The sequence below is a fragment of the Zalophus californianus genome, chromosome 4 (assembly GCF_009762305.2).
Source record: "Zalophus californianus isolate mZalCal1 chromosome 4, mZalCal1.pri.v2, whole genome shotgun sequence".
NCBI lineage: Eukaryota > Metazoa > Chordata > Mammalia > Carnivora > Otariidae > Zalophus > Zalophus californianus.
This window is the reverse complement of record NC_045598.1, coordinates 154,799,296-154,943,474: the sequence shown is the minus strand read 5'-3', so window position 1 is coordinate 154,943,474 and position 144,179 is coordinate 154,799,296. Positions and strand designations below refer to the sequence as shown.

The following is a 144,179-nucleotide window of genomic DNA, read 5'->3' as shown; positions in this document are numbered from 1 at the left end:
CTTGCCCCATTTGTCACATTTGCAAGGTAACGTGTTGAGAATTTATAACTCAGGAACTAATACAATCAAGAGGCAGCCACCTACTGCTTCTAAGGACAAGATAATAGAATCTGCTCACTAAAGTCTAATCATCACGGTCTTAGTAACACGCGCCATATTCCAGCACTGGTCTGCATTAGCATTCTCTGAGTTTTTATTTTGTTTGTTTTAAAATTTATGGTCCATGCTGTTATTCATTATCCCCAGGCCTCGCTGATGTATACCAGCTCCAAGGGAAATAAAAGCCAAACATTAGCAAACATCTTCCCTGAGCACAAATACATTGCAAGCTTTGCGCTCAATATCAGGTTTGTGATATTAATCTTCAGATAAGTTCTTAGGATCCCATTCAGATGCATTGGCCTTAATGATATTATTAATGGAAAACAGGACCAGGCTTGGGGTTACAGACCTTGACACAAGGGTTCTGTAGCCTCCACCCCTACCCCAGCGGAGGCTGGCTCCTCCCATCTATCAAGGAACAAAAGAAGTCAAATTGATTTAGAGGAGCATTGGACATTTATTGGGTGCCCTATGGAATAATGTGAACTTTTGGCTTCGAGATGGAGGAGGGGCCCAGGGGGAAGGGAAGTTGAAATGTGCCATCTCTAGAAACTGTGTAGTGATACGTGGGTATTTGTCCAACTTATGGTTAGACTCCCCAATTTTTTATTGCCTCAGTTTCACTTTTCTCTTCCTAATTGTTCTGTGAGTGCATCCCAGCCAGGGCCTGCCTTCCACTATTAATCCACTGACTGACCTCAGCTTGTCCTGACACCCTCCCTCACTGTCTTAGGGCTTACTATCTGGCTAGTACTCTTTGATGGTGACTTTAGTAAGCCCCCCTTTTCCAGGGTCAGCCCTTTCCTCCCCTGCTTGAATCTCTGCCCTCAATTCTAGCCGCTGCCCCTTCCGCAGGCTGGGCCTCAGAGGAGCCTCTGCCTGACTGCTTCCTGCGGCTGAGACCTGAGGGTTTGGACACTTCTAGGGGCCACCCGCCTCCTCCTTGGCCCCTACATCCATCCACAGTCTGCAGTGGGGTTAGTTCTTCTCGCTCAGGAACCCCATTACTGTCCTCCTCCGCTGCCCACAGCCGAGGGCTCCCATGTGCTGAGGCTGGAGCCCTCACAGGTAGGGAGGGTCATTCCCACCTCAAAACCTTCTTTCCTGCTACTTTCCCAGCCCAGATTTCCCAATATGTCCCTTTCCATCTGGGCTCATCTTGTCCCCATGGATGGCCCAGCTCCCTTCTGGAGCCTCCTCTGATGAGCCAGCAGTGGATTTCTTGAGCTCTATGTCCTTCAGGACTCTTGGGTCGGGGTAGCTATCATCAGGCCCAGAGGAGTGGGCCTTAAGCAGAGTCTTCTATTGGGGCAAAAACTGCAGATTTTCTGTAGGATGAAACTATGGGAATTGTGCCAGAAGTAATAAACTGCTCTCCCCTGTTAGTTCATAGAAGCTGTTAGCCACAGAGGAGTGGGAGGCACACTTTGTTTTTGCAGTTGGGGAGAATGTCGAAATACCAGGTGTATCCACTCTCTAGTGGCTGTGGTTAAAAACGAGTGATCACTTCCTTTGTTTGGTGGATATGGTGTGGCCTTAGGAGGTTTGGGTGACATTTTTATCCCAGATGCCTCTGAAGGTGAAATTGTCTCCAGGTTTGGTCATTGGAACACCTGCATCAGAACCACCAGCGGCATTAATTAAAATGCAGATTCCTGGTCTCCCCCCCCAAGACCTAGTGAACCAGAGCCTCTGAAGGTAGGGCCCAGGAATCGGCCTCTTTATCAAGGACTCTCAGCCGCTTGACCATGGCCAGCTGTTTGGCACAGGACACTGTCACCTTGGCCCTTCCACCCTGAGAGCCTTGTGGCATACCCTGAGGAACCTGGGACCTCCTGCCTCAGTAGCAAAGACTTGGCAGACCCACCTCATAGCGCTAAGCCAAGATGAACCCCTGATTTTGGCACACTGTCCTAATACCATTTTGCTCAAGTGGGCAGTCTATAAATATTTCTTGAACTGAACTAGTACCCTTATGGGCAGGGCTCTGTCTTCTTTATTTCAGGCACATTTATACAGGCACATAGTTAGTGCTCACTCTATCTCTGACAGTAGGTTGATCGATGAGGTCACAGATCCAGGCCATATCTGTAAAAAGACTGGAAAGAAGACAGCAGCTTTAGTTAAGACCAATCTACCTGCTCCTCAGGATGTTTCTACAGGGAGAAGATGTTTTGTTCATGTTCAAAATCCACAGATTCTCAGATTCTTAGCTGGCTGGAGACCCCTGACATGACTCGGGAAAGGAGGTGTTAATGCAGGTGACTTTTCTAAGAAAGAGCCACTACTGATAAGTGAATGAAGTTGACCTTGAGTGTCTTGACAATGGCTTGGTCAGACAGAACTTCTGTGTACAGGTTTGGTTTTTGTTCTCTGGGATAAAAGCCATGTTGACAATATTTGGTGTGCTTCCTGGGTCTCTCAGCCTAAAGGTCATAGAGCCCTTGAGATATGCAGGATGGGAGCCCACCAGCCATTGTGGGAGAGATTTGAATGTGGTCGAGAGAATACTTAAACCTTTTATGAGTAAACAATTTTAAACCAAAGACCAAAGGGAAATTGGAGAAGCTTACACGAGCCCTTAGACAGTGAGCTAAGAGATAACCCAAAATGAATGGACTCTTGCAGCCAGAGGATGCACATACATACACATGGGACTGAGTGGGAATTACCACCTCATAAGGAATGTTCATACTTGAGGAAAGCAAATTACCTTTATTAGTGTCTCAATCAATCAGTAAGTATTTACAGAGCAATACTACAGGCTAGCCTCTCAGCTGGACTATAAGAGGATTCAGAAGAAGTCCTACCTCAAGGGTTTACAATCTGGATGGAGAGCTAAGACAAGCTCTCTGGAAAGACAGAACCATACAGGAGATCTCAAAAGTAAGGACGCTTGCCTAAATGGCTAGGAAAATTCTTGAAGGGATGAATAAGTTCTGAGTCTTACCTGGAATCCTAAATTCTTAATTGTTCAGTATCTTAAATGCTTATATAGATCAAATCTATTTGCCTAATTGCAAGGAACAGAAGCAAACTCTGGCCTGGTTCAAGAAGAAAAGAAACTCAGAAAAGTATCACTGGGAAGCTGAGCTGGGACCCGGACTCAGAAAATGGGCAGAAACCATGAGAGGCTGGAGAACAGGAAGAACCACTGGGCAACTTCATAGGAACGAGCTGGTGAGGACACCACTGTCACCGTGGCAAGGCCTAGGGTTCTAAGGCTTTCAGTTCTAAGTTGGAGGCAGGAGTCTAGAGCCACATGCCCACATCCTAACTGCAAGGGAGGCTGAAAAACAGAGTGTCTGGAAGGTTCTGATTTTTAGCAGGAGGTGAACATTCATTCATGAAGTGGGGAATTCCAGGGCAGCCAAAACAAATAGCAAATGTTTGCCACACCTTCTCTATCTAGTATGGAAACAGAAAGTTGGGATGTAAAAGAATAATCACTCTGATTTTTTTTTTTTTTTTTTTTAAAGGAACACTGCAGGATAGGAATTTTGCAGGTTATCAATACAATAAGACTCTGCCCCGTGGGAGTTGGAGAAGTCTTAGTAGAAAGGGGCACCTGATGACTTTGAAGGATTGGGATAAATGGAGAGGAGGTGGGAAGGATTCCCAGGCTGGGAAACTACCTAGAAGTCAAAGTGAACTTGCCGTGGGGATGGGTGCAGGAAGGAGATAATCTGACCTTACCAAGCCAGTCCTCTCCAGGCTCAAGATCCCACATGAGGACACCCCCGTCATCCACATCTGTTGCAGTGTCTTCAGCATCACCCAGACGTCCAGTTTATCATCAACTGAGAGTGGCATCACTACTCCTTTGAGTAGGGAAATGAGAAGCGCCCACACCTGACATCTGACTACATTATACTGGAATAACAATGAGCTGAAATCAGTCGCTACTAATCTCTCCGTGTAAAACTGTTTTCAAAGTGCAAGCTTAACAGGTGAACAGAGATTACCAAAAATGAAAATATTACTTGATTTTGCTTCTACACAGTATCTTTCCCAGTACTTCTTGCAGATAAAAGTAACTATGGCCCTCTTAGACCAATGGTTCCTAAGATGGATGGTTATCAGGGATCACCCGGTGAGCTTTTAAAAGGTATTTCCAGGGGCGCCTGGGTGGCTCAGTCGTTAAGCGTCTGCCTTCGGCTCAGGTCATGGTCCCAGGGTCCTGGGATCGACCCCTGCATCGGGCTTCCTGCTCAGTGGGAAGCCTGCTTCTCCCTCTCCCGCTCCCCCTGCTTGTGTTCCCTCTCTCACTGTCTCTCTCTCTCTGTCAAATAAATATATAAAATCTTAAAAAAAAATAAAAATAAATAAAAAGTATTTCCAGGTCTATCCCAGATCAGTCCAAAATTAGGACTTCTAAGAGGGGAGCTAAGAAATCCATATTTTTTAAGGCTCTCCACGATATTTCCAGGATTATCCAATTTGGAAATAGTGCCCCAGACATTTCAATACACCTCAACTGTTCCCTCATACATTCCTTTGATTGTCTATGAACCCAAGACCCCCTCTTCACTTTTTTCCCCCCACTTAACTCTATTCTCTACTCTTTTTTTCTCAACCTATAAAAAATTTCAAAATCCAGAAAAATTGAAAGAACTATACAGCGATCAGTTGTATACCCTCTATCTAAATACGGTATTTGTTAACATTTTGCAATATTTGCTTTATCATGTATCTATCCATCTATCCACCCAGAGATCCCTTCATCTTATTTTTGATACATTTCTGAGTTGTAGACCTCAGCATTCCTCACCTGCAAATATTTTAGATTGCATATCATCAACTAAAGTTCACTATTTGTAGATAGTTCTTTTTTTCAGGTAGAATTTACAAAAACTAAAATGCACAAATCATAAGTGTGCCAATCAGTGTGTTTTGACAAATCATATCCCTGTGTAACCCAAACCCTTATCAAGATATACAATATTTCTGTTACCTTAAAGAGTTCCAAATACCTCTTCCCACTCAGTCTCCATCTCCACTCCCAGAACAAGTGTTATTCTGATTTTTTTAAACCTTAGATTAGTTTTGCCTATTCTAGAACTTCATATAAATGAAATTGAACAGCACATACTCTTTCCATGTAAGGCTTTTGTCACTCAGCTAAGGATTCAGCCTTTTTTGCATTTATTAGTAGTTAATTCCTTTTTCTTATTGATTTTATTCCATTTGTATGAATATATCCCAGTTTGTTTACCCATTCTCTCGATGATGGACATTTTGGTCCATCATAAATAAAGCTGCTATGAATACTCTTGTATAAGGCTTTTGTGGATATATGTTTTCATTTCCTTTAGGCAAATACTTGGGAGTAGAATTGCTGAGATGTAGGGGAGGCATATGTTTAATTTTACAAGAACCTGGGCAGACCTTTTTTCTAAAGTGTTTGAACTATTTTACATCTGCTAATAATGTATGAGAGTTCTGGTTGCTTCCTGACATCCTTACAACATTTCGTGTTTTCCATCATCTTACTTTAAGCCATTTTGGTGGGTATGTAGTGGTATTTCATTGTGGTGTTAATTTACATTTTCTTGGTGATTAATGATGTTGAGCACTTTTTCACAAGCTTATTTGTTGGTGATGTATCCTTTTTTGTGAAATATCTGTTCACATCTTTTGCCTGTGTTTAATGGAGACGTTTCTTTTATTTTTGAGATTCAACTTGCTAATATTTAGTTAAGAATTTTTGCACCCATGTTCATGAAGAATATTGGTGTGTGTTACTTTTATTGTAATAGCTTTCCTTGGTTTTGGTATCAGGGTTATGATGATCTCATGGAATGTGTTCATTTTATAAATAATTAGTGTTAATATATCTTTTTCCACCTTTCTTACAAACTGCCTCTGAATTTACACTTATGTTGTACTTTAGGTAGCATAAAATTGGGTTCCTCCTTTTTCTTTCCAGTCTGATAATTTTTAAATTGTAAGTGGAGCATTTTGGTCAATTCATATTTAATGTAATTAATGTACTGATATGGGTATTCATTGTTGTTAGGTTGTCCAGTCTATTTTTAATCCTGTTTCTCTTTCCTGCTCTCTTTGGAGGTGTTGTGATTGGGGGTGGAGATTTGTTTTGTTTTCCGTTTTGTTTTTCTTAGAATTACATTTTAATTTATCTTCTGGGTTTTTAGTGATCCCTATTTGCATTAGCTTTTTTTTTTTTTTTTAAGCAAGTGCTCTACGGATTATATAAATAACCTTAACTTACTACAATTTACTTAGAGCCAATATTGTACCACTTCACAAAAATGTAAAAATTTTGCAACCATATAGTTTTATTCACTGCCTTCATCTGTATGCTCCAGTTGTCTTATGTATTACATCTACATATGTTATACACTTTACAATACACTGTTATACATTTTGCTCTAAGTACTCCTATGTATTTTAAAGCTATTAAGAGAAAAGTAGACTCTTATCTGTATCCACATACTTAGCATTTATAGCATCCTTCATTCCTTGCTGATGAGTTGAGTTTCTGTCTGATATCATTTCCCTTCAGCATGAAAGAACTTTCTTTATCATCTCTTGTAGTTTAGGTCTGCCAATGACTAATTCTCTTAGTTCTTATTTATATGACATTGTCTTTATTTCACCTTCATTTCTTGTAGTGTACTTTTCTGAATACAGAATTCTGGGTTGACAGGGGTTTTTTGGGGTTTTTTTTTTGTTTTTTGTTTTTTTTTCATTCCAGCCCTTTAGAGAGGATCAACTGATTTCTGATCTCCACTGTTCTGTCCTTCATGAATGAATCAGCTGTCATTTATATTGTTAGCCCCCCTGTATGTAATGTGCCATTTTTCTCTAGCTGATTTTCTCTTTATGTTCAGTTTTCAGCTAAGATGGAGTACATTCCTGCATTTGGTTTTCCTTGTATTTATCCTGCTTGGGGTTTGCTTATATTTTTGCATCTATTATATTGGTCTTTCATCAAATTTGAATTAGTTTTGTCAATTATTTCTTCAAACATTTTTTCCATGCCTCATTTTCTCCTCCTAGAACTCCAGTAACATATGATAGACCTCTTAATTCTGTCCCACAGGTCTCTGATCACCTGCTCATTTTTTTAACTTCATTTCTCTCTGTTCTTCAGATTGTTTAATTCCTATTGATGTATCATTGAGTTCACTGACACTTTCTTCTGTCATCTCCAATCTTCTCTTGAGCCTAGTCAATGAATTTTTATGTAATACTGTATTTTTAAGTCCCAGAATTTCAAGTTGTTTATTTTTTTAATCGTTTCTATGTTTCTGCTAGGATTTCATATCTTTCCATTGATTGTGAACTTACTTTTCTTTACATTCTTGAGCATAATTATAATAGCTGCTTTAAAGACCTTGTCTGCCAATTCCAATATCTGGATCATCTCAGTGTGTCTCCATTGATTGCCTTTTCTCTTGAGTGATGGGTTACATTCGCTCTCTTCTAGAAACAGCTCATGATTTTGAATTTGGTCACTGTGAATGATACATTGTACAGACTCTAGTTTCTGGTATGTTCTTCAGTAAGGTGTTGATTTTTATTTTTGTTGTTGTTTTAATAGGCAACTAACTTGGTTGAATTCAAACTTCAAACTCTATCTCCCCTCCGTTGAGCAGAAGCTGCATTTTTTGTTGAGTCCTTTTAGCTTTGCTTAACTGCTTGGAGTTTGCTCTATACGTGTAGCTCAGAAGTTAGCCGGAGATTTGAGCAGAGTTTATATACAGAATTTGGGGTTCCATCTCTTTGGCTCTATCCTTTCCAGGGTTCCCCCCTCACTTTATAGCTGCGTTGGCAGCCCCATATTCAGTTATCTGATTCCTCAAGCCGGTAAGATTTCCAGTTTGTTTCCAAATTATAGTTAACTTGCACAGCTGACTGAGGTCTACCGCTAGGTAAAAACCCATAAAAATAAAAATAAAAATTTAAAAGGGAAGCTCACCCATAGTCATGTTCTTCTTCCATGTGTCAACTCCCTTCCAGTTTCTGCTTAATTATGGTCATGCTCTTCACACAGTTGTTTTGTATGCTTTGTCTAGGGTTTATCACTGTCATCTGAGTGACATCTGTGTAGGCTTGGTCTAATACAGACTATTACACCTTTTTTTGGAACACAGAACTCTATCTCTACTACTTTGACTACTTTTTAGTGACAGTTGCTGGGCAGTCATTTGGATTTTCTTTTTCTATCTAAGGCTGTAAAATACAGGAGTAGTTAACATCTTGGACTCTGCTTCTTGGGTTCAAATTCCTGCTCTGTCTACTGTGACTTTGTGCAAAATACTTGTCTTCACAATGCCTCAGCTTACTCACCTTTACAAATGGGGATAATCCCAAAGTCTCTCCCAGGTTTGCTGTGAAGTTTAATAAAGTTTAAATAAATTCATACATAAAGATCCTGGAGGAATGCCTCTTTCATGGCCAATAATAAATAAGCCAGCTTTGCTGGGTTTTAGTGATATTATTTCACTTCTCATTTCAGTTAAACTTTTTGGTGCACAGAGTTGGGGACAAAGTTAAGTAGCACCATTTTACAGATATGCAGACTGAAGATCTCAAAACTGTAAACAGAAATCAGAAATTACAGCTCCAGGCCTCTTGTTCTTTGCTAATTTACTCAGTTGTCATCTTCCCTCACCACTCACTCCCTTGATTCCTTCAATGAAATGAGCCTGCCTACAAATGTTTATCCCAGGTTTTATTCATTAGGCTGAGAGAATTCCCAGACCTCTTCTTAAACAAGGACATTGTGTTAGGAAGCCTTTTTGGCTTTTATTTACATTTGAAGGGCTACAACATTCCCACTGCCTAAGAGGAAAAACCTATCCTCTCAAATGCTTTTCTCCTTGGCCACATACCCCAGCCTTGAGTTCATATTCTGAGCCAGTGACTTCTCCTAAGTGGTTGAGTTTATTATTAACAATGTCCTTTAAAGTTTAGCTAACCCTTGGCTGCTGCAGCTGGGATGGCGAGAGTGGGAGAGCTGCTGTTCTCAAGTGCTCAAGCCCGTACATCGGGAAGATTCCGGCACCCGCTCTGCTTAGACAGTCCCTCTCTAGCTCTCCCCACACTAAAAATCAAATTTTTTAAAATGATTTTATCTATTTATTTGACAGAGAGAGACACAGCGAGAGAGGAAACACGAGCAGCGGGAGTGGCAGAGGGAGAAGCAGGCTTCCCGCGGAGCAGGGAGCCCAATGCGGGGCTCGATCCCAGGACCCCGGGATCATGGCCTGAGCCGAAGGCAGCCGCTTAACGACTGAGCCACCCAGGTGCCCCTAAAAATCAAATTTTTATAAAAAGCCACAGGAGTGGGGAGACAGCAAGTGGCCCAAGCAGAGGACACGGCCTGGCAAAGGCTGGGTACAACACATCTTATGACTGTAGCTGTGGGACCGGGTTGATATCAGGGCATGGAGGGAAGGGGGCAGAGAGAGTTCAGACTGCAGACGTGCTTCAGGTTAAGACTTTGAGGTCAAGACGTCACGTCATTGAACCAGAAGTCTGAAGTCTGTTTCACTGGGCTAAAGTCAAAGTATTGGTTGGCCTGGTTCCTTCTGGAAGCTTGGAGGAGAGAATCCATTTCCTTGCTCTTTTCAGCACCAAGGGGTTGCCTGTATCCCAGGCCGGCAACCCCCAGCTCATCTTCAAAGCATATCACTCGAGGCTCCATTTTGTGGTCAGCTTGCTTTCTCCTTGGCCAAAGTCAGATCTCCCTTTGTCACCCTCCTATACAAAGACACTTGCCATTACATTTGCGGCCACCCAGATAATCCAGGATAACCTCTCATCTCAAGATACTTAACTTAATCACACCTGCAAAGTATCCTTGGCCATATGAGGTAATATTCACAGATTTTGGTGATTAGGATGTGGACATCTTTGAGGACCCATCTGCCTTCCAGGTTCTGCTCAAATTTTGTTTTTCTCCTCTAAGAGGCATCCCCGATCTCTGTGTTCAGGGGGCAGACTCCCTCATGAAGCGTGTCACACTCCAGATTATAATTGCCTTTTTTGTCTCCCTTCTCTCAACTGTCAGCTGCTTTAGGGCTGGGATCTCAGTCACCTTTTTCGCTTCGGTGTCCTCAAAGTGTGGCACCTGATGTAAGCTCAGTATATGTTTGCAGGGATAAAAGTGCCCCTCTGGCTGACAACTCTAGGATGAACGGGACTGATGAAGTGGGCACAAAGGTCCCCTGGTCAGGATAATGAAGGGACCTGAAGAAAGCAGGGCTGTAGCTAGGCCTGTTGGTTGGACAGGTCACATATAATGCCCAGGAGGTGCATCCCTTGTGTTCGGATTCTAGAGTTTTGCATAGAGTGTACAACAGCCCAGCAGCAACAGAGACCTGGGCTCTTCAGGTCACATGCAGTGCTCACTGCAGCTTTCTTGTAGCTCTGACCCCAGGGACATGGCCCTTGGGAACAGGTACTCAAGAGTCCAACTTCACTACACCTCTGTGGTGGTCTGTGACTGGTTCATTTAGACATTGATTAACTTTTCAGGGAACCACAATCATTTGGCAAATTCCATCCACCTATCAGGCAAGATATAAACATGAGCAAATATTAACCTAGACACCCAGTTTCCAGGCACGGCTGCGTATTGGTGGTGCCGGCTTGCCCCTGCGTCCAGGGAGCTGCTTGGTTGAAGGGAGTGAAGCTGACAGTTCCGTGCTTTCAGTTTACGCCAACAGATACGGGAACATGACCCCTGGAATGTGGACTTATACATGGGGCAAGGTTTACGTATCAGCAAGAAACACAAACACACACACACACACACACACACACCCAGGGCTATATTATATTGCAGCTGCAAGTGTTTATTTCTGACAAGGCTAACCTAGTTTTAATTATTTATGCCAAAACTTAAAAGCCACTTAAAATGTCCTGCAGAATGGTGGTGGGGGAGGTGGTGCAAAGGGAAAGAAGTCTTGGTAACCTGAGACCTTGCTGGGGCAGGCACCCTGCCCTTAGCTCCTACGGGCAGCAAGCTGAGGCTGTCTACTGGTGCACTCTTTCAATGTGTGGTTGAGGTAGTGTGGGTGGGAGAGGCGTCTGTGAGTTTCTTTTGGATGGTTAAGGGTGGAGACAGGGCTGGGGAGTCTGGTCAACTCTCAAAAAGCATACACTTCTTTGAGACTGCAAAGGCTGGGCTAGTGTAGGACCGACCACCCCCTCCGTGGAGGCCACCAGGCCACTTCGGCTGTCCCTACCCCCTGAGGTATCTGGGGCTGGTGGCTGGACACTCTGGAACTCATGGTCAAAACACCGGTCCGATTGGAAACACTAAAATCTTCATTCCCCCAGCTGACGGGCCCTATCTGACCCTTTCTAGAGAGTTCAGAGGACATTCTCTTTATGTCCATAAGAGGATCCTTTCTACCCTTGCCTGTCCTCTCTCCCTTCCCCCTGCTCTGCATCTTCCAACTACTCCTTTACTCTTTTACCTTGTCCATCTGGAGACGTGTGCTTATCAGCATCCTGGGCATGGGAGAAGATGAGCACAAGAGAGGAACCTTAAAATGAACAAGAACTTGCATTTGATTCTGACATGTCACATACCTAGTGCCAATTATAAAACCAAGATTCCTTTTCCTTATCATCGACTCTGACTTGACAGTTTAGGGTCATGACTAAAAGTCATGACTACTCCCTAAAAGCGTGGATTTTGGAGCCAGACAGAGGAGGGTTAGTGGTGGTCCTGCCATTTATAAGCTGAATGACCTTGAGCAAGTTGTCTGTCCAACTGCTCCTTTGTTTCCCTGTCTGCAAAATGAAATAACAGGGATACCACCTCGCAGGGTTATTATGGGAACGAAATGAGACTAGGCATGTAAAAGGCTTAACAATTCCTTGCATATATAGTGAGTGATTGATAAACATTAGCTATTGCTACTATTGGCCATGATAGGATTGTGGGTAATATAAGAGCAACATGTAGAACCTTTGGTTAGAGAATGCTGGAGAATCAACCACTGTGTCATCTCTGTCTTATATTCGGGGTAGTTGGAAGTTTTATGGAGGGTGGGAAACTTTTCCAAGAGGTCATGGGAGGTAAGGCCTTGTAGGATGGAATTCGAAAAGCCCACTCCCAAATACCTCCAGGATCTCTAAGTGAATGAGGAGAATCACATCTTGATCGTGCATTGTTTTGTTGAGAAACTACTCTCCCCCATCCGCCCCCCCCCCCCCGACCCGGGCCAACCCAAAGAATTTCAACCGAAACTGTCATAAGTAAGTTTAGTGCCAGAGGAAGAATGTTGAGCCACCCACTAGGGAAGGGCTGGGGCTTCATATTACAGGTCTGAGAAAAACAGAAAACGATTCAGGGACTACTTTAACTTACTGAGCCAGCAGCCTGCCAGGGTCAAAAGCTACTTCCCACAGGTATCAGGCCAGAACCTTGCAAGAAGGAACTACCCAGGGCTGAAGTAACCACAAATGGATCCAACTGGTTTTTGTGGTGGGTAATGTTTGTTTAACATTATGTCGAGATGTCTAGATTGCAAGACACGTATGTTGGCATCAGAAAGTGTTTATAAAATTCTTATTTGAACTCCATACTGGGTTAGGTAGTCGGATAAATCAAACTGAAACCAAATTGTTGGCCCCACCCTTATAAAGAAGGGCTGGAATTGGTCCTGGGTTTCAAAAAAGTGGACAAGAAACCAAAAGAAAGGAATCACATGAGCAAGGAGGACTTGCCTGACATTCTCAGCTGTCTTCCCGTTCCAGGAAAAAGGCTAAGTTGTGGACATGGCAAAGTAATCGGGGACTTTATTAAGATCTGGTTTCCTAGGTGAGCCCAAAGTAGTTAGAAAGCCCCCTCCCTGGGAACATTTGGCTATTTTCCATTTCTGGGCATTTACTGATATGCTTGGCTCAACAACCTCCCTGTGAGGATGGGAGGTGAATGCCCCCCCTTCCCCAAAATGGGCTTAGCTGTGCTGGGTTACTTTTTCTTCACTTGTCTACTAAACTTAAGCATTAATATCCTCTATTCAGCAATAACTTCCTGTTCTGGCAAAGAGGTGGAAATTGTTGTGGGGGGTTTTTGTTTATATTTTTAAAGATTTATTTATTTTAGAGGGGGGAGAGGGAGAGAGCACGCGCACGCAGGGGAGAAGGACAGAAGGAGAGGGAGAGAGAGTCCCAAGCAGACTCGAGCTAAGCACTGAACCTGATGCGGGGCTTGATCTCATGATCCTGAGATCACGGCCTGAGCTGAAACCAAAGAGAAGGTCGCTTAACTGACTGAGCCACCCAAGCACCCCAGAAATGGAAATCGTTTTCATGGGGTTTTTGTTTGTTTTCTGGGTTGTATTTTATTTATTTGTTTGTTTGTTTGTTTATTTATTTATTTACCCCAGTGTTGGCTATAAATTCAGGTTTGTATTTTCAGGTTTGACTTTAGGTAGCAGGACAGAACACAATTAGACCTGGCCAAGAGCTCTAGTACAGAAACAGCTTAGGCCAACATCCACTTCATTTCTGGGGTCTCAGTGCTCTGCCCAAAGTAGGGAAATGTCCATAAATGTCATACTTGTGAAAAAAGGAGGTATAGATAAGAGACTTTCAAATAGGGGCCTCTATTAGCTAACTTAACCTCAACAAAGCCTAGCTTACATTTAGGCCTTAGAACAACGACAAAAAGCTTCTCCACATATATACAAATACTATAAAATATATACATCTGTGCTTACATATTAATGGAAAATCAAATAATTAGAGCATTCTCAGTATTGATTATTTCTAGAGAATGGATTCATGAAATGGAGAAGGTAGTTCAGATTTTACTTGATATTTTTTTTACTTTTTCTTTTTCCTGATGACTTTAACTGCCATTTCCCACAGCATTACTATCATAATAAAAAAAAAAAATTTGAGGAAGAAAAAAAGTTTTTCCACACACAGTATTTTTGAAGCATCTGAAAAATCATTTATTCACAGCTTACTGTAACAGAGCTCTGTGACTGAGAGTCTGTTATCTTTAAAATAGTCTCTAAATTGCTTTCTTCCTTTGATGGATAAGAGGTGAAGGATTGGAAATTAGGCGAGATTCCATCTCACTGCCCACCCCTCTCCACTTCTCACCAGTGTTTAAACTATTCAGGCAAACTTGCTTCAGCAAACAGAAGATAAGTCTGAAATAGCTGATGTAATGGTGACCAAGTTTTTCCTTCTGGCAAATTAAAACAAATGATTTTGCTGTCAAACCTTTACCACTTGGCAATCCAGAACTTTTCCATCAAAGAAACTGCAAAATTGTATCCACTTGGAGTGACACGAGAGAACAGAATATTTTACCAGAAAATAAGATAGAAGAGTGAGTCTTTGCATTCTGTTGAATGAGTGCACAGAATATTTTCTAGAGATACTAGGTTTTAAAAGGTTGCATTTGTATGGATGCGGTGTGTCAGGGTATAAGACTAGAGAATAATATTCTAGAAACAGTGACTCTCACTGGGTTGTGTAAGTTCTCATAGTGCCTCCCACTGAGCCTTGAGTAGATGCTGTAAGACTCAAAGGGGGAACTAGATATTTGGGGATGACAGTCATCTTTGACTATTTGCTTCCATATACAGACATTGGAGGAGCCCCAGAAACCTGCTGGTGGATCAGATACAGACTCAGTGGTTAGCGCTGTAGGCTTTGGTGTCAGCTGGACTGGGTTGGAATCTTGGTGCCACCATCCACTAGCAAATAATTTAATGTTTCACTTTCTTCATTAATCAAGTGGAGAATATTATATGGCTTACATCCTTCAAAGGCCTTGAAAGATAAATGTGGTGATGCATGCAAACATTTTAGCATGGTATCAGCCACAGACTAAAAATTCTCTGACCTGTGACTCTATACAATCCCTTGAAAACCATGTACAGGAGGGTGGCATCCTTGGGAGGCTTATGTTTAGTTCATATAGGTGTTAAAGACCAGGCCGACCAAAGGCCAGGCTGACTGTTAAACACCAGGCTGACTAAAGTTGTCAATATGCACGTTGCCCCTTCATTGTCTTTAAAGATGAGGTGCTTTTCAGATAGTAGAGATTTGGGTGTTTGGCAGGCTGCCTCAAAAAAATATTTCAAGTGTGGTGCCAATAAATTTTAATTAGTGTATGGTACCAAAAATATCACAGAGGTAAATCAGTCTTCTCCACTATGGTTTCACACTGGGTAGCCTACCATAACTATAGGCTTCTAGAGTAGGCAGATAGAAATATTTTGTGTGTGTGAAACTCTCAAGACATACCAAATTTCCAAAGTTGTATTGTTTATTCCTACCAGAGTATGTTTTAGGCCCATTATCTGGTAGAAAATTTGCAGTGTAAATAAATTCAATCACTTATTAACAATTTGTTCAACAGTGATTTATGGAGAACCCCACTATGTGCCAAGAATGGTTCTAGGTGCTAGGATTATTCTGTGAGTGAACATAGCCCTGTCCTTGTGGAGTTTACATTCTGTAAATACTTCTGGTTGGAGACAAGCAGAAATTAGCTAACTGGGCATTTCTTTGGATTCTATCATGGACTACTGGTGAATTATCTAAGCAAGAAGGCCTCAAAGGCTCTGTGAACAGAATGATGGCCAGGCATTTGGAACCTGAATGGAAACCCCCAAAGTGGCTTCCTTGTGGGCAGCCATCCTAGAGGAGCACTTGGCCCCTCTCTCCAGGAACAAGGAACTTGTGCCTCTCTTGTGATGCGCTGCTGCTTTGAAACCAGGCCAAGTGGTCACATGGGGTTTACACACCACCTCTTCACCTATCCATTTCCTGCAAAGTGGCTGTTAGCTTGGCAATGTAAGAGAAGAGGTCCAAGAGGAACGTAGGGGAGGCCTGGATCTTATAGGCAGGCAGACATTTGGGGAGGACCGAGGTTTGAGACGAGGGTCTCCTGCTGCTGCTGTGGCTAGCCTGTCGGGGCTCAGAGTGTCTCTAGGAAGGGGTGATGGAGTTAGCGGTCGGTTGCTGGGTCCTTGAGGACCCTCCACTGCCAACCACAGATGCTGATTCTGATAATCAAGCAGAAAGGAGTTTATGGAAAGGAAATTGGCTAGCTCACAGAATTAGCCTGGAGAACCAACCTCATAGACCAGCATTTGAATCCACGCTACGGACCCCCTGGGGGGAGGGGGGAGGAGCTGCTGCTTGGTAGCTGCGCCACCGAGGAAAAAGGCCACCAGCACTGCCACTCCACTGATAGTATTTCTGTCCCATTTCTTCTAAAAGAAACCTCTGCCGCCCCCCTCGACAGCAAAATGGGTTTCACCCAAGAGCCTTTTTCTTTAAAGTTCTCACTTCTCAGTCAAATGTAACTGTGATTCAGATGCCTGCGCTCTAATTGCACAGGAGTTTGGGAACTGATTTTCTGGATTCTTCCTGATAAAAGCAGGACTCATAAAGCTGGAATTGCCCAAATAGAGCAAAGACGGGTTAAAAAGTTGCCAGGCGGCTAGGAAACATTGCAGTTATCTATTTCACTCAACCCCTGAGCTAAGCCAAGGCCAACCAACACCATAATGTGAAGCACAGTGTCAACTACAACAAAATTCTCTGCCCAACATAATTCAGCTCCCTCTCAAGCAAGCCAAAACGACTCCTCTGCCTGAAATGGGTAAAACTCAAACTCAAACAGGAGTGGGTCCTCAGAAGTAAAACAACAAAACAAAAAAACCCCACAAAAATAATTGTAGCCATCTTATCTTTTACTGGAGAAAACTGGCAAGCAGTGTTTATGGTGTAAAATCTTCAGGGGGCATTAGTTCGGTAATCAAGGGATTATCAAAGATGGGATGGGTACCTCTACCTTCTGGCTAGCTCATCCCTTAGTCTCATGCAGGAGAGAGGAGCTATCCCAGAATCTTCTCTCCAGCCTCCTCTCAAGATAAGAGACTTTGGATTCAGGGTATCACATCTCTGGGAACAGGGCTGCCTCCTCATAAGGCCTCAGGACACGGTTGTCCAGAGCATCACGTTGTGGGCCCTAAGCTGTGAGCACTGACTTTGCTGTGTTGGGCAGCCCCTACCTAGCCAGAGAGTAGAGCTCCCTGTCAGAGCTCACAGCCTCCCAGTTTCTCTCCGCTTCCATTTCCCCCCTAAGCTACCCTCTGGAAAAGAGCACAGTCAAGTGTGAGGGTCATTCATTCTTATCTGTTCCCCTTGGACTCCTGGCAGCCCTTAAAGGTCCCTCAGAGAGGGTGTCCTGTGACCAGGTGTGAGGATGCTGCCCGTAGTCTCTCAGGTACTGGCAGGGGATCTGGTACTAGAACTCCGTTCTCTACTCTTCCATGATGGCACCTCTTGTTCAAGGATATTTGCATTTAATAGGGGACAGAGACTTGAGCCAAGGGGTTGAGTCACCTCTTGTGCAATGTCGCCCACCTTTGAGTCCTCGTGCTAGGGAATGCTGAGTAACACAGTGTTCCCCCTGGAAGCCACAAGGAGGTAATGTGGCAGTGAGCAGAGCGGGCAGCCCCGGGGCATCTCCATCTGCCTGAATGCCTGTCGCCCTCCACTCCCAGGGCTGGGGGAGGAAGGGAGCCCAGTGGAGGTTCTTCAGAAACCTCACTTTCCAGGTCTTCCCATCATGGGAAGCATGCAAAAGATGCTTATCTTTCACTCCACACCTCCAGGGAAATGCCAGCCCTCTGTCCCACTGGCCAAGTTCAGTTTCTGTGACCATCTGAGCTTAGCAAAGCATGTGCTAGAGGAGGGGAAATCTATGGGATTTCAAGTTTCCTCCTGTCTAAAATGAGGGACTGGTACTACATGATCTTTAAAGCTCTCCTGGGCCAGGCTCTGCGACCTGGGAGAAGGCTGGCAGAGGCAGGATGACCGTGGAGGAGACACGAACGGGCTGTGAGGAAAGGAGATGTCTGGGCCACACTGCTCACAGTCCTTCTCTTCCATCTGTTTCCTTCTTACCCCAAACATGCTCTAGCTTCTCCTTCCGCTGAAATGTTGGAGGAAACCGTCTCTAGTACCAGTCGGAGTACTTCCTATCCTTTTCCCCTTTGTGCTTTCTGCACTACAGCAGCTCCTGAGAGCTTCTGGCAACACAAAACCCTGGGGAGAGGCCACGGAGGGTGGTGCTTACACACGAGGACAGTAGCTCGTGAACAGGATCCACTGTCTACTGAAGCAGATAAACGTGCATTCAACACGCATTCAGGCCCACTTCTTTGGATCCACCTACTTCTCATTTTGCAAAATGCATCTAAGTCCCTAAATTTGTTGTAACACCTCAGGTAAAGACTAGAAGGAGGGGTGACATCTGGGGGACAGAGGTAGAAGAAATACAAATACCCATGAAAGTGTGAATTCTTGGTGGGAATTATCGGTGCAAAGAGGAAACAGGAGGAGAGACCAGAGTAGTGATGGTATCGATTGGTGCGTCGGTCTGCACGTCTGTGATGCTAAAGCAGGCTCAGTGAAAAGTAATGGTAGTGCTAATATTTGCTGTGTTGGTTGTGTGCCAGGTACTTTACACAGAATGTTCCGTTTGTTCCCCATGACAACTCTGCAAAGTAATATTCCCTTGTTGAAGAGAGAGGATTTGAAGTCAGAGAGGTTAAGCTACTTGCTGAAGGCCTCGCCTGTTAGTAAGTGGTGGTGTTTGGAATTGAACCTGAGCAGTCTGATTCAGAGACCATGCTTTTCACTTCTACTATGTGTGCTTTACTGTTTCCTCACAGAGAGGCTCCATTTGGGAGCGTGGAGAGAGAGAGAGACTCACAGGGACTCCAACGAGGCCACAGGCATGTGGACAGGACTGGTGTTTTCTGCACAGAGAAAGTTAGGAGCTGGGGAAATCCCCCTTACCCTAAGGCCCATTGCTATTTAGGAAGTGCTGCACAGGCATGATCTTAGTCAGTGTAGGCTAATGGGGCAATAACCAACTCTGTATCCTAACAGCTGAACACAAAAGTTTATTTCCTCCTCTCATAAACTCTAAGCAGACAGTCTCCTGCTCATGCAGCTCTGGGCTTCTCCTCCACACAGTGACTCTGGGCGCCAGGCTCCTGCCCCTTAGAGCTTCTAGGTGGGAAGAAAGTGAGGGAATACATGCTGGCTACTTAACCACCTCAGCGAGAAAATGTCCCATCACTCTGTCTCATATTTCACTGGTCAGAATGAATCACCTGGGGAGGGTTGGGGGTCTCAGAAATGTAGACCCTGGATGGTTAGCTGCTTTTCAACAGCCACTATTCACTCTGGAAGGAGACCATGACTCTTCAGAGGTCACTAGCCATTTCTGTCCCAAACACACTCGAGAGAAAGCATGGAGAGTGATATGATCACCTGAAACATGCTTGTGAATGGCTCCTGAATGTTGGCATTGTATGGGCTGCACTGGAACTGGAATGCTCTAGAGCCTTAGATGGGGTGCTTCTCCTAAGGAGCAGGTCCAGGAAGTCAAGCCCATTCCCTAGGCACCTGTAGCCTGCTGAATCTTGGCCTAGGGGCTTAGACCAGAGTCTACCCTCACATGTGGTTCAGTGTCACTGAACCTGACCCCAAAGGCAGCCTTGCCAGGGAACTGGTTTCTGAAAGCAAGACCAACCTTCCTGTGAGTTTAGCTAGAATCAGTCACATCGGGTCACATGACATAGTGAGGTTTTTAATAAGCTCCTACTGACAGGCTGCTCTGGGAGTCTGGGCAAGAAAGACTGAATCCCAAGATCTAAATCCTCAGACTAAAGACATTTACAGAAAGCATTTGAATAAATGTGGCTGTCAGAAGGAAAAGGGGCCAGAAAAAAGGGTGGACAGATTCTGAGGAAAAAAAAAAAACCTCACCAGCCTGTTCTCAAACTCATATTTCAAATTCCAAGTTTTTATGTCTTTTTTTTCCCCCCAAATTGTCACTAATTATGGATTGTGTGTCCCGTGGAAGTTTGTTAGTATTATTAGCTTTGGGGAGGGGTTTCCTGCTTCTTTGCCATATGCAACTGTTTATTTAGTCAGCTGGTTCTCATTTCCAAGTGCAGGTTCAATGGCCCAGCTAGAGGATAATGGGTCGAAATGCCTCCAACGAAACTTGAATAAATAAATAACTCTGATATTTGTTCTTCAGGAGTAGACGAATACAGTATTGAATCCACAGGGACTAACCTGGCCCCTCTTTAGGAAAATGCCCCTGGATGGAAAGAACAGTGGATTTGAAAACTTGAGTTGTAGATTTGTTGAAACGCCAGCATTCTTTCTGTACATCTGACACTTGGTACTTGGAAAATGGTCTATGACTACTCTTCAAAATACCCCTCAGAGGAAAACTGCAAAATTTCCCTTAGTTTCCAGATGAGGAAACAGGCTCTGGAAAGACAGTCATCTCTCCCAAGGTCACAGAAAGGGCATGAACTTGGAGATCACAGGCCCCAATTTCTCACCCAATTTCCCACTCTGGTCAATCTCACCTTCATGAGGCCATTTTTCCTACCAAACGGCCAAAAGGACTGAAGGGTGGGCTCACAGAGACCTAGTGAGTTGCTCTGAGACCTTTTAGAACAATTGTAGGATTTTCCACTTGAAATTGGTGCTCAGTGCCTTAGTGTTGAGCCTGTAAGCTGTCACATTCAAAAGCCTCCACAAAGCAACATTTTTCCTTTACTTGCAACCCTTCTTTCCCCACCAGCCTTGCTACGCCCGCTTTATGCTTCTCTGGCCCCATTGTCCCTCCGCTGTGACCCTCTCCATCTCCCCCTGTTCCAGCACTCCAGCATCCTCGGCTGTCCTCCTGCTGCCTCCTCCCCTCCACACTGCCTTTTCCGGGAGGCCCATTGCCCCCTCTGCACAAGCACAGCCAGGCTGAGCAGATGGGCTCGGGCAGGCAGGGGCCTTGGAGCCCGGACTCTTGTGCGTGCCAGTGTGCAGGTGTGGGCCGGGCCGGAAGAGGCTCGGCTGCTCCAGCAGGTCAGGGGGCAGGCAGTCTAGCAGGGCGGAGGTCACGGCCGTGGACTCGGGAACAGATAGATGGGACTCGGAACCAGAGGTGGTGTCAGAGGCAGCCGGAGAGCAGACGTAGCTGTGTGTCGTGGAGAAGGGCACTCCGGACATGCAGTCAGAAAGCCTGCCTCCAGATCCTGCCCCTGACAATTTCCATCTGTGTGACTTTGGGACAAACTTCTCTGAACCTTGACTTCCTCATCTCTAAAATGGAGGCTATACCCCAACATTAGCAAGTACTTACGCAGCTCTTCAGATATCCCCGATGTCACTCTGAGCACTTTACATACGTGAATATACTTAGTCCTGACACTGGCACTCTGGACTGTGTACTTTCATGAGGCTTACTGTATAGTTACGGAAACAGAGGCACAGAGAGGTGGACCATCTTCCCCAGGGTCTCATGGCTTGCGGAAGCTGAACTGGGATTTGAACCCAGCAGACTGACTCCATTCTCTCACCGAGTGACTGTGAGATAATCTTCATCAAGTTGCTAGCTCAGTGCCTGGCATAGATTAAACACCCAATAAAGATTTAGAGATAAAGGAGGCTTGATGCGGGGGACAGGTATGGATGGGGTCAGGACAAGACCAGCAAAGGGAAGAGGCTGAGTAGCACATGTGGAGAGACAAGCCAGACTGGAGGATGGGAGGTAAGCGTCACAGACAGACCAAAGTGGGGGTTTGGGTTTGAACTAGGCCCAAGGTCTCAGTGTAGCTGTCACTTCTTCCAAGAAGCCTTCCTGATCTTGCATGACTGAATTAGGAGCGCTTCCTCTCTAGTGGATCCTTCGGCATGGGGAGCAGGCTCCTGTGGAAATGCATGTACTGCCCTGTAATCACTCAGACTTGCTTATTCTCCCTACTGTGGGCTCAGCAGTGACTTTGGCCTGCTCACCTGTGCACCCCAAGGGCCTGGCGTCTAACCTGACATATATCCGGTCTCGAGAGCTCTACTTAGAAAAATGAAGGAATGAACAAACAGGCACAAACGGTGTCTGAGCAAGCAGACTGACAATATTGTCTCTTGTCCAAGCATTTCGATTCGCACGGCAGTGAGGCCCACTGAGAAGCCCACTCAGCCTTCATTCCCACTCCAGGCCTGGGTAGGTCAGGGTGACATGACTGTGGGATCTGTGGGGTATGTGGCTGGGCCTTGCAGCGAGGCAGCAAATAGCTACTAACAGCTAGGCTACCTCAGGGCCTGAGGGAGGACCCGCGAGCAGTGTATCTTTGGACTTCTATCTTCAGACTTCTCTGCCACCCCTGGCCCAGACAATCGTGACCCAGGAGAGTGACCAGAGCAGCTGGGAATGGTCCTGGGGAGTCACCCTTCTAAGTCCTTTCCCCTCTTAGGATCCCCAAGGCTTTCCAAGAGGGTTTACCTCATGTCTGGAGAGAGAGTACCTGAAATGCTCCTCTCAGCAGACTTTTTAAGTAGTTGCTTTTCTTACCAAGGCCCATCCCCCAAAAGGCAGCCACTGGGGCCACCCACCCCAGTCCCAACCCGGACATTCTGGGACCTCCTTCCTCATTAACACAAGCCCCTCCTGCTCCGTCCAAGCCTGGGGCTTGTGGAAGCAGCCCTCTCAGGGGAATCTCCATGGGAACCTCAGGGGGAATTCCAAGCGCCACAGATTGCCTGCCATCTGAACTTGGCCTCTCACAGTTGCTCAAGACTGCGGGCACACTGATTGGGAGGCAGCACAAAACACTTTGTTTGCTTTCCCCAGCACTGTTGCCTGGGCCAACCCCCTGTGCTCAGAAATGCCTTATTGTATAAGCTGCAGGCCGGCAGGCCAAGATGGAATAGGTTTGGGCACAGAGTGTAAACTCAATGTGTAATCACCTCCCGGGCCTGAGGTCAATTGTTATGGTTTGACTTTGCAGCTTCCATCAGGCCGTGCTCTTTTTACAAAGCAAGGCAGGCAAAACCGTAGCTGCTAGAGCACTGTGCACAATTTCCAGACTTGGCCCTTCCCAGCTGGGAAAAATCTGGACTAGGGGCTTGTACCTCCAACCTGTACTCTTTGCGCCTCCTTTTCTCGATGCACGATATAGCAGGAAACACAGGTCAAAACAGTCATTGTGCCGGAGAGATTCAGAGATCTCTCTTGTTGGCAGAGATCAAGGGCTTCCTGATAATCTGTTCTCTGGAAAACACAGGGCAGGGAACGTTCCAGGCAGCCCGCCGATATCCCACAATCATGAACCTTCTCAGTAAAAGAAACAATGTGGCCAGGGGCTGACTGAGGCTGGCGGGGCAGGCATGGGGTGGGGGGTGGGGGTGAGAGTGTGACACATCTCCACAGTGCTCTTGACCAGGTGGGGGTCAGGCCAGGCTTGGATCAAGTGAGGATCCAGCCTCGATCCAGCCAGGCAGGGCTGCTGGCCTCCCAGGCATGACCTGAGGGCAGATGGGGCTTCACGACACTACTAAGCCTTAGAGCCCAGTCCCAGGTCTACTCCCAAGACCTCAACGGGTCACTGACCTAAGGAATTGGAGGGGACAGTATCTGCTCTGCCTTCAGGGCGGTCACGAGGTTTCAGCTTAACGACCGTCACAGCTCCTAAGCTCCTGTTTCTTCACTCTAAATGCCCTTCTGCCTCTGTGACGCTGGGGACTCTGTAAACCATGATTGTCCTTTGCCCGCTGCTGCTGACCAGATGTTGCCAGTGGTGAGTAGTAGCGGCAAGATGAGGGTGCGATAAGCAAGGCCCCTTCAGTGCGAACTTGAAGGGGCCACTCACTCTACCAAGCACCGTGCACCTGCACGACCCTCCGGAAAGGCCTGCAGAGAGCCGGACTCCGTGCTGTTCCCTACCGCCTGTGATTTACTAGCACATACCTCCAGCTCGCTTATGGAGAGCCAACCTCCTGTACGTTCCCTGGTATTCGTTTTAATGACTTAGTTGTTGGCTTTTTTTTTTTTCTTCTTTGCCTTCCAATGACAAAAGACAAGCTGCTTTTCATCTGTGAGGGAGCATTCAGGGCTTCAGTGTGGCTGTGGACATTCCCGAGGGTCGTGGGGCTGGGGAAGTCCTCGCTTCCTGTCTCTGGAGGAGTTGAGCCTTGGTTTGAAAGGAGGGCAAGAGGCTTCTCTTGTTGTCAGTGGCGCCCACGTGCCCACATCTGGCCTACGTTGGTCTGCCAGAGGAAAACAAGCAGAGTGAAGGACAGATGAGCTGTCAGCAAGGATGGCTTGGAAGAAGGAAGGAAAGGAAGTCCAACTTGCTATGAACAACAACAAAAAAAGAGTCACCTGGAGTTCAGAGGAGTTGTCTTGCCAAGAGCAATCAGCCGTCCCTGTGGGCATTATTATCCCCAGTTTCCATGAAACCATGATTCCATCTGGTTTAAGGAAAACAAAATCTATAGTGTTTAATGACTTTGTTCCCATAATAACACTAAATGACCAAACAACATCTTTCTCGCTCTGTTTGGAGAAAAATACAAACCATTCTCAATGGAGTGATGTTTAAATATGAAACTCACTCTGATTCACCTCTGCCTCCCTCACCCCCAGACCTATTGCTCTAACCAGTATTGACATAACAGATGCCAAATCATTAAGCTGTTGATATTATGTTCTGGGGCATCTTGGTTACAACAGTGCCATGATCTTTGTGTCTGTATTCCATCTGAGGCCTAACTCCGGCTAGCCAAATCCCACAGACAGCAACACAGGGCCAGAGACTAGAGCACGCAGTGGATGTTTTTCCATGCAAGAAAATGATAGTAACAGACCAAACCTAATAGCTTTCAGAAAGGTTCCTTATCTACACTTGTAATTTAGGAATATATTCTTTTTGTCAATAGTACTGTATTAGTTTGCTGTGGCCGCTGTAGCAAGTACCACAGATTAGGTGGTTTAAACAACAGAAATTAAATTTTCATGGGGCGCCTGGGTGGCTCAGTTAGTAAAGTGTCTGCCTTTGGCTCAGGTCATGATCCCAGGGTTCTGGGATCGAGCCCCGCCTCAGGCTCCCTGCTCAGTGGGGAATCTGCTTCTCCCTCTCCCTCTGTGTTCTCTCTCACTCTCTCTCAAATAAATAAACAAAATCTTAAAAAAAAAAAAAAAGAAATTAAATTTTCACAATTCTTAAGGCTAAAAGTCCAAGATCAAGGTGTCAGCAGGGTTGGTTTCTACTGAAAGTTTCTTTTCTTGTCTTGCAAATGGCCACATCCTCCCTACATCTTCATGTGGCCTTTCCTCTGTGTTTATAACCTAATCTGCTCTTCTTGTAAGGATTCCAGTCATACTGGACTAGGGCCCACCCATGTGGCCTCCTTATGCCTTCCTTACCTCTTGGAAGACCCTATCTAGAAATACACTAACACTCTCAGGTACTGGGGGCTAAGACTTCAATATATGAATCTGGGGGTGGGCGGACACAATTCAGCCCATGACAAATACTTGGGATGATAACTGCAGTTATAGCCAATGTTTCCTGTAGTGTTTGGAACTGTAATAAACACTCAACTTGAATCTAATCCTTAAAAACAGTTTTATATGGTAGATGTCATCACTGTTCTCATTTTACAAATTAGTGACAAAGGCTTTAAGAGGTTGAGTGACTTGCCCAGTGTTACATTACTAGGAAGTATGGAATCAGAAGTATGAAGTAAGACATAATGTGAACTCAGGTCTGCCAACTCCAAAGAAATCCAACTTTCAGAGGATCCTGCAACTATTTCCCTTTCCAGAATATTAATGAAAACAATTTACTAACCCTTAGCACATATATACATTGAAGAGAATAAGGTGAAATATCTTTGGAAGAAAAATAATGTCTTGGATATGTCAAATTGTGAAGGAAGAATATGATATATGCCATTTCTGGATGATAACTGTTTTCACAATTGAGAAGTATTTTAAAGACTAAGCTAAAGGGGAAAAAAAAGAGCAATGAATAATTAAACTTTATTTGTTGACTTTCTTGGCATTGCATTCAAAAACAAATCCATTTTGGAGAAAACCCCAAATCTCAAGAACACATTTTGTACTATGAAATTTGAACCTTATACAAAGACAAGAACAAGAGCTAAATCAAATAGGTAAGAAACATCTATGTTTATTTTTCTCTACTTGAAATATTAAATCACATCTATCTCTACACCTATCTCAATATTATCTGGTCTAACTCCTTCATTATCCTTGCCAATCTCAAGATTCCTGTTTACCGTAATTTACTTTAAAAAGTTTATCAATGTAAGGAGGACATGTGATGTAATGAGCACTGGGTATTATATAAGACTGATGAATCACTGACCTCTACCTCTGAAACCAATAATACATTATATGTTAACTAATTGAATTTAAATTTAAAAAAGTTTATCAATGATCCAACTGTGTCATTTTTAACATTAATATCTATTTTACCTATTTTTTCTTCTGTCCTGCTACCTGACCCATCCTAGCTGGATATTAGTTAGCCAACTTTTTTTTTTTTAAGATTTATTTATTTATTTATTTATTTGAGAGAGAGAGAGAGAGAGAGAGTATGAGTGGGGTGAGGGGCAGAGGGAGAAGCAGACTCCCTGCTGAACAAGGAGCCCGATGCAGGGCTCAATCCTGGAACTCCGGGATCATGACCTGAGCAGAAGGCAGAGGCTTAACCGACTGAGCCACCTAGGCGCCCCTTAGCTGGCTAATCTTAACAGGAAATGAGTACCTATGATCTGAAATGATTCTTGAACTAAATATTTCGAACATTCCAGATAAACCCAAATTGAGTTTCATCCAAAATGTTAGCATCACTCAGCAAATGTGGCTGGTATTTGACTTAACTAGTTAATGTTAGCCATAGTTCTGTAATTAGCAGCAATGAATATGCCATTATCTTTGCCAAAAAAAAGTATACATCCAACATCTCTTGTACATTGTTTTATCAAAGTTACTATAAAAAGATGGAGAGATTTAGTGTTATGCCCCTAAGAGACAATAGAGGCAATAGCTTAAGATCAATAGTCTACCTTGTATATATTCTGGTTAAAGATTGGAACTGGCATAAATTGATATTAACCTGCTACGCTTGAATTTATCCACAAAAAGTGTCTAAAGAGTGAAATAGAGAAAAAACACTAATTCCAAAACCCAAGCCTTCAACCTGATTTGAACATAAATCCACTTAATGTTGAGTTCCTGCCTACATAAGGCACAGTAGCTACTAAAAATATCTGATAGAAGAATTAAGTGACCCAAGTCCATAGCGGCTACATCGAGACTTTAACTGCAACAGACATTAATCAAAAAACCCCATGAGGAAAAACAGTCCCTTTCTAATAAAATCAATATTGCTTTTTAAAATCATAAATAATGCAAAGCAGGGCCAATGTCAACAGTCGTTTACCACAAAGATACACAGGTTCACAATTTTACACAACAAAAATACCATCCTATGCCCAGTTTCTATCAGTAGGGGAAAGGGGTATGTTGCTGTTGGCTCTATTTTCGGGACAACCTGGGAGGTGAGCTGCATATATCCCATTTACTGTCCAGCATGGAGAACCAACCCCCTGCCTCCTCAAGCACATTCTAATCTCCAAACCTTCTCCCTCTACACATTGTAATTCTCAAACCCTCATTATACTCCCCTCAACACTTGAGGTTACCTTATTATCCCCCTCTTGCCATACTGTGAGCTCTAGGAAGGCAGGTGGCAAGTGTTTTAACTTTCCTAGCTATTTAGTCTAGTGTAGCAGTCATTCCAGAAATGCGTGTTCAATAAATGAATGAATTATAAATTAGTCTCTTTTTAAACCATGTGCAATCCCTGCAATCTGCTATAGGATAAACCTTTATTCCCACATAGGATTTCTTTCCCTGGTAATAACATTTCTAATGACAGACTATGTCTTTAAAATGCATTGTTTTTGTTGCTAGTATGATCACAGTACACATTCAGCTACTTTGCTAAATATTAAACTGACTTGTTTATTAACTAAAGTTAAATATTTTCAGTAATCCAAAGTGACCAAATCTCTGGAGTATATAAAGAAATGTACTCAAAGAACAAATATTCTTTTTAACTCTTCCAAGAAGAGAATGTGGGGGGACACTGAATAATTACTCTTGGATCTTGCAATGTGACTCAGATTTTAGGAGCAATATGACACAGTGAGGGCAGGACTGTCATGTGGAAATCCCCCCAAATGGGTACTTGTGGCCCAGCCCAATGTGAAATTTCGTGGCATGGCATGGACCTGTTGCTAGGCAGCCCTGATGATGGGACCATGACTCTCTGCCTCAACAAAGCTGTGCTCCAGCCCAAATAAACAACCCCACTGCCTTAAGCAGGCAAACGGCTGTCAACACAATATTTTCACTCTGCTCCAAAAACCTACCATTTCCAACCTTGGAAAGTACACAGTGCTCTCTTGCTGAGAGGAATCTGCTGCTTAAAGTCAGAGGAAACATACTTAAAAGCTAAGAGGTCATGGACCATCTAACACTCAGGACCCAACATCCAGAAAACAAGACCACCATTTTGTGGAGCGCCCGGGTGGCTCAGTCATTAAGTGTCTGCCTTCAGCTCAGGTCATGATCCCAGGGTCCTGGGATTGAGCACCACATCGGGCTCCCTGCCCAGCGGGAAGCCTGCTTCTCCCTCTCCCACTGTCTCTCTCTCTGTCAAATAAATAAATAAAATCTTAAAAAAAAAAACAAAACAAGACCACCATTTTGTGCTTGAGTGTTAGTTTTTCTGTTGCACCCAAGTGAGAAGTACTGAATGCGGGTGTTTGTATATGTTCCTCTCACATTGTAATTCTGTTTGCCAGTGGCCTTGACCAGTTGGGCAGTTTCTGTGAAGCAACCAACTGTGTGCACTGACTGAACCTAACTGGGATGCTCTGCTCAATTGGCCTGCTTTTAACTTAGAGTCTGCTCTAGGGTTTGAAATCCTGATCTTGTGGCAGAAACTTCTGAGGAAAAGACAGTAAGGGGGGCAAAATCAGGCCCCTTTCATGTCCCCCCTGTCTCTGCCAAGATCCTAAGAGATAGATTCTAGATGTAGCACTCCTTGAGATGTGAGCTGTTATATTGTTGGTGTTCCCTTAAGCTGTTTTTGAGTAATTCCCCAAAAAAACCAGGAAGCTCTCATTTTTTTCCTCTTCTATCACACATACATACATGCATACACACACACTCACACATTCTCTACCTTTGATTCTGCATTTTTTTAATTAATATTTTTCATAAAATAAGTCAGTATTTTATGTTGCTCAGATTGTGTGATGGTTCAGTGGGTATTCAGGTAGGTCAGTGAAACCTGGCATAGTGCTGTGTGGTGGTTTTAAAATATGTCCATGAATTCTTTGACATGCCTTGCTTCAAAAGATAAAACCTAATTCCTCTCCTCTTGAGTATGGGCCAGATTTAGTAACTTGCTTCGAAGGAATACAACGTGGCAGAAATGATGCTATGTGACTCTGACTTTAGGTCATATAAACAATAGCTTCTGCCCGGTTCTCTCTTGGCTTGCTTTCTTTGGTGAACATCAACCACCATGTTTTCAGGACACTTAAGTGGCCCTTTAGAGAGGCCCAGGAAGAGAGGAGCTGAACCTGGTGCCAATAGCTGGTATCAACTTGCCAGCTATATGAGTGAGCTTTCTTGGAAGTGGATCCTTCAGCCTGGAAGCCTTCAAATGATTTCCATCCCCTGACATCTGGACTGCAACCTCATAAGACATCTTGAACCAAAACCACCCAAGCAAACTACTCCCAAATTTCCGATCCATAGAAATGATGAGAAATAGTAAATGTTCGTTGTTGTTTGTTTTTTAAAATTTTAATTCCAGTATAGTTAACATACAGTGTTATATCAGTTTCAGGTGTACAATGTAGTGATTCAACAATTCTCTGCATGACTCAGTGCTCATCAAAAGTGTACTTTTTAATCCCCATCACTTATTTCACCCATCTCCCCACCCACCTATCCTCTGGTAACCATCAGTTTGTTCTCTAAGTTAAGAGTATGGTTTTTTTTATTTGTCTCTATTTTTTCTTTGTCCATTTGTTTTGTTATTCGGATTCCTTTCTCTTTATTTTTTGCATATCTACCACTGGTTTTTGATTTGTGGTTACCATTAGATTTGTATATAACATTTTATGCATATAGCAATCTATATTAAGTTGATGGTCACTTAAGTTTGAACCCATTCTTTACTCTTCTCCCCCTCATGTTTTAGGTAAGTGGTGTCATACTTTACATCCTTTTATTTTGTGAATCCCTTGACTGATTGTTATAGACATACTTTTACTGCTATATACTATAGACATATTTTTTACTGCTTTTGTGTTTTCTGTTTTTCTTACTCCTACTTGTGTACTTTCCTTTCTGCTCAGAGTCCCCTTTCATGTTTCTTGTAGTCCTGGTTTAGTGGTCATGAATTCCTTTAACTTTTGTTTGTCTGGGAAACTCTTTATCTCTCCTTCTATTCCGAATGATAGCCTTGCTGGATAGAGTATTCTTGGGTACAGATTTTTCCCATTCAGCCACTCCCTTCTGGTCAGAAAAATTTATGCTGAAAAATCAGCTGATAGCTCCCTGGGGGGTTCTCTTGTATGTAACTGTTTTCTTTTCTCTTGTTGCTTTTAAAATTCTCTCTTTATCACTAGTTTTTGCCATTTTAATTACTCTGTGTCTTGGTGTGGACCTACTTGGGTTGATTTTGTTAGGGGCTCTCTGTGCCTCCTGGATCTAGATTTCTGATTTCCTTCCTCAGATTCAGAAATTTTTCAGCTATTATTTCTTCAAATACATTTTCTGCTCCCCTTTCTCTCCTCCTTCTGGGATCCCTGTAATGTGAATGTTACTACACGTGATGGTGTCACTTAATCTATCTTTATTTATTATTATTTTTTTCTCTCTCTTGTTCAGCTTGATTGCTTTCTTTTACTCTGTCCTCCGGGTCACTGATCCACTCTTCTGATTCCGCTAGTCTACTATTTATTCCTTCTACTGTATTTTTAATTTCAGTTACTGAATTATTCATCTCTGTTTGGTCCTTTTTTGTTTTCTATCTCTCTGTTAAGGGTCCCACTGATGTCCTCCACTCTTTTCTTAAGTCCGTTGAGTATCTTTATGATCATTATTTTAAATTCTCTATCAGGCATATTATTTATCTCTGTTTCATTTGGGTCTCTCGCTGTGATTTTGTCCTGGTCTTTCATTTGGGACATATTCCTCTGTCTCCTCATTTTGTCTAACTCTCTGTTTCTGTGTTAGGAAAGTCAGCTATCTCTCCTCTCTTGGAAAGTAGTGGTTTTAGGAAGAAGAGGTTCCTACAGTGCCCTGCAGTATAATGTCCCCTGTTCACCAGAACTTGGCACTTCAGGGTTTCTCCTATGCATGTTGTGTGAGCCCTGCTGTTGTGGTTGTGCTGCTTTTATCTTCAGTCTAGTCATCAGCAATAGCTGTCTTTGCCTTTTGTGGGCAGGGTTTTGTCCCTGTGTTGTTAGGGTCAGTCTGGGGCTACCTTGGACTTAATATATGTGCTGCCGAAGCGAGCACGGGGCTACCTTGGACTTAAGCTGAGACAGAACAGATCTTTGTTAGAGATGCAGTAGTACTGAACTACAGGAGAACATAGGAGCAGGGCACACAGTGCCAGCAAGGTCCTTGCTGGTGGGAGGGACCTGCAGGTATTGGGGATTGAGCCATATCAGGTTGGAGGGGATGGATTTGCAGAAGAGCATGGGAGCAGGTCCCACAGTGTTAGCAAGATTTGCATGGGTCTGCTGTGAGAGGGGACCTGGAGCTGGAGGAGGCATGTCTGCAGGAGCATGTGGGGGTGGGCACACAGTAGTCACAGTGCTGGTTCCCACAGGTGTCTGTGTGTTTATGCTGGAGGGCAGGGGAGGAAAATGGCACCCAACAGCTCCCTTTTCCCTGGGGAAGTCTCCCAATGACCCCCTGCCCTTCCAGCACATGCTATTAGATGAGTAAACAACTCTCCCTCCTGTATACTCCGAGCAGTTTTCAAACTGCTGCTTCTATGCTGTATCTCCATGGGGCTATTCGTTATGCTGTCTCTTTAAAGCAAGGACTCAGGTTCCTCTTACCCTCCTAGCTCTCCCACGAGACTGCTGATTTTTAAAGTTCCAGGTTGTAAGCCCCACTGCTTGTAAGAACTCATGAAATTTAGCCCCTCTGGTTTCAAAGCCAAATGCTATGGGGATTTGTCTTCCCTTTGCAGGTTCCCTGGTGTTAGAGTCTGTTTCTCTCCCCTCACTTTGCTCATGGTGTCCCTCCCTTCTGTATAGTCTCGCAGTTCTGTTTAGTTCCCAACCCATCTCTGCCCTTCCTACCTTCTTCCATATGGCCTTTTCTCTACATTTAGCTCTGGAGAGTTTGTTCTACCAGTCTTTTGGTTGTTTTTTGGGTTATTTACACTGATGTGGGTGTCTTCTAGTTGTATCTGCAGGATTAGGTGAGCTTAGGATCCTCCTACTCTGCCATCTTCCCTGGAAGTCCAATGTTTGTTGTTGTTTTAAGCCACTAAGTTTTGAGTTAGTTACACAGAAATATATACTCGTTGACACTCCTTCCTCCTGTGCCCCTTACAAACAACACCGATTGATTATGGAACTCTTATCCCCTGAGCCAGGACATGGCTTTGTAACCCTTCACACATTGCATTAGGCTGCCAGCACTATAAAAGATGAAACCCATTTGCCAGCACTTGTCATGGGGACAAACTAGAACTGTTGAACATTCAATCCAACATTTTAGAAAATTCCCTTTTACTATTAATTATAAATGAAGACTAACTTTAGCAACCCTTTTATTACAATGTAGATGCTATTTACACAGTATCTACAATAGTGCACGGATAAAAATTATGGCCTATGGAGAATGATGTTTGTGTGTGTGATCCTGGTCAGTTTCCAATGGTCTTTTCAACTTACTCTACAAAAAGCAGGAGTCATACAGTAGCTCAAGAATTTGGTCAAAGTGGATTTTGTGTGTGTAACCCAGTTGCCCAGGCCACAGTAATATAGAGGTAAAAATAATGTCACTATCAGAGTATAGCTTGGGAGTGACACCAGCAAAATGGTGGACTAGGTAGCTGTAAGCTCTTATTCCCCCAAAGAAACACATCACACCACACACACACACACACACACACACACACACACACACACACACAAGCTGAAATTTTCAGAACCAAGTTGTCAGAACTCTAGAAAACATCCAAAGGTTTACAGCAATTAACTAAATGCAAAATCAAAAAAAGGCAACTTGACAATGATAGGAAAATTGTGTGGCATTTTTGCTTGCTCTGGCCCCACTCCCTCCCCAGTGTGAAGGTGGTCTTGAAGAGATGGCAGCCTGTGTTCCCTTTGTTCACACACTATTGTGTATGTCCATTCTATCCTGTCTGGAGGTTACCAAAAGATGCTTGTCTTAGTTTTGCCTAACTCAGACCTCAGGCCAGAAAAGCAGTGGACATTGTTTCAGAATGTTGCTGGGTGAACTAACAACCTAACTTGAAGATAGAACAGTTGAAAGTATCCAGTCTGAGAAGCAGAAAGAAAAAAAAAAAAAGAAAAGTGAATAGAACCTAAGAGACCTGTGGGACACCATTAAATGGACCAACATATGCTTTATGGCAGTCCCAAAAGGAGAAGAGAGAGAGAGAGAGGAGTAGAAAGAATATTTGTAGATGCCCAAATTTGATTAAAGACATGAATCTACATACCTAAGAGAAAAAGAGAATCCCAAAAGCAACAGAAGTGACTTGTCATACACAAGGGACCCTCAATAAGATAAATAGTTTCTCTTCAGAAATCATGGAGAACAGAAGGCAGTGGAGTGATGTATATTTAAAGTGCTGAAAGAAAAAAAGCCTGTCAACTGAGAATTCTATATCCAGCAAAATTCTTTCAAAAAATGAAGTAGAAATTAAGACACTCTCAGATAAAAAGTAGAGTTATCAACATAATAAAGGGCATTTGTGAAGAGCCCATAGCTAATAACATAGTCAATAATGAGAACTGAAAGCTTTTTCCCTAAGATCAGGAACAAGACAAGGAGGCCTGTTTTCACTGCTGTTATTCAACATTGTACTGGAAGTTCTAGCCAGAGATACTACGCAGAAAAAGAAATGAAAGGCATCCAAATTGGAAAGGAAGAGGTACAAACTATCTCTGTTTTCAGATGACATGATGCTATATATAGAAAATTCCAAGGGATCCACAAGAAAGAAAGCTACTAGAGCTAATAGACAAATTTGGCAAAGTTTCAGGGTACAAAATCAACACATAAAAAAGTTGGGCCCTTGCCTTACACCATATGCAAAATTAACTAAAAATGGATTGGAGACCTACACTCCTAAGATAACACTCTTGGAAGGAAACAGGGAAAATCATTATGATTTAATGTCACTGAACTGGACACTAAAAAGTGGTTGAAATAGCAAATTTTATATATATATTATAGATATAAATATCTATAATATATACAGATATATATCTATAATATATATAGATCTCTCTATATATATAACCAAGATTTTTAAAAAATAAATTTTAAAAAGTATAGCTGAGCTAGAGGAAGTGGATCTTTTCCTCTCTCTGAGCATATTCTCCTAAAGCATTGCCTCGTCAGCATTTTATAAAAGGTAATGTTGATATAACAATTACTAGGTCAGAAGGAAAACCCAATAGAGGAAACAAAACAAGTCCACTTGCTTACCCACCAACCAATAGGACAGGTCTCACCCCCTCAGGAGACCCAACCCTTACATGGCCTAGCCCCCCAAGGCTATGGCTCAGGTGACACTCTGAGGTCCTCAGATTTTTCCCTAAATAGATCTGACATCTCTAGAAAAAATGTCTCAGGTGTGCCTAGGTCATCCCCTCAGGAACCAATGGCTGCTGTTTTCCTCTTCTTGTCTCCCTACAGTCAAGTTGGCCTTGGAGGCTACTGCACCAAGACGTTGGCTCAGTTCCTAGTGCCCAGTTCTGGACTCCAGCAGACACCCAGGGGTGGGCAGGGCCTGGGGGGAGAAGTGCCTTTTGTTTCCCTATGCGTGGTAGGTTACAAGGTGACAAATCTGACTGCCTGATATGCTCTCAAAGACCAGCAGAGATTTTTAGGAAGTTTTTTTTTTTTAGTTTAGTCACTCCCTCCCCTGGAGCTCAGGCAGGAGGCCATGGGGACTAGGGTAGAGGGCCCTGGTGCAAGGGAGAGAGTCAGGCTATGTGAGAGACCCAGAGCTGTGCTTGAAAATACCTGTCTCCTCCAGCTTTGACCTACTGCCCTTTATCTAACTTGGGAACTTCAATTCCCTAACTTTCGCACAAATTCTCTCCCAGGAGTAGCCTCAGATGGTTGCGCGTATGTAGCTATAGTGGACTGCCCTGCTAGTCCCCCAGACTTGCTTGGACAGACCTACATCCTGGGGGGCATCTTGTGTATAATCAATTGTTAAGGTTCAGTTGGCTTCCTGTGTGCCAGGCATAGGAGTAAAAGCTGTAGACATGCTAGTCTCCTTACTTTTTTTTTTTTAAGATTTTATTTATTTATTTGAGAGAGAGTAAAAGAGGGAGAGAAAGCACAAGCTGGGGGAGAGGGAGAGAGGGAGAGGGAGAAGCAGACTCCCTGCTGAGCATGGAGGCTGATGCGGGGCTCGATCCCAGGACGCCAAGATCATGACCTGACCTGAAGCAGGCACTTAATGGACTGAGCCACCCAGGTGCCCCTCCTTACTTTTTCTTTAATTAAAAAAAAAAAAAATCTGATGATGTTTATGATACCTGCATGTCTTGGAAAATGTGCAATGTACATTCAATGTACATACATACAAAAATTATGTGTAAGATAAAAAACATTACCTCTATCTTACTGCTTTTTATTTCATTTAATCCTCACAACAGTGCAGGGGGAAGATCTCATTGTTTCTGTTGTCAAGGCAAGGAAACCGAGGCTCAAAGAGAGGTTATGGAGCCTGCCCAAGGTCATGCCTAGGAAATGGATTTGCACTAGGAGAGCCAGAACTCCTTCTCATAAACCATGAATCTCCTGAAGCTGAGATTCCAGCTGTATAAGTTACTGCAGAGCTCAGAGGTTTCTTTTATAATATTCTATACTCAGATCTTGTGGAATTGATGATCCTGAAAAGAAGGAAGGGACCCCAACTGTTACTAGCCACAGAAACGGCTGTTAACAACTGTGGACCTTGGGCAAGATGACTTCCTATTTTTTTTTATATTGCAAAATGATTACCGCCATAGTATTAGCTAACACCTCCATAATTTCATGTAACTACCATTTCTTTTTTGTGGTAAGAACATTTAAGATCTACTCTCTTAGCAACTTTCAAGTATATAATACAGTGTTATTAATGAGGACTTCCTGATCTTAACTATAAGGATTGGACTAGTCTAAGGACCATTAGAGATAACATGTAATATGCTTAAAGAAATGCCAGATACTAATACATTCTTGGAAATATCGGTTGCAGGACTAAATGGATGCTCCTCACAGGTCAAACATTCCCGGATTGCTACCTTTTGGTGTCTGAACGGTGATTATAGCTGGATCACTAATATGAGGGTCAAAGTGGGAAGCATCCCATCCACATAGTCAGGCACCTGGAAATTAGAGGGGAACACACCACCAGGGCCATAGTTAGGGTAGGAGTGTTAGCCCCAACAGGAGGAGTCATTTTGCTCTTCCTAAATTCTGCAATGGTTCTTGGTTTTGCCGTTTTGATGTCTGTCGCTCCAAAGCCACTTTTAAGTTTTTTCCAACTCTCCCGCACTCAAGGGGCTTGGGAGTTCTCTCTGAATCACAGGCATAAAGACCTGCCAGGAAGTCCCTGAGTTGTCTTTGTCATCAATTCCTTTCCCAACCAATTTTAAATCTTCCCGGGGGCCGCTTAGTGACTGCATGAGCAGCCGGCAGAACGGGGTGCCTGGCTTTGGGTGTATCTGTTCAAGGATGCCATAAACTCTCTACAGCATACCTTTCTTCCAACAATCCTCAAAGTTCACCAGCAAGCATTAGAGAACATGCCTTCCGCTTAAAAGTCACCCCCAAAAGTTGACTTGCCTTCCCAGGTTCACAGTGTCACCACGAGAACAACTCCAGCCCTCACAGCCCCGTGTTGAGTAGATACCCTGCCCACCACTTCCACAACAACGTGGCCAGTCTCTGACTAATCCCCACCTTACGAGTGATTCATAGATAAGAACGAGCTCATTTCGTCCCGCCACCTCCGCCACTGGAGTTCTCCCCAGCATTTCTCTGCTGCAGCCAGAGCCACCAGCAGCACCCTGTCCCCTTCTCAGGGCTCAGGGACTGCACACCGGTGCCTCCCTGGCCCCTCTTGGCAAGCGTCACTGATACCAAAAGGCAGTTGGGACAAGTTTTCAGAGCAAGGGTTTGGGACTCAGGCAGGCCGCTGATCAAGTTTGAGTTCCTTCACTTGTTGGCTGCATGGCCTTAGGTACCTTTATTTATTTCTCTAGTCCTTGTTTTCCTCATCTGTAAAACGGAAAGATAACTGTACACATCCCTTAGGGAGATTTTGAGTGTCGAATAACATGAGGCATAGAAAGCAGGTAGCGCACAGAAAGTGCTTTCTAAGAGCTAGCTATTAGTATCACTGTTAACACCATTAAAAATGCCCGAAGACTGAGCTCCACTCAGAGGCCTTAGTAACCCAGCCCACTGTGAACGCCCCAGACTTGTGCCCAATGATCTGCTCCCGCTGTCTCACACCGCACCCCGCTTGCTCACTCCCTCCAGCGAGGTCCCAGAACATGCCATCCTTCTTCCTGACATGGCACTGGTGCTTCTCTCTGTCTAGAATACTCTTCCTATTCTTACTCTTGTCTTCTCTTTTGCCTGGCTGACTCCCCCTCTGTTAGGTCTCAGCTTAGATGCCACTTCCCAGGGAAGCCTTGCTAAGCACTCCCAGTCTCCCCCACCAGACCTGGTTAGGTCCCTCCTTAACGCTGTTAAATGCTGTATCTCTTTGGAACACTATCCATAATTATAATCATGTCATTATGAATTTAGCCATTATTATGTGTCTATCCCCCCTCCACCATAAACTATAGTTTCCATAGGGTAGGGATTGTGTCCATCATGGAGTCCTATCACCTAGGAAATGGCTTGGCAGGTAGTGTGAATGAATGAGAGTAAGAAAAAAAGCAAGGTGGAGGGGGCCTGGGGGGAGGGATTGGGGAGGAAAGGAAGATTCTTGGCTACAATATGAACCATTCAAATTATACCATTCTAGATCCTGGCCACACTGACTCAGCTCACAAAACTAGGCTTCTTCTGGATCTCAGCCATCCTTGTGGAGCCTAACACCAAACCAAGTTTTTCTAGACCTTTCCTTAGAGGATTAGATGCTGCTTCTAAACTCAGCAGGCAGTGCCTGAGGTCCTGCAGGGAATAAGCTAAACTCCTTGAAACATATCCAAGCCACCTGCCTGCCTTTGCATATTCCCTTCCACCTGGGTCCTCACCATGGTGCCACATCCCCTGATTAGCCACCACCCCATGAAGGCTGCCTGGACCTCAGCTAAATTCCTATGCCCTAAAGACATAAGATGCACCTCCAGACCCCACCCAGTGAAGCCCCAGGTGTGGCTGAAGCCCCAGTAGGCCTCATGCTTCTGGTTCTAGACTCTGGGGGAGACAGGGCTCAGGGTCACCATTAGAACTTCTAGGGTAGTCGAGCAGCCAAATGAACTCTCAGTGTGACATCCTGGGGTCATTTCTCACCAACTTTCCATGGAATATCACAGAAATGTGACATTTCTATAAATTTAAAAAAATCATTTGAAAAATACCAATTTTTCATAAAATGTCTTACTTGCTTAGGGGTTATCTATCATAATGATGTTAAAGCAATCCATGTGCCAACCCTACCCCTGCTCAACACACACATATTTTAGTCTTACTACACCTATGCTAATTCCCAGGTACACCTTGGTTTCTGTGGAAAAATGCATGCGCAGATTCAATCAACCAACCTAAATAACAATCCTTGCAAACTCAGTCCTTGGTGAGTAGAGGATTCCCTGCCTATGCACCAGACTGGAGGCCTCCTTACAATTAAGAATGGGAGAAATTCCAGGAAGGATGTAGTTCAGGTTCAATTTTAAAGTAGTAAGACCAGTTTAGGGATGTGCTTGGGGAAATGGATCACTCGCTAGGTGGAGCTCCTTTTGTCTTCCACAATACCGCACATCCACTCCCAAATTTTTGTTCACGCTAATTCTCCTGAATGGGTTACCCGCTCGCTTCCCCTCCCCCTGGTTAGACTCAACCCATCTTCTAGGTCCGTCCTTGAAGCTGCCTGAAAACTTCTCCAGGTTGTACCTACCTGCCCTTCTGAACTCTTGGGGGCACTTAGCCCATGTCGCTGTCTCCACATGCTCTATAATAGTCTCATATACATTTCTCCAAATCACATTATACACTCCTCAAGGGCAGTGGCCATGCCTGGTGCCTCCCCGGGGGCGGGGGGGAGTTCATATTGATACTCACAAATCCTTGATCCTTTTATGGAACTGACGCTGAAATCCTGGCCATTTCCGACCCCTCTCTATCATATATGCTCTAGCCCTCTACCTCACAGAAAATGGGGAGAATGTGATGGGACTAGCCCAGAACAGCCTGGGATTATGGACGTCAACAGGAGGTATGGTTGTTTATATCCACCAAGGTTTCTGCTCGTGTGGGGAAACCACGTGCTTTTTAGGAAGGAGGATATCCTATTAGAGCAGCAAGCTCGGCCAGGGGCTGTGTGGGGAGACAGGTTGAGAGGACAGTCAGAGAGGCTAAGAGAAGGCCAAGGTACTCTGCGTAAGAGAAGCTGAGGGAGATACCCTCCGGAAGGAATCTGACATATCAGAAGAGGCCGGAAAGAGGAGGTCGTTGGAAGGACAACCTGTGTGGCTACAGGTACAAAAACAGGGAGAGGACCAGGAAGAAGAAGACAAAGAAGGAGACATAGAACAGCCATCGTGAGGAGTGAAACTTTGGGGTAAAGAAGGGCATGTTTAAAAACAATTTTGAAGAGTTGTGCCATGTGACATAAAGCCTCCTCCATCCCTCCCTCAGAAACCTGCCGTCATAGCAACACTGCTCCCTGATGTTTTCAGAATCAGGTGATTTTCAAAATCATTTTTTCAGTAGGGCAACGGGTACGGCAGTTCTCACAGTGGATGCGGGGTGAATGCACAGAAGTCCAAGGAAACCCAGCTTGGGGACAAATGGGTAATGTTCTCGTCCTCCCTCCCTCCCTCCCTCCCTCCCTCCCTCCCTCTTCTTTCTTTCTTCTCTCTTTCTTTCTTTCTTTCTCTCTTTCTTTCTTTCTTTCCCTCTTCTGTGTCAGAGTCATTCTTTATGGGTACAAAGACCAAATAAGAAAAATACAATTTGAGAAAATGAAAAACAAAAAAGGCAACCTGAGTCTCACTAGATTAATACTGTTTTTCCTTATTTTTTTCAAACCCTGGTTGAACTTTTGAGAAATGTGTTCTCAACCTAAACCCCAAATAGACCTCTGAGACAAAGGAGAATCCCCATCTTTGGCAACTTATGTTGTACCCACGGACAGCTGATTGCTGCTTACTTGTGGCTCAATTAACAGAAAAAAAAAAAAAATCCAGCAGTTCTGAAGTGTTTTCCTGTCTCTTCTCGGGAAGACCAAATGTTGAGAAGGAGCTTCCCACCTCTGTGGGACAGCATTTGGCCCCAGCAGCCGCACCCCGTGGGCTACACAGCATGCTCACACTTACCATCTAATTTGAGAAACTGGAGCAAGCCAAGAGCAACAGATTGTGATTTGTGGGTGTCAAACACGCCAGAAAGTGGTCAGCGTGTAGGCGACAGATGGGAGAGGGTGGTATTCCTTTGCCGGTAGAGGGGAGGGCTGAGGGCCTCCTCCATTTAGAAACCTGTGGATTTTCCCTGCGAAGGAGACCTGGCCACGCTGGGGTGGCCCACAGGACAGTCTGAGTGTACAGGCCTCGGAGCCGGAAGGTCAGGCGTGGTTACAATAAAAATAAACTGTTGTGATGAGAACCCTGGCTCAGTGCACACTTTTGTGGCCTTGGACTGAAGACACCGGCCACAGTATGATTTGCATTCACCAAAAATAGTCATTTCAGCATCTGAGAGTGAGATTGTGAAGGAAGAGCCAAGCTCCATTTCTCACTCTCTAGCTGCTATTTTTCTCCATGGGACCAAACACATCACCACAGTCCTTGTTCTTGCTTCAATCACACCTGCTCAGGCTTGGGTACCTTCACTCAACAAAAGTTTATTTAGGACCATTTATGCACCAGACATTGTGCTAGACACTGGGGATTCCACAGTGAACAAATTACATGTGGCCCCTGCCCTCAAGGGCCTGAGAGTCTTGTTGGGCATGTATGAGTTTCCCGGGGCTGTCCTAACAAAACACCACAAACGAGGGGGCTTAAAACAACCGAACTTTATTGTCTTACAGTTCGGGAGGCCAGAAGTCCAAAATCAAGGCTTTAATGGGGCCGTGCTCCTTCCAAAGGTTCTAGTGAAGAATCCTTCCTTGTCTCTTTCAGCTTCTGGTGGCTGTGGGCAATCCCTGGCAATCGCCGGTGTTCCTTGGTGTGTAGATGCTTCACTTCAGTCTCTGCCTCTGTCTTCATGAGGTCTTCTCCCTGTGTGTCTGTGTGTCTGTGTCCAAATTCCTTCTTCCCTTAAAGACAACAGTCATATTGGATTTAGAGCCCACCCTAAACCAGTATGATTTCATCTTAACTAATTACTTCTTTAAAGACACTACTTCCCAAAGAAGGTTACCGTTCCAGGTGGACGTGAATTTGTGGGGGGAGGGCACCTGGTGAACCGGGTGTCAAATGACAAACCAGTGAACACAAATAAAAAGATATGGGGCAGGATTATATGGCAGGTGCTAACCTGCTTGTTTTCTGTATATTTCCATTCCACCTCCTTCTCCCAGGCACGCCCAGTCAGCCTACACCATAGCGGAAACAAGAGCAAAAGGAGAAAGCACATGGGGTGCCCCAGGAAGATTCTTGGATGCATGCAACTTACAGAGTCTGCTTTTCCTCTCCCAGCGAGGAGCCCAGATATGGCAGGGCCTGGAGAAAGGAGAATAAGAAGATAGGCTGGTAACAAGAACAAGAAGGGGGGGTGGGCAGGACTTCAGACTGGGAGAGGAAGGGGCACCTTCTTTGGGGAGGCCAGGGAAGTGAGAGGCTGAGCCCTTCTTGAGTGTGACCCCCCACACACACGTGTGCACATGCGCGCACGCGCGCGCACACACACACACACACACACACACACACACACACATACAATTCTCCACCTCATCAAGAGTCCGAGGCACTTGTAAGTGCCTCTAAACCAAAGGGAGGAGACTTGGACACCTCTGTGGGGTGGGGCAGTAGGAGGAATGGAATAGAACCAACTGGAATTTCTGTCTTAGCTGAGGCAGTAGACACACCACCACTCACTGTCTCTGTAATTGCAGATGGTGATAGGAAGGGCATGGGGGCCCTGGCACAGAATAACAAAGGGGGCTGCTTTCAACTGGGGCCTGAAGAAGTCACTGCTAGGATGGGACATGAGGATGGGAAGAAGCTCACAGGCAGGGGGCAGGGCTGGGGACTTTTCTGGCAGAGGGCCCAGCTGGTGCGCAGGCCCCCAGGGGGAAAAGAGCTAGGTACTCTCGGTCTTCTGGATGGAGCCCCTGCGCATCAGGGAAGCAAGCAAGAGAGAGAGAGAGAGACACTAAATGGGGTGAAGAGGGAGGCAGGGGCTGGAGCCGCAGGCCTGGCAAGTCCCAGTAAGGAATTTGGAGGTCAAATCAGCAGGACTGGGTGATGGAATGATGGCAGGTCGGGGAGAGGGTGTCAGGAGTCTGGATAAGAAAAAGAAGCTTCACGAATGACTCAGAGGTGGAAGTAGGAGGAGCAAGTTTGGGCAGGAGGGGTTGGAGCATTAACTTGGGGGCATGTGGAGTTTGAGAACGCTTCTAGGTGGTCATGTGGAAATCCCAAGAAGGCAGATGAATGGCTGGGTCTGAGCTCAGAGAGAAATCAGGCTGAAGACATAAAACATAAACGTGGAAGTTACCGCAGGGGTGTCAATGAGGGTAAACCCATCCAGGTCAGCCGTGTGGCAGAGAGGAGAGAATCGGAGGCTTTATTTTGAATAAAATGTAAACATTTTTCCCAAATTACAAAAGCAGAACATATTCATTATAAAATGCTGGAAATTCAGACCAGCAGTAAGAGGGTAAAAAGAGGAACGTTTGCCCCAAACAGTGTACTGTAAACATGTATATATGTCAATATATATCCTACAACAGGGTGGTGTGCAGCTGGGGGGGTTGCATTGCAAGAACATGGAAGTCGTTCCTGATGGTCTCCCATTATAAGCAACACTGCCATGAACAAGCTTGTAATCTTTGTATATATCCTTTCATTACTTCTATAGGATAAATGACCTTGAAAATCATAAGAGGTTTATGTTTTCTGTGGGTTTTGATCATTGTCACCACATTGCCCTCCAAAAGAGCTGGGTCTATTTATGAAGTTATAGGTGTGGTTGGATCACGAGGAACACAGACGGGCCAGTTTCCCTCCCGTCTCCCACCACTACCCACAGGGATGAGCAAGTCCAAGGGGTGGAGGTTGTAGTCCCAGGGAAACGCTCCAGAGCACATGTCTGCATGAGCTTTCAGGCACTGAATGTTCCCGAAAGGAGTGATTCTCCTGTGTGCCAAGAGTGACGTCAGGAAGCTCAGGGCTACCAGATGGACGGAACTTACATGACTGCAGGTGGGCCAGTGTTGCTTGTGCTGATGGGTGACGTCAGAGAGAGCTCTGGGTTTAATAGGCAGCCCTTACACCTTCCTTCAGGCTCGCAGCCCCACACAGGTGCAGCCTGACAGCGCCCAATGGGGCTGCTGAGACCATGACCAGAGAGCACAGGCACCTGCTTTGGTGCTCAGCACATGCACCCTGGCACGTTTCCTTTTCTCGCCCCGTGGTCTGTCTTCAGGCGATGGCCACCTGGAGAACACATCTCTGAGGCTCTCCCTCCCTCCCTGCTTGGCTCGGTGTGTCTCTCACCCGCTGGGGATCTCACTCCCCAGTAAAGGACTTGCCTTTGAGTCTGTTTGTTAGGCTCTGCGTTGGGGGCAAACTCAGGCTAAGACAGCGGCTTCCAGTTGTACGACCTTTGAGAGAGTGCCTTAATCTCACTAATCGAAACGTTCTCATCTTCGAAACGGGAGTGCTTCCTGGGGTAGGCAGATTAATACCCCTGCCCCCCAAAGATGCTTGCATCCTGGTCCCCGGAGCCTGGAAATATGTTAGATTATGGCGAGGGGAAGTTAAATTTGTAGTTGGAATTAAGGTTGTTAATCAGCAGACCTGAAAATAGGAAGATGATCCTGGGTAATCCAGGTGGACCCAGTGTAATCAAAGCGTCCTCCTTAAAAGTGGGAGAGGGAGGCAGGAGAGGTAGCCACCGAGGAGAGCCACACAGAGGTGCTGCATGGAAGGCTTTGAGGCTAGAGGAAGGGGCCCTGAGCCAAGGAATGCAGGCAACCTCTGGAAGCTGGGCAAGGCCCAAAAACGGATTCTCCCCTAGAGCCTCTGGAAAGAATGCAGTCCTGCTGCCACTTTGATTCCAGCCCCAGGAGACATGTGTGAGCCTTCTAACCTTCAAAACTGTAAGGTAATACATTTCCCTTAGTTAAGGCACTAAGTTTGCAATGATTTGTTATAGCAGCAAATAGAAAACGAAGACACTCAACTGCATGTGACAATTTTAGGAGCTGATGTGTGTAAAGTACTCAGCTCAAGGCCTGGCGTGGAGGAAATATGTTACTGCTGTTATTGTTTGGTAGCAACTAACCCTCTTCTACATTGAGGTGACACCTGAGTGCCAGCCCTCGTGATTTGGGATGAAAACCTAGTCCTTTAAAGGGCACACAAGTGATACTGATGTACATCCAGGACCTGGGACCATGCCTTTGAGCCCCAAACGATTGCCTTGTGGCCACCAGCACCACTCAGCCCCTGACCATTGGCACCCTGGTCCTTGCCCCATCCCAGGCTGCAACCCAGCCAACCCCCCACCCCATGAAAAAGAGCCAGAGCCAGAAATAGCAGCCCCATCCCTCAGTCTGAAAATGCACTCCTGCCAATTTGGTATTTTTGTCACTGTGCATGCCTCCTATTCTGCATTTAAAATATGAAGACACTTTTTCAGGCCACATCAATATACTAGGCCATCTTCTACTAAGATGGGGTCCTGGACCAGCAGCATCAGCATCACCTGGAACTTGTTAGAAATGCAGTCTCCATCCCATCCCAGACCTATTGAATTAGAAACTCTGGGGTGGGGCTCAGCAATCTGTTTTAACAAGGCCTCCAGGTGATCCTGATGCATGGAAGATTTGAGAACGGTGGCGCTGCGCTGGGCATTGTACCAGATGCCAAATGCAGGCTACCACCTGCCAGGTGGACTGTGTGTCTACCACCTGGACTGCCAGGTGGATTGGGCCGTACCTTTCACATCCTGTCTATTCCTACCACCCCCCACCCCCACAGGTCTGTCACACAGGATATAAACCTTATTGGTTAAATCAATAAATATTGGGTACCTACAGTATGCGAGGCACTGAGCTAAAAAGTGGGGTGCAGGGGGGGAACAAGCCAGCTTGGGACCTTTCATGGAGCTAAAAGAGAAGACATTTAACAAATCATTCCCCAGTCATACCTCACAAGGTACAGTTTGCAGAGTTTTGTTTTTTTAAATCCAGGCTTCTCAAGCTTTAATGTGCAAACTAGTCACCTGGGGTCTTGCTGCAATGCAGATGCTGCTTTGGTAGGTCTGGGGCCGGGCCTGAGAGCCTGCATTTCTAAAAGGCTCTCGGGTGGTTCTGAGATGGCTGGCCTGGCAGCCACCAACGCCTTAAACCTCTTAGGGCGAGTTCCTATCCCTTATCCCGTTTAAGTCCCCGGTTTTGCTGACAAGCAAAGGTGGCAGGAATTAGAGCCTTATTTGCCCGTCAGGAGAGCCAGGTCCTGAGCCTTCGCCATGTCGAGGGCTGGCACCCTAGAACCCAGGAGCTTCTCGGGCCGGTTATCGGGAAGGCCTGGCAGTGGGGACAAAGGACAAAGGACAAAGGCAGCTCCCTGATTAACTGCAGGCACTCGGGGTTTATCACAGGACCGCAGAGCTCTCCCCGCCCCGGGCCTGACAGCTGCAACTAGAAAACAGATGTGAATTTGCAATGGTGTCCGAGGGAAAATGCGCTCTTGGGCCAGCACTGAATGATAAGGAAGCCGCACTCCCCAGTCGCCGAGGGGAAAGAACACCAGAGCTTCGCAGCGCCCCTCACTCCCCCACTTTTTTAAAAAACAAAAGCCTCCCAATCTCCTTCCTATAGCAAAGGGAAAAGGGGGCGCAGGCTTTTCTTGGCCTGTTTCCAGCCAGGGCAGCTGGAGTCTATTGGACACATTCAGTCACTCTTTCCTGAGACAGGCTGGCTGGCTAAAGGCTGCCTTGCATTCGAGACCGCTCTTTCCCCTGGGGGGCCTCTCCCTTTGAGGCTGAGGAATGCCCCCACCACGGACCACTGCTTTCTGTCTTGTCCCCTGTTTCTTGCCTACAGTGAGCGTTCTCCAGGTTTGGGAAGGTGGTAGGATTCCAAGGGATTTAAGGGATTCTTTCTTTTGGAGGTTCGACCCCGCATCCTATCAAGCCTAATTAGCATCCATATCTCATGTATTCAACATTTGGCCAATTTGAACAAGTGACTATTTTGGCTGTCAAAAGTACGATCTGAGTCTTATTAGTCTGCTTTTGAAATGAGTCGCCTACAAGGAATACATCTAATTCACAACTGGTCGTGATTTCTCAACAATTGTTATTGCAAACTAGAAAATTTTTTGCAAAGTAAGGAAAGCAAGCCTTAATTGTTTTTGAACACCATGAATTTTTTATGAATCCCAAATTTAACTATTTATGAAGTTTAGCATGATATTTTTGTGGGCATTTAATCAAACTTTCATTAATTTCAATTTTGCCCCTTTTCCTACTTTGGAGTTCCCTACTTTTTTTTTTTTTTTTTGAGTCTTAAGCATTTCTGTAGGCTCTTGAAGGTACTTAGCAGTTGAAACAGCCCTGGATGAGGAAGGGGGGCTGCTGGTGGGAATTTGGGCAAAGGGTGGATGCCACCTGAGGGAACCACTTACCAGCGCTATGAGTCTTCACATTTTGCTTGCTTCTGCATTTCCCTACCTCCAAGGATCCGGCTTCATCCAAGAATCTCATTGCCATGGTGCTGGGGAAATCTCAAACGGTGGAGAAGACTAGAGAGAATCATCAGGTTCAGGGGCTTTGTTCAAATTGACTAAATTTTAATTATAGAAAGTGTGGAGAGTAGTGGGCAAGGGGAGTGCCATCCAGTTTGGAATGAAAAGGGCCACCAAGAGTGAGGAGATGGGACAGGGTGGTAGTAGGATGGGGGCATGGGAGCCGGGGCAGCTCTGTGAAGGCCCTGTATGTGGGGTTAGTCCCTGTACACTTAGGCACTGGATGGTCTTTCAGTCCTGGCTTATCTTCCCTTTGTCATGTGACCCTGGGCAAATCACTTCATTTCTCTGTGCCTTCGATTCATCTGTATAATAAGATCATTCTAATGTCTGTCCCCTAGAGCTGTTGCTGGAACTGAATGAGCTACTGTCCGTAGAGTGCTTAGCATAGTGCTCGGTATACACTAGATGCTCGAGTGTTGTATGCATGTATGTATGTATGTTGAATTCTATCAAAATAATAGCTATTTTATATTCTTTTGGGTGGGGGTCACTCTCCGTGTCTCTGCCCCCTTATGGTACAGGACTCCGGTCCTAAAGGAGGAGAAAAGGCTTTTTTTTTTTTTTTTTTCCCCTCCTGATTGCTCCAGTGCAGGTTAGGTCCCTCAGGCACCCACAGTTCTTACCTGCTTAGGGGTAGATTCAGCAGCAAACGCGGGCTGAGGGAAGATTTTCGGAGAGAAAAGTTAAAAGAAGAAAATGACAATCTGCATTTGTAAGCTTCCCCCCCTCCCCCCCAACCCCAAGAAACATTAAGGGTAACGAGGTGGCAATTACAACAAATGTATTGGGCTAGTGATTCTTAAGCCCTCAAACCCACATGTACGTTGGAATAGCCCCAGAGTCTGCCACGAGATTCTGGGAGAGGAGGGAGGAGGGTTTCGAGGGCGGTTTTAGGAGGCAGGCTAGGAGGTGACTGGCATGGCCCTCACCCACCATTTCATCGGCCAGACTCCGGCACACACCATCTCTGAGTGGGGGGGGGGGGGCGCTGAAAATTGGCTCAACCACGTTGCCATGAGGGCATCAGCCAGCTGCTGTGACTTTAATGCCCATCGAAGTTCAAGAACTGCTCTCCTGGGGCAGAAGGCAACACTGAAGTCTCAAAGACTGAAGAGACAGAAGGGAACAGAGCCTATCTGACGGTGGAAGAGAGGCTTACGGTTTGCCGCATTATCCCCTACCACCACTTCAGTGTTCCCGATAAGGTATCACAGGCTCCCACTTGCCCTTCAAAGTCCTCCGGCCCCTGTGCGGCCTCCCCTTCCCCACTCGGCAGCCTGGTTTCTAGTGTGCCTACGTGTCTCTCTTCTGCTGTAGGCCAGGCTTTCCACGTAGTCAGCCCCAAATCCCAAGTGTCTGACAGGGTGCTTGGCACAGGGTAATAGGTGTTGGTTGAACGTAGTTGCACAGGACCTAGATGCGGCGTTAAGAGCACAGGTTCTGCCTCACAGTGGGTGATCTTGGACCGGTTCCTTGACCTCTCAGTGCCTCAGTTTCCTTGTTTATAAAAGAGGGTTCATGAGCGCAAACACTTCACATGCTTGTCGCAAGGCTTAGAAGAGCACCTGACTCAGTGAGTCCGGGGTAAATAGTGTCGCTATTTTTGTTAGTAAGACAATAAGAAACCCCACACTTGGAAGGATGTGAGGGCAGAAATGTGCAATCACAAGCAGGGACTGTTTGCACACAGCACAGGGGGTAAAGGAGGAGTCGGATGGAGAAAAGTTTCCCCACATACCCTGGCTAGGAAAGTTCAAAGCAAGTAAACATCAGAGGGTGACATTTAACTTCTCACAGAGCAAATGGAACATCACATTCTCGCCCTGTGCAGGCTGGGGCAGGAAATGGGTCAGTCATTGCTGAGCACAGGGGACTTAAGAGTCCCACGGTGCCAAGGCGAGGCTGGTGTTTTGAAGAGGGAATGAGGGGGTGTGTGAGAGACAGAGACACACGTGGGGTATCTGAGATCCACCAGATAATACTTGACATGGTCCTCGGACCACAGGTAGCTGCTTTATTGCATTAACATTTCCATAATTCAGACGATCTCTTGCAGCAGCTGCATGATTAGATGTCAAAGATTTGGAGGGACTTGAAGATCTATTTGGAAAAACCCTGCATGAGAAGACTAAGAGGGAGGTAATGCCACAAAATTCAGTTCGGTCGCTCAAGGCTTAGGCGTAGCTGTCCTGAGAATGGAACGCAGACCACTTCTGAGGACACCAAGACTAGATGTTTAATCTGCGCATTACCTGGGCCTGGCTGGCTCTTTCTCCATTCGTTAGCCCCTCTCAGAGGGTGATCAAGAGATGGAAAACATGAGATACCTGTTACTCAGATCTGATTAAAAGGAAGGAAATCGTTTGAGCCTGCGCTCCAGAAGAGCCCAGGTGAAATGGGCTAAGGCTCAGAAGAACTCCAGGACCCCATCCATTGTTAAGACCCTAGGATTTGAATCCTGCCCTCCACATGCTGTGGTCCCTCCCTCAGGAAAGGGAGTACCATGTGCTTGCTTGGCTTTCTTTGAGACCAGTCTGACCTTTTGTGAGATATGTGATCCCAGTTAGAAGAACAGTCCATGGCTAAAGATCTTTTCGCATGTTCGCCACCTCCTGGCAATGCATCTCTATCATTTTGCGGTCAGAGAATCCATCCTTGATGAAGGCTTTACCATTACAGTGCGGACTCCTGGCATGTCTTCTGGCATTTACCTGTTATGATTGAGGGTTACCTTAGGAATGGAGGGATCTGGGAAATGGGATGGAGACTATGGGGGGTGGTGAGGTGGGTACAGGGAAGTGAACACTGTAGAGAGGAGTGGGGGGAAGCCAGAGTGGCCAAAGCCCAGGCTTCTGTCTCTGGTTAAACTCCTCGTACAGCATTCTACTGCCCAGAACATGACCCCCACACTGTGCACCAGGCCTCGATCCCCTGTGAAGTCCACCCTCATTCCTTGCCACTTCCTATTCACTGCTCTGAACCCGCACTGGTCTTCCGTTTCTTGAATGTACCAAGCCCTTTGCCGCCTTTCCACATGTCCTAGCCTCTGCCTGGGAAGCCCTTCCTGCTGCCCATCAGAGAACAGACTCCTCTGAGGTTTGCTCTCTTCTTGAGAAGAGGGGGCATTTCTGCCACCAGAAGGGATCTTACTATGTTGATTACTATTGTCCCCTTGGCACCTGGCTCATCTATATAGTTCCCATTCAAGTAGTTGTTGAATGAATACATTTGTTTCATGGTTCGGTTGGGCAAGCCCCACGGCTCAGTTCCCGGTAGGATCAGGCTTGGTGAGTGGGCTGAGTTTCTATAACAGGCTCCCTACCAGGTTCCAATTTTGGTGAAACTATCTTTGTGGGCACAAATGAGTGTGCTTGCCACTCCCGATTCATGTCTCCAGTTACCCAGCTGTGGATCATGGTGCTGGGCCCACGGAAGACTGCCTCATCCCCCATTCACTTTCCATCGCCTGCAGCCAACATCGGAAAGGACAAGTGTTCAGTGGGAACAACCGAGTGCTACCGAGTTAGGAACCTTCGGGAAGGGAACTCATGAAGATAGGACCTCAGGGTTACAGATGATTCAATATTCTGGCTGATGTCTCTGTTACACTGAGGTTCCAAATAAATTCTGAGCATCAGGAGTGAAGTGAGAGTAAGACGGCAACTAAAGTTCTCACATAGAAAGCAATTTTCCTCTTCTGGGATCCAGAAACACTTTCCACCCTGTGTATCCTGAAGGTAGAAAGCAGGGCTGCCATCCCATGGTAAAAAATGTGAGTAACCTTCACACAAGATGTGTTAGACCCAGAGGAGTCAGCCTCATTAAAAGAATCTATAAAGAGTATACTTCTCACCTATTTTTGCCCACTCTGGGTACCAGAAAATTTATAATTTAAAAAAATTTTTTATAAACTTATAATTAAAATTTATAATCACTGTTAAATCGTCTTGCATATTCTTATTTTTGTATACATGAATGTATATATATCAGAATACATATATGTATATATACAATAAATACACCTACACTATATGTAAGAATAAGAATATACAAGAGGATTTAACAGTGGTTATTTCTGAGAGGTCAGGAGTATAGGTAGTTTTGGGTTTTTTCTTAGATTTTTTTTTTTGAAGTTTCTAAAATGAACATGCTTGGGGCACCTGGGTGGCTCAGTTGGTTAAGCGACTGCCTTCAGCTCAGGTCATGATCTCGGGGTCCCAGGATCAAGTCCCACATTGGGCTCCCGGCTCAGCAGGGAGTCTGCTTCTCCTTCTGACCCTCCCCCCTCTCGTGCTCGCTCGCGCTCGCTCGCGCTCTCTCTCTCTCTCTCTCTCTCTCAAATATTTAAAAAAAAAAAGTGAACATGTTTTACTGCTAGAATAAGAAAACAATGAAAACAATTTTTGATAAAACAGTATGTTCTCATTAAAGAAAAAATGGCAAAATATAGAATTACAAAGGAAAAATAAATCAATTATATTCACATTTGGGGTTTTTAAAATTTGGTCTTTTGAAAAGTAAAATATTTTCTATAATTTAGCATAGTTATAATTCTATATATAAAATATTTTTGCCTCCATTTTTAAAGTCCTTTCATTGGAAACACCTTCCAAGCTGTTACTAATCATGGCAACATTATTTTAACTTATGAATGATATTCTAAATACTGAGTTATTATAGTTTGACTTGTTTCTCATTATGGAACATGTATGTTTCCAGTGTTTCACAGTTACAAGCTGCCCCTAGCATGCCATGCCATAGAATTTCGATTTCATTCTGAAGGCAATGGCAAGTCGCTGACAGATATTAAGCAGCCAAGTGTCATAATCAAGTTTTCATTTTAGAAAGATCTGGCCAAAAAAAAAAAAAAAAATCTGGCTGGCTCACCTTCGGGGTGAGGCTGAAGGTAAACAGAACTGGGCTGAAGTGGAAACCTCCCTAGTCTCTCACTTCACAGAAATCTATACCTACTGTTCCAGATCTTGCCTTCACTTTACATGGGGTTATAAAATTGTCGAGCATTGTGGAGATCTAGGAGTCCAACTTCCCTATTTTACAGATGGCTTCTTGAAGGTTGCACGAAGATGCAATGAGGCACTGCCACTGGAACACAAGGCATTTGATTGTAGTCTCCTGCCCTTCACTAGAGTCAACCATAGCAAATGAGATGACCAAAATGTCCTTTGGATACTCCGAACTGTGGTAAGTCAAAGAGGAGTTTATAACTAAGTAGCAAAGGCAAGGATCTATGATGGTGGCGGTGATTCTTCACAAAGGCCAAATACTCCCACCACTGTGATCTCCTCTGATCTTTGAAATTAATAATGCCCCTGATCTACTTCCTAGCTGGGCATCATGTGAGATATTTTATATACATTATTTCATTTAATTGACCTACAGCCCTATGAGATTGGTATTCTTCCCATTGTACAGATGGGAAAACTGTGGCTCAGAGAAATAAAAGGACTTGCCTAAGCAAATGAGGAAGTTGGAATTAGAAATCTGTTCTTTTGTGTGTGTTTTACCAGGATTTCTTCCAGGACTAACCAGCCATTCAGACAATACTTTCCTCTGGCAGGTAGTTTAAACAATTGAAGGGCAGGGCTGAAAAGAAGGGAGGCAGACTGGCTGGCCAGGCTGGGCACATGGCTATTGAGAAGGGGGTGGCCACTCCTTCCAAAGATGACCCCCGTGAAGGACATACAGGGTAGAGGTAGAGCTCCACACAGCAACATTCTCCACAGATAACTGTGGTCATAGCCAAAGATCACCAAACAGGTACAGGACTGTTTAGTCAGAGCCACACTTGTGGACCTAATCGTTAAGAATGCCGTCTCCAAGGGGCGCCTTTGTGGTTCAGGTGATGAAGCATCTGCCTTCGGGTCAGGTCATGATCCCAGGGTCCTGGGAGGGAGCCCCACATCAGGTTCCCTGCTCAGTGGGGAGTCTTCTTCTCCCTCTCCCTCTGCCCCTTCCCCTCCCCTTGCTCATGCATGCACCCTCACTCTTTCTCTCTCATAAAATCTTAAAAAAAAAAAAAATGCCATCTCCAAACTCAAAGGGTTACAAGATATGACAGGAACATGAGCCATTAAAAGAGAGAAAACTTTTTAAACCTTGAAATCCTCTAAAAATCGATCACTTCTTACAGGCTCCTATCAACCTAAATCTAAACACTTGTTGCCATAGGCAACAGAGTCTGTGGATGATCAAAACTGCCCAACGCCGATGCGCTCTGGAAATGTGACAACAAGCATTTGTTACTGGGTTATTCTGATGCGAGCTTATTTGGAACAGCTGTACCTATTCTAAAGCATAACAGCAGCCCATAATTTACCAGCCATGATTGGTTTACTGGGAAAAATGCAGGGCACCAAGAGAATAAATGTCATTCATTTTTATTTCCTGCCATAAGCAAACCATAAGTATAACAGTTTGACACAACCGTGCTGGAGATCTCCTCCTCTAGCTTAGTGAGATGGAAGGAAAGTGTGGTGGGTTACCCAAAGCACTGAAAGTGAGGAAACGTAGCTCCTTCTTGAAACAAAAAAAAACCTCACCCTTATTCAGTGAAGGAGAAAACCAAGGACCACCTAGAGTGCTGGTCTGTATTTCGATTCAATCACTATTACGAACTGAGGTTTCTCAGTGTCATTGGTTTTGCTCACGATGTGACAATGGGTTTTCTCTTCCCCATCCCACTCCCAGATGTCAGCTCACCCTTCTACTTCAGGTGATTCAAAAATCACCTCCTCCCAGAGGTCCTCACTCGTTGTCTAAAATCCCCTTAACACTACTGGTCCTTCCTGCTTTTTAGCTGCTTAGCATTTATTACTATTTCATATCCTCTAGGTTTTACTTATTTTGGTTATGTTGATGGTTTTGTTGATATTTAGATGATTATGGTTTTCTCCCTCACTAAAATATAAGCTCCATGAGAGCAGCGATCCTCATCTTTTTTTGTTTTCTTCTGTTTCCCTGAATTTTGAGCACAGTGCCTAGCACATAGTTGGTTCTCAATACATTTGTTGAACAGATGAGTGAAGGCATAAATCAATTTCTTCAAGAAGGTCACTGAGAAACTCCAAAGATGTGTGACTAGGTGGTGATGGACAAAAATATCACTTATTTTGTTACTAAAAGATCAGTCATTAGCCTTTATTATCGACCAGACACTGGCCACGAGCTGTCCATGTCTATGGTAGAAGACCCAAAATGTTATTTTTTTTTCCAAAGATTCCATTCAATTTTTGATAGAGACACAGCGAGAGAGGGAACACAAGCAGGGGGAGTGGGAGAGGGAGAAGCAGGCTTCCCGCGGAGCAGGGAGCCCGATGCGGGGCTCGATCCCAGGACCCTGGGACCATGACCCGAGCCGAAGGCAGACGCTTAATGACTGAGCCACCCAGGCGCCCCCAAAATGTTATTTTAAAAGATGGCTGCAAGTTGTACCCCTTGCTCTAGGGGAGTGAGGACAGAGTTCGTCCTCAGGATGAAACCGCCCTGCTGTTGAGAAAATAATCAGGGGCATGCTGGATGTGCAAAAATGAGGGGATCTTCGTAGATGAAGTTAAATCATGACTATGACTTCCTTGGAGAGTGTTTTTGGTCATTTCTGTGAAGGAATTCTCAGTCTCCTCTCACAGATGTTTGAGCTAGGTGAGGGAGGAATTCTGGACTTGAGAGTTAATGGAGATTGGAGAAGGAACTTGGTTGAGGGAAGAGAGACCCCAGAATCATGACGGCCAGCTGGTGTCCAAGAAGGGAGACCCCTGACGCGGGGCTCCTTTTAATGGGGCTTGACTCAGGCTTGCAGTGATGTCTGAGACCTAATTTTAAGTTGCCCAGCAACAAGCCCATCCTTCTGCAAATCTTGCACAAGACTAGTGTACATACTGGTAAATAGCCCCTTGTCCTGTACCTTCTCTCCCAGTTCCCACCACCATTGCCTTAAATCCCCTGGCCCCAAACCCATGACCCCTTGACCTCCCCCAATCGTCCAGACACAGCAGGGACCCATTAGGGCTGATTGGCCATTCCATGGGCCACAGCAGTTGTTAATATTTTGACTCTCACCCCTGCCTCCACACATACCAGCTGGGCTCTGGGTGTGAGTGAGGAATAAAGGAGGGGGCTGTGTCCACAGCTGGGTTGAAGCCGAGCAGAGAGAGCAGTAGTGTGAGAAGTGAGGAGACACCTGAAGCCAGAAAACCGGACGGTGCCGTGAGGTGGGAGGTGGGGGCGAGGGACAGGCAACATCCAGGGCACACAAGCACTTGCCAGATCCCTTCAGAAATATCCAGAGGGATCCGGTTTCCTGCAGTCAGAGCAAGAGTTCAACCTATAAAATTTGAGTATTACAAAAATGAGCTTATAGAAGTCTGGGAAACTTGGGGATACTGAGATCACATAACAGACTGAAAGAATGGCCCTTCCCATGCTAATTCTGATAGTTTCAATTTTATAACAAAGAATAGTTTGTGTCAGCAAAGAACAGGCTGAACGAAAACAGCATAATTCCCCCCCGTATTTAATCAGATGTTTAACCGTGCAGGGGGCATGAGTGGCAACGGCTGACTCCAGGGCGCCGGCTTCAAATGTGAGCCAGTCCACAGGCGTGAGCATCCCAGGGAGGAGCATGGGTACCCGCTCTGTGACTCTGCTCGGCTCCAGCAGTCTCGTCTTCTCTTAATATCAAGAAAATTAATGGGAACCTATGAGGCAGAAATACAAGCAATCACTTTCCCGGAGGCCCAAGCAAGCACTGTTGGGAGAGAGAGGGCATTGTCCTACCACCCTCGTCGTCCCACACTTTGATCGGCTTTTGTCCTGAAGTTCTCTCTCCTCCCTTTGTCCTTCCTTGCTGGATCTTTCCTCGTCTTCTCTCACCTGCATCTTTACCTTATTGATAACACTCGTATCACACTCGCTGACAACATGGTTGGCCCAAGACAGACACTGCCCAGGGCTTGCAGAAGGCAAACAGATAGCTCCCATCTCGCTGCCGAAAAGCCAGCTAAGGCCCAGGAAGCCAAAGAATAAAAAATGGTGATTCACCCTGATAGCTAGGACTCAGGAGGGGAGCTATCAAAGAGCCTGTGAGGAAAGAGCAGGGGGCCCCTTCGTCCCCCCTGCCCTACAGAAGAGTAAACTCTTTCAAGAAAACCTCTCATTTGAGACCCAGGTGGTACGTGTGCCACGTCCTGCAATACTCTTTCAGGATATTCAGAGCAAAATCTTTTCTCTGCTGCCTCTTAAACCCTCTTGCCAGCAACTCTCCTCTGGCTTCACTCTGGACACACTGACCACCTTGTGGATCCCAGGATCTGCCAAACCCATTCCTGCCTCCGAGCTCTGCACCTCCTGCTCTCTTTTTCTGGAACACTCTTATATGACACCTTCCTTCTCTTTCCTCAGGCCCCTGCTGAAATGTCACCACCTCAGAGACCCTCCACGATGACTGTATCAAAAATAACATACACCTCTAGTCACTGTCTCCAACTTTATCCCGCCTCATTTTTCTTTCTAGCGCTTGCCCCACTAGACATAGCTAACAGTTGTTTGATTTCTGCCTCTCTTCATTAGTTTAGAAGCTCTAGATAGGAGCCACATGTCTGTTTTGTTGGTGGCCGAGATCTCCGTGCCCAGAAAAGAACCTGGCCCAAAGCAGGTTCTCAATAAATACTGTTGAATGAATGATTCCCCCAACTTTTCCACCACCAACTTTTTTTCTTTTACTAATTTTACTCCCAGAAGTCTTAGAAATTCTTACCCTATCACCGAAAGCCTGTCTGAGCTTCTAGGAAGCAGAAACTGACATATCCTCACTAACTTGTTTTAATACTAGCCACGTGGGTCCTCAGTAGACTTTGTTAGCTTCGTCCCAGGTTAAAAGTAAAATTTTAAATTAGCTTTTCCAGCTCCCCACACCCAGGGGCTGGGAGTGCTCTGGCTGGGAATGGCAGCCTCACAACTTCAGTAATAACTGCTTCTTCCCCCTAAAGGAACACCTGTCCACGCACAGTGTGTGGACACACCTGTCAACGTATCGTTCAGCCTGCGCAGGACTGGATGAAAAAATATCCTCTCTGACCGTTTTTTCAGGCTCCTCCTTGGTCCTGGCAGCACAGCATAAAGAGCAGAGCTGTGGAGCCCACGTTGTGGAAATTAGTGAATGCTGATTAACTTGAATTAAAAGTGACCTAGAAACCTGGGATCTTCAAAGACAGGAATCCGTGTTAAAATGTTTCATTCTCAAAGTTCTGGAAGTGGATAGTGGTGGTGGTTACACAACATGGTGAATGTGCTTAGTGCTAGTACTTGGACACTTACAAATGGTTAAAGTGGTAACTTTTAGGTTATCTATATATTTTACCACACAAAATTTTTTTTCATTCTCTCCTTCCAGGGTATATTCTTTAAACATGATTTGTGGTTCACAAGCCTGCACTCCTTTCACTGAAATTTCTTCGATCAGGTAGAAAAGGAATTTACCAGAAGAGTATTGGGTAGCTGACAGAATTATCAGGAGGACTGGAGAAAAACGCTTGGGGCTGTGTTTTGAGGGGAAGCGGTCATGTGGCCACCAGGCGCTGGTGCTGCAATTTACAACATTGCAACTTAGACCAGGGACTTCCTTTCCTACAACTTCCACTGCCTTTGGATGCACCAGTAGCACTTCTGCACCAAAAACAACCTTTCGGTTACTGCCACCGCCACAAAAATCCCCTCTACCAACTTCACCAGAAAATAGATTATAAATGGTGCCGGCATCCTTACGTTACCCACTTTCCAAGAGAAGTTTCATGCGGGCATGGTGTCTGATTGGTGGAGCCCAGGCCACATGTCAATTGTTTGCTCAAATCAGAATCCAGACAGTCCATTCAGTTTATTTGCTGGTTATGTCTCAAGTGTTCTTTAAGTCACTTTTAATCTAGAAGAGTCCTCCCTGCATTTTTCTTTACAAGTAACTGACTTGGGAAAGAAACCAAATCAGATTCTCTAGTGTCTTACATCCTAGCTTTCATTGATTCCTTTTTCATGCCATTTAACATGGCCTTCTCCCCACTATATTTTCTATAGAAGAGGAATTAGAATTAATGGCTGGATTTGACTCAAGTTCAACTTTTTTCAAGTACACTTCAAGTGTACTTTTTCAAGTACTTTCAAGTACACTGGTGATACTGTTTGTATGCCATATTTGGAGGTTCATAACGTCTGATTGCATTTAAAGCGTTGCCAAGATGGATCAGTGATCTAGGCTGGAAACGGCCTGAGCTCTCTGTTATAAAGTTCCTCGTTAGCCTCTATCCTCTCCTCCTGATGACCACCACAGAATGGTAATTTTTTTAACTGTGCCATTTCTTCCATAATTCAATTCCTCTATGACTCTGATATAGAAGAACTTTCCTTCATCCGTGAGGGCTGTTTGGTTACTCTGAAGTTTGGATTGTACTGAAATAGCGGGACAAGTTCTGGGGGGTATTCTGGAACATTCCATTAAATCAGTGTTTTAATTGAGTTACATTTAGAATGCACTAAAGAAACTGAATTTTGAAAGGACATCTGTATTGAATCTTTGTAAAATAAATAGATAATGCTTTGGTATTCACTTAATCCCTAAAGTATCAGCTTTTTCAACCTAGATACACGAATTGGTTTTCCATAAATGAAGCATAGAGTTTTCAACCAGGAAAGCCCTGGATAAACACTGACCAATTTACTGATGGAATAACCAATAGAAAATCCAGTGTAGTGGTTCCCCATCTTCTTTCTCCTGGAAGACACATGGCCAATGACTCCCAATACCTCCAAAGATGTGACAATACGGTAGCATTAATTATGTGCCAGGCACTGTGCTGAGTGCTCTACACCCACAAACGCATTTAATCCTCACCATAACCCACTAAGACTGATACTCTTATTACTCCCCCCATTCCACAGATGAGAAAACTGAGGTAAAGAATCAATGATCAATGAAGAACTCACATGACATAGATTACACTGATCATGACAGGCTGGTGGAGGCTCTGATTTACGGTTCAGGGAAGGCGGTTACTTCTGACAGGCTGATGCCATTCAGTTCTAGATGGGTTTAGGGGTACCTCCCGAGTGAATCGGGTTGCCTAATAATAATAGCTAGTATTTATGTAAGGCTGGATGCTGATATACGCTCTTTAAACATATTAACTCCCTCATCTACTTAAAGGGCTTTTTTCCCCAGCATGGGTCTCAGGCCAAACCTTTACCCTTGAGAATACCCCCAGAAAGTCCTATGGGGTCCAGGCAGGGAAGCTATTTTGATCCAGCTTCTTGAAGGACCTGGCGGCCCAGCCTCTGCCTCACAGAAGTCAATCAATCCCAGAGCAAATGGTCTCAAGGACCGCTTGGTGAGCTGAGGTGACCTCCGAGAATTGTCATTACCCTCCCTGAGGCCATTTCCCACTCCCCTCCCCACCCAGGAGGGCGCTCTCTGATTAATGCTATGATGCTTCGGAGCAGCCGTCTGCATATACTGCTTCATCCTGTGTGACATGAACCAAAGAACACAAAATCTGGAGACAACACTGAACGACGTGCCTCGTTCTGACTTGACAGCTTTCACATCTGTGTCAACCTGTCTTTCCCCACTGAGGAATCATCATAGCTTCAGCCTCCTTTCTAGTATAGTAAACATCCATCAGTGACTCAAGCCAGATAGTGGTTGCTACCCAAACTGCGCCTTATTCGGGCTCTCTTGTGACCCCTGAGTCATCATTCACACCAAGCGTGGGCTCCGCTCCACCTGACAAAGCCTCCCATCCCGTGGCTTCTCGCCAGGGCTGCTCTCAGCCGGGGCCAATTAGCACCCTCTACCCCCGCCCCGGCCTCTGCCATCTCGCCCACTCAGGCAGGCGGAATTGAGAGGGAGAGTTCAAGACCCGGGAAAAATGAGCAAGCTTTGGGAAACAAGAGAGCCTGCAGACTGGGAGCCCTTCACGCCATTTTAAGGCCACTCCTGCAACGAGAGCAATAAAAGAAAGCAATTTATGCAATTTAGAAGCAAATGGCCCTTTCATCTGTTGAATGCAAAGCGCACTCCACTGGAGAGGAGAAGCCAAGCCGGCTCGCCGCAGAGAAAAGGCCTGCCTTGCTGAGCCGCGGCTCCTGAATCAGCACGAGCTGGAGCTGGAGCAGAAAATCGCCTGGTGAATGGAAGATTTCCCTTTACGCTTTGTGTCTCGTGAATGTTCTCTTCCAGGGGGCCGGCTCTGGGCGCAGTCAGGAGGCAGGAAGGACTTAGTTACTGCCTGCTGGTGTGATGGATAAAGTTAGGGACAAGAAGAGACGCTGATAGCAGCATTCAATCCCTGGGATCATTGTTGGGGATAAGAGCGAAGATCTGCTGTCACCAAAAAAACAAAAAAACAAAAAAAAACAAAAAAAACAAAAAACCTCTATCAATGTAATGGCCACATGAGGCCACTTTCCTCCCCTTCATGTCCCTAAGTTTTGAACCCGCTGGGTCCCTGCTGCCCCAGGGTGGTTCAGAGACCACTCGGCATTAGAACCACTTGCCAGCTTGTTAGAAACGTGGATGGTTGGGTCCCACCCAGAACTACTGAATCAAAACCTGTGTTTTAACAAGCTCCCCTGTGCTAGCTGAGCAATACCCTTGAGGCCCCCCTGTCGTGGGGAGACAGCTGGGGGCGGAGGGGAAGAGACGAGCCAGGAAGGCACTTTCCTTTGCAGGAGAGAGGGGCCTGTGAGTAACACAACAGCTCTTCCTACCTGCGGGGACCCTGCTGAAATCATGACACCTCAGCAGTGAGTCAGCGGTGGGCTCTTCCTTCTCGCTACTAGCAGGTGCCTCCTCCCTCCGCATCCTATCGGAGTGCGATGACCTGAGCCCCGCAGGTACGCAAAACTGTGTGTTCTCTTTCATCTGTTGGAAACCATATTCCTAAGGTCTTCACGGAGCCTCTGACTGTACCAGAGTGGGGCGGGGGGGCCCTCAGCCCGCACTCACTACCACCCACTTTCTGGGCGCAGGCCTCATAGCCTCAGTCGTGTGAGACCCGCAGGGTGAGCCACCTTCACCACCGAGGCCCCTGGCACACTTCCATGGATCGGCCCCCTTTAAGTTTTTCCACATTGCTCCCCTCCGCCCCGAGTGCCAGGAGCGAAGAAAAGTTATATTACCAAATGTTATTTTAGAGGAAAACCTCCCAAGATTTTTTTTTTCATCTTGCAAATATTTGGGGAATGTCTGTGCTGTCAAGACTGTGAAGAATGTCTGCTTCAGGATCCATCAACGGCATTTAAGAAAATCAATCTCTGATGTGGTGAATGTGCAAAGTGGAATCTCTGAAGAAGTAGGGCTTTTGTTTTTGTGCTGAAAACCACAGGCGTGCACGTGTTCCTAGCCTCTCAGAGCATGCTGCTGGCGGACCGCCCCCCCCCCCGCCCCTTTCTGTGCTTCGAAGGGGCGCTCAACGTGGGAAGGCTTATTGGTTTGAGCAGAGATGTGTCAAAGTTGGATTTTTTTTTTAAAAGCACGGCTGGTGAGAAAGTTATATGAATGTCATCTTTAAGGCATCTTTAAGCCATAGTACAGAATGTGTGGTCATTTTCAAGTACTGGGGATTTGACAGTAAAGGGACACTAGGGTCCTAGCATATGAGGTTGGCCGAGGCCCTCATGCTCTATCCCCGAGGCCAGCACGGTCCTGCCACACTGTAGGCCCTCCGGACATGTCTGTGGCTGAAGGATTAAAGAAATGAGAGAGCTGGAGGGCAGCCACCAGGCAGCGAGTACTTCTCAGAGCGCCTCACCTGCTTTTCTCTGCAGGGTGATATCAGGCACCCCAAAAGACTCTGAACGCTACCTATCAATTGAGAATGAAAATGGAACAATGAAGATTTGGGGGAGAGTGAGCCATAACAACCTGCAGTCCTCCTGGTCCACTCAAGTGGCTATCTTATCCTATTGACTGGGGCCTGCCATAGGCCGTCTTCCCTAGAGTAACAGAACTTGAGACAGGGATTCTTGAGCAAGCGATTTACAGAGAGTGCTCCCAGGAAAAGCAGAGTGAGGGAAGCAGGATGGGGCAAGGGGATGACTAGAAGGGTGTGGCCTCCCTGAGAAGCTTGGGGAGCACAGATGACACCCTAAGTTGACCGCACGTTGAGGCAAGGCAGCATCAATAGTCAGTGAGTAATGGACAGGGTAGTAGAAGGGGGTGGGTAAGAAGGAGGGGAGTTGGTGGGTGGGCAGATGAGGCATATTGGCCCTAAAGGGGGTCTGGATGGGGCACCAACATCTACATTCCTCAAGTCCAAGGTGCAGTGGGCCTACCTGTCAGAACTTTGTAATATACAAGTTGATTTTTGCAGATTTTAGAAGAAATTGTAATATCCCTTCATCTGAAAAACCGCCCCCTTCTTGCTCTGTTTTTTTTCTCCACCGCATTTATGACCATCTCACATGCTATAAAATTCACCTATCTTTAGATTTACTAGTAGCTTATTACCTCTGCTCTCACACACTAGAATGTAGACTCCATGAGGAAAGGCATTTATATCTCTTTTGATGGATATATCCCAAAAATAGTGCCTGACACTTCAGAAGTGCTGGGTAAGTGTGTGTCAATGAAAGAGTATTCTGAAGAACATATTCTGCCTGGTGTTGCTCATTTTGCGATGATTCTTTGGGTCCAAAGCAATCAAATTCCAACCTGTGTGAATAAGCAGGGAAGTCTAACATTCTGGAGGGATCAATCATAGAGCCCCATGAGTCTCAGATTTCAGGGTGTTTAAAAACCATGTGAGGATCTTGTTGACAGTGGGATTCTTGGTCCCCTTACCCAAAGATTCTGATTCAGTAGTTCTCAGAGGGACCTAAGAATATGCACTTTAAAAAAGCATGACCATTGATTTTGACGTAGGTGACCTGAGGCACGTACTTTGAGAAACACTGATGCGGTCTGAAACACTCGTTCAGACAGCTATTAATAGCTTCCCCAGAGTTGCTCAGCCACAGGGTTAGGCTCTCCTCACTCTCCGTGCAGCATGTTTTCCACTCAGTCTCTCTTAGTATATGTTTATAAGCTTTGCACGTACAGTGATTACCATGGGGACATACAAAGCTTGATGAAATCCTATCACTCTAGCCGGGCTTTGAGGCATCGGTGGAGAGCTGTCTTCAGAAACATTTGGTTTCAGAATGTATTGTGGCTTGTATTGCCCCTATGCTCCTCCAGATTCTTTTAAAATTGTAAAGGTGCTTTTGTGATGTCCTGATGCCATCTCATTTGACAGGGGGTAACACAATGAGAGCCAGGAGCCAGGGCTCTTGCTTGGCCTGATTTGGTGCATGTACTAAAGAGACACAGAGAGGTTGTAGGAAAAATCTGGAATGAGGTCATGTGATTTAATGCATGGGGAAGAGTTTCAGGGTGGCTCCAATGGAGGACATTAACTGATTAGAAGTCAGTGAACTAAAAACCGAGCTGTCTTGAGGAGAAATTTCACTGAGACTGAATGAATGAATGAATATTCTTTAAAGACATTTCAATTAAAATTTTTTTATTTACCACAAATCCTCTGGTTGTGAGCATGGACCATCCTCAGAAGGAATGTACTTGGGATGGGGGTTAGATTCCAGAGGGACGATGGTGGTCAATACCTTATTGCTCAAGGATAAATTCTTAAAAGAATTACATTACCATGTATGGCACATATAGGGGGCCAGGTTCTGTTTTAAGATTTATGTATTATCGCATTTGATCTTCATGCCAATGGTCCGTGGTAGATACTATTATGTCCATTTGACAGATGAGGACACAGAAAAGCAAGTTGCCTAAATTCACACCCTTCTAAAGTCTCTGAGCTAGGACTTGATCCAGACAGTCTGTGTCCAGACCTATGCCTTGAAACAACCACTCCTTCCCCATGTATCTGAAATCTAACAGGGAGACTTCTGTCTTCCAGAGCATGGCCCTGAGGGTGGATGAACCATTTAAAAATGGAAACTGGAACACAATCGAACTGCTCATGTGTGTGTATGTGCGTGTGCGTGCGTGCGCGCGCGTGTGTGTGCGTGTGTGCGTGTTTGTTGCAGGGGGAGGGGGAGAAGGAGGAGGGAAGCACCGAAAAAGGACTCGGGAGCACAGAAATATCCAGGGTGGATTTCAAGCCTTTCACTCTGGGGTTGTAGGACCTAAATTCTCTCCTCCTCTCCTCTTTGACATAAACAGAAAACTTACAGTGCTCATTACTGCCTTCGTCAGACGGATTCTTTTCTGGGAGAGGAGCTGGAAGAAGAAAGAGGAGTGAGTTGCCGTCTGGCTTCGCCAAGGAAGGAAGGCACTGGGTTGAAGAGTGCAGTTTCCCTTGATGGTCATCGTGCACTATGCGCCCTGCACGGCGCAGGAGTATCAGGCTTGGGGAGGGGCTCCGTCCCGATCCCAAACCTCTGTGGGTTGTGGCTGGAAGCTTCGGGAGGAGTCATGTGGCCTTGGCAATAAAGACTGCACCGAGGAGGAGAGTGTGAGAGGTTGGCTTGGGGGAGGAGACAGCTGTAGGCCAGAAACTAAAACCGGAGCTGGTGACAACAGCTTGGACCAAACCTCAAACCAGAGAGTGAAGAACATTATTTTCATATATTTGCCACAAGCTAGAGGCTGTGTGAGCAGGGATTTTTCCAGAATTCATCCTAAGTGGAGAGAGGCTAGAGGTGGAAGAGGAAAGAGAAGTGAGTCTAACTCCTGTTGGTGCAGAGTTCCTCCATGGCCCTTGTGTTTAGTGATATGACCCTCTGCTCTGTGCGCCCCCATGCCCACCAGGCCACATTCAATGTTGTCATTGTAGCTCAGTGCTTTCCTCCCTTTGCCGTTTAAAGGTGAGCAAGCAACTACAGATGTACACAACTGGTGTACTTCAGGCATAAATAACATGGCTTCTGGTTTGTTTGTTTGTTTTTAAGATTTTCTTTTTAAATAATTTCTACACCCAACATGGGGCTGGAACTCATAACCCCAAGGTCAAGAGTCTCAGGCTCCACTGACTGAGCCAGCCAGTGCCCCTTGTTTGTTTTTTATTTTCCAGTTCTCTGTTTATTTTTGAAGAGTGAAATTAATTTTTTTTTTCAGGCAGCACGACATTGAGGGTTTAGAAAGGATTTTGGTCTGGGAAATGTACAACTGACATGAAAGAGTTTATCAAACCTGATAGTACGTTTTGGCCATTATGGGCTAGACTCCAGAGAGCAAAGGAGAGGGGTTACCACCTGATGCCAGGTGACAGCCAAGGGGAGTCAGGAATCAGGGTTGAGGTGGGGGCCACTCTGGAGGGCCAGAGCAGTCAGGCCAAGGGGAGGGTTCCTGGACTCCCAGTAACTCCCCTAGAGGGGGACACAGGGTGTGATGCAGAAGGCTCTGTGGGGCTGACGCAGCACTGCAAACAGGGTCTGCTGGCGCAGCTCCTTGAATATGCTTTACCTTGTATTTTGATAACTGACCTTCCCATGCCTCTCATGCCTCTTGTTCTTTGACCTCCTGCCTCTGGAGGTGCCTGCTTTCTGCTTGCTTGCCTCCTTTACCACTTTCTAAATGGGCGAGACCTCTTACGTAATAGTTAAGGGCTCAGGTCAATGGTTCAGGGGAAAATGGCTCAAATTGAGCCTGGGCTGACACTCAGCAGGTGCACACAGGTCTGGAGTACCGGTTGTTAAACACTTTGACCATGATCCCTGTGAGACCCATGACCCTGGAATTACACTCAGCCCGAGAAATGCTGGCCCTGCGGAAGGCCAGCCAGGAGAGGGGTCACTCTTGCCCCACCCCCACTCGTCTTCAGGATGGCGCTCGTCATCCACATCATTTCAACTGCTGTTTTCTTTCTCCTGTTGTCCCTCTCTTTCCCTTTCTTGCCTATATTGTTGGATACAAAGTGAATGAAATGTGGTTTTGATGTGCCTCGACTTTATTTCACCTTGATCTTTATTCCTGTGTATGTCTAGGTCTGGGCTTTCCCTCTGGCTGCTAATCCATGGCTCACGTCATACCCTGTCAACTTGCCACTAACACACCCATGTCAGCTCTGTTAACACCAACGCAGGATACTCTGTTTTGAAAACAATGCTGGTAGCAACATCCTCCGGCTTTGTCATTCTGTAACATCTGGACCCAGGAAGGGACGCCTATCTCCCATTCACCAAAACAGGTTTCAGATCCCCTCATGAACACTGAGTGTGACCATTCATCACTAATAGATTTTAGTTATAAATAAGGTTGCCAGATTTAGCAAACAAAAACCAGAGCATCTAGTTAAATGTCCGTTTTAGATAAGCAACAAATAATTTTTTAGTATAACTTTGTCCTATGCAATATTCAGAACCTGTTTATAATAAAAAATTGTCTTGTTTATTTAACCTCCGAGGTTAAGTATTGTATCTGGCAACCCTCACCACAAGCAAACCCGAGTACCGGCTTAGCTAGCTGAGAAGTCTAGAGGCTGGCCTGCCTTCGGCACAAGCTGGTGCCGGGGCCTACCGGAAGTCACCAAGAAAGTGCCTCTTTCCTCAGGTAAGGGTCTCTCCCTGTGCTGACAAGATAGCGGCTGTCTTCCAGCCTCATATTCTTATTCTGAGTTGACCAAAAGAGAAACGTTGTTTTTCCGAAGGCTGCCCCCAGACGACTGAGATCCATTCCAGGGAGGTCGGGTTAGGTCACGTGTCCGCTACTAAGCCCATCCGTGTGGTCAAGGAAACGAGATACACTGATTAGCCGCTTCGGCTGGTGAGGGGGAAAAGGACTCTGGGAAGGCGGACGATACGCATCCTCGCCGCTCGCCAAATGGGAGCCTGCGCTGGGCAGGGTTGTCTTGCGAAGGCCTGGAGGGAAGGAATGTGGGGAAGCCCAGGGCAGTGCCCGCAAAGCTGCTGTGACCAGCCACCTCCTGGAGCTGTGCAGCTGCCCTCTCTCGCCCCTCTTCCCGGCCTCTGCTGTTCCCCGGTTTGCCTTGATCGAGGCAACCCTTGAGACAGTTTAAGAATGTTCTGGACAGGGGCGCCTGAACGGCGCAGTCGGTTAAGCTCAGGTCCTGATCTCAGGGTCATGGGATGGAGCCCGGCGTCGGGCTCTGTTCTGGGTACGAGGTCGGCTTGAGATTCTGTCTCTCCCTCTGCCCCTCTCCCCACTCTTGCGCCTGTGCTCTCTCATGCTCAATCTCTCTCTCTCCCTCTCTCTCAAATAAATCTCAAAGAAAAAAAAAAGTATCTGGACTGAATGTTTGTGTCCTCCTCCGCCCCACCCCAAATTCATATGTTAAAATCCTGACCCCCATGTGGCTGTATTTGGAGATGGGCCTCTAAGGAAGTAATGAATGTTAAATGAGATCATAGGATGGGGCTCTAATCTGATAGGATTAATGTTCTTTTAAGAAGAGACACCAGAGAGCTTCCTCCCACCCACACTCACCCCTGCCCCCAGCACAGGGCAAGAAGGCAACTGTCTATAAAGTTAGGAAGGGAGCTCTCACCAGAAACTAAATTTTCTGACACCTTGATCTTGGGCTTCTAGACTTTACAACTGTGGGGCGGGGGGGGGGGGGGGGGGGGGGGGGGGGGGGGGGGGGGGGGGGGGGGAGCGGGGGGCGGAATGTCTGCTGTTTAAGCCACCCTGACTGTGGTATTTTGTTTATGGCAGCCCAAGCAGACTAACACAAGGACTCTGGCTGAATCTTGGAAGGGCAACTATATTTTCACATAACGCTACTAACAGAAAAGGTTTTTCAGGACATCAAATGACCCAGAAAGACATGATCTACCAGATGGCCTTTCTGTGTATCTGTTTGCAAGGACAAATGGTTTAGGATGCTGTTAATCCTTAACCTGAGTTTACATTTTAAGAGACTGCTTCAGATTTGTTAAGTAATTTTTAAAGATACAGTTTAAAGGATTGTTTCTTTTGAAAATCAAAAATAGGAGACTAGGAATTACTACAATAAAGGTTCTGTGTGCAGAACTAAATGAGGAAATTAACCACCAATAAGTGTATTAACCAGTATTTTTCTTTAAATAAAAAAAGTTTAAAGACTAAAAGCCTAAGAAATAAAATAGAAGTTTATTTCTCTTTCATATGAAAGAAGTCTGGAGGAGGTAGTCCCAGAACTGATATCTTCATAAAGGCATCAGGGATCTAGCCCTCTCACTGCCCTTCTATTCTTGGCGTAGTGTACCTCATGATCCAAGAGGGCTGCTTAAGTGCCAGCCATCATATCTGCATTACAGCCAACAGGTAGGAGGAAGGGACAAAGAGCATTTAAGGACATCTTAAATTTATATATGACACCTTCACTTACATCCCGTTAGCCAGAACTTAATTACATGTCCACATCTTTCAGTAAAGGAGCAAGGAAATGCAGTCTTTATTCCAGGTGGCCTTTTCCCCAGGTGAAAATTGGCAGTTCTATTAGTGAGAAAGAGAGAATGGCCATTAGGGCCAAATAGAAATCTTTGAGCCACAGACAACCGGAAAATTTTTCTTATTATAATGATCATGAAACATTAGAATGCTCTTATAAGAGATATTTTAAAATAAGACTTTCAACAAAGATACCAAACATGAACAATTTATAATATTCCAGGTTTTCTTCCTATCTTTGTTAATTTTATCATTTTATATAGTTATGGTCAATATCTACTTGTTACTTGAGTGGTTGTAATTAAATGTTATTTCATATAAACATTGCCAATATGGTCGTAATTCACAGTTGTAGTTTTAATATCCTATCATGTTAATTTAACATAGTTTTAAATAGTGGATGTGGGATAGATGAAATGAGAGTGGTAAAATGTTGATAATTATTGAATTTGCTTGATGGTAAAGGACGTCCATTATTCTGTTATCTCAACTTCTATGCATGCTTGAAAATGTCCATCATAAAAGAGTTTCCATATGTATCATAGTTTCCCTACAGCAGACAAGTGTTGAAAGAAGAGAATAGACCTCTAGGCTTTCTTTTTGCAGTTAAAATACTTAGAGGAAAGAGGAAAGATAGTGGAGAACCCTCTTGCACTTTCTTCCATCTTCCCTCAGAGCTTAAACAAATTTCATTCAGAAGGTTGGTCTCAATCTATTTTTATTTTTATTTTTTAAGATTTATTTATTTATTTATTTGAGAGAGAGAGAGAGAGAGAGAGAGAGAGAGAGAGTAGGGGGAGGAGCAGAGGGAGAGGGGCAAGCAGACTCTACGCTGAGCATCCAATGAGGGGCTCGATCCCACGACTCTGAGATCATGACCTGAGCTGAAAGAGTTAAATGCTTAACCGACTGAGCTACCCAGGCACCCCAGGTTGGTCTCGATCTAAAAAAGCTAATCATAAAACTCTTTTGTTCAAGGCCAGTGGTACTGTATTATACTTTAGGAGGATTCATTTCAACAGGGGATACGATCTTTCATAAAGTTTTCCTTGTCAGAAAAAAAATGTGTAGAGAGGTGTTGTGTATGATTCAAGCCCCACCCCCAACATTTATCAAGAACCCGTTCTGAGTTCTTCTGGGGATACAGAGATAAGTGAGACCATCATGGCCCTCAAGCAGCTCATAGTCTGTTGGGAGAAGCAGACACATGAATAGATGGTTATAAGATAATGTGGTTAGTGTACTGACAGAGCTATACACAGCATATCATGACTATACAAAGCATATTCATAAAAAATAGTTCATTTTGAAAATGTTGCCTTCATTGAAAGAAACTCAATACAGAGTGGTATTATACAGTCGAATATGTGCCCACTATGACCCCACTAACCCAAAGTACAAAGATGCTTTTAAAACAAATGGAATTTGCAAATGTTAATATATTCCACATACTTTAAATGGTAGTACGACTTTACCACAAATTCCTCAGTGCAATCAAAAGAAATGTGATATTTAATGAGGAAAGGCCTTTAATGAAGCCACTGCAAGATAAGTTATTATGTAACCTGATGCTCAAATTCACAGAAAATTTTTTCAAATAAATATGATAGATTGAAATTGTTAAATAAGTCTTTTTGGATAAAGCAATTAGTGCAATGACTGGGACAGGAAACATTTGTGAATGAATGAATGGATGGATGAATGAATGAAAGCTTGTAAGAACGCTTGGGTTCTAATCTTGGCTTTGTCACAAAGTAACCAAGTGTTCTGGATAGTCAACTAACCTCTCTGGGAATTTATTAGGGGGTAAAATGTACTGAGGGTTTCAAACTTTATTTAGCCACATCAGCCTTTGTTCCAGTGAAGTGTTGAGGGGTGGCTTTAGGTGGAGGTTCATGCGCATGTGCGCGTGCAGGCATCTCTGTGTGTGTGTGTGTGTGTGTGTGTGTGCGCGTGCGCGTGCGCACGCGCACGTTGTATGTCAGAGGTATATTCTTGGTTTCTTCTCATGTTCCCCTCCCCTGGTGATCTCAGAGTCACCTCCTGCCACGAGCAGAGTTTCTGAGAGCCTCTAGTCGGGGGAATCCCTGAAGTCAGGTCCCACTCTAACACTGGATGATCCTATTACTGTAAACCATTTAGCCATAGACTACTAGTTGAGGGAATGTCAAAGGAAAGACCATCTGTGGAGAAAGAAGGTGGAAAAGTGGGACATTTTGAACTGATCAAACCTGGTAGCATGTCTGAGAAGCCAGGAACAAAAGACCAGACAGCTTTTTATCCTGATTCGCTTTTAGATTAGGTTCTTCAACGACGAGAATATAAATCAGGCTAGGCCCAGAATTAAGGCCTTCCAGAAAGATCCAGGGGGCAATATCACCAGCATAGCTGGGTTTTCTCAGCCCTCTCTGTTTAATTCTTTCAGCCAACACATCACAGAGAACTGTGGGCTTCAGAAAGTGGTGCCTATTAATACAAACACAGCCTGCCCTACTGATAACAGATGTGGTTATAATGGGAGCTGAGTGAACAGAAACACATTTCCCCAACTCCAAACCTCAAATACATTTTCATCATCTGTAACAGCCTGAAATGCTGGCTCAGAGCAGATGCTTTTCTTTGCTCATTTGTAGACATTGCTTCAAGCCCTACTCAGGAAAGGAGAATCTGTGGTCTCTGCGGGCCAGTATCCAGGAGATGGCCGGACTGCAGAGCCTGCCTCTCCCTTACTTATAGGAACTGCTTTGGGGCTGGTGCTACAAAGGCTTTTTTGTTTATACAAAGCTACCCTGAGATAACACTAAGTACACATTTCTCAAAGAAAGGTTCCAGAAAGCTGAGCATTGCTGAGCTGAGCCTTAACAGTCTTATGACTGATGCCTTGGCCAAAACCACCTCCATAGTGCTCAGCCACGAACTTCATCCTGTGTTAGTGCAAAACCACATTCTATCTGGAAATAGCCTTGAGGAACTCACACAATAAGAGACTGAACCCCAAAACTATACTCTCCCAGAGACAAGCCACCCACAAGTGATCACTTTGTCAGCGCTGACAGCTTTTCTGGAAAAGAGTTTGAGAAATGACCACATGAGGATGCATACTAAGTCAGCAGCAGAGGCCTGATCTGAGCTTCTGGCTCTCAATCTTGCACTTAATAAACTAGTCCAGCCCTTTCTTTGTACAAAGTTACTTCTTTAGAATGTGGGGAGAAACCAGTTGTCAACAGTGTGCATTTTATAGCTAAGTTCCAAACCCCAAGACATTTCATTTTTCTCAATACAGCCTCTGTGCTGAAAGACCATGTCTCTCTGAAGAGCTCTGTAGGCTTCATTTGAGCATTTGTTGAGAAGGAATCTGATTTTCCAGTGGATCAGTATTAGATAAAACATTTGCCATTATATATTCCCTGGAGTCCTCTATACTTGGTTGGGTCAGCTCTTGTCCTTTCTGGCAGTAGCCAGAAATCATTGTCAGGGAGCTGGTGTTACACCATTGCCATGAAGTCACCCAGGAAATTTCTTGTTCAGGCTGGAATTAAGGTCCTTGACTGGCTCACTTGAGCTTTCCCTTCCCTTTGTCCAAACTCCCAAAGTTGGAGCTTGCCAGATAGTACTGTACCACATCTGTATCATGTCAATAAAGAGCTCTGGACACCCAGAGCGGCATCCTTTAAATATTGTGTGGTCTTGGGACACCTGGGTGGCTCAGTCGGTTAAGCGTCTGCCTTTGGCTCAGGTCATGATCTCAGTCCCACATCGGGCTCCCTGCTCAGTGGGGAGCCTCCTTCCTCCTCTGCCTGCAGCTCCCCCTGCTTGTGCTCACTTGCTCTCTCTCTCTCTCTCTCTCTGACAAATGAATAAATAAAATCTTTAAATATTGTGTAGTTTGTCTAAAGGCAAGGTCTACAGTACGATCCATGTTTGGTTCTAATATATATGCTAAAACTGGAAGGAAATTGCCCAATTGATAACAGTGTCTTTCTCAGGCAGGTGAAAATCTAGATGATTGTTTTTCTTCCTTTCTCTTCTGTATTTTTCAAAATTTCTACAATGAACGGTATTACTCTATAGCACTATTTCTATATTACCATATATTACTGTATTACTCTTACAGTGATATTGGTAATTAATATATATACATAGTACTATGTTATACAGTATTGCTCATAGAAAAAAGGGTGTGTGTGTGTGTGTGTGTGTGTGTGTGTGTGTGTGTGTGTGTGTGTTGAGTGTGATGTGGTTATGCCATAACTGACATAGACTTTGCTCTCTAGAGAGCTCAGCCTCCCAAACCTAGACTGTTTATTTCCTAGAAGACATTCTTTGTCTGTATCTACCAGTTCCTCAGAAAACTTTATCAAATTCCCACTTCATATCAATTGTGGAGACAACTTAGGAAACGTTGGCAGAATTTTCAAGCCCTCCCACTAACTAGGATAGAATGAGCAGAAAATGATGGGAGCCCTAATCAATAACTTAATTTTTAAAATTTTACTTTTATACATGCTTATCTTCATTGGTTATAAAACACTCTTATTATCAAAGAGACGACCATGGCTGGCGCTTTGGTATATTTCTTTTTTTTTATTTTTTTAAAAGATGTATTTATTTCTTTATTTGACAAAGACAGAGAGAGCAGGAACACAAGCAGGGGAATGGGAGAAGGAGAAGCAGGCCTCCTGCCAAGCAGAGAGCCTGATGTGGCACTTGATCCCAGGACCCTGGGATCATGACCTGAGCTGAAGGCAGAGGCTTAACAACTGAGCCACCCAGGCACCCCACTTTAGTATATTTCTTTTCTTCCACTGAGCTGATGCTAAAAGTTGCCCAGGATATAACTCAGGAATTCAGGCCCCAGGAGATTTCTTTTCCAGTTGTCTTTTCTAGATAGAACCTTGAATGTCACTCTTTCTCAGAACGTCAGGGGACAGCAATGGGGCTGCATGATTTTGTCTTCCAATCTGCTTCTCTTTAACCCAAAAGAAAAGACATTATTTGTATAAATCTGTCCAAAGAACTCTGGTATTGTGCCTAGATTCTGGCTGTACAAAGATCAATAAGATGGTTTTGAGACAAACTATGAACAAATAATAAAAATACAACATGCAGTGTACTTTGATAGATATACACTGAGACTGCAGCACAAGAGCATAGTGGGGGGGAAAACCTAGGAAAATCTTTCACATAATCCTTCTGGATTTCTCCAGTTGTTGAGTTCTTAAGAGTGCTGACTCCTAGAATCAGCCAATGTAGATTTAAGCCCACTTCTGCCATTTACTTGCTATATGACAGGGAAAAAATAATTGCTATAGCTTTCTGAGCCAGGAAGGACTGATCCTACCTTCCTCATAGGGTTTGTAGGAGAGTGACTTGAGATTGTCAGTAAAGCTTTGGGCCCAGTGTGTGGCTCACAATGAGCATGCTAGCGGTTCTGTGGCAGGACCACCAGACTCCCCTTCCTGCAGCTCTGTCCCACCAGCTTCCTCCTCATGGATCCCAAACTGACACCACCTGGGAGAACTTGGAAGTGAAGAGGAATGCTCTGGTGACTCAGCATGGCCACCCCAAGCAGGTTAGCTGAAAGATGAAGTAGGCAGATCATAGAACTCTAACCTGTTTCCCCAACTGTGCTCAGCCAGGGTGGGAGACAGAGGCGGAGGCAGATGAGAATATGGTTTTGAACATGTCTAGGCTATTGTGGGTTCAGGAATAGACACTCAGCCTGGGCCTGGCGTTTGCCTCTGTTGTAAATTTGGCAAGAGGAGGTAATACTGTGGTTGAGTGGCACAGCAAATATTGGCATGGGCATTAGTAATGTCAATTTAACCCTTTTGTTAACCGACATCATTGCACCAGGACGCCAAACCCACTATCACCTCACTTGTTCAGATGGAAGAATATCGGGAGGAGAATGGATATTTTTTTGTGCTTCCTCTGGACACTGTATGAGACACCTTCACACAGTTTTCTTGTGGAACTGACACAGCCACCCTGTGAGGTTTGTAGGTATAATACTATCACCCCGACCATACAGAAGAGGACACTGAGCTTGCTGATACGAAGAGACTTGCCCAACACACACAGTTAGCAATGTCTGAAATGGGGCTGAACACTTACCTAACTAACACCAAAGACTATTTTTCCTAACACTCACACCATAGTTTGAATGATCTAGAGCAGTGCCAAGAACCAGGGAGTCCTTTAAAAAGCAGCTAAAGTACATGGCATTGACTTTATGTACTAAAGAGAGTATATTTTATTCATAGGCAATCTCCCAGGGACTTGCTCAGAGAATTTTTTTTTCCTGCATAGAGCAGGAGAAATTTCTTCCAAGATGTAAGTTTCTTCCAAGATGTAAGTAAATCTTATTGACTCCCAACGATGCTCCCTGATAAGAAGGGTTCAGTTCAGACAGCCTATAGGACCACTCAGATCCTGTTTTGTCATGGTCTTCCGCATGCCCCACCCCACCATATCATTGAGAGCTAGGATCTTATACAGAGAGAGGATAGTTTTTGAGCTCTAAGGATACAGGAGAAAAGGTTCTTCTTGATTCCCAACTGGGAAGAAGTTCTTTGAAACATCTGTGAACATGATTTAAAAGTAAAAATATATTCTTTTCCAGTCCTAAAAGAATTTATGGCAATTCATTTTGGTATGAGATCAACGACACATAACGGATTTTAAAATTTAAATCTGTGCTTACTTTAACTTCTTTCTTTACTTTCGCAGAGCTTTGTGTTGCTCTTGTTTACTTCTTACTTATTGACTAACAGTAAGACATGATCATTAAGAGTCATGATCCCAGGGTCCTAGGATCGAGTCCCACGTTGGGCTCCCTGCTTGGGAGCCCGCTTCTCCCTCTGCCTCTGCCTCTTTCTCTCTGTCTTTCATGAATAAATAAATAAAATCTTAAAAAAAGATTAAGAGTTCTGCTAGATCCTACAAGGGAAATACTTTTTAAAGCATTTTGAAACAATGGAGTCATTCCCCATAACATCCATTAGTCCATTTCAGAGCAGATGGGTTTGAGCACTTAGAAAATTCAGTCTCAAAAAAAAAAGAAGAAAGAAAAAAGAAAATCCAGTCTCATGATAATGGTAAAGAGAAAGCATACCACAATACAGCTTCAAGAGCCAACAGGGAGTTAGGACAAATGGTCACCACAGCACAGGCTAGAAAACCAAGACTTTGGGGGAGGTAAAAGACTTCAAAAAGCAGCAATTGAGAGTCAATATTTTTAAAATGTCCCCATAGGAGTGTGTTTTCCAAAGCCAAAGGCTCATAGGTTAAGTATAAGTTTTAATAACTTAGGCAGCTAGCAAAGGAACTTTATTAGACTCAAAATTGGCATTAATCAGAATTTTCCATTAAATCCACTTTCTTTTCTATGCAACACTCAACATGCTTAGACATTAACTAGTTGTTAGGAGGCCTGTGTGTTTGTTATTATTTTATACCATTAAATTTGGGGCTGTGGGATTATTTTCACAATAAAATTTTAGAAGTGTATAGCTGCCTGATAAAGATCCAGCCTTGCCAAAATTTGGCCTGCCGTGTTCCAGCTCCCTCCCCAGGGTGGATCTTTATTGGGCTAATTTGCTATAATGACATTTTATGAGAGAGCAAGTTTTCATGAGACATAATTTTGGAAATAGGCAGGGATAGCCAGATGTTGTGCTTTATCTTTTGAGTTCCTAAATCATGTTTTAATTCTACTTGATTCTCATAGTTATTAAGTAACCCTGAAAAAAGTGCCAGAGTTTTCTTCCGTGTTTCATAAATCGTAGACAAATGCCAAATACCCTAAACAAAAGTTAGATAGACGGGCAGGCACAGGAAAAACAAAACAAAACAAAACAAAACAAAAAACCCCAAGGGAACCAAAAGACGATGTGAGCAGAGCAGATTTTTCTAAAACCCTTTTTTATAAGCAGGTGTGGGGGCCAGGAAGGGCTCCCATTTTTTACTATAATGTATTCTTTGTCTATAAAGCTGTCTCTAGCCGTGATGAGTCTGAATGGATCCATCCACACATCCCAATCCTATATTTTTTGTGACAAAGGGATATGTTTTGCAAGGTGGCTGCCTGAAACCAAGATGGAGGAGGGGAAGGGGAAGGGAAAGGTGCAGAATTTGAAGTCCCAGGACAGGAAAACAAGAGCCACACATCTTCTTGACCTTGACCATTTGACTTAACAAGATGCACAGTGGCCAGAATAACTCTAGTCCTTGATGCCCCTGTGACATATTATTCAGTTTATAGATAATGTGAGAGAAAGGCCATGAGGTCTGAACAAGCATCCGCTTTTCTGTGTCCTGAAAAGGCCTGACAATTTGCATTTTGTAGTCATGGGCAGGGTGGTTAGAAAGAAAACATGCATTAAAAGTGCAAAGGGGGGGCACCTGGGGGACTCAGTTGGTTAAGCGTCCAACTCTTGATTTCGGCTCTGGTCATGATCTCGGGGTCCTGAGATTGAGCTCCACATCAGGCTCCATGCTTAAGCCTGCTTAAGATTCTCTCTCTCTCTCTCTCTCCCTCTCTCCCTGCCCCTCCCCTTACCCCCCCCACACACACACCTTGGACAAGCTTCTTTAATCTTTGTGCCTTAGTTTCTGCATCTGTAAAATGGGGATCTTAACACTGCCTGCCTCACAGAGTTCTTTAAAGATTAAATTAAGTGAGATATGTAAAGCGCTGTCTATAGGTGGCATTATGCATGAGTTATTATTTACTGAATACCTAATAGGTGCCAGACACTGTGTTAGATGCTTTTGTATAAAGTTTTATTTAATCTTTATAACAAACTTAGAAAGCAAGTCATATCATTTCCATTTTGCAGATGCAGACATCAAGGCTCAGAGAAGTCAAGGACATCATTCAAATGTGCACAGGTAAGTGGCCCAAATAAAAGGCATCAAATCCAGGTATTTCTGCTCCAGCATTATATCAAACACCATTGGTGCCCCCAGCTCACTTTAGCTGCTATTTGATAAACACCTACTTAATAGTCTGGACTATTACATTTTTAATCAATTTTATTGATTAGAGAATTATTCAAAATCTATCTATTGATAGAGAATTATTCAAAATCGTTTGCCTAACTCATTAAAATTAATAGACAGCATTAGATAAATGTGTTTGACACCTGAAATTGAGTCACTCTGGGAGAAAGCCCCATGTATTACAGATTTGGGTGCAACTGGAGGGAAAAAGAACAGTTGCTCCTTCCTTCCTTCCCTCCCTCACCAGACAGGAAGGGCCAGCAAACATACAGCTGCCTCTCAACAAAGTGACAAAGCCCAGGGCAGCCTTTTTTCCTGAGCTGGGGAGCATCTGCTAGCTCAATTACCAGGCAGTCACTCTCACATGGGGCTATGCTTTGGGGGCCCAAAAGCACTCAGAAATTTGGGAACAGGGCTTTCCGCACCAAGAGCACTCAAGCAGGAAGCAGCCCTTCCTGACAGGCTGCCCTGCTCAGCTTCCTGGTATAGAAGAAGGAGAAGGAAGAAAAGGCAACAGAAAAACACCGATTAGAAACAAAACAAAACAAAACAACAAGTGACAGTGTTAAAATAGCACAATCATTTAAAATTTGAGTTTATAAGGACTGTTGTAGTCCTCGTTGACATTTACCCTTTTGATTTGCCAAATATTAGCAAAGTCCTTTGGAAGCTTCTCTAGGTTCCTTCTGGTTGTCAAGGCGTGGGGGTGTGGGGCAAGAGATTTGGAGGTGTGGGGGAAAAGAGCATGGGTACTGCTGGAGCCCAGAAAGGTAATATCTAGAAAACCCAACAGACAGGACACCAAGGTCTTGGTGTCTGTGGGGCTTGGACTGGGCATGGCCAGAGAAACAACATAGTTCATTGGTGCATCCAGAGATGAGCTTGTGACCTTACTACATAGGCCTCTGTGACCTAACCAAAGATACTAATTAAAGCATTACTTTAACACATCCAAACTGGTTTTAAGATGAAATTAATGGATAGGCTATCCATTACAGGGACTAACTTACACTGTTGGAGAATGCTCCTAGAAAATTTCTTTTTACATGTGCCCTCTTTGAAGCAAATACAGTGTATACACATTTGGATGCATAGAATTGATTAGCTAATTTTTCATGTTACAAAGATTTCTCCTTTTCACTAAAATTATCTTCTTGTCTTCTCTTAAATGGCAAGCTCTTTAAAAAATATGTGCATCTTTCTAGGTATACAACTACCAATGCTCCTTGCTTTGCCCCAGTGATTCCCAAATGAGAATTCTACATGGCTACATGAGAATCAACTGGGTGTTAATAAAAAAACAGATTCCTGAGTCCTTTCCCTAACCTATCTCTGGACATGGGGCTGGGGAATCTGTATTTTTAACAAGTGCTCCAGGTGATTCAGATGTGCAGGTAGAGTTGGAAACCACCTCTCACATAATAAATTTCTAAAATGTTGCACAATCTGAGTTTGGGGCTAAAAAGAAAAAGGCAAACAAATAAGCTGTAGAATCCCTCTTCATTTTACTTTAATTTAAAAAAATTTTACCAAATCATGAAATATTTGAAACATATGGAAGAGTATAAAACATAATAAGAGACATTTATCTATCCACCAACTCCATTTTTCATTCATTTCATTGACTTGCTTCCCTAACAATGGTGTATTGGTAAGTCAACTAACTCTCTGTTCTTGGTTTATTTCCATCATAGCACTTAAGTGGCTTGATATTATTTTATAAATTTGTTTGCTCAATGTGATTATTTTTAGACATCAGATTCATTTCCCATCAGATTAATGATCCAAGAGAGCAGGAAACATATCCATCTTATTCATTCACCATTGTATTCTCAGCATCTAGCACAGTTCCTGGCACACAGTAGGTGCTATCTATTGATTAACTATCTGTTGAATGAATGAATAAGAATTTGTCCTTCCCAAATGACTCTTATGCTAAAATGCCCATTTATAAAACAACGATAATAATATACAGTAGAGTTTGTTTTAATGTTCTTACTTGGGAAAATTCAAGAGACCCCAAAGTTACAAACTATTTCTAGTTTGTTGAGTGCTTTCATCATAAAGGGTGTTGAATTTTGCCAAATGCCTTTTCTGCATTAACTGAGATGATCATATGGGGTTTTTTCTTCATTCTGTTGATGGAGCATATTACATTGATTGATTTCCATATGTTGAACTATCCTTGCGTTCCAACAAACTAGGGATCAAGGAAAATATCTCAACATAATAAAAGTCAAATATGAAAACCCACAATGAACATCATACTTATTGGTGAAAGACTAAAAGCTTTTCCTGTAAAATCAGGAACAAAGCAAGCATGTCTCCCTTCACCACTTCTATTCAACACGGTGCCGAAAATTCTAGCCAGAGCAATTAGGCAAGAAAATATCATAAAAGGCATCCAAACTGAAAAAGAAGTAAAAGTATCTCTATTCACAGTTGATATCTTATGTAAAACACTAAATATGCCACAAAAAAACTGTTAGAAATAATGAATTTAATTAAAATGAATTTAACAAAGTAGCAGGATACAAAGTCAACAAACAAAAATCAGTTGCATTTCTATATATGAACAATGAGTAATCTGAAAAGGATTATAAAAATCGTTTCATTTACAATAGCATCAAAAAGAATAAAATCTTAGGAATGAATTTAACCAAGAAGGTGAAAGACTTGAACAGTGAAAACTACAAAGCAATGCTAAAAGAAATGTAAAAAGACATAAATAAATATTTGGAGACACATCCATGATCATGGATTGGAAGACTTAATATTGTTAAAATGTCAATATGACCCAAAGTAATCTATAGATTCAATATAATTTCTATCAAAATACCAATCATGTTTCTGCAGAAATAGAAAAACACATCCTAAAGTTCATATAGACTCTCAAAAGACCCTGAGTGGGGCACTTGGGTGGCTAACTTAAAAATATATTTTTTGGGACTGAGCTTAGTGGCTCAGTCAGTTAAGCACCCAACTCTTGATTTCAGCTCAGGTCATGATCTCAGGGTCATGAGATGGAGCACAGCATCAGCCTCTGCACTGGGCGTGGAGTCTCCTTAAAATTCTCTCTCCCCAATGGGTGATGGACATTAAGAAGGGCATGTGATGTAATGAGCACTGGGAATTTTATAAGACTGTTGAATCACAGGCCTGTACCTCTGAAACCAGTAATACATTATATGTTAATTAATTGAATTTAAATTCTAAAATGTTTTTAAAAAATTCTCTCTCCCTCTCCCCCTCCCCCACTCTCTCTCTCTAAAAAAAAAGAAAAGAAAAGAAAAGAAAAAAGGCCCTGAATAGCCAAAACTGTCTTGAAAAAGGACAAAACTGAAGGACACACTTCCTGATTTCAAAACTTACTACAAAGCTACAGTAATCAAAACACTGATATTGGCAGAAAGACAGATATATAGACCAATGAAATAAAATAGAGAACCAGAACAAATCTCAGATAGATGGTCAAATGATTTTTGACAAGGGTGCCAAGACCATTCAATGGGGAAAAGATGGTCTTTTCAATAAATAGTTCTGGGAAAACTGTATATCCACAAGCAAAAGAATGAGGTTGAACCTTTACCTTATATCACATGCAAAAATTAACTCAAAATGGATCAAGGACCTAAATGTAAGATCTAAAACAATAAAACTCTTAGAATAAAGCATAGGAAAAAACTTCACCACATTGGATTTAGTTTATTGGATATTACACTAAGAGCATAGGTAACAAAAGAAAAAATAGACAAATTGGGCTTCATGAAAATTAAAATTTTTGTGCATCAAAAGACACTGTCAACAGAGTAAATAAAAAGGCAATCCACCGCGGGGGGAGGGGGGAAAGGCAATCCACTAAATGGGAGAAAATCTTTGTAAATTACACCCCTGATATGAAAAATATCTAAAGAACTAAAACTCAACAACAAACAACCCAATTCAGAAATGGGCAAAGGGCTTGAATAAACATTTCTCCAAAGAAAATGTATGAATGGCCAGTAAGCACATGAAGAGATGCTCAATATCACTAATAATTAGGCTCCTGATGCAGGGCTCAAACTCAAGACCCTGAGATCATGACCTGAGCTGAAATCAAGAGTCAGTAGCTCAACTGACTGAGCCACTAACCTCAGTCCCCAAAAATATATTTTTAAGTTAGCACACTAAAAAGGTTAACAATTCTCCCAACCCCCACCTCCAGGCTCTACTACTTGAAGTCAGCATGGCTTTGGGCCTCTTTGAGCTGACTCTTACTTATATCTACTGACAGAAAAATAGTGCCTACCTGAGATTGCCAAATAATTAAGTGAAGCAATCTACATGAAAGCACTGTGAGAGCTGTAAAGTATTATGAAAAGCAGAGGTGTCATTAAATCTATTTCTGTAGGATGTAATGAGTTCATTCTTTCAATTGAAATTTTTATGGAATTTGGAAGCTGTTCTTATAAACAGACAAGGGATTCAAAATTTACACATTAAAACAAATATTTATTATCCCTTTCAAACTGGTAATCTTGAGAAACTATACATTTATTCTGACATTGCTATGTTTGCTTGAAATATCTTTCAGTTATTGTTCACATTTCTCCTTTTTAAATTTATTAATATTTTACTTAAATGAACACACTTATTTAAATTTGATATATAAACTTACGCTTATAAGGCCCAAATTTATATATCAAAATACATGTTTTTACATACTTGCTTAGAAAACAAGAAACTCTAATAAATAAGAGCTAGAAATAACTATATAATTCCTATAATAATACAAATGCTTTCCTGATCTAACCAATCTCAGTGAATTAAAGTTACTGTAATTTTATATTAGCCACTCATACCTAAAATCCCATTAAAGTTGAATATTTCATTACAATATATATCCCATTACTTTGCTTATCCTCAGTGGTAGCAAATCATTACAAATCACCATTTTTGAATGCGAATTTGATTTCTTAATGATCAGAGGTCATTGGGAGCCAAGTCTGATGGCTCAGTGAAGGCAGTGATCAGTCTGGATAATGCTTTTCTTTTTTTCAAGACTGAAGTGTTACTACTAAGTAATAATTAATTTTTTCTTTAATATGTCAAAATTTGTGTGTTTAAATGAGAGTTGCCCTACAAAGAAGTCCCTGGCCTGAGCAGCTTATCAACTTGTGATATGAAAACTGATTGAGAAAATAATAAGGTATTATTTCCCAGCCATGACTGAGAAGCATGTTTTGCTCCCCCTTTCTTAACCCAACCCATTCCCTAGAACATGGTTTTTTGGTCACTATTGGCATTTGGAACCAGGTAATGCTTTGTTGTTAGGACTATTTGTGTGCACTGTGGGATGTGTAGCAGCATCCTTGACCACTACCCACTAGATGTCAGTGCCAAATGTACTCTGGAGGGCAAAATCGCCCCTGGTTTAGAACCACTGCTCAAGATGGTAGCCAGAGCTTTGTGTCCTATAGGTTTGGGCTTCTCTTGCTTCAAGGGATAGGTTTTTTACTATCAAAAGTAGTCCAGGCCAAAAATCTCAAATACAAATGCTTCCAGGAGCAGGTAGATCATTTGTATTAGTGAGGTGGACCAGATGTAAAAAAAAAAAATTCAATACAGATACAAGTACCGGAAATATTTCTCTCTCTTCACCATAAGATAAGAAATAAAACAAGTATGATTAATAATGCCAATGAATGGTCAACCCCAACACTAAGGAGCAATAGGGATTGGTGAAGACTCTAGTGAATTGTAGAGCTTGTGCCCCATCTAAATGGAGTCAGCCAGTGTTTAGCTCTAGCTAGTCACTGTCATGTAGGCATGTGGTCAAATGTTTCAGAACTTTCAATTATGGAGGAAAAAAGCCAGAAATTAAGATTTTCTTTTTTAACAAATAATCCAATTAAGATATGGGCAGAAGACATTTTTTCCAAAGAAGACAACCAGATGGCTAACAGATGCATGAAAAGATGCTCAACATCATTCATCATCAGGGAAATGCAAATCAAAACCACAATGAGATACCACCTCACACCTGTCAGAATGGCTAAAATTAACAACATAGGAAACAGATGTTGGCCAGGATGCAGAGAAAGAGGAACTCTCTTACACAGTTGGTGGGAAGGCAAACTTGTACAGCCATTCTGGAAAACAGTATGGAGGTTCTTCAAAAAGTTGAAAAGAGAACTACCCTATGACCCAGCAGTTGCACTACTAGGTATTTAACCAAAGGATGCAAAGATACAGATTTGAAGGGGTACATGTACCCTGATGTTTATAGCAGCATTATCAACATTATCAACATAGCATTATCATTGATAGCATTATTAACAATAGCCAAACTATGGAAAGAGCCCAAGTGTCCAACTGATGAGTGAATAAAGAAGATGTGGTATATATATATATATATATATATATATGTGTGTGTGTGTGTGTGTGTGTGTGTGGTGTATGTATATATAGATAGATATATGGAATATTACTCAGCCATCAAAAAGAATGAAATCTTGCCATTTGCAAAGATGTGGATGGAACTACAGTGTATTATACTAAGCAAAATAAGTCACTCAGAGAAAGACAAATACCATATGGTTTCACTCACATGTGGAATTTAGGAAACAAAACAGATGAATATATGGGAAGAGAGGAAAAAGAGAGATGGAAGCAAACCATAAAAGACTCTTAATGATAAAGATTTTCTTTTTGATTGTGAAACCTTCCAAATTTTCTCACATCATCAATTAACTCAAAACATGTAAAACCTTGAATGTGAATCTTGTGCCTGAGCACCAGTCTCAGATATGCTACCCCGGTCAGAAGCGTAGAACTGGATTGCTCTGAGGGAAGGGGACAGTAGCTGTGAGAAAAGGAAGCAAATAGTCTGGCTCCCAGAAGTACTTGACCCTTGATTCTGGAAAGGTATGCTCTCACATAGCATCTTAACAGTAGTAGGATCTCTGCCAGGTTGTCTATATAATGCCTGGGGAACTAGACGCTTCTATGTGGTCAAGTTTGATGCAGATGGTGCAGATGCCATGAGCACTGACCTTCAAATGGGCAAAGCCAGCTTGGCTAATGAGCATCTTGATGTCAGTGATGACCAGGATGGACTCAAGACCAGAGACCCTTTCTCAACTTTCCTAAGTCCCATGAGCCTCAGTGTTCTAGGAATATCTTAACAGAGAGGTGGGGATCCCTCCCTCTGCAATCCCTACCCCTCACCTCCACCACATGACTGAGATTGGATTTCCCATGTAACCTGCTGTCATACTGTCTGTAAATTGCTTTAAAACAATTTAGCACAGACAGTATGCATTAGTTTTATTCTAAACCCTAGGAGCAGTTAGCTGGCATTTGAAATATCTGAACCAGAATATAAACTCTGCAATAGTTTGTTAGCATTTGAAAGACTCCAATTAGAAACCCACACTCCCATGGTCTTTGTCTCAGAACCCTAGAGGCTTGTTAATTGGCAAAATGGATGTTGGAAATGATTATTCATTGGAGAAGTGAATGGTGAACAGAATGTGTGGACCAGCTAGAAATCTGTACAGGCACACCTGCCCTTGCACAAACAAGGACTGAGGATCAAGTGAGCCCAGTAGTCTGTACCTACACCCTTCAATATGGCACTGGTCCTGTAATGCTTTTTGGACACCATGCAGGTTAGCTGACTCTGGCCATAAAATACTGTCACATCCACATTTGGTGAAACTTTCAAACAAGATGCTTTCAAAGATCTTAAAAATCAGAAATCTGGGATTTCAGCCTGCAAAATAACTTCACAACTGTTTTTGTACCTGCTTGGTAATAAATGTATGTGTGGCAGAATCCAGCCTGAAACTCACATTAATTGTAAAGAGAGGGTGTGGTTATGGCTGCCACCTATCTGAACTATTTGAAGGCTGAAATTGCTACCAGTAAGAACCAGTACTTGTAAATATCCAAACTGGCTTAGGTCAGTTAATCATGCCTGCCAACCCTAATGGAATGGATAATGAGTCCAATTTCATTTGATCTTGAAAATTAAGAGTATGATGCTTCCTTCTATAGAGTCAGGGAACAATGCATAACTATTACACACTTATTCCATCAATACTGCCAATGCCAACATTTGGAGGCCCTCTTTTATAACCACTGTAGTGAAAGTCAGTCTTCCTAATTGTTACACCTGACATGTTAGAACCATACTTCGTTGGAATTGTGTCTGTAATCTCAGCAAAAGAAGCTGAGGTTCCTGCCCAGGAGGGATGGGAGAGTAGTCTCACAGGGACTTTTTATTTGGTTTATGTGTTTTATTTGGTTTCCATATTTTGCCTTGAAATCTTGTCCATTCATTTCTATTCAACCAACAGATACGAAGCACCTATTATGGGTTAGTCCTCTATTAGGCCATGTAAAGATCACCAATATGAATTAAATGTAAATCCTGAAATAACTACTTTTATAACTTCGTGAAAAAGAAAGAAATATGTGCAAATGTCAGTCAATAATGCAAACTAGAATATGACAATTTAAAAGTAGAGAGATAGAGGCACCTATCTGGTGCCTGGGTGGCTCAGTTCGTTAAGCGTCAGACTCTTGATTTAGGCTCAGGTCATGATCTTAGAGTCGTGAGATTGAGCCCCGTTTCGGTTCTGCACTGGGCGTGGAACCTGCTTAAGACTCTCTCCCTCTCCCTCTGTTCCTCCTCTCCCTGCGCTCTTGTGCACTCTCTCCCTCTAATAAAAAAAAGAGAGAGAGAAAGGGATAAATATCACGCTGGGAGCTCTTACTGCAGGGATATTCAGGCTTCAGAGAAGAAAATGAGGAGAGTCTTAAAGAACGAAAAGGGACTTGACAGAGGATGAGGAAGATGTTTTGTGTCTGTGGAAAGTCCCAGAGACAGGAAAGTCCTAAATTGTACAGGGAAGAGTAGGTAGAAGGACACAGCAGAAGGCAAGACCAAAAAGGAATGTGGAACCAAATCCTCCCCATATCTAGTGGTGCAGTCTGCCCCTGGCCTGAGGCCCTCTGCCACATGGACTGCCGGGGAATTTGATCACGCCCTCTGCCAGCTCATCAGCTACGTGGCAACCATCTGCAGGAAGGGGTGTCTTTTCTTTCTTTGATTTTTATTTTTATTATTATTACTTTTACAAAGCATAAAGTATTTTACCGTGCGAGTTGTTAAAACAAAATGGTTAATTAGGTATACAAAAATCCTTTGATACCTCTGAGCTAAATAAAAGCACAGCGCACAGCATTTCTGGAAGCCAATATAGTGATATGTATCAAAAGTCTTTAAAATGGTTTTTAGGGCTATCTTTTCTAATTTGCACAAAGACCCCCTATGGGTTAGTGGAAACTCACTCTTGATAGTCTTGAATGTCACGCCCAACCCCCCACCCCCAGGGAGTCTGGGCTTTGTTCTATAGGCAGTGAGAAGCCCTTGAGGATTTTGGGGAAGGATTTGAAAGGTCTTTGAAAAACAATGTGAATAATGAGAATAATAACAAGATGGATATTAAGCATACTTTTCATTGGGGCTCACTCTGTTTCAGGTACATTCTTGGATATTCACAAAGGCCTCTGAAGAGTATATTTCTCTAACATGTGAGCAAACGAATCACACAACAGATGAATTTTTTAAGATCCCACGCCAGGTACAAATCTAAAAGCCTGACTCTAGACACTCAGCCTAGAACCTTAACTCCCTGGTTTTTATTACACTGGATCTCTATAAGAATCTCTAGTATGGTATCCAGTGGAGTGTTTGAATGAAAGTGCAAAATAAAACTGAAAAACACACACGTATATAATCTAAGAGTAAAAAATTCATGTTTCTCCTTTTTTTTTTTTAGACATTCTTCATTTTTCCATTTATAACTAAAATCTCTTTAGAACTTCTAATAAGATAAAGCTAAGACTATACGGTGTCGGTAGGTATTTTACCCAAATCAGTTCAAGATCGTGAGCAAAAGTGTCAACCAACTTTCACCTGTGCAAATTCTGACATATTTCCACGTGTCTCTGTGTTAAATAATACAGCGTTGACCCAGCGGTCACTGGGTCGTTAGTCATTAGCAGCTCCAGCCTGAAGGCTATAGGCCCCCAGGAAGGAGCAGTGTCGGGTACAGACCAAATTTCCACTCCAGGGAACACAAGAAGGAATGCAAATTCTAACGAGGGACCTTTTCCAGGAGGGAGCTCTCCCCACCGACTGGTGTGTGGCTTTCCCACCTGGTGTTCTGGGATTTCTGCACAGATGAAGACCAGGCCTCCAGGTGCAGGGCATGGGGGCAGGGTGGGGGAGGCACTAAAAGGAAATATTGGAATCATCCAATAGGGTTTCTCTAACCCACACACATCTTATTTACAGAAAAGAAAATTGAGGCCCAGAGAGTTTAGGTGATGCTTCAAGTTAGTAGGTTCCTGATTTCTAGCCAACTGCTTTCTTACCACACTATTCAGCCTCATGAAATACGTATCGTTCTATCTTGCTTGTGCAATAGAATAGTCATTATTTATTTTTTCAATTATCATCCTCTCCTATGGAGGTGCTTTTTTGTTAGCACTTGTAATAATTGAAATCTCTGTCACCTAACATACAGTTCACCATTTTGAAGTGTATACTTCAGTGGTTTTCAGTAGATTCACTGTGTTGTGCAGCTACTACCACTTTCTAATTCCAGAACATTTTCATCACCCAAAAAGAACCCCTGTACCACTTCACAATTACTCCCTGTTCTCCCCTTCCCCCAGGCCCTGGCAACCACTCCCCCACTTCTTGTCTCTATGGATTTGCCTCTTCTGGACATTTCATATCAATGGACTCACACGATACGCAGCCTTCTACGTCTGGCTCCTTTCCATAGCACAGTGCTCTCAAGGTTCATCCATACCATAGTTCCTTGTTCCTTGGTACGGCTACAGAAATGGGCTTTACAAAGTGGGTATTAGACTGACAGGTAAGTAAAAGTCTTTCCCTTTGAAGATTTTTCTTAGAGTTAGCACTGGTGTATCTCACCTGGGGAACATGCAGCCCTTTTCTAGAAGGCAATCTCATTGTGCACAACTCAATGGACCCAATTTTCTCCCTCTCTATACACACCCTCCTTCTTCTATTCAGCTTCAGAAGCTTCATAACAGGGGCAGGCTCTCAGACTCAGCCGGAATATTATCACCATCTTGTCCAGTCTTGAGTAAGAAGAGATGCAATCAGACAAGTGGCTGTCTTGGAATTAATTCCTTTGCTTAAATACAAGATGTCACAGAGGAGAAATTCTGTTAGACATTCTGCTCATGGCAACTGAACATAGCCCAGGATTACTAAGCTCACTCTTCTTGGGGACTGTTCACTTGTTCACCCAGCAGCATACCCTGCCACATAGCCAGCTCAGGATCAGAGCTAAACCAGATCCATTTAAGCTACAGCGAAATATAATTCACTGTGCTGTTTCAGAGCTCGGCAGGAGGGTCGAGGGGGCGGGTGAGGTGGAGAGGATGGGCTGCCATTGCTCTTTTGTGGCAGGAAGTTGCTGTGATTTCCTTGTATTATAAAATAATCTCCCAAACGTGAAGGTTCTGTAACCGGGAAATCAGTGGTCCCTTTGGCGCCATCATAGATGTAGTTATTATCCATCACAGTCTAAAAGGGGAAGATGATTTTCTTTTTTAAAGCCCAAATCTCTTTTAACAGGTTGTATTGGACATTCCAAATGTTTGCACTTTGTGATTTTCTTTTTTTACATTTGTTACTTTCTAAAAATTCCTTTGCTAGCTGATTTTCCAAGTTCTTCCTTGGAATAGATTAAATGCTCAGAAACGAGGAGGTTTTTTCCTCATCCAAGTTCATGGATAATTTGTCATGTTTTCTTAGAGAGTTTAGATAGAATTTAATGGTGAGTGTTGGAATGCTTGAGGTAGGGAAGAAGGAGATGAGCTAATGGTAGTCACTGCTTGAGAGCAGGACACAATCAGGGAGAGTTCAGCATCATCTTTACCTAACACATGAAGTTCTACTGGTGATTCTTAGATGAACACGGACTAAGAAAAGCATGTCACATGGCATTATTTGGCTTCAAGAACTCATTGTCAGGAGATCAACAAGAATGAGCACTCCAGGGGCACCTGGGTGGCTCAGATGGTTGGGCGTCTGCCTTCGGCTCAGGTCATGATCCCAGGGTCCTGGGATCGAGTCCCGCATCGGGCTCCCTGCTCCTTGGGAGCCTGCTTCCCCTCTGCCTCTCTCTCTCTCTCTCTCTCTCTGTCTCTCATGAATAAATAAATAAAATCTTTAAAAAAAAAAAAAAGAATGGGCACTCCATGCCACCTACTCTGCCGGCACATGTTTGGCTGACACTGCAATGTGCCTTTCCTGTTCTCTCTTACCTATCACAGTTGTTAACCACTCAATTTCTCAGCCTCCTCTGCACCTCAGAAAGGCCATGTGACACAGTTACATAGAGAGGAAACTTTTGCTTTTCCGATGAGAGGAGTAAATGTTGCCACTGTGACCCGCTTTTCCCTTTCTTCCTCTGAAAGTGGTGTGATACCTGGAGCTACAGCAGCCTTTTTGGGCAGTCATCTTGCTCTGATAAGGAAAGGTCAAGAGAATTGCTGAGATGTTAGCCCTGACATCCCATCATTGAGCTGATGATTCAACATGGCCTACTTCTAGCCTTCAAACTGATTAAAGAACTCTAAGCCCCTATTTGTTGAAGTCCCTTTTAGCATGATTTTCCCCACTTGAATGCACTGCTAATATCAACAATTTATGGAAAGAATGTTATTACATGCCTGTCTTCTGCCTTACTAATGTTTAAGAGCAAACATTTCTTTTACCTTAATATTCACCATTTCCCTTTTTCTCTGTCCTGTGTATTTCAGTATTGTCTAAAGGGAAATTATTATTGTTTTTATTATTTTATTCCATTTCATTTATTTTCACAGAAACTTAATAGAGGTGTAAGTTTGAAATTGGGGGAGAGGGACAGGGAGATTTACAAAACCCATTTTGAAAGACATATATTCATGAGTGAGTTTCATTTTCACAATCGAACCTGTGTTGCTCCATTGAGACACAAATGTTTTCTGGGACAGTTGGAGTCCACACGTGGTAGAACAGGTTGGTGTGGGAGAAAGACAAAGGGAAACTGTGACCGTGACTGCAAATGCAAAGCTGGCTGACCGTAGGTCTGTTTGTGCATGAAGACAATTCTTTTAGAAACCCATAACCTTTTGCAACCTCAAATGTCAAAAGCAGAGTGTGAAATAACCAGTGTAGAAAAAAAAAATGGGGGCTTGCAATTGATCTTCACTACAGTAATAGGCTTTACATTTTTAAAGACATTTAGATTTTTTAGAAGAAAAATCCTCTACCCTTAATCAATTTCAAATCCATCCCTTGCATGGATGCCTGTGGTCTGTTTAGGAGAGTCTGGGTGGCTCACATATTGTTTTGTCTGTTAAGGATATTGTCCATTGGATCATGGGATTTCCTGGGTATTAGCACCCTTGGGGAAAACCTTCTGTCTGATCGCAGAACCAAGAATATTTAGAGCTAAGCAATGGGTTTGTTTTTAATCCCATGAATATTGTAGTTGATTTCATTGTCATCGAGCTGCTGATTTTTGTTTTATTGGGTGCTTTAAAAAAATTTAGGGTCACCTGGGTGGCTCAGTCAGTTAAGCATCTGCCTTTGGCTCAGGTCATGATCTCGGGGTCCTGGGATCGAGCCCCGTGTTGGGCTCCCTGCTCAGTGGAGAGTCTGCTTCTCCCTCTCCCTCTGTCTGCCGCCCCCCTGCTTGTGCTTGCTCTCTTTCTGTGTCAAATAAATAAATAAAATCTTTAAAAAAAAAAAAAAGGTTATCCAAAAATGTATGCAAGTCTCACATTTAGTTCCTATTAGCAAAGAATGAGCTAATTAGGTCAGATTTTCATGTAACAGCCAAGAATGACTCTGGCCAATAATGTACCCAATCCCTCCACTTGATGTTTCCCAGCACGGACTCAGGATATGCAGTGTTAACTAACATTATGTGAATTTCCACATTACTGCTATCACCAACTTTAAGGATTCTCATTATAATCACAGTAAATAGAGATGAGTGGTCATTGTAATTAAAAGAACAAATGATCCCCAAAATATATAATTGCTTTCATATCATGATTGAAGTCTAGTTTTCACTCAGGTTGAGTCTGAAATGCATGTTCCTGATCAGCACAGAGTTCTCGTCTACCCCAGACCCCTTCCAACTTATAACTCCACTACCCTGACTATGTAGGTTCCCAAATTGCCCTGCTGCTCAGCCATCACTCCTGCAGAAGAGGAAAGATCATGAGGAAGGAGGTTGAGGGGCCAGGCCACTCATATTTCACTGGTCACAAGTCAGCCCCATGGCCACACCTAAGTGCCAGGGAAGCTGTGAGAGGCGACGGAGGCCTATGCCCAGGAAGAAGAGCGAACAGGATAGATGAAGCCCTAGCCAGTCTCTGCCATAGTGAAAATGATGATAAAGTCAAAGGCACAGAGTTTTATAACCCAAAGAGGGATGGAAAATTCAATTAACTCTAATCACGTGGTGAGAAGATAGGCTACACCCCAAGGGGGACTGTAGAATTCTATCTACCCAAATCATGCGTTAAAAAGTGAAAGAGGCTATGATAAAAATAAGATAAGGGTGAAATTTGAAAGACACTCTGGGGACACATAGACACATTCCTCCTCTGGGGACGCAGCAGACAGAACCAATCCAACTATAAAAAGCAGCTCAGTGTGTTAACCCTTTGCTCAGGTAGAATTCTCCTGGAAAAAATCCCAGTTTCATATATCTTGCTGATAATCAGTATTGTAGTTCCCAAGAACTCCAGCCTGCCTGGAATCCCTCCCCACTCCTTTTGGCTGGTAACAGTGACTTTGCTTCTCTCGAGAAGATGCAGAAAAAGTGTGCAGATGGCAAAGCCAGTCAAACTCATGGTATGATTACTCTTGTGTTAAGTTTAAGGAGTAAGTTTTGTGACCATTGTGATCGTCAGTTTGTGTTTGTTATTTAAAGGGTTTGAAATGTGTAAGAGAATTTAATTAGCCTTGTAGTTTTATTTTCAAATGATAAATTGGTACTCAATTTGTGATCTTTTTCCATTTGAAAGTTGTAAAAATAATTGAATATGTTTGTGAAAAATGTGTGTTGAAGGGAACCCCAATTTACCACACATATAAATTAGTTTTATTAGATTCATAAAAGTTAATTGAGATGTAGGAAGATTTTACTTGCTAGGTTTGTGGTTGCCCTCAGGCACATGAATTGTCTCAGAAAATGAAATATAGTAAGTTTGTAAGGGTAGTCGAAGATATTTCAGGAAACTTAATTACATGGCCAATTGTTTGAGGAAAGTTAATCTTTTTCATTTATAAGCTAATTGAATACTAAGCAACAAAAAGCAATTGTTTTTACATAAAAATTTCTATATTTACTAATAAAATAAATTGATAAATTTGGAGATTATTTTTATAGGCTAAGTTTGAAGACTTAAGGTAAGCTGAAATGTCCAACTTTAACAAATAATATTAATGAATTAGAGTAGATGTAAGTAGTTCATTTTGCTCACAAATCTCTCACAAATATTCAACTGGTAGGAGTAAGGAAGAGGAGAGAGAGAGTGGTAGGCATTTAATAGAATGCAGGACCAAAAACACACAAATTCATTTCTTTCAAAGTTTGGTAGGAGGCTAGAAATTGGTCCATGGTATCTTCAGCAAAAAAAAATGAACAAAAAAGCCCAAAACATAATCTCTACATATCACAGTACCACAACTTGGAAATCAAAAAGGTACAATAGGTTGCTATATTATATACACATTAAATTTTAGCTACATGAGCTTGGTTATGACAAGAGAAGTTAATTTTGTCTCAGTCCCTAAAGTCTCCTAAAGATTACAGGAACTTTCAAGAGCAATGTTGCCTTATAGATTGACTCTAGTAAAGTCAGGCATAATTCTGCCCACATGACCACCGGACCTGAGCCTCCCTGCTGACTGGTGCTGCTGCTTGCACGCAAAAAGGAGGTGGTTCGGCTGAGCCTCCATGGGGAGCACTAAAGAGGCCGAGGTGGGCGGAATGGGGAGGAAGCTGGGAGGGTCTAGAGAACTGAAGGCTGAGATGTGTTAAGGCTCCTCTGGGGAGCCAGTGGGATTGACAGGTAGAATAGGGGCCATTGTAGGAATTCTCCCCAGAGCAGGGCAAGAGAGAGCGGGGGCAGGTCCTGCCCCCAGGAAATGGGTCTGACCAGCATTCCAGATGGGCACCAGGGCCTTGTGTTGACAGAGTAACTCTGGCAGCGAATAAGAGGGCCAGGGAAGGTCTTGTGGCAGTGGCTACAACCGTAATGGAAATATCTGGCCACTTGGTGCTGAGACATAGAGCAGAAGAGAGACTGAATATAACCAACACCCCCACCAGACAAGGGGGCAGGAGAAGGGATAGCAGAGGCCTGTGGGGGAAGTGGGGGCTTTTAAAGAACACATGGAATAGACACTTGGTGTCCCGATGCCTTAACATCTGTACCACTAATTATCATCTTAACTGAGCCAGGTGAGGCAGGAAGGGACCTGCATCCGTGAAGTTCTGGGGGGTGGGCATGAGAGCGTGGTGCTGTGCAAAGCTGCAGGTGGTTGGTGTGGGGAAGGAAGAGGCAAGAACCAGAGCTGCATTAGCCGCATTCTGGGTCTCGAACCTCTACCTGACAGCAATGCCCCCTGAACTGTGACAACAAACCATGTCTGCAGACAAGGCTAAATGCCTCCAGCACCCACAGGTGGCACTGATAAGAATTTGTTGAACGAATGAATGGCTTAGAGGTAGTGTCGTAGCAGTGGAAAAGTAGTGATGACATGACAATAAAATTCCAAAACCTTCCTGCATTTAAGACAGGTGAAAACTGATTGACAGAAGAGAGTCCGAAGAGATTTATCCCAAGAAAGAAAGAAGTAATGTTTATACGTAAAATGGGATATTACTCAGCTTCAAAAAGGAAAGCAATCCTGTCATATATGACAACACGGATGGACCTTGAGGACATTATGCTAAGTGAAATGAACCAGTCACAGAAGGACAAATACTGCATGATTCCACTTACATGAGATGTCTAAGATAGTCATACAGAAAGAAGCAGAGAGTAGAATGGTTGCAAGTCCTGGGGGAAGGTGGAAAGGACAGTTGCTCTCCAGCAGTTATAATAAAGTTGTAGTTATGCTAGATGAATAAGTTCTATAGATCTCTTGTGCAACATAGGGTCTAGAGTTAACAATCCTGTGTTGTACATTTCAAAGTTTGTTAGGAAGGTAGGTCTCAGGGCACCTGGTTGGCTCAGTCAGTTGAGCGTCCAACACTTGGTCCAGGCTCAGGTCTCGATCTCATTGTTGTGAGTTCAAGCCCCCACGCTGGGCTCTGCACGGGGTGTGGAGCCTACTTAAAAAAATAAAAACAAAGAAAGAGGAGGGTAGATCTCACATTAAGTGTTCTTACCACAATTTAAGAAAGAGAAAGAATGGTTTATACTTAAATTTAAATTTTTTTTTCTAGTTGGTACATGGGTCTCTCTCATGTTAATAATGAATATGCGTTTACCATTTTTAAATATATTTTTAATCCATTTAAATACAGGTGTGTTACTTCTCTGGAATTCTTAACACTCCCATCGGAACCCCACTTCTGTTTTAACCAGAGTCCATTATATTACTTAGGTGAGCCAACTACTAATCATCTAGTGAGAGCAACAAGATGCAGAAGTCATTGGGCCAAAGAGGAGAGCACAAAGCACTCTTCACATTTTCCCCAAAATACCAGGATGCAATAGCAGTATCCCAAAGGAGAATCTGGTTGAGTTTGTGCAGTGGGTATGGTTTGGGAGGATCCTGGGAGGCCAGGCCAAGGAGTTGTTTTAAGGTTTGGAGCGTGGGAGAGCCCCGGGTGACATGTTGAGGACAGTCGCATGTTGTCCCCGATGCCCTCAGAGGATTCTTCAGGCAATGGTGGGCAAGGTGGACAGGAGAGGGGAGAGGTGCCTCAGGATGGGCTATGATGCCAAATGAACAAAGGAAGTTGGCTGTTGAAGCTCAGAGCCAAAGGAATGCCGTGTGGAAATGACAATGAAGCTGTATATGTGTGGAGGGAGGATGGAGCTTCCTTATGGTGCACGCTATTGGCTTACAATTTGAGGAATTTAACATTGTAATGATGAGTATAATAATGACAGATATAATCTCAAATTTTGTGGGGTTTTTTTTAACGACATTATGTCAGGGAAAGGCAGTGAAGCCCCAATATCCTTTCTTATCTCCCTCAGTAACAGAACCCCTGGTTTTTCAGCTGGGAATATGGATCCCTAGACAGCACACCTTATTTCCTAGCTTCCCTTGCTAGATGTCGCCCTGTTGCTAAGTTCTGACTAATGAGATGGGGACAGAAGTATCATGTGGAGTCTTCCAGGAATTTTCCCTTAAAAGACACCCAGTGTCTGCTCTTGGCCCTCTCTTTCCTTTGAGCCCTTCTCCATCTTCCTGCTAAGACCCGGATGTGGCCAGCCTGGGCCACGAGGAGGCCCGCCACCCCTAGGGGTGGCAGAGCGGGGAGCCAAAGGGGCCTGGGGACTTGAGGACTTCACAGAGCCATCACACCTGCCGGGCCTGTCTAACTGACTTTCACACGAGACACATACAATCTCACATTTTGCGTGAGTCTTTCTTTGGAGAGTTTTGCAGTCGAAGCTAATCCTTAGCAATTCAAAAAAATAAAATTCTGTTCTGCTCTCATTCACCTATTAAAAATATTTTTAAATTGCTCTCATTTATTTTTTTCTTCCCTACAGTTTGTCCCACATGTCACTGATAAATGTCCTCTTAAAGAGATTTCCAGCCTTCTCTTCCACCCCTCCCTCTGCTTGGCTTGAACGACCCCTGTTCTCCTGAAATGTTTATCTCCAACTCTGCCTGTCACCGTCCTCTGTGTTGTTTGAGGCCCATCTCAAATACCACCTTTCCCAAGCAGATTCTCCTCCTTTCCTTCAACAGGATGGGATTCCTGTCTCTATGCTGCATCCATAGTGCCGTGTGTCTCTCTCGCCTGACAGTTATACTCTGTGATGCCTTTTCATTATTCTGTCCTTCTTTTATCCCCATCCTAGACAGCGAGTATTGTGAAAACAGAAACTAGGTTTATTCATCTGGGCAATCTCTATTGCCCTTAGCATTACTCTTGTGTAGGGCAGATGCTTGATAGTTATTTGTGGAACTGAATGGCCAAGGCTTCTTGGCATAGAGAGAAACCAATACGATTCATTGCTGATCCATTTGCTTTAGATTTTATTGTTCAGTCTCTCCAATCTTCTAGTTCTTCTTGAAACAGAGCCCTTTGCAGTGGGGAGAATAATTAGATACAGTCTTGCATAATTAGTTGTCATCACCTAATAAATTGTAGCCCCTTGATATCAAGAACCTTGTCACCTCCCCACCCTGCCTAATAGTTCTGAGCTCAGTGTCACACTCACAGAATTATTTAAAAATATTTGTTGCAGTAATGAATAAAGGAAGTCAAGTTACTTCTTCCTTGACATTGATCACATTTTCTTTCCCCCAACCTCGTTTTCTCTTTTCCATTTTCAGGGCCTGCCACTCGCTCTCACATTCCTAGCTTTCTTCTCAGTTGCCCAAATGTTATTCTTCAGAGATCATTCCCAGCTCTTCCCAGAGCTCCCAGACGTCCACTAACCAAAGAGAGGAAATAACGTAGCCTCTCTTTGGTCACCAAATAATGGAAAGATGGTGTAGTACCAAAGGGCTCAAAGTGGCAAAATTTTTTAAAGGGCATGATCATAGCTTAGACAAGTTTTAAGAGATCTACGTGGATATGTTTAAATCAAAAACTGCTATGAGGCCAACAAGTATGATGCTATGTGGTCAACACTCCAAGACAAATAATGTTTTTATAGCCAATCAAGATCTGTTCTTGTTTGGTTTTGTACGAATACATCCTACCGCTTTCCAATTTGGAATTAAAGTAGATTGAGATCTGGTCATTTCCTGATTTGAGGCTTGCAGGGTATCCCCAGGGAACATGGGGTTAGGAATTATGCCCAGGACAGCACCATCAACAGAAAGGTCTATCGGGAATAGATTCCCTATGGGTACTGCCAAGTAGAAGGATTTCTTTTCTAAAGGCCACACTGTTTTCTAACATAGCTTTCTCCATCTACTCTCCCTGGGATCTCTCTTGGGTGGTGTCCTCTCTGATTAACACATGCTCAGTGGGTAAGCATCCCCAGAAGTACATAATCTCATTACTTAAACTACTTTTTACAGTTTAAATTTTATAGCCGATACTAGATTGACTTCTTAATCCCATTCTTCCAGATCAACCAAGAGTCCTTAGCCTCATGGATTCCGTCACTGAGGACATTATGGTCCTACTATCTGGGTGTGTGGGTTAAGCCCACACATTCAGGCCAGACTACACTCTATATTACCTTGGGTATTTTAAGTGGTGGTCCTTCTCTGGTATCCTGCTCACATAAATTTCCCAAAACTCACTTGCCCCTTTTGTGAACACAGGCCTCCAGTCAGTGGCTTTAATCTATGTTTCCTCTTCTGTTTAGACAGGTCCTAAGGGGCACTACCTGCAGTCATTCAACCTGCATGGAATCACAGTGCTGTCAGCTCTCCTCATTTCCAAAGATCTATTTAGTTTAACAGATCTTTATTCACAGACTATCTCATGCCAAGCTTTATGCTAGGCTGTGGGGATATGAAGATTAAGGCATGGTTCCTGCTCTGCAGAGGAGGGGCTTATAGCTTCCCCCTTTCCTTTTCATATGTTTTACACTCCTCCAGCCATCAGCCCACAGGAATAGAACATTCTCTGGGAATTGCCACAGTTTTCAGGGAGGGGAGCTATACCTCATGGCCCTACTAGTCAAGCAGGCAAAAGACATTCGGAGGAATGTCCATCAGGGGAGAGAACATATTTCTCTCATTCCCCCTTTCCTTACTCTAACAATCTTGTGTCAGAAATGGCCTAATTTGACTTTTCCTGTAGACTGTAAGAGAGATTTGGGAGAGAGGGACTCTTGTTGTTTTGACACAAAATGAAACTTGGATCTGGGGCAGTTGAACCACTTACTGGTTCACACCTATTATTACCCTAACAGGATTGTCTAGGTATCTGGCATGAAAATCTGGTAAGTAAAGAAGGTCCACCATCAGGAATAAAGAGTGGAGGGATAAAGTATACCAGCTGTCCCAAGGAAATCTAGGAAGGGAGGATGGGAAGGAAACTATGAAAATACAAATCTATGAAAGGTTGTGTTTCCTTTGCTTTAATTCCTCCCCTCTCCCCTCCCATGGTGGGCTTTGCTCCTCATCTTTGACCTGGAGGAAGTGTCTGTAACTCTTCTCTGGAGAGGGGGAATTCCACCCAGGAGTCTGTGTTACTGTTTCTCTAGCCAGGCCATCTCCACGTGAGGTCCACCCTCCCCTGGAGGCTCTCACTAAAGGGGTCATCTTTCTGGTTAATCTTCCGCCATTAGCACCCACTAGGTCATATGTCTTCCTGTTAACCTAAATTTTGGACTTTATTATAAAAATGTGTCTCTTCTTTCTGATTTTGAGTTATGTTATACAACCTTCTTCTATGAACTTAACCTTGAGTGGCACCGTGACTGATCCCTTCTTCCCGGCCTCCCCCTGTCAACTACATTAGCATGTGGGTGGGGGTGGGAGGGTCCAGGACAGCCCCCTCAAAGGACAACAGACAGGAAAGTGTGAAAGTGTGTGTGTGTGTGTGTGTGTGTGTGTGTGTGTGTGACTATTTCCACTGAGCGTTAAAAACTCATGGTAGATTATGTACTTGTCTCAGGAACAGTAGGGGCTGAAACGGGTGGGATGCAGAGCTTCTGTGCTACCTCAAAATCAGTCTAGGCCAAGAGAGGGCTAAGGTGAAGAGTCGCTGGGAGCCTGGAGAGAAGAGGTAAGCAGGAGAAATCCCTGGGACTTGTGTCATCAGTAGGAATGGAAGGGCTGAGAAAGGACCCTGCCGGGGACTGAGAAGTGGGGGTTTTCACCTGAAGAAAGGCCCAGCTCCCCAGTACTTCTGTGGCTTGCTAGCTGGTCTTCGATATTTCTGTACATTTGTAGAGGAAATGAATAAGAGTCCAGGCACTCTAAACAAAGACTTTGGGGCTTTTTCCTGGGAGTGCCATTCTGTTTCATGCCAGAAGTCCAAGATTCAAGTCCTGGCTCCTGAGACTGCTGGCTGTGTGATCATGAATCCATCTCTTATACCCTCTTGGTTCTTGGTTTCTTCATCTGTGAGAGGGATAATAATTCTACCTGCCTACCCCTCAGTCAGCAGACACCTGACACACACCACTATACTCCAGGTACCAAGCTAGATGCGGGGAGCCGGTGAGTGAGACAAATGTGGTCCCTGCTCTCTTGTAACTTACATTCTACTTTGAAATTGGTTGTGAACAAGTAACTACAGGTATGAGGGTGTCACAGTGGAAAAGCACCTGGACTTACGGGCGCATTCACCAGGGTACCTAACCTAGACCGGAAGGTCAGAGAAGGCTTCCTTGGTCAAGGCACACCCAAGCTGAGCGGCAAAGGATGAGTAGAAGTTAGACCAATGGTGTGGGAAAGTGAGAGCTGGTCATGATAAAGGAGCAGCAGGGGAAAGGCTGAGGAGGGAAGAAGGTGGCATGTTGAACAACAACAAAAAATGGGTAGAGTGACAGGGAGTGCAAATCCACATGGGGAAGATGGAACAGACTTCGCTCAGCCTCACAGGCTGCAGTAGATTAATTCTAAGGGAGACAAAATGAATAATAAAATGTTAACATATCTCGGGCCAGATGCCATGGTCATCACTTTCCATGCATCATCTCATTTATTTCTCCCAATAGCCGCAAGGTCACATGATTATTAAATAGGGGGCCCAGAACACAAACTCGGGCAGCCTGCCCCAGCCCCCTCATGCTATAAATGTGCCTTATATAAAAATTCTGTGCAGACTCAGAGGCAGCCTGCCATTGTCACATATGGACACTTAAGACCCAGAAGGAATCATTTCTCCCCAGATCTCTCTTGGAGATTTCTATTTTCGTAGGAGGTGTTTCCCAAGGCCACTGAGAATGTGCAAAATGAAATCAGCTTCTTTTTAAGGAAACTCATGAGGAACAAATGACTCTTGGTCAGGCTGTTCCTCTCTCTGGTCAACATCCTGGCAGGAAACTTCCAATGCTGCCCGCAACAAACACAAGAGACTTGAGAAGGAAGGAGTGTTTTTCCCTCGCCTGTCATTTGGTTTCCTGTTTTGCTTTCCATAATTTGCATAGATACTTTGTAGATGCTTTGAGGAAAAGTGTAGTTTTTTAAATCTTTTCCGTGAGACAAGATTTATATCAGTGAGTGATCAGCCCCAGGACTTGCACAGGATTGGCTTGAGTCGCCTGGATATAAACTCTGCTGCCTCCTCTCTGGAGCCCATTCTGTGCCCTTTCTCCCACTCACCTAGAAATAGCCACTCCTTCCTTTGTACTCTCTCTCTGGCCCCACATTCTTTGGTGGCACTTTGGCAAACTTATTTGCTTATGTGTCCGTTCCTCTACTAGACCGTCAGCTCCTTGGAGGCAGGACTGTCTGACTCATCTGTCCATCCCCATGCTTACTCACATGGTGCCTGGTACATGCTGGCCACTCAACAGAGGTTTATAGACTGAATGAGCGAACAATGATATCAGCATCAACTGAATACCTACTTAGTGATAAGCACTAGGTCAGTGGCTTGTATGCATCATCTCTTTACATTCTTAGAAGCCTGATAGGCAGTGACTCTCTTATTCCCCATTTTTCAGATAAGGAAACTGGGGCTCAGGGAGCTAAGTAAATCACACAAGTAGTAAACAACTGAGCCAGGAGTCCATATCAAGTGGTCTTTCCTGTTATCTTCTTTGCCTCCTTCCTTAAAGTGGCAGTAGAAGAAGTCAGCAGCTCAGAGGGCTTGCTGATCCTTACAGGTACTGGCCCATTTTTTTAAAAGCTCTCTCTTATTTGGCATCGTAAGGCTTGTTTTGGGGCAGCTCTAGCAGGGTGAGGTAATAGGGACCATAACTGCCCTCGTGTTCTGCACTCTTTCCTACCAGCAAAGAGTGGGGGGAGGAAGGTAGCCCTGGGTCAGCTAAGCCACAGTTCAAATCCTGGTTTTGTCACATTCCAGCTATGTGACTCTAGCGGGGTGTTCATCAGCTCTGTATCTCTGAGAGAGGGCCAATCACACCTGCTTCGCGGGAGAGTATGAGTAAGTCAGAAATTTCACGTACACAGGGAATACTTTATAAAGGGCGGATGTTTTTAGCGTGAAGATGCCCAAGAGGTGCAGCCCTACCCAACCCCACCCTCTAGCTTTAGCAGACTCAAGGCAGCAGACAGAGCTCTGTCCCTCTACCTGGAGCACCCTCCCCTTCACCATCCGGATGACACAGTCCTCCCCATCATACCTTCCCTCCTCTCCTTTCACCCGGCCTATGGCTTGTTGCTGTTTACTATTTGGTTGATGGTTGGTTGGCGAGTGTTAGGGAGATCTTGAACTCTTGGCATGGCCGGAGGTCAGCAAACTGGAACCTGCAGGCTAAATTCGTCTCTCCCCGTTTTTATATGGCCCACAAAAGAAGACTGGTTTTTACATTGTTAAATACTTGGAAAATTTTTTAAAAAGAATACCATTTCATGACAAATGAAAATCATATAAAACATTGTTGTCCATAAATAGTTTTATTGGAAGACAGCCAAAAAAAAAAAAAAGGAAGACAGTCCTGCTCACTCATTTACATATTATCTACAGCTGCTTTCCTGTGACAAGACGGAGCTGCGTAGTCACAACAAAGGCTGTATGGTCTGCACAGCCTAAAATATTTCCTATCTGGCCCTTTACAGGAAAAGTTGGCCAGTCCCTGGTACAAGCAAATAACGGCGGAAGATGCCTCACTCAGAAGTGCCCCAGCAAACCTCGGCCCCGTCCCCCTCCGCCGCCCGTCCCCAGACAGAGCCTCGGGTCAGAAGTTCTATTGGATCCACAAACTGCAAATACTCCCTGAGAACTTGACAAGTGCACACCACGCTTCACACTCTTATTTTATTTGACTTAATCACACCTTAGTACAGAGGAAGGAGGAAGGAGAAGGTGGAAGTGGATGAGGAGGAGAAAAAAAAAAAAAGAGCAAGAGAAGAGAAGGAAGGAGGCTGTGAGGAGGATATGCAAAGTCCTAAATAGATTTGTCCCAAACAAACAGATCCATTAAAAGTCAGGAAAAGATTAACGGAAACGTATAAGTTTCCCTGTTTTCCCCACAAATGGCACAATCGTACCATGTCTTCCTCAAGAAAGCGTAACAGTTCTGACAAGATGGCGACGAGAGCTAATGACACCAGTTAGACCAGATGATTGTTAACCAGGCAACTGTTGTTGACACAATGTAGTATTTACTCAGCTTAGAAACTGACCGGTTGACAGAGATGAACTCAAAACTCTTGGAAAAATTTGGCTGTCCTAACAAGCTGAGGAGCCAGAACTCTCTAAAAGAAGTCACTGGATCCCTGGAAAAGAAAGAAACTGCAATTGTAGCCCGGAAACCTTAATGTTGAAAGACTGCAATAATTAACACGGAAAGTGCTGGGGAGAAAAAGACACGGGCATCATTTTTACAAATTAAAAAGCCAGCACATTCGCTTGATTAACATAAGTCTTAACTTTATTGATAGAAAAGCCCGGGTGACGGTAAATACCAGAGAAGATCTGGTTTTATCCTCTGTGCCTGGGGAGCTCTGAGCAAGATTTCTGAGCACAGGAATAGGGATTGTTAAAATACCAGACTAAGCCTAGCAAAGCATTTCTCCACTTTAACACAAAGACCAGAGATGAAGACCACAAGAGCGCAAGTGTTTGCCAAAGTCAAGTCCCGTGGGGCTTTGTTTTTTTCTGAGTGTGCACTTGATACAGAGGGAGAGATTTAATCTAAACAGGACTCACAGAGGGATGTGAAAAGCTGAAAAATCTCATTTCCTCACCTCCAAGGCATTTAGTAGAAACAAAAGATAAAAAAGAGAAAGCAGAAAAGCAAAAAGCAAAGCGGTCCAAGCAAAAAGAATAGGAAAACACTTGCCATGCTTGTCTGCACTCTGGTGCCTTTAAGCATTTGCTTGTGCTCCTGGCTTACACAATTCTGGCATTCCACATTCCCAATTTGGGGGAGTTAGTGCACAAGTTTATGCCAAACTGTAAAAGGGACCCCCCTGATTCATTGCCACAAATTAGATAGCAAGACGGATAAGGGAAAAATTAAGTAATTCCAGTCAGTGCATCTCAAAACAGTCAAGGTCATGAAAAGTAAGGCTGGTTTGAGAAACTGTCACAGCCAAGAGGAGCCTAAGAAGACGCAAGGACTAAATACAACAGCACAGAGGATCATGGGGGAAAGGAGGGGAAAATGGAATGGGAAGTCATCAGAGAGGGAGAGTAACCATGAGAGACTCTTAACTCTAGGAAATAAACTGAGGGTGGCTAGAGGGGAAGTGGGCAGGGGGGATGGGGTAACTGGGTGATGGGCATTAAGGAGGGCACGTGATGTGATAAGCACTGGGTGTTATATGCAACTGATGAATTACTGACCTCTACATCTGAAACTAATCATGTACTATATGTTAGCTAATTGAATTTAAATTTTAAAATATGTAATGTGGTACCTGGATGGAACCCTGGAACAGAAAAAGGTTATTAGGTAAAAAAAATATAGAAATTTGGGGCACCTGGGTGGCTCAGTCATTAAGCATCTGCCTGCCTTTGGCTCAGGTCATGATCCCAGGGTCCAGGGATCGAGCCCCACATCGGGCTCCCTGCTCCGCGGGAAGCCTGCTTCTCCCTCTCCCACTCCCCACTGCTTGTGTTCCCTCTCTCGCTGTGTCTCTCTCTGTCAAATAAATAAAATCTTTAAAAAAGTATATAGAAACTTGAATAGAGTATGGACTTGGATTAATAGTAATGTGTCAATATTGACTTATTAACTGTAAAAAATCCACCATACTTTTGCCTCTCCCAAAATTTTCAATGGTCTCACTATAAGAAGGACTTAGGGACGGGGCGCCTGGGTGCCTCAGTTGGTTAAGCGACTGCCTTCGGCTCAGGTCATGATCCTGGAGTCCCGAGATCGAGTCCCGCATCGGGCTCCCTGCTCAGCAGGGGGTCTGCTTCTCCCTCTGACCCTCTTCCCTCTCGTGCTCTCTGTCTCTCATTCTCTCTCTCATATAAATAAAATCTTAAAAAAAAAAAAAAGAAGGACTTAGGGAATAAACTGCCCTCTTGACCCTGCAATGACCTAAGTCAGTGTTTTCCAAAGGGAAATTCTCTGTGAGATTCAATAGGTGTTATTTAAAAAGAGAGGGAGTGGAAAGCCTGGGTGGCTCGGTCAGTGAAGTGTCTGCCTTTGGCTCAGGTCATGATCCCAGGGTCCTGGGATCGAGCCCCACATCGGGTTCCTTGCTCAGTGGGGAGCCTGCTTCTCCCTCTACCTGCCACTCCTCCTTATGCTCTCTCTCTCTCTTCTGACAAATAAAGTCTTAAAAAAAAAAAAAAAAAGAAAGAAATGGCACACATTTAAACAAAAAGAAAAAGAAAAGGAAACAAAGAAAAAAAGAGAGGGTGGCCTTTGGTCAAACAAATTTCAGAAAAACTGGATTATGCACATTTCTCTACCGTGGGACCCTGTGGAGCCTTTCTTTTGTGCATGCACATTGCAACCATCCAGAAAGGAGATGTAGAATGCAGCATTTCCCAAACTTAGTTGATTATGAAACTCTTTTATTATAAAACGCCTCTTGGGACTAGCTTCCTCCTGAAGGTACTTTGGAAAACACTAATTTGTGCAACCTAAAAAGAGGACTAAAATGGCTGACAGCGACTAAAGGAAGGGCCTGATAAAGTAACATGAGAAGAAACACAATGGAAACTATCCAATTAGCCATTGCTGATTTTTAACTGGTTGCTTCAGGGATCTCAAAAGCAAGAAACTCTGCCAAACTAATTGCTGAAAAATTCTCATTTTATGCCCAAGGCCTTAAACAAGAGCTTAATGAACTGTGTATCTTGTTAAGAGTAACTGGATGAGGAAACTATTAACATTAGGCTCAGCTGATTTCCTCTGCTGCTAAACAAAAGGCATTTGTATCTCAGCCCTTTGAAGAGTTACACAGATTTTTGCGAACAATGAATATGTGGTTGAGATTAGTTAATGCGAGATGAATAAATCCTCCCTATTCTGGGGAACAAAGACAATTCAGTTTGCAAATAACTGCAGACACCCAAATGTATCTTGGACAGCTGGAATATTTAGAACTCATACGTGAAAAATTGTACATTTTATTCCTTTGGACGTGTAAGTTTGTCGAGTCCAAATTGCATTCTAATTTAATCAGTTTGGGCTGTTGTATCTCATCAACGGAGATTAAAATAATAACAGGCTCAAACTATTCAGGGTTTTCTTGCAAATTTGTTTCAAAATGTAACAGAAGATAAGGGATAAGACTTGAATCTTGACAACACAGCTTTGTTACGGCATACATTAGTAGAATTTTTATCAACCTCTGACTGTTTTTAGCACAATCCTTGAGGAATTGGGAAAATCTTGCTTGAGATGCATTTAAAGTAGCAGAAAAAGAATTGTTGAGGAAAGAGAAGACCTGAGACAGCAGAATAGACTAAGGAATCAGACTTGAGTAGAAAGAGCACAGGCTTTTTGAAGGGTAACATATGTTACCCTTCAAATGAATCCTAGATCCATCCCTTTCAAAGTTGAGTAACCTTGGGCAAGTCACTTCCGGAATCTTAGCTTCCTCATCAGTAAAACGTGAACAAGAATATCACCTTTGCAAGGTGGTTGTCACAAAAATAGGGCTCACAAGCTGTCTTTTCCAGTACTAGACACTTACTATACTCTCAATAAATGATTATTTTAATAAGAAAGTACCATCATTAGTCTCCAACAGCAAAGAGTTTAGCAAGGATACAAGCAAATGCGGGAATATCAATGCAAAACCACTGGGAGTCAGATTTATAGGAGACAGAGGAAGGAAAAAATGTTAGGTCAACTAAAAGTGAATGCTGTATGTATGGAAAGAGCAACTTTATTTGCATCAGCAGAGTTTTTTGGACGGCAGGCAAGACTAATAAACTTTTAGTCTGTTGGCATAAGTGAACTCAATTACAGTCATTCTGCTTAAGTCAAGTTCATAAAATGGGCTACCCTGTACCTCTCAGATCAAAGTCTTCTAAAACTAAACTTCCTAAACTCAAACAAGAAAACTATTAGATTCTCAAAAATGATACAATGAAAGTGAATCAAGGAAATGTTTCCCCAAGTACATTCTGGATGTTATTCAGAGGAAAAGAAATTGTGAAATTATATATTTTAAGAGCTGTTGGGTTAACGTTAAACCGATTTCTAGGCTTCTTTAAAAAAGTAAGGCATATACATGGATAAAAATTTGGATAGTAGAAAAGAGCATAGAATGCAAAGTAAGCTTTCTTCTCACTTCACCTTCTGTTCCCCCAATTCTTCACAGAATTAAGAATTGTTACCAGTTTCTTATGTATCCTTCCAGAGCCATTGTACACATTTATAAGCCTCTTTTATTTAAAGATTTATTTATTTTAGAGAGAGAGAGAGAGAGAGAGCGGGGCAGAGGGGCAGAGAGAGAGGGAGAAACTCAAGCAGACTCTGCTGAGTGCAGAGCCTGACGCAGGGCTTGATCTCATGACCCTGAGATCACAACCTGAGCCGAAACCAAGAGTTGAACGCTTAACCAACTGCACCACCCAGGCGCCCCTATGTCTCTTATTTAATCAAGATATAGGTAGCTATAGGTAAATAGCTTACACAAATGATAGCATATTATACCCACTTCTGCATCTTCCTTTGTTCACTTAAATATAACTTAGGGGAAATATTAGTTCATTTAGATCAGTAGTGGTCAACCAGGGGTGAAATCTGGAGACATTTTGCTGTGGGTGCTACTGACGACTTAGAGTCCAGGGATACTGCTAAACATCCTACATGCACAGGACAGCCTCCTGCAATGATGGATTATCTAGCCTGAAACAGCAACAGTACTGCCATTGAGAAACTCTGTTTTAGATCTATCTCATTTTTTTAATGGCCACATAGTCTTCCGCTATATGGATGAATCATGATTTATATAACCTGTGCAATGCTGGTCATTCAGGTCATTTCAAGTCTTTTACTAGGAAAAAAAAAAAAGCTTAAATGAATACCATTGCACAAATGCAGAAGCATATCTATAAAATAACATTCTATAAGGAGAAGGGAGGGGTCAAATTGTGTGTGTATTTTTTTTAAGATTTTATTCTATTTCTTTAAGTAATCTCTACATCCATGTGGGGCTCGAAATCACAACCCCAAGATCAAGAGTTGCACGCTCCACCGACTGAACCAGCCAGGCACCCGTGTGTGCATTTTTATCATAAATATTGTCAGTTGTCCTCCAAAGATGATACAACAGTTTATACCGCCATCAACGTGCACGCAAATTCCTGTTTCCTCATATCCTATCCAAAGCAGTGTAGTCACATAATTTTTTTATATTTGCCAATCTAATTGGTTAAAATAGTGTGTTTAAATTTGTGTTTACTTATTATAAGTGAAGTTGAGCTTTTTTTCATACATCTAAATTCCATTAATTATTTTTGTAAACTATCTGACTAAAGTTTTACTTAATGCAAGGCTTCTTAGACTCTTTCATATGTTCTTCTATATTATTATGAGTCTCGAAGAGATAACAGCGTTTCCTAGTTTCTGTACCCTCATTACTGTATTTCCTTCGTCGGTCATTTTTAGTAAAAATGGTTCTGTGAAACACTCTTTGAGAATCATTAAACACGAGACATCAGGATAATAACGACTTATGGAAGGATCCTGTAAACATTCTAAGAAATGTGCAACAGTGACTTATCAATTATTTGATGGTCTTTTTAGCACATAGGGAACCTCTGACTCATAGAAGGAAGATCAAACTTGAGCTCCCTGGACTCTATCTCTTTTCCATCAAGTATTCTATCAAGATCCTTTCCCTTCCAGACTGAAACCTAGCTGAATGAAACCTAACCAACTCAAACTAAGTTCAGCAAAACAAAACAAGACCCCCAAAAATCTCATGTGCTCACATAAATAAACTTGGGGAGGGTCTGTAATTCAGTTGTGCCTCGAGTATAAGTGGTGCCAACAACTCAGACTCTGTGAGGTTTTCCTCTTCTTGTACTCTCTTGCTCACTCACTTTCCTTGCTTCTCTCTTCAGTCTTAGCCTCTCAGATGACGCCTCCCCTTGCTGCTCCTGTACCTAGTCTAGTATTTCACTACTTCACCACCTGAGAGACTGAAACCTTTGCTCTTGGTCCCCAGGTTCGAAAGTACCAGGGGAGCCCTGGATCACTGCACACCCTTGTGCCACACAGTGGTGTCAAGGTCAGTAACCGTGGGGAGACCAAGCATCCCCTGCTACCTCAGCATGACAGTAGGGGAAGGAGCTTTGCCCAGAAAGAGGACAAAGGAAGTTTCTCTTTCACCAAGACATCACAAAATGTCCTCTGTGTTAGCAAAAGAGACCAAAAACATCCTTGGAGAATAAGTGACACTTGGCAAATAAATTTAAAATAATTTAACATTCGGTGTCCTTGTGCAGTTTTTTTTTTTTTTTAAGATTTTATTTATTTGAGAGAGAGAATGAGATAGAGAGAGAGAGCATGAGAAGGGGGAGGGTCAGAGGGAGAAGCAGACTCCCTGCTGAGCAGGGAGCCTGATGTGGGACTTGTTCCCCGGACTCCAGGATCATGACCTGAGCCGAAGGCAGTCGCTTAACGACTGACCCACCCAGGCGCCCATCCTTGTGCAGTTTATACAGATGTGCCAATGTGAAAAATAGCATCAGACACTGGAAAAGGGCTGTTAATTGATGGGATTTGGACAGGTGAAGAAACAAATATCAAAGGGATTGCTGGCTGTGGCCCTGGGGCAGAAGGTAGATTCATAAACCTTGCCAGATATATATATATATATATATATATGTATGTATATATATATAAAATTCTCTTCTTCACATTCAAAAGGCTAGAATGGTAGAATGGTACCCACTAGGAAAAACTGGACTATTCAGTACCAGTCCAAATGTATGGAACATTTACAAATTATATTAATTTTCTATTTGCTGCTAAAAAAAAAAACTGGGAATTGCTGAATGCTATCTCTTGGAGAGTTATAACAGATGAATATATTAAAGGCTCACACAAACTTGGTGACTTCAACAATGCAAATGTATTATCTTACAGTCCTGAAGGTCAGCAGTCCAAAATGGGTCTCCCTGGGCTAAAATCAAGGTGTTGGCTGGGCTGGGTTCCCTTGTAGAAGTTCTAGAGGGAGAATCCCTTTCCCTGCCTTTTCCAGTTTCTAGAGGCTGCCCGCATTCCTAGGCTCTGGTCGTCTTCCTCCATCTACAAAGCCAGCAATGGTAGGCCCTCCCTTTCTTACATCCCATTATACTGACTCACTTCTGTCGTCACATTTCTCTCTCCGACCCCCTCCTCTCATGCCTCCCTCTTCTGCTTTTAAGGACACTTGTGATTACATTGGGTCCACATGGATAATCCAGAAGAATTTTTCTGTGTTGAAGTTGACTGATTGGCAACCTTAATTCCTTACCTCTGCAATCTACTCCCCCTTTGCCAGGTAAAGTACCATGTTCCATGGTTCCCAGGGGTCAGGAAGTGGACATATTTGAGGAGGCATAATTTTGCCTACTGTACAAATTAAGACCTTGAAAATAACATTTTCTCCTGAGTCACCAGAAGGACAGTCAGCATTTGAAATACTGATTATCAATGATATTAGGTACTCCAAATGTATAAAGCAATGTCTAGACTTTAAATATTTCAAATGCTCAGAGGACAGTTTGCATGGACATGGAAAGGTAAGTCTCTCTATAGGCTAACCCCTAACTTAGAGGCAAGAAATTTCATGAAAATAATTAGGTGAACATTTTTCAAACTGGCTATTTTTGAATCATTCAGGAAATAGTTCACATTGCTTAATTTGTACTTTATCCTCCCAGTAATGGTACAAATCATATACAGTATTACCACAAAATCCCATAGAACTCATATATTCAATATCCACAACATAAAACCAGAGGGCAAAAATTATTTTTTAAAGATTTTATTTATTTATTTGAGAGAGAGAGAGAGAGAGCATGAGCAGGGGGAGGGGCAGAGGGAGAGGGAGAAGTAGACTCCCCTCTGAGCAAGGATCCTGACGTGGGGCTCGATCCCAGGACCCTGAGATCATGACCTGAGCCAAAGGCAGATGCTTAACCAACTGAGCCACCCAGGCGCCCCCAAAGGGCAAAAATTCTTATAAGGCATATTAAAATTAGCACAGTATTATCCTGTCCTTAGCTAACAGGGAAGACTCCTTCACAGTACTCCTGAGATTATCCCCTCCTTCCTTGAAGGCAACGCTTAAGCTTAAGGCTATCCAAATAGATAGATAATGATGATAGACTTTCCTGCAGATATATCACGAAATGAGAAAAAAAAAGTGAATTTTATGTTATGTGAAATGTGGTATTGAATTATATCTCAGCAAAGATGTTACTAAAAAAAAATTCAGAGAATCATAAATGGTGGATCTGTCACAATTAAATAAAACCAAGCCCTTCAATAATAGTTTACAATAATTGAATATTTATTAAGGACCAGACTTTTTCTAAGTATTTCATATGTCTTAACTCATTTGATCCTTACAATTACCCTCTAAGGCAAGTATTCTTATATGCACAGATAAACTGATTCATCCAAGAACCCCAATAGGGAACCCCAATAGTGAACAGCAGAGTTGGGATCTGAACTTAGGATCTAACTCCAGAACCTCTATTTCTAACCCTGCACTATTCATTCCCTTAACCACTGCACTACGCCCTACTGCATCCTTGAATACATGGAGTCCATTTATCTAGAAACCCAATTTATATACTACTAGATAGATATTCTAAGCAAAGAACTATGGTGGAAAAGTAACTTAATGTTTCACTCTAAATTGATGTATGTTTTGGCAGAACTAAACAATATAATCAGCCTACACTCAAAGCCTGGCTTGACAAAATATGAGAGGTTATAAAGTAGAGCAAGTCATCATAGATTAAAACCCCCTCCCACTCAAGTTCAACAGGCATTTGTTATCCTTTTGTATGCTCTAGAATTTTATCAATAGAAAAACAATGCAATCAGAGAAGACCATATATTAACACATCCCATAAACATTTCTTTGAGTAGTATAAACAAAGAAACTTGACATCAAGATGAAATATAAATACCTTCAACATCCACTTTGATATGTAATTGCCATTAGAATTCCTGTGTCATGTAAAAAAACGTACCTTTTTCTTTTGTTTCTATTTCCATTAAGCTAATCTGGTGGGGAAAATTGAAATATATATGAGGTTAGGAAAGATTCCAGTAGCATTCATTTTTGTCTCCACAAAACAAAAGGCAATATATATCTGTTAAACAGGACACAAAAGGGTAAGGGAGTAACAGCCCATGCTTTGTAATGAGCTGAAGTTTCTTTGCTCTTTTGTTGTAAAATTAGGCTCTTGGGTTTTGCTCGACTAACATTCAAAAACTGAGTATTTTGTGCCTTATTAACTGCATAAAGTACCATCTTTTCAGAAAACAATGGTTCCACTTACTGTGAAAGTTTCCTGTATACAAGGTCAGAGCCTCATCTCTCTCACTCTGTGCCAAGGTTTTTGTAGGATACCAGGACTGGGAAGTGGGGTAAAAGCTGCATCAGAAGAGCTGGGCAAGGGTGCTTGGGTGGCTCAGTCAGTTAAGCGTCTGCTTTTGGCTCAGGTCATAATCCCAGGGTCCTGGGATCGAGCCCCGCATCCGGCTTCCTGCTCAGTGGAGAGCCTGCTTCTCCCTCTCCCTCTGCCCCTCCCTCCTGCTTGTGCTCTCCCTGCCCCACCCCAACCCCCCCCCCACTCTCTCAAATAAATAAATTAAAATCTTAAAAAAAAAAAAAAGCCAGGTGAATTAGCTTGGAGGTGTGCTGGGGTTAAAATTCCAACTGCAAACAACAGTTTGCAGACGGTAGTCTTAGCCCTGAACAAGGTGTGTGCCCATGAGCTTCCCTCAAAGATGTGAAAAAGAAGAAAATGTGGCAACTAGCTGGTTACTGATCTTTCAGATCGCTCCCTTCCATGGCTCACTTACCAAAACCTCGGGTAGCATCTCTACCAAGCCGCCTTCCTACGTATGTTCTACACTCCGCCACCCCGAGGTCTTGGTCCCAGCTGCCCAGGTCCCTAGAGAAAATCTCCCCAACATACACACACATACACATTCTACACTTTTTCTTCTTGAACTCCCACTGAATTCATTTCATTCAAGAATATTTTCATTAGCCATCATTCATTCAGTAATTTTATTCAACTAACATCCACTCATTTAGAACTAAAACTATGGGCCAAACACTGCCAAAACAACCCTTAAATGACTATTTCTTTGGGGCAATTTTGCAATTATGGTAGTGATTGTGTCTATTTATATGGTAACTCTGTCCTGTTGCTTGATGAGGACTTGCCTGTTCTTTGTACCCTTAAGCGCTCTGGACTCCAGCATTGTTGGTACTTACCGGTCCTCTTCAGTTCTACTTAAGCCTCCCGAGAGTCTGCCCAGAGCTGCTAGTCTCACTATGCTCCGCGGTAAGAAAAAGTAAATGCACTTTACCTCCCATGTCTGAGCCACACTAATCCAGCTGACTTTTGACCTATCCTCCACCCTCCTCACCAAAACAAGCATGGAATAATTATCCCCGAGAAGTAACCATATATCCCAATCAACTTGAGCCAAATACAGGAACCCTGAAGCCCAGAATCCAAGTCCTTTGCCCGAAAGACTCTCATTAACTGTAAATTGAAACATCTCAGAATACGGAGAACAAGGACACAGGATTTGATTCCCACACATCAGCTGTGACATCCCTGGGGCAAGCCACAACCTCACAGAGGTTCAGTGCCCTCGTGTGTAGGACCGAAATGCTGATGCCTGCCTTCCGGGGCTTCTGGGAAGGAAAAAATAAGGAACTGTATAAGAGAAGGCTGTGAAAACTGCATAGACTTGCAAAAAAAAAAAAAAAAGAAAGCATTGACAAACCTCTCCTGCCTTTCTCTGTCTCACTTACTGCCTTCCACAGGCCCCCAGTGCCTTCCTAATAAACCCAATTTTGCGTCAATGACTCAGACCTTTCATCTTTGCCTTTTGGCACTGGAATTTCAAATCAAACTTCACAAAAGAAAATCCTCACAGACTTTCTCCACAATCAGTCATGCCTCCACCCCTGTAATCTGGCTTCCATTCTCAGGAATATAATGAAGCTGTAGCCTTAAATTTCATCTATGAGTTCCATTTGCCAAGTCTAAGAACTTCTTTCCTCGTCGGTCAACTGGTCACTTGATGCTCTCGATCATTTTTCTTTCTCCACTCCTGAGACATAGCAACAGTATGGTTTTTCTCTCACTTCTCAGTCCTCATTCCCAGCACTCTTTGTCTGCATTTCTTTTTCCTTCCACCCCCAATGGCTGCCATCTCTAGTGTCCTGACCTCCAACCTCCTCTTTGACTCCCTACTCTTGCCTCATGGACTCACCCACCCTCATGACTTCAGCGACCACTTTCTGAGCGAAGGACCCCCATTTGTAGCTTCAGTCCCCATCTCCCTTCAGGCTTGCTGGATGCTCCCACATGACGAAAGCTTGGCCGTGTCATGTCTGCAACAAAATTCATTATTTCTCCCCCAAACTGGCTCTTCTTTCTGCTTTCTCTCTCCCTCACCCCCATATGTGGCTAATCACCCAATTCTGGTAGTTCTTCTCCCAAAATACCTTGTCCGAGTCCCAATCACTTCATGGAGAGTGATGGCAATAGTCCTCTTTCCATCTTGCATGCCCAGGAGGCTCTCCTTTTTGACACAAGGGGGCAAGTTTTGATTTGTGGTTTAATTACACGGGAGCTTTTAAATGTATGGAAATTGTTTCTAGGCAACAAATTTCTGCTAAGCATTTTTTATACATTGTCTTAGGAGGAAGGTTTGAGTTGATCATTCTCATTTGGCAATAAAAAGATATAGTAAAAGATTACATAATAGATGTTTCTCAGATCAACAGACTGGCGATAGTATGATTTCTCCCCAAAATATTAGTGGAATAGGTTTTCCAATTTTGTGAAAAATTGTGAAAAAACTCAATCCAAACTGACCTGTGCCTCAGCGCGAGGCTCCACACATCCAGGTCTTAAAGGTGAGGTCCATTTAACTTCTAAGTGTATATGGACTCTGTACCTCCCCAACAATCCATGCCTAGCCCCCCACCCTACCCCACACGCCCCTATATTCCTGTCTAATGAACATGCCAACCCCAGGGAAGCTTTTCTTTTTTTCCTGCCATGCACAAACTGCTGGTCTTCTCTGCTTCATTGACAGACCACCTTCTAGGTGTTCTGCCACCAAACCTCTGCTTTCTGGCCCAGTGAGAAGAAATATGCCTGTAGTTCCACTCAGGAATGAGAACCTAGGATGCCCCCAAAGAGTACATGAGGTTTTAATACTGTCACTTGGCATCTGTCTTTTGATGCTTATCCATATTTTACCATTTGCCTCTCTCTATTAGCCCTAAAAGGCAAATCTATGACTTTCAGCCTCTTTTTATTACCAAATACTGTGTCCAATAGATGATGTAAGGCCACCCACCCCTGACTCTCAGGATGCCACCCCATTCTTCATGGGGAGTCCAGGCTCCCCCCCCACCCCCGGACAGGGGTCAGGCTTCTCAGAGCCATCTTATCTGGTCCTGTGTACCCTGCTTCACTTCTCTGGAAGGGGATGATTTGGCCCCCCAAATCAACTCCAGTACTCTACCATCTGCTGCTCCCTTTTCTCCTTCCAGCTGCTTCCTCTGTTCCCCCCCCAGAGGCTCTTTCCAAAGCTCAAAGGACAAATCCAGTCCGATGACATCGACCCTCTCTTTCAGAGTCTCTCATTATAGTTGCACTTCGCCTAAATTTACACAAAAAATCATGGCAAAAGATATCACAGTAGGGGCGCCTGGGTGGCTCAATCGTTAAGCGATTGGCTCAGGTCATGATCACGGGGTCCTGGGATCGAGCCCCGCATCGGGCTCCCTGCTCAGCGGGAAGCCTGCTTCTCCCTCTCTCCTTCCCCCCGTTTGTGTTCCCTCTCTCGCTGTGTCTCTCTCTGTCAAATAAATAAATAAAATTACAAAAAAAAAAAAAAAAAAGATGTCACGGTACTCCAATGCATTCACTCCCAGGAGCTGACTCCATTGAATTAACTGAACACGCCTGTCTCTCTGTGATGTATATTCTTAGACTACTGGTCCATCGTAGTCAACAACTTTGTGCTAGTTTTTTATTCAAAATTGCAGGCACAGCTGCCAGAAGACCAACGGCAACATGGAGACATAATTTGCCAGCCGGCAACAAAGGGGCTCATCGGGAAGGGAAACGAGAGGACTGTGGATAGACTTGCCCCCACTCCAAGAAAATCTGAGTCAGAACAGAGCATCACAGGAGTGTGAACTAGGGCGCTGACAGGACCAATCTCCTTCCATGCTAATTCAGAGAGATGTTTATGCCGCCATCACCATTTGAAACATTTATTTATTTCTTTGGGCTTTGAGGTCTACGACATAGTTTTCAGTTTACCTTTTCCACCTGGCGTACAACCTACAGATTCAAAAAGGCAGAGCAATTCCATTTTATTTGAGGCAGAAAGGTCTTTCAGGACCACTCCTAAGAGTCAGTGGAAAGATTTCTTCTCTCTTCCTCTCTCATCTTCTCCCCATCGTTCCCCACACAGCCTCTAGCACCCACTCACTGGCATAGAATCCTATCAGCTCTTCATCCTTGAATATTATCAAATGGGGTTTGTACGAAATTAAAAGTGAAATATCATGAGAGGAAGTACATATTAAGTCTTACCAGTCATTTGCATTTTGATGAAACTTAGTTGATTATATCTCTTTTCCACTTTCCACAGAGCAAGTTTTAAGAAAGGAAAAAGAGCAAATGGGTTGTGGACAATGAGGAGGTATAAAGGTCATGGAAAAATCTAGAGTCCAGTCACCTATATCACAATCTGGCTAAAAGCAGGGTCACAGGTATCTCTCTTTTCAGTTCTGTCATATCTCCTCAGTCCCATGTGGTATCCAAGGGACAAAGAGCTCAGCACCCCCATCACTATCTAAGAACGAGAAGAAGAAAGAATAAATGATTGCAGGTGGGAAGATGACACATGCCAAAAGATATTAAGCCAATGGTTTGGGGTGAGATGCTATTCCTTGAGTTTGGCCTTATTTTATTATTAGTCAATAGCCAATCCAAGTTCATGTCTTCAATTGATCCTTGTTGTCAGAGTTACAGGAACCAACTGATGCCCAGCAAAACACAGTGATTTCTGGAGTGAGATGGGGAAGGAGGAAGTAACCCTGTGGCCATCATCTTGGGACCTGGAGTTTGATTTTTTTTTAAGATTTTTTAAATGTATTTATTTGACAGAGAGAGACACAGCGAGAGAGGGAACACAAGCAGGCGGAGTGGGAGAGGGAGAAGCAGGCTTCTTGCCGAGCAGGGAGCCCGATTCGGGGCTCGATCCCAGGACCCTGGGATCATGACCTGAGCCGAAGGCAGACACTTAATGACTGAGCCACCCAGGGGCCCCTTGAGTTTGATTTTTGATGGAAACCTAAACCAGAGATCACTGACATGTGAACGGAGAAACAACCCCATTTCAAGAGGGCAAGCAGTTTTCAATTTCATAGGCCAGAGGATCTAAAGGGCCAGTCAGGACCAGCTACATAATTTGTAGAGCCCAGTACAAAATAAAAATGCAGGACCCTTGTTCATAAAGTCATAAGAAATCCAAAGTGATGACAGCAGAGCATTGAGACAAACACTGCTTCTAAGCATGGGACCCCGAGGAGCTACACAGGTTGCAGGCCCATGAAAGTGGCCGTGGGGCCATTTAATTATTCAAATGTGGAGCACAGACCCTCTTCTAATGTGGACACGGTTGAGGCACGACTCGAAGGAGCTGAAGTGCTCCGTTGAAGAATATGACTTTCATGGAGGCAGGAATGTGGGCTGTTTGGTTACCACCATATCGCCAGAGTGCAGAGCAGATGCTCAATCAATATTTATTGGGGAGAAAATGAATAAATGAACATGAAATGCTTTGTACACAATAGGCAGCTGCATCATTACAGACTTTATCTTTGCTTTTGGGTTTTCTGTGTAGGACACTGACCTGTAAGTGCAGGCAAACCATTGCCTGTGCTTATGGAAACATGAATATTCCTTAGGAAACATTTACTCAAGAAAACCAAGGAGTTGTTTCCATCAAAGTGTTTGAGAAAATCTGAGCACAGATGGTACCTGGGGTTGAGAGGACCGAGTGTAGCCCCAACTGGGAGCAAGCCCTTCTTGTCACTAATGAAAGGAGCCCAGAGCCATTCATTCACCTCAACTATTGGACACATTGGGAACATGTCTTGGAATGTTAGCAATATACCTATGTGCTTAAGACCAAGGGCACCGAAGTCAGACTAGCTTCATTATTCTCTGCTCCTGGATGTTGAACACGTTACTTAGCCTTTCCATGCCTCAGTTTCCTCATCTATAAAAGGGAGGGATAATATAGTATCTACCTCACCAGGCTGTTTAGAGGCTCAAATGAATTATACGTGCCAGGCCCTTAGAACAGTGTCTAGAACATAGTAAATGCTATACAAGTATATGCTGCTTCTTATAACACTCTTTGGAAGACACCATGGTCTGAGACAATCATGAGGCAACTTTAAGCATCTCCCCAGACAGTAAACATTGATGATGGGAATAGGAACAGAAGAGGAGGAACAGGCTGGACACTGCCAAAAAGCAAGTATGTGAGCACTTTTGTCCCCCCATCCCTTACCTTAGCAAATTGCTGGAAACAGCCAGGGAAGAAGAGTTCTTTACTTCATGGGGAGGTGGGAGGCAGACAACAAGCATGGGAAATTCAGGGCACCAGGGCTATCATGTGATTTGACTTGTAAATTTAGGCTGGAAGCAGAGGTGCACAGTGGGAGTCCACACACCTTGATGGTTATGAGCAAGGGTCCTGGGGTCAGACTGTCTGGGTCCAAGTCTGGCTTACCCATGGGTTCAAAGCTAATTTAGTGGGTGTAACTAGAACCCAGCCCTTGGGATGCCTGGGTAGCTCGGTCAGTTAAGCATCTGCCTTCGGCTCAGGTCATGATCCTGGTATTCTGGGCTTGAGTTCCTGCATCAGGCTCCTTGCTCAGCAGGGGGCTTGCTTCTCCCTCTGCTTGTCACTGCTTGTGCCCCCCCCCGACAAATAAATAAAATCTTAAAAAAAAAAAAAAAAAGAACCCAGCCCTGAGTGATAAGCCTTCCTCTAGAAGGCAAACATTGAACTGGAATTGGTATTCTAAGTTTTTCTACATTCTCACAAAAGACCAACCCTGTGTTTGGGTAACCAAAAGGACTACTGGCCCAACTGGCCACTATGTGTGAAGCAAGAGAAGTCTTCATTTCCTGAGCCTTGCAAGGCTCAGGCTGGTCTTGACTTCCAATTTACCCCCTTTGTCAGGAGACCTTGTCAGGGTTTAAGCTTAACACATACTCAAAACACAGTTAACCAAATCAGTTACTATTTTAGGTAAAGAAAACAACAACTTGGAAGAAAATCATCATTTAATTAAAAAACAACAAAGTCCATGAATTTTACATATATTTTTGCAACTAGTCAAGACTAAGGAGACTGAATCCTGGAGGCTCTAGCCAGTCATACTTTCTTAAGAGAGTTAGGATCCTAGCAGAAAATAAAATATATTATCTTTCTTAGAAGGAAATGTTAAGAAATGCTTTGCCAAACAGAGATTGGAATTGAAAAATAGTGGTCACTCTCACCAATCATATATGAAGTTCAAAAGAATCGTAAAAAAACAATTTTCCCATGAAATCTTTAAGCAAAAAAAAAAAAAACCTATAAAAGTAATTTGAGACAGTTGTACAGTAAATTATCTCTGTGGTTTTAAAATGGAAAAAAAGAGATATATTAAAATATCTTCTATATGTAATTTAGATACAATTTACAATTTAGATGCAAGTTATAATTAAGTCAGTAGTAAGAGATGTGAAATCTTTGCATTTGGAAAGTAGAAATCATTTAAGATTTTCACAAGTACCACCAATTGTATATATTTTCCTGATATATTCTCCAGATTCCTGTCAAGAATCTTCCCAAGACTGAGGATTTCTTTCCCTGCAGTATGGATAGATGAGTGCTGGACGGGGTCAGCATACAGGGGTTTAGACTGTGTTCGGCCACCAACCAGCTGGACCTGCCTGGAATGATCTTCCTCTCATTCTCCTCTGGCAAACTCCTGCTCATCTTTCGAGACTCAGCCCAAATCCCAGCTCTTCTGGGAAGCCTTCACGGACTCCCCTGGAGAGTCTCTTGATTCTCACACATTTTGCTCATGTGTCTTTTCTAGTTTTTTAGCTGTTTCATAATTTTATTTGTTTTCCTAGCACCTAGTACAATACTTGACTAAATGATTAAATTAATGAACGAGCAGTGTGCCTAGGCAATTCATATAACCTCTCTGGTACTGCATTTTCTTCATCTGTAAAAGGAAGACGTCAGGCTATTTCTCAAGGTCCCATCTGGTTCGAATGCTCCTTGAATACATATTCAGTCACCAGTATTCCACCCAGGCCTTTTCCAGGGGGAGGGCAGACAAAGTTGCCTCTGGGGTTCTGCCATATCCCCTTTGTACCCTCTCCATTCATCTGATTCCCCCACACATCCTGGCTATGACTTTTCTGCAGGCCTTGCACTCAACTACTTGTCAATAGTGTCAAGGTTAAGACATAGAGCCTGGAGACAGACTGAGTTCAAATGCTGGCAGCAGCACTAACTAGCTATATGACTTTGAGAATGTTAGTTAACCTCTCGATTCCCTAATTTTTAAAATAGGGATGATAATCGCAATGACTCTACTTCCTAGTATGTCTTACACAGGCTCTGACCAGTCAGATTGGACCCAGCCTTAAACGACCACACAGCTATGCTGAACACAGGAGGCCTCCCCCACCCCTCTTCCTTCCAGTGCTGAGTCTGTTACAGCCATTGGCTGTTATTTTTGAGAAGAGATCAAATAAGGGCTTAATAAAAGGTGCCCCCCCCCCCCCAGAAACTTGAAATAAGGCCTTGGCAGTGGGATAACTCAGATAGTTGAAGTCCAGTCCTGAGAAGGCTCACCTTAAGACAGGTTTCCAAGCTCAGTTGATTTCACTTTGGCAAGGAATGACCAAGCTTTGGAACCTACACCTCCTGGTTTGTGAACAGAATATATGTCTGCCTATTATCAGAAAATAATATTACATGGTTTCTCAAGATTTATAATTCTCCGATCATATGTGTAACTTAAGAAACTGTTATTTTTAATAACAGTATTTAATGTTAGAATAACACTTCATGCATTTTCCTGTAAATTACTTCATAAGATTCTCACAAGCCTTAAGTGAGATGGGTAGGGTGATATTATCTATCCCATTAAAAGAGTAATCACTAAAATAAGTCAATCAGAGAAAGACATGTATCATATGACCTCACTGATATGAGGAATTCTTAATCTCAGGAAACAAACTGAGGGTTGCTGGAGTGGTGGGGGGTGGGAGGGATGGGGTGGCTGGGTGATAGACATTGGGGAGGGTATGTGCTATGGTGAGCGCTGTGAATTGTGTAAGACTGTTGAATCACAGACCTGTACCTCTGAAACAAAGAATACATTATATGTTGAAGAAGAAGAAGAAGAAGAAGAAGAAGAAGATAGAAGAAGAGGAAGAATGAAGGGGGGGAAATCAGAGGGGGAGACGAGCCATGAGAGACTATGGACTCTGAGAAACAAACTGAGGGTTCTAGAGGGGAGGGGGGGTGGGGGGATGGGTTAACCTGGTGATGGGTATTAAAGAGGGCACGTACCACGTGGAGCACTGGGTGTTATACACAAACAATGAATCATGGAACACTACATCAAAAACTAATGATGTAATGTATGGTGATTAACATAACATAATAAAAAAATCTTCTAAAAGAGTAATCACTAATTTGTTGTATCTGGGAGTATCTAACACATACGATTTGGGGCAATTCTTTGGAAACTCGCATAAATATTGATGAGCTAGTAGTATTCTCTGGGAAAGTAAGAGAATAACTCAGATTTTCTTCATCAATTTTCTGGACTCTAATTGTAAATCTTGGATGATGTAAGCGTCTAGGGATAAAACTTAGATTACATGGATCTGTGGCTTAGAAATTGCTGTTGACACAGATAATATATTACTTCACTTACTCCAAGAATACAAGGTAAGTGACTTTTGTAATTCACAGAGCAAAGTAGAAATAGAGGCATACCAAACACATCGGTTAGTTATAAAATAACGTAGTAGAATCCCTCTGGAACACAAAGCTATTAGGAGTTCTGTAAACCATCTCTCCTATGTGGAGATGAGCGTGGTGTTTGGCCACAAATTACAATTTTACTTGACTTGACAGAATACATGGTACAGAAAGAATAATCTTCACCCAGCAAATCACAATTGTAGTCCCAATCCTCTCCCACTATTCTTTAAGTTAATATACCCTTGACTTTTAAGAGAATGCTTAATAATAATTAAAGCTGATGCCTTAAAAATGTACGTTTGACTATATTATTGTGTCCTGTAGACTAGATGTTAATATATAATAGCTGGATCTTCTGTCTTCAATTCTAGACAAGTATTTGTTCACTGGTCATCTTATTTGATAAGTCCAGAGGAAAAGAATTGTGTCAACTCATCACTAAATGCAATTCCTGTGAAGCTTCCTTATTCCTGAGAGCAAGTGAGGTAAGCAATCTTTGTTTATTGAACAGATTGATGGAGTAACATTTTGGAAAAATTATAGGAGTAAGCAGATGGGAAATGGGCAAAAAGCCACACGGGTAAGAAAAATCATGGGTTTTTCACCATGTAACTATAAAATACGAAGGAAAATTCTTTGGGGAACCCCATGGGTCACTTGATTCAACAACAGTGATTTATTTTCCATTGAGCAAGGGCTTTAAACTTTGGGAGTACAGGGAGTTTTATGACATATGGCTCTCAGCACCAGCTGTGACAGAAAAAAAAAGGACTGTTGATAGAATAATTCTGACCAAGATAATGAGATCCTTAGCTGGCTGCATCTAATAGCCTCACAGGAAATTTTAGAATGGATGTCAGCCAACAAGCCCATCTTCATTTGCCCTTTCCTTTGAGTTGGCACAAACAGTAGACATTTATTTCTCTGAAAAATTAATTCCTTTAAAAAAATTTAATGGTGTCCTTTCAGATGATAGTCCAGCCTATATTTCAAAACTAGGTAAAAGCTTCAAAATTACTTTCCATGTTGCTGGCTTATTCCATCTCATCCTTGGCCTCATATGTCATCCTGGGTGTTGTGTTGTGACGGTGGAGAGACTGATCCTACTAGAGCCATTTGAGATGGGAGTGCAGGAGAGAAACAGCCCACAGGAGCTCTGTCTCCACATAGAGAAGGGTCTTGTGCAGCAGGGTAAATGTAAGCAATACAAGCCACAGATGCTTTCTAATTAGTAGTGCTATAGATTCAATCTTTGTGTCCCTCCCCCCAATTTAATATGTTAAAATCCTAACCCCCAACATAATGATTTCAGAAGGTGGCAGCTTTGGGAGGTGATTAGGTCATGTGATTCAGGTCCTCATGAATGAGATTAGTGCCCTTATAAAAGAGGCCAAGAAAGTTCCCTCACCCCTTCTGCCATATGCAGTTATGAGGAAAAGATAGTCCTCAATGAGGAAACAGGCTCTCCCTAGGCACTCAATCTGCTGGCACTATGATCTTGGACTTCCAGCCTCAAGAACTTTGAGAAAGAAATGTTTGTTGTTCATAAGCCATCCAGTTTATAGTATTTTTGTGAGAGCAGCCCGAATGGACAAAGACAAGGAATATGCCATAATCAGATCTGTGCTTCAAAAAATCACTCTGGTGACAATATGGAGGACAGATTGGAAGAGAAAGACGAAAGATGAAAGACTTGGTTATATTACTTAGAAAATTCTATAAAAGGGCTGAGGGGAGAGATGCTGAGAACTTGAACTAAGGTAGTGGCCCTGGGGACAGAGAGAAAAAAACAGATCAGCACACTTAGTCATCAGGCCCTGTTCATTTTCTCTCTGAAATCTCTCCACCAATTTAACCAAATGTCCCAGTAATGTCCTTTATAGCATTTTGTTTTCCTGCAGAAGGAGGTGCAGTTCAGGATCACGAATTGTACTGGGTTGTTATGTCTCTTTAGTCACTTTTAATCTGGAACAGTTCATCAGCTTTTCATTATCTTTCATGACATTGACATTTTTTTTTTAAAAGTACAGGTCAGTTCTTTTATAGACTGTTTCTTAATTTGGGTTTATCTGATGTTTTCTCATGATTAGATTCAGGTTATGCATTTCCAGATGGAATACCACATAAGCAATGTCATGTCCTTCCCAGGGTCACACCTGGAGGCCACATGATGTCTGGCTGCTCCTCATTGGTTATGTTCATCTTGATCACCCGGTCTGGTTTCTCCACTGTGTAGTTACTACTTCCCCCTTTGTGGCCAATAAGCAATCTGTGGGGAAATATTGTAAGGCCATATAAGTGTTCTGCTTTTCAGCAAACATTCCTCGCCAGACTGAACATTCTCTGATGATGCTTATCCAGATCAATATTTACTAGGATGGTTACCAAGTGGTGATTTTTCCAGCACCTCCAGTTTTAGCTGGACATATACTGTGAGAAATAAGGGGCCCTCTATCCCAGTCTAGTTGTGATTTTGTGACTAAATTCTCATTGTAGCATTCTGTGGAATTTCCAAGAATCGTCCTTAAAAGCACAGGGGTGAGGGGCAGGTGCTCATCTTCATCCCCGCTTCCTGCAGCCTCTAGGCTGAAGGCCCATCTGTCAGATTAGACCACCTTGGACCTTGCAAATGAGATCCTCAAATAAAGGATACCAGAGCAGAAGGATAGAAACTTGTGTCCCTGTTGACACCATGAAGCTTCTGCACCAGCCTTAGACTGCCTGTGTTCAGACTTGTACCTTGTTGAAGCCACTATTTGGGGGGTCTCTGTTATAGATGAACAAAAATTTCTAGCTAGATACATACATATTAGTTGAATTCTTGAGAAAGTATGGGCAGCTTCCTAAGAAGAACATGGTGTAGGAAGAGAGAAGACCCAAGGGGCTCCTGGGTGGCTCAGTCAGCTAAGCATCTGACTCTTGATCTCAGCTTGGGTCTTGATCTCAGGGTCCTGAGTTCAGACCCCACATGGAACCTACTAAAAATAAAAAGAAGAAGAAGAAGAAGAGAGAAGACCCTAAGAGATTAGGGTGCTGGGGAACACTGAAAATTACTGGGTAGAAGAATAGCCATTGTAGAAGTCTGTGAAAAATCAAACATCAGGACAGAGTGGTGCCTCCTAGATCAAGGAAAGAAAGAGTTTGCAGGGAGAATGGAATGAACAGTTCACATATCAGTAGAACGTCAAATAAAGTAAGAACTGAAGAGCCTCCATTGAATTGGCCATTAGAAGTCTTTGGTCACCTACCAAAAGGAATTTTACTAAAATGGAGGGGGGAAACCTAGACTGTAGGAAGATGAAATATGGGCATTACATTTAGTTGACTCTTCGTAAAGATGGCTAGAAAAGAAAAGGAATAAGACCAGGTTGTAACTAACCCTCAAGCTAATATACTGAAGACAAAGACAAATTGTCGTGCTCGCCTTGGTCTCCAACAATTCATGCACACTTGACACATAATAAGCAGTAAATAAGTATTAGCTGAATGCAAACTACGCAGAAAAACTCTCTTCCCTCAGAGACCTCTGAGAGTAGGATGAATGGTGAAGGGCTTTTTTTCCTTAGGATACATATTTTTTCAGGTTTATTATATTAGGCATACAGCTCTATGAGTTTTGTCAAATATACACAGTCACATATTAACCACAACAATTTTTTTTAAGATTTTATTTATTTATTTGACAGAGAGAGAGAGACCACGAGAGAGGGAACACAAGCAGGGGGAGTGGGAGAGGGAGAAGCAGGCTTCCCGCTGAGCAGGGAGCCCGATGTGGGGCTCGATCCCAGGACCATGGGACCATGACCTGAGCCGAAGGCAGACGCTTAACGACTGAGCCACCCAGGCGGCCCTAACCGTGACAAATTTTAAAAAGTTCCTTTGTGTCCCCTTTCTCTTACTGCCAGTTTTTGGCAACCACTGATCTAATTTCTATCTCCATAAACTGACTTTTTCAGAATATCATGTAATGGAATCAAACAGGAGCTTTTGTGTCTGGATTATTTCATTTAGTATAATGCTTTTGAGATTCACCTATGTTTTTGCATGTATTAGTAGTTTATTCCCCACATTCTCACCAACACTTGTTATCTCTTATCTTTTTGATGATATCCAGTCTAACAGGTATGAGATAACATATCATTGTGATTTTGATTTGCCTTTCCCAGATGAATAGTAATGTTGAGCACCTTTTCATGTACCCATTGGCCATTTGTGCATCCTCTTTGGAAAATCATCTATTTGGTCCCTCTACCCACTTTTTAATTGGATTGTTTTGTTTTGTTTTTTTATTTTGGCTTGTTGTTGTTTTTCTTGTTTATGTTGTTTGTTATTGAGTTGTATGAGTTCCTTGGTATATTTGTGATATTAACCCCTATGAGATATATGATTTGAAAATATTTTCCCATTCAGTAGGTTGCCTTTTCATTTTGTTAATTATTTTTTTTTTGCTGTGCCAAAGGTTTTTAGTTTGATGTAGTCTCATTTGTTAATTTTTGCTTTTGTTGCTTGTCAAATGTTGGTATCCTATCCAAAAAAATCATTGCCAAGACCAGTGTCAAGGAGCTGTTCCCGTGTTTTCTTCCAGAAGTTTTATGGTTTCAGGTTTTGTGTTTTAGTCTTTAATCCATTTTGAGTTAATTTTTGTGAGTTTTGTAAGGTAGGAGGTCCAATTTCATTCCTCTGAATGTGATTATTCAGTTTTCCCAACACCGTTTATTGAAACAACTATCCTTTCCTCATTGAGTATTTTTGACTCCCTTGTCAAATATTAGTTGACTGAATATACACAAGTTTATTTCTGGGCTCTTGGTTCTGTTCCATTGATCTATGAGTCTATTTTTCTGCCAGTACTGTTTTGATTACTACAGGTTTATAATACACTTTGAAATCAGGAAGTATAATGCCTTCAGCTTTATTCTTCTTTCTCAAGATTGCCTTGGTACTCAGGGTCTTTTGTGGTTTCATACAAGTTTTAGGATTGTTTTTAATATTTCTGTGGAAAATGCCATTTGAATTTTGATGGGGATTGCATTGACTCTACAGATGGTTTTGGGTAGTATGGACATTTTAACAATCCTAAGTCTTCACACCCATGGACATGAGATAACTTTCCATTTATTTGTGGCTTCTTCCATTTCTTTCATCAAAGGATTACAATTTTCAGTGTATATATCTTTCACCTCTTTGGTTAAATTTATTTCCAAGTGTTTCATTGTTTTGATGCGATTGTAAATGGGATTGTTTTATTTTTTTTCCAGATATTTCATTGTTAGTATATAGAAGTGCAACTGATTTCTGTATGTTCATTTTGTATCCTGCAACTTTACTGAATTCATTGATTAGTTATAACAGTTTTTGGGTGGAGTCTTTAGGATTTTCTATATATAAGATACCATTTACAAACAAGACAGCTGCACTTTTTCCTTTCTAATTTGGATGCCTCTTATTTCTTTCTCTTGCCTGATTGTTCTGGTTAATACTATGTTAAATAGGAGTGGTGACAAGAGTGGGCACCCTTGTCTTGTTGCTGATCTTAAAGGAAAAGCTTCCAATCTCTCACCGTTGAGTATGATGTTAACTGTGGGCTTGTCACATATGGCCTTTATTATGTTGAGGTATGGTCCTTCCATACCCAGTCTGTTGAGAGTTTTTATTATGAAAGGATGTTGTATTTTGTCAAATGTTTTATCTGCAACTGCTGGGGTGATCATATTTTTATCTTTAATTCTACTGATGTGATGGTATATCACATTTACTGGCTTGCATATGTTGAACCATCCTGGCAGTGTCTGTCCTATCATGCTTCTAGAAAAGTACCTTAATAGGACAAAAACCTACAGTCATGAGAAGCACCTCAGATACAGTTCCTAGTCCTCAGGAGAGGCTATACCTTAGTCGCTTACCATGTACATAACTTCAGTCATCTTTCAATAGTTTACAGGAGGGAAATTTTTCAAAGATGAGTAAGAAAATTGCCTGCTTTTAAGGAGCTTACAGTCTGGAAAGGAAACAAATTCATTATCACAATATACAGCATAGTATAGGACTTAAAGTTATATATAGGAACAGTGAAGAAAGCAACTGATTCCAGCTGGGCATACTACTCATCAGAGGATATAGGGTTTGAACTGACCCTTGGCAGATGATTGGAATTCCACCCAAGGAAAGGACATTCTAGACTAAGAAAACAGAAAGCAGAAAAAGTCAAGATTCAGAAGTCATAAGTACAGGATTTATTCTGGAAACATCTTTTTTCGTGTGGCAGTAGGATAGGGTTTCAGAGGCAAGGGTGTGAGGGAATAGGGCTGCAGAGGTGGGCGGGGGTCCTCATGAGGAAGGCAGAATCAGACAGCAAGGAAGACAGACACTTCATTTGGTACACACTGGGGAGCTATCACAGGTTCTTAAGGGACAAGTAAATAATAAGTCAGTTTTGAAAGGATTTGACTTGAGGCCATGTGTAGAGGGAAGAGTTTAGAGACAGGGATTAGTTAGAAGATTTTGCCATGGTGATGGCTAAGGAGTATGAACCTCAGTATGGGCAGGGGCAGCAGGACGGGAAAGAAGAGTATGAACGCAAAAGCCGTTTCCCAGGGTGATGAAGGGAAAGTATCCTGAAAATATTACTACCGTAAGATTCCTGTTCTTGAAAAATATTACCTGTAAACCAGCTTTTGCAGACATAAGCCACAGAATAACTCCTGCTGCTATTGGTATGACTCTCCCCCAGTGCCAATCAGAGTAGCCTTCTGCTAACTATGGTCACAGCAGTCCATGATCGTCAGAAGTCACTATTCCTTAAAATATCCATCTAATAGCTGCCATTTATTAAAGGCCTACTCTGTGTCAGTCACTGCACTAGAGTTTCATGTACTTTTCCTGCAGATATTTACATCAATCCAATAAGGAATAATTTTCTCATTTGTCAGGTGTGGAAAATGAAGCCCATTGAAGGGAAATAAATTGCCGGGTGTCTCTCAAGGCTTCCCAAGTCCAAGGCACTTAGCCCGATGGAGATTAAGATAAAAATGCCCCAAATCTTTTGAACATTTAGTAAGACATTTGCTTTTTTCAGAATAAATTTCTACTATCTTTTTCCTTTACTTAAAAAATATTCTCCTAATCTCTTGTAGTTTTTTTATTAATATATATCCAAATACATTGCAAGTATTCCTGAAGAAATAATTTCAGCTTTAGACCTTTCACTTGATTTCCTTGACTTCATTCCACAGTCATATATTAAATGATGCCCCTAAATTGCCTCCACATGCCAAACCTGTATCCTTTGCATCTCAGATTCATTGTTTCAAATGATTATTTGTGGTCAGTGGGGGGACCTGCCTGGTAGACAACAGGTCAGTTTCAAACACACTGCCATCTTTCTCTGTCTCAGAGTGTTTGGACAATTATTTGAATCATTTATTGCATTTTGCCTTTATTTTATTGAAAGAGTGTAAAATATAAAATAAAAGTGTTACTAATAGGAATAAGAAGCATTGGTCTTACAAACTTAAGATAACCGTGACTGTCAGAAAGGAACAAATCTTCATGTTCCCCAAATGCTTTTTAGACTTCAGCTGGTTAATTTTTATTCGGTTGTGATGGAAAAATACAAAAATACAGAATCGAGAATATGAGTAAAATGGTAGAACCACATTACCAAAGATTATATCTAAGAAGTTCTATATGTAACTATGAATATAAATTTTATGTCTCTCCATAGCTACAGACATGTAGTTACAGATACACACGATTTCGATTTATACTCTGGAATAAAATCCTCCCTTCAAACATATAATTCTATTGTTTAGCTTTTACACATTTAATTTTAATTCACACTTCCGCAAACTCGTATGTGAAAAGGCGACTATTTACCTCTCTATACATTCAAAGTTTTCCAATGCTGCGGTCTTATTTAAATAACCTCTCACTTCTTCTTAACATCTACTTTAATCCTTTCAGTCTAAACAGAAATCTAATGCTCTGTTTCTCTACTTTTTTTTTTTTTATCTCTCTCTTTTCCTCTCAGTTCTGCCCTGTAGCCTTCAACCCTTCAGCTCTTTCCCTCAGCTGTCCCTGCTTTCCTCTCTCTTAAAATGTTGCCTAAGTGTCTAGATTATTTTTCTTCCTCAAGTGATCCCAAAAGCCTCCAAGCAAAGAGATTAGGAATATAGTCACACAAAGAAGTAGTGATTTGAAATAAAAATAACTCATGTGTTGGCAGGTGCCCCTCTGTTTCTTAGTATTTTATTACATGTGGGTCATTTCTTGCTCATACTCTGTAAACCATAAGAACTATTAAAATTCCTTTGCTTGGCACAGTCCTGAGAATCCTGTTATAAGCACTAAATGTAATATTAACAAACAAAATTCAGTGAATTGTGAACACAGAGGACCTAAATTCCAATCTCATGTCTGCCCTTTGTAAAATAATAAACATAGCAAAATCTTGCTCATTGTAGAGATGAGCAATAGAGAGGAAAGCAATAAAAAAAAAAGCTAAATTCACGAAAAGTCTGAATTAGAGACTTTTAAAAAGCTGCATCATTATACTACTTTTGTATACCAAGAATAATTTGAAAGGCTAAGACTAAGGAGGGTTTTCTAAGTTAGAAGCCCTATTTACCTACTTTAGTGATAATAACCCTTTGGGTAGTTAATAGGATCTATTCGCTGTATAACTAGCAAATGCACTTATCTCCTTAAAAAACATTTCTTCTTTTAAGTAGACTAATATCCTAACCACCACAACCACACAACCACAGTCTCATCTAGGGAACTGATTTGCTCCTTTTAGATAGCATTACCAGTAACTCCTTGCAAGAATGGTTTCATTAGAGATTTACATTTTATTTTAATCTCCATAATTAGGGTTATATATCCCTGACAAAGTTAGAAAGAGTTAGAAAGGGATACACTGTTATTACAAGTAAAATAGTACGTGTGGGGGCGCCTGGTGACTCAGTCGGTAAGCGTCTGCCTTCAGCTCAGCTCAGGATTCCAGGGTCCTGGGATCGAGCCCCGCATCCGGCTCCCTGCTCAGCGAGGAGCCCTGCTTCTCCCTCTCCCCAGTGCTCCTGCTCTCGCTTGCTATCTCTCTCTCAAATAAATAAATGAAATCTTTAAAAAAAAAACTTAAAAAAAAATAGTGTGTGTGATTTCAACTGTGAGGGACTGGTCTAACATTATTTTAGGCTGTGGCAACTCTCAATCCATCACTCTTAATTCAGCATAAATAATGAAGCAGTAGTTTTGTTATATCATGAAGGGTATGGGCTTTGGAGTTAGAGAAACCCAACTGAGATTATACAGAGGAGTTTATATTAAGAATTAGCAGATTTGGAAATAGTTAACTAGTGCCGCCTCCCCCAAAAACCATTAGGGATAAAGCAAAGGAAAAGCAAAGTGCCACGCAAAACCCACAAGATTAAGAGCAAAAAGACTTTAGTGTTTATCTGGCACATATATGACTTTGGACATGTCCTGTAACCTCTCTGACCCTGTTTTCCAGCTACAAAATGATACTACAGTACTAACCTCAGCATGTTATTTTGAGTATTAAGTTCAATCACATGTGAGAAAAATGTTGTAAACCATTCAATGCTCCATTAAAAATGGAAAAACATTTAATTTGCATTTTATTGTTTTTGAAATAGAACTGTTCCTGTCTTGGCCTGGAAGAAAAATTTCCTCTAACACTTGGCATCTTTTGAAAATCTAATAATAAACTCTTCCACCAGTAGTTGACCCGTAATTATTTCATACATTTGTGAAGGGAAGGAAACATGATACAAAGTAGTGATTTTAGACAAACTGTCAAAACATTCTTACAACAGTGACAACTTTTTGGTCAGGAAAGCATCCCCATGTAGATGCAATGTGGGGCTTAAAGGGGTTTTGCACTGAAACATCAACAACAGCTCGTAGCTATATTGTTAAAAATGAAATATGCATTGTATTTAGTTGAACATGAACTAAAGTTTTACAAAGATAGTTGAGTAGTAGGATCCTAAGATGTGATAAGAAAGAACTGAAGAGGGGGCGCCTGGATGGCTCCGTTGGTTAAGCATCTGCCATCAGCTCAGGTCATGATCCCAGGGTCCTGGGATGGAGCCCCGCATGGAGGCCCGCATCACTGAGCCCCGCATCATCCCCGCATCCCCGCATCATTGGGCTCCCTGCTCAGTCAGGAGCCTGCTTCTCCCTCTGCCCGCACCCCCTGCTCGTGCCGTGCTCACACTCTCTCGAGTGCTCTCTCTCTCTCAAAAATAAATAAATAAAACCTTAAAAAAAAGAACGGAAGAGGTTTATCTTGTTGCCCTCAATATTTCATATTTGTATATGAATGAAAATCAAGATAGTGACCATTGACCAATTCCAGATGGTGATAGGTAATACCACCAACAATTGGTTATTGTTAGCAGGACTCTAAGCACTGAATGGAGAAAAACAAGGAAGAGGAAAAGGAAATATGTAATAAAATAGAGCTCAGAAATTTAGAAATTTCACCCAGGTGGAAATGCCAATCATTTCCTCCCTGTCAAAATCTCTTCAGAGAGCCTGCTGCCTGCAGACTGTGAGGGCATTCTTTCAGGAATTGGAGCCCTGCTCTACTAACTAGCTCTCTGACCAGCTGATTTGACCAGGAGCAGAGACACCAGGCTCAAACTGGGTCAATCACATTTTCAAAGACATGGAGGCGGAATTGGATGTTGTTGGCAATGAAGATGCAAGGTCATGAAGAGTCATTGTCAAAACTGGCAGTAGGGCAACCCAAAGTCATGGGCTAGCCAGTGTTAGGAGGGAAAAGAAACTAAAATCCTTACAGAGAAGCAGAATAACCAGTCGGCAGAGAGGAAAATGGAACAGATGTGAAACAAGGATGAAGAGAGATTAGGAGACCAAACAGCTAGTCAGAGAGAGGGAAAGAAAGAGACAGAATGAGAGAGATCTGTCTGACCGTGCATACTTTCTTCAGCTGAGTTCTGTATAATGTCTTAAAATAAATCTCCTTTCCTTTACTTGTGCTGGCTCCATTGTGTTTGGTTCCTCAGAACCGAGGGATATTTTAGTAAGACATTCACTGATTGGACTAGAGCCAAAAGTATAAAAGTAAACAAGAAAGACATCTGAACAAATTGCATTTCCAATACATATACTAAAGCTCACACGACACTAAAAGTCTTTCATTGCTTATTTAATTTTGTGTAACAGCTTTGTTGAGATGTAATTGACATACTATAAAATTCACCCTTCTCTAATTGCCCTTTGACTTACAGTTTTCTTCAATTCCATCAGGCTTCCAGATCTAAAGTCCAAGTCTACAAGTAGCCTTAATAACAAAGACAGAAAGGCTAGTACAAGCAAACACACTATGGCAATAAAAAGTGACAGTTGACAGCCTAGCAGCAAAGGAGAAACAGAAAAACTATAAATAGGAGAACAATACTTCCAAGGGGGAAAAAAGAGAGCAATCTGGGGCCGTGTAGAGTGTTTTCCTTAGGCTCAATTAGTTCCGAGGAACAGCTCAAGTTACATCTAATATTAGGGGAAGGAGTTATAAGGAACGAAGAAAACAGGGATCTCAGCCCCAGAGGGCCTCATGGGAACCACTGAAGGCCAGATCACCAAGCCTCTGGAAGAACAGGCACCGTCACCGAGCCAAACCTCAGGAAGACTGGAACCAAGACACCATCAGGAATCCAAGGTTACGGGGCGCCTGGGTGGCTCAGTCGTTGGGCGTCTGCCTTCGGCTCGGGTCATGGTCCCAGGGTCCTGGGATCGAGCCCCGCACTGGGCTCCCCGCTCTGCGGGAAGCCTGCTTCTCCCTCTCCCACTCCCCCTGCTTGTGTTCCTGCTTTCGCTCTCTCTCTCTCTCTCTCTCTCTGTCAAATAAATAAATAAAATCTTAAAAAAAAAAAAAAAAAAGAATCCAAGGTTACCCCAGGACTTCAGCATCAGGAGCTCGCACATCATCACCTCAGTGATCCCTTATTTATGTGACTCAGCTGTCCCCTCCGGCTGCGGCTGGCCATATCTAACTGGCTTCCTCACCCTCTCTTTGGAAAGTGTAAACGGCCATTTCTTGACCTATTTCAACCTGCAGACTCATTTTGTTTGGCCAGCATGGTGCCTCCACATTGTTGAGAATTCCAGTCTTTGGGTGGGACATGAACTTGGGAGTCCCTGGAATCTTTACTGGGCCCCATGACCTTCGCCACGTCCTCTTCTCTCAGCCACACAGCCTGCCGGACTGCTGAAGGTACTCGAGTTTGTGACTCCTGCTCTCTCTCTCTTTCCTACAGCGCAGCGCCCATGTACCACCGTATCTAGCTCCTCATAACTTTTGTTTTTTCTCCCCCATCAGCTCTCTCTATACATGTCCTCTTAGCTCCCACCGCTAACTAGCAATTCCCAGTGCAAATTCCCCAAAGGGAGAATCTGGACCACGTTGCCCATTTTTGGCTAAGCTTGTCCCACTGGTTCATATTGTAGAATTCTGGCCAGCCTGGAACACGGCTGCTTTAGGGCAGGTGTCCGCTCCGTGCCATCAGCTGTGGCTGAGGAAATCCAAGGCGTGCGCAGAACAGAGCACAGCCATCTGGGGCTAATGCTTCAGCCAGGTCTGTGAGCAGTGTAGCTAGTTACCTTTAGAAAGGGCTGAGGAAAAAGCTGGCCACCGCACTCATCCAGTGCAGTGGGTCAGCACTACCTAATTCTGCGATTTAAAAAACCTGAGAGGATCAGGCTCCATGTAGCCTCCCCCAAGTAAGTAAAGTCTATGATGCTTGCATGGAGTCTTTAAGAAAAGTTTAAATTGTGTTCACTTTCCTCTATTTAAGAAGCAGTGATGCATATAGCATACTTTAGAAGAATTTTCACTGAGAATTATAAAAACAAAATAATGGAAGGTATTTAATACATATGCAGATATTTGAGAAACTATGGATATCAAAAAAAATCTCATTTTCCTTTGAAATAGGAATTAGTCTTAGAAAGTTGTTAAGAACAGAAGCCTTGAAAGTTTTCTAATCCTGACTCTGATACTTCCCAGCTAGCATGTTCTTTAGTAATTCAGTGCCTCAATTTCCTCATCTATAAAATGAGGGTAATAATAATACCTATCTCATAGGATTGTCAGATTAATGAAACAATCAAAAAAACACACAAAATCTTAGAACATGTACTTGGTGCATAGAGAGTGCTAAAAAATGTTATTGATGCTTTTGTTATTATATAAATAAGTAGGCTGTGTACTAATACATGAGTTAAATTTTTATAATAGTTGATAATGGTTGAGATTTTCCTCTTTGTACATATATATTCTCTTTTCTTTGATGTTTTTATCTAGCTCTGCCACACAAATTATGTATTGCATGTCCCTATGAAACAAACTGCTTCGGCCAGATCAGATTGCTGTACCATATAACAGTAGTGTTTTGTTTGGGGGGATCTGAGCTTATTTTAACCCTAGTGCTGGCCTGTCTGTTTATTAGCTTCCCTTGGTGCCTAGACTGAAAGGCAACCCATACAAGGCAATCTTCAGAGCAGGCTCCAATGCAGACAGTTGTCAATTTGAAAGTAAACACCTCTGAAAAACAACAAAGGCTATAGCTGATGCCAGGGCATTTATCTAAAGACAGTCTCTTTGGAGTCTCTGGCCAGTGCTAGGATGACTTCCTGCCTGGAAATAAGACAGGAAAGTACTGGAAGGGATGCATGCCAAAAGGGCTGGGGCCTGAAAGCAGTAGGGCTCAGTTAGTGAAACCATTAGAGACAGCTAGGGAGCTTTAGAGAACACATCAGTGCTGTCCTGCCTTAGACCAGTTAAATTCTCAACCTCTGAGCAGGGCGGGGGAAGGAAGAGAGCAAGCAGTTATATTTTTAAAGCTCCCCAAATGCTTATAATAGGTAGCCAGGGTTGAGAACCCCACCATTCCAGGGCTTCCTCTAATTTGCTTCTGCCACTGGGCCAGGCCTCCTCGGAAGAGAGGCCTCTGGAAAGAACAGGGGAAAGAAGAGGCCATTGCCCACGAACCTGCTCATCATAGCAGCCTCCTCAGGAGTTGGCCAGGGCTTTCCCTCTGCTCAGCACTTGGCAGAAACCAAGTGGGAAGAGAAAAGAAGGTTATGATTAGCGTTGCCTGCCCTCACAGAGTTCTCAAAACAGCTGGGGAGTCCACCTCAGCACATGAGAAATGGTGGCAGAACCGTGAGGCATTAGGCTGCAGCTGGGATGAAAAAGACAGGCTCTGAGAGTTCCACCAAGGGGGGCCAGGGCGGAAGGTCGACATGGAGGAGATGGAGCCTCCTAAGGATATGTAAGAGAGCGGCACAAAGGGAGTAGGAGGAAGGCAGTCACGAGAACAGTGCACGGAGTGAGCAGAGTCACAGAAAAGGCCTGGGGTGGCATGGTGACAAGACCACTCTAGGGTGCAGGATGTCCCTGGAGAGTAGCAGGAAATCCACTTGGATGATTTAAGTAGAGTGGGGCCAAATTATGGAGGGCTGATGTGCTAGCCTGAGCCATGTAAACATCATGCGGTAGGGAGTAAGATGTTGTGGGGTCTTGAGTAATGATAGTGTTTTCCAGTAATCTAACAGAGTATTGGAGGAGACCAGAGGAGGCAAGACTGGGTAATACAACAATCCCAATGTGGAAGACAAATAAATAAAGGCCTATGTGGTCACTGTGGAAGCACAAAGAAAAAGAACAAATCCTAGAAATAGGTTTACATTCCTTTCGTGTGTGCTTATTTTGATTTTGATTTTTATCAGACTATATAATACATGCACATTATAAAATTTGAGAAATCACAGAAGAGTAAAAAGGAGAAAAATTTCATGCATTATCTCTCTAAACACAAGTAAACCACTGCTTTGACATTTCTTCCCAGTTTTTCATTTATTTTAATGCAGTTAGTGGTCTAAGCAAGTTTGTATCCCATCTTTACTATAAGAGTGTGAGAATTTTCCCACGTCATTAATAGCTTTGAGCTTTAATTCGGTAGCTGTGTGGCCTTCGTTGGTATGACTACACTGTGATTTACTTGTAGGAAAACAATTTATGAATTGCTTTCAATTCTTCCCCTGTACATCTCAGGCATTAATCTTTGTCCATCTTGATGGTACATCCATAGGATAAATTTCTAGATGTGCCATTACTGAATAAAGAGTTTTCAAAAATTTAAAGTTCTTGCTATTTACTGAGAATTTGCTTTCCAAAAGTATTGAACTAATTTGCACTCCTGCCAACAGAGTATAGCAACGCTGGTTTCACTCTAATTATCTTTGCTAATTTGCTAGAGTAAAAAAATGAAACCAATTTGTATATTTTTTGTTGGTTTGTGAGGATGAAATTTTTATGTGCTTATTATTAGCCACTTGTACTTCCTCACTTATAAATGGTCTGCTCATTTCCCCCATCACAAAATAGTAAAAAGGAAGAAATTTTAAGACTTATCAATATACAGAGGATGAAAAAGAGAGAGGATTAAAAGATGTCATGTTCTTGGCAAAAATAAACACAACAAAGCAAAAAAAGAAATATTTAAATGAAGTGAAAGGTTAAATAGCAATCTAGAAAAAAGTTGCAACACATATGGAAGAAAAGAAGCTAGTTTCCATAAAATATAAAGTGTATATACCAATCACTAGGTCAACAATCTAATAGTAAAATGGGCAACGAACATGAACATATAGTTCTAGGAAAGGAAATACAAGTGAATATTAAACACAAACAGATACTCAATCTCATAATAAAATATGTAAGTTAAAATGAAAATGAGTTAGCATTTTCACTTAACAGATCTGCAAAGACCAAAATGTTTAATAATAGCCTTTTCAAAGAGGATGCTGGAAAACAGGCATTCACCCATTGTTGATAGACTGTTAATTTATGTGATCACTTTGGGGGATAAGTGGACAATAGATATCAATATGGAAAATTAGACATATTCTTTGATCCAACAATTCCACTTTTAGGAGTTTATCCTACAGATAACTCATAATAAGTATGAAATAATATATAACTCAGATAATTGTTGCAAATTTGTTTGGAGGAGCATCATATTGGAAACAACCTAAGGTATATCAACAGGAGATCATTTAAGTAATGTAGGGTGTCTCTGTACAGTTGAATATTACTCATCCATTAAAAAGAACAGTGTACCTTTGTAGGTACTGATACAGCATTTCTTCCAAGATACATTGTTGAGTAAAAAAGCAAGGTGCTAAGACTCTGTAAAAGGGGTGGGAGTGGGGAACATATATATATATATCTTTGCCTGCATGTGCACAGACTTGTTTTTGATTGATACATAAGGCACTAATAATAGTTGCCTGGGGGGGGGGGAGGGGTGCTGAAGGGGTAAGACAGAGGTTTTCACCTCCAGAAAATTTTCATTCTATACTTTTGTTCCTTTTGAATTTTGTATCATACATCTGCAATGGGAAAATGTAACTCTTAAGAGTATGATGACGGCTTTCCTACATTGTGTGAAATCGAGGTTCAAAAGGGCAGCTGCTTGGATTCTCTCCCAGTTGTGATTTGGATACAGCTGCATCAGTTAGAGTTCTCCCCTGGACTGTCAGCCCAGGATGACAGGGGCTATGTACGTTGACCTCCCCATTGAATCACTAGCATCTAGCCCAGCTGGGAGGTGCTTAATAAATACATCTCAGATGACTACCAGGATGCTAACTTAATAGAAAAATGGAAGAGCCATAGAGAGAAACAAATTAATGTGAAAGGAAGACTCAGAGACAAAAGCATGTAGGAGTGAAAAGAAGGTTCCTTGCAAAAATGTTGCAAGGGAGTCAGACTTCAGAAGGACTGGCACAGAGCCAGCCTGCCCCTTCCGCACCAGCACTGAGCGCCTACAGCAGTGTCAAAGCCAGCTGGGAGAGATGCAGCTGGTGAGGCGGGCCGGGCAAGTTGCCATGGGCCCCGGACACCATGTAAAGAAGTGAGAAGAACGAGAGAAGTTAGAAAGAAACAGAGAGCCCAAACATATTGTTCAGACTATTTTGGTTTCAAGAGACAGAGATTTAAACCAAAGAAGAAGTTTATTGGCTTGAGTAACTGGAAAGTCCAGAGATTCAACAATATCATCAGGATATTCTTTCTCTTTCTCCACCTCCACACCCACTTTTCTGTGCTGGCTTCATTCTCTTGCAGACTCTTTCCACATGCTGGCTTCTGGCAGCTCCAGCTTTACAATGAACAAACAAGTAGTCCCAGCAGGTCCTAATGATTCCAGTAAAAAAACCTTAGAATTGATACTTACTGGACAGCTTAGGTCACATGTCCATCCCTGAATTAATCACTGTTTGAAACACTAGTAGGCCAGGCAAAGGTCATATGATCACCCCTAGGAGTGGTGGTGGTTAATACCACTCTAATCTTATGACCCAAGAGTAAAGGGGGTAGTCACCCAAAGAAATCGTGATACCGTTTCCAAATACAAAGATGCTGAACAGGTAAAAGCAATAATAGCACTCCACTCTAAGCAAAAACAAAAGATCAAATGAAGATTGTTCCTTTCTTTAAAAAATAAAAATTGGAAAGGATTTTTGGAAGGAGAAAATGTTAAGATACTAGACAAGGCAGGGGCGGCCATGGAAGCAAACTCTGGAAGAAATGGGAAGGGATGGCGTTCAGGTGGAAAGACTGGAGGTGGAGAGTAATTATGGACTCCTAGGGCTAATCCAGCCCCCTTACTCCTCTTACATGGGCCTCCCCTGCCCAATCCACATACACAAAATTAGGATCCCTTATAGGACCATCCAAATTCGATCTGAACATATTCAGTAACAGATAGTTCATGATTTTGGAAAGTAGTTTTATCGTCATCTGGGTTTGCTTCTTTAAATGTCTGCTTGTCCGTACGCTGAAACCCAGTCCTCATCTGTCCTCTGAATTAACAAACCTTCAAGATATTCCTCTCATCAGACGATCCTTGATGTGTTGGAAGACACATTCCTGCCCCAGTCTTTTCTCTTTTGGCCAAGCACAACCAGTTTTTCTAATCATGTATCAGGTGACATCGTTTTCAGATTTTTCTATGGCCTAATTGTCTTTCTCTGGATTCATGCTGGTTTATATGTGTCTGTCTTTAAAAGGTGCTTAGATATAAGCCTCCAGATGAGACCTTACCACTGCTGAGTTCAGTGGAACCATTGCCTCCCTTTATCTGGACACTATATTTTGCTGATGTAATTGAAGATTTCATTGGCTTTCGGTTTGTTTTGTTTGTTTGTTTGTTTGTTTGTTTTGCAACAACCATATCACAACTCAGTCATGTTGAGCTTGTTACCAACAAAATCCCCAGGTCTTTTTCTCATGAATGGTTGCCAAGTCAGGCTTTTTGTAATTATGCGAGTGGTACTTTTTTGAGCCAACAAAATGGAACTTCCTAGTTTTTCTCTTTTAAATCTTTTCTTCTTGTTTCTTTCAGGCTCCATCCTGTTACTTGCTCTGCCAAAATGTGGCACTTTAGAACCAGGTGGTATAAGGCCTGTAGACCTTGCTGCAAAAGAAGGAAACCCTCTGGTATTCCATTGACCCAATTGGTTTTTGGCTTATGCGTGGGCCAGCGCTCATGCCTATTCCTGAATAATCTGGTTTCTGTTCCTTGCTAATGCCTTGGTCATATGTTGCACCACTAATAACTGGGCAGCCTTTCTAGCCCTAGCTGTTGTGCATGTACACAGACGTGTGTATCAGATGATAAGCTTTGACCTGTGGTTCCAAGTCAGTTACTGCCAACCTTTGCCCCCACTTTAGCTTCTTGCCTGCCATTCCAGATGAGCAGACACTGGTGCCAGTAAGCTGTTCCACACCGCTTCCATGGCCAATGAAAAGCTATCAGTCAGGATAGCTCCAGAGGCATTTGGGATTGGTCACATTTGGACTGGACTTTACAGCAGAGTTGTCAGAGCTCTAACTCATCACCATGTAGCCAAATGGTCTGATGAGCCTTTGACCCAAGTCCCAGATTCTAGATGTCCCCCACTCCATCCTTACTGGAACTAAAGGCCTCCATACTTCAGCTGTGTCATCTAGGATTTTGACTCCCTTATGCCTCCCTCATCTGGTTCACAGAAGACCCTTTTCATGGGGCTATACATCTGCTTCCATAATTTGAAAGGGCCTCTCTCATTTAAGATTCACATACCCACTTACTGCCTTAAGATGCTCATCCCCAGAAGCTTCTCCTACACATTGCCCAGGTCCCTTGGACTAGACCCTTTGCATATAGACACACTACAAAGTGAGCTGAAATTCATCTTGTCACTTTGACTCAATGATTTTAACTGCTGACCTCTCCCTGATTGGAGCTAGCTCCTTTGCTTCAGCTCATCTCCACTGCTTTCTCGGCCCCAATGCTGTTCTCCTATTAGCTTGAGCCTGCTTCTCTACCAAGAGGTCGCAGGCATTTGAGGCTCTGGGAAAGTGCCAATCATGATCATTAAAGAAAATGGGTAACTGGGACACTGAGGATGTAGTCAAAAGTGGAGCCTCTTCCCTGACCCAGAGAAGGAAGGTACATTGTACCAGGAGTAGATACCAACAGTCCCTGCATCCTGTCTCCTGTAATACATGTATTGAAGGTACCCTGAAAGAAGGACCAAGGTCTGAGATTCTTATTATAGTGTAGGACCCATACCTCAAGTATCTGAAGGGCCTACCTCTTCGACTGGATTTATTTCTCAGTTTTCCCACAAATCTCTACAGTAGCTCACTGTCAAATTGTATCAACAGCAATAAAAATACAATATATTAGTGCTTCTTGCTCCCATATTCTGTGTCCCTGAAGAAGAAATGCTGGCTTGAAGACCAATGGTGAAATAAAGCCATCAGTAATGTTCTCTTTACCTTCCCAAACTTGTTTCATGTGGTGCCCTTTTTTAAAAGCAGTATTTTAAAAAGAGGAACCAGATGTTTCTGACACCCTCTCTCTGAAAAATAAGGCACTGGAATTGAAAGACCATACACTCAGGATTTTCCAGGTTATGATCACAGTAAAGTAGTGGGTGACATCACCTATGGGAGAGAGGTTTTCACGAATCGATGCAGTAAATTGTGTATGAGAAGTAATTACTAAATCTAACAGGAAATTTCTATAAGAATTCCTAGATACTGAAATACTCTTCTTTACCAATCCAAAATTAGGAGATTAGAAAGGGAAAATAATTTTTCTTGTATTTGTTACCCAATCTAAGATTAAAAACTGAAAAACCAAGCCTATATGTGTGGGACTTTTTTTTTTTTTTAAGATTTTCTTTATTTATTTGATAGAGAGAGAGGCACAGTGAGAGAAGGAACACAAGCAGGGGGAGTGGGAGAGGGAGAAGCAGGCTTTCCGCCAAGCAGGGAGCCCGATGCAGGGCTTGATCCCAGAACCCTGGGATCATGACCTGAGCCAAAGGCAGACGCTTAACGACTGAGCCACCCAGGCACCCCTATGTGTGGGACTTTTTTATAGCAAATAGAAATAGAAAGTACCTGGAAGGTAATCCAAATAAAATCATCTGAAAAGAAGGGATCCTGACATATCTGCTAAGGAACTATTCATTAGAATGTTTAGACCAGATCCAAGAATGTTAATCCACTGGCTCCTATGCTGATTATTTTGGGACAGAACACAGATTTCCAAAAGAAAAAAAATATCAGATAGCACTCAAAGAAACTGCCAATTCTGAATTTGAAGATATTAACAAATGTACTCAGCATTTCTGCCATCAAAGAAAGTCAAAATACAGCTTTGTATTTAATACAGACTGTCTAAAGGGTTTAAGATAATATCATTTATTTCAGAATAAAAAGTATGAAGAAACATAAGGAGTACGGTATTGGAAGAGGAAAGAAGGGAATGAATTCAAGAGCTCATATGGGAAAGTAAATAAGATTGACTCTTCCTCTGAGATAGGAGGGAAAGTAGAGACAAAGAAGAAGCAAAGAGGGATGACGTAGAGAAAGCAAAGACGAAGAGGTTGATGATAGCCAGAGGCCTGGATGTTTCCAGCAAAGCAGCATGGGTGGGAAGCTATCTTTGTTTCCCTCACTAGACAGTAAGATGTGTCAGGGCAGGGATTGGGTCTGTTTTGTCCCCTTACTGTAATGCCCATCACCTAGTGTAGCAGGTGGCATATTGCTGATTCTCAATTTGTATTTGTTGAACAAAATGTATCAAAGAATGTGGACATTAGGAACTTAGAAGAACAGGAAATGCTGGGAATAGCTATGTTAGAAATCAGTAAGAAATGAATAATGGGGTTGCAAATTTGAGGTTAGCTGGTATGCAAAGTTCAGAAGCTAGAATGGAAAAGCAGGCAGATTGGAATTGGTGTGATCAAGAGAGTGGGATAGAAAAGGAGTAGGAGGGCTCAGTATGCAAGCAAAGGTGATGGAAGCCAGGCTGGAAATGGGGTCAAAGATGAAAACCTATTGGAAGCAGCAATAGACTGTTAAGGTCATGTGATTAGAGGCAATTCTGAGGGTTTTAGGCAATGAGCCCGTTTAAAACACCAGTGTGGCATATAACTTTGTCACAGGCTAAGTAAGCATCCAACTCAAATTTTTCTCTCACTTCTGTGACTGTTCAGACATGGATTGTGTCTGATTTGTTTTCTCTTGTCACCCAGTATGGTTTTTGCTTTTAAATTTTTTAATTTAAATTCAATTTAATTAACATATGGTGTATTATTA

At 43.1% G+C, this 144,179-nt stretch overlaps 1 long non-coding RNA gene across 1 annotated transcript; it reads left to right on the top strand.

Moving 5' to 3' along the window:
- Window positions 1-52,529: 52,529 nt before the first annotated feature.
- Window positions 52,530-109,565, top strand: LOC113921005. Its single transcript, XR_003519475.1, has 4 exons — window positions 52,530-52,641; window positions 77,686-77,737; window positions 88,580-88,785; window positions 109,335-109,565. It is a non-coding gene; the product is annotated as an uncharacterized LOC113921005 (long non-coding RNA).
- The last annotated feature ends 34,614 nt before the right edge of the window (window positions 109,566-144,179 follow it).